Raw genomic sequence first — 144,179 nt, 5'->3', positions numbered from 1 at the left:
AGACGTTGAGACTACATGAGAGGAAGAGAAAGTAGCATAATGTGCCCAGGGAAGAAAGACAAATTAATTAGAGGAGCACCAACCCAGCTCAATAGCTTGGCTTGCCAGCATGTTTTAATCACTAACAGTATAATTAGGTAGTGGCAAAGTAAGGCATGTGAGGGTTCTCCAGTACTGAGGAATGAGAGCAACTCCAAATTTCTATTACGGAAAACAATCTGAAGATACGTCCTTGGATAAGGTCTTTGATGCTTAATTGAGGCATATACTAAACTCAAGAAGGACCTGATGAACAGGGTTCCCTTTATAATATCCGTTTATTGCATCAATAAAAGCTATCTATTAGTGCTGATTCATATCAGAGTAAGACATGGTTATGTAAAGTCTAATTAAGTCCAGCGATTAAGTTGAATTTCAATCTACGATTACTAATGTTTTTAACTCATAGTTTAGGCCAGGGGTGCCCAACCTTTTTTGAACCGAGAGCTACTTTTAAAGTTGCCAGTCTGCCGAGATCTACCAGTCCAAATAGAGAGGCTTAGCCATTACTGACAGCCTACTACCAGGTAAATACACACTTCTACTTGTATACAACTGACCTTTGTACGATGAATACTCCATAAAATACTGCAGATCCTTTATCTTACCTCTTTCTAATCTACACACATACAAGTATTTAACTGAAGTTATTACATGGCTTAGTTGAATACTCGATTCTGATTGGTCAATTCAGAACACGTGACACGTTGTTAATACCGAACAGACAGACCGCTGTCAAGGACTTATTGACCGTTGTTAAGGACGCTCACATCTTCAGAAAGAAGTCCGGTCGATTTAACTGTATACAGTTGGGCCGAAAAGCAAACTGCATGCAGTTTGCTTTTCGAACTGGGACAAGAAAAACAGCGGAGAAGTAACGGGGCAGAAACCCTCCTTTTTACGCAGCGGTCCAGACATAGACATCAAACGGCGACACATATTCACTTGCCAGTTACTTTGTCATTAGGGCAGGGATATCTAGATACTTTCCAAGGTTTGACATCATGAATTGTGCTACTTTTAAAGCAAGGAGCGATGTTTTAAAATCTGTAATCAAAAAGCTCCTCAAAAACGCAAGCAGTTCCTACCGTTGGCTTTTCAAACTGACAAGAGACGCTCTCACTGTTTTTCAAATGTAACAGTTTGAAAAGCAAGCAAACTGTCTGATTGTCTTTAGTTTTCCGCTGGCGTGTGATAGCAACATGGAGGATTTTAACATTCATTTTAATATATTTGGAGAGCACAGTAATTTGGAGTAATGGTTAGTGGCTGATGAGTCCCCAGTGAAGAAAAGAAAAAGACAAGAGGGACAAGAAAACAGCGGAGAAGTAACGGGCAGAAACCCTCCTTTTTACGCAGCGGTCCAGACATAGACATCAAATGGCAAAACATACAGTGTGCAGTTACTTTGGCATTAGGGCAGGGATATCGAGATACTTTCCAAGGTTTGACATAATGAATTGTGCTACTTTTAAAGCAAGCAGCGATGTTTTCAAATCTGTAATCAGAAAGCTCCTCAAAAACGCTATCGAAGCAGTTCCTGCCGTTGCTACGTTAGTTCAAACAGTAACATCGGACTATTTTTCTTCGCGGATGCATGTCAATTTAAATCAATACATAAAACTATTTTTTAAATCAATAAAATAATTTTCTAAATCCATAAAAGCATTTCAATTAATATTGGGAGTCATAACGTTACTTTGTTGAGAATGTGGCCATGTAATAAGCGGGATAATGTGCAGCGACTTGGTCATTATGGGGAAAAGAACACCTTCATGCCGATCTAGATCCCTCCGCTTCGCGTCGGGCTCCTGATCAGCCTGTCGGTGTTCTTTTCCCCATAATGACCGCGTCGCAGCACATTATCCCTTACTTACACAACAGTGTTGTTGATACAGAGTTGGAGTTTATTCACACGTCACATATACAGTGGGTAATGTTTTCAAGAAACATTAAACAGTGCTGCCACATATGACACAGGGAAAAAAGAAAAGACACTGAACCCTTTCTTTGCCATTATATACAAATAGTGTTGCTACAAAAGTATAAATTAGGCTTACTAATAAGACAACTCAGATCTGAAGCTACACAGGAATCTGCTGCCAAAGTGCAATAAAAAAGACAAAATTAATAGAATCAAACCCTTTTTTTGTTGCATTTTAGTTGATTATAAAAAGAAATGCCTTTTAAAATAGGATGCAAGCAACACTAGTTTCTTAACCTGAATTGATAATAGACTATAATCAATTTAAGTTTGCATTCTTATACCATTTTGTACAATACATATAATGAATAAGTTAAAACAAACTAAAACGTACTGCTGATTAATAACGGTATCTAACTTGAGTTTTTATTATATCAAAAACCTGTTGAAATGCTACTGTTATTTTTACTGTCCCCCAAAAAGCGCGTCAGCAGCCTCCAGGAATGCTTCTTTCACAACCTTCGCCGTCTTTGAAAGACTTCATGTGTTTCGCAAGAACGTGACTGACACGATAAGATGCTATGGTAGCAGCCTTGCTCTTGTTGTTGGGCCTGGTGGAAATGGACTGCTGTGCATTTAGCTGTCCTTTCAGGTCCCTCCCCTTTTGGGAGCGTAGGGCAGAATTAGGAGGGAATTCCGTCTCGTAGCATTTGTGCACTGTTTTGAAATGCCGCTCCTAAATTACCCTTCTTCGATAAAGCCACGCTCGCATTGCAGATGAGACAGATGGACTTTGAATTGGAATAGATACAAAAATAATCATCCTCCCACTCGGAGTGAAAATTATATATTTTGGGCTTTTTTGCTTCTGCGGTCTTGTGTGTGTGCGTACTGTCACTCCTGTTGCCACGAACAACGTCAGCGAAATAGTGCCCACTGCCCACCAGCCACGCCGGCCAATCACAAAGCTTTAATGCGTTTAAGTGCATTATTTTGGCACAGGAAGATTATGTCATAGGACATTAACGATAAAACAGAATATTGTTGTTCTATTTTTAAACACATCTCGCAATCGACCTACTGGTTGGGCACCCATGGTTTAGGCCAGGGATGGGCAACTTTGATGGTGGTGGGGGCCACATCATTGATGTACTGGCCACCAGGGGGCCGCAGATTCACTTGGAACACACAATTCCATGTGTTGTATGTAATTATTAACAAATATACTAAGTCTGACATCTTCATTGACATTTTACAATCAAAGGGAACACCCCCAACAAATGGAAACATCCTCTAATAAGCTCACTAAACAAATATCAGTTCACAGAAATGTTATTTCATTTTTACAAGTGGCATGTTTGTATTGAACAGGTTATTAAACAGTGGAATAAAGCTATTTTAAACTATTGGAAAGCACGGAAAATGTGTGTATTGAGATTAACCATTAAGATGACATAAACATGAAGTCATGAACACTAACCCAGACATTAGTTGTCTAACTTGAACCTAAAACACTTGGAGCCAGTCTCTGCATTCCCCTTATTCCACAATAAGGGGAATGTCAACACACCCACACTCTGCTGTTCCTCAGCACCACTCCGCCTCCCTCCCGCTGAAATTATGAATGAAAAGCGTAGTAACACGGCAGGGTCCGTGACAGTTTGTTTTCATCTGATTTCAAATAAACAAAGTTTTGGTTTTAAGAATATTAAACTTCTTTCGCCAAATTCAGATGATAAATACAACCTTTAAGCTTGTAAAGGCATAATTACAAGAGGCAATTTAACGTCACAGCAGGCATAACAACAGCCGGTGTTTCTTGTCAGGGTTTCCCCGGGAAACAAACACAATACACACAAATGCGTCACAGATTATTTTTGCGGTATTTGAAATCATGTACGCAGCTCGCGACGTAACTAGGAGTCTAGTGGACGGTATCAGTACTACAAGTAAAAAAATTAACAAAAATATATTTTTTTTTTAATTAAAAAATTGTTTTATTAATTACGTTGTTTATAAATTAATCTGAGGGCCGTAAAAAGAGGAGGCGGGGGCCGCCATTTGCCCATCCCTGGTTTAGGCCATGCAGATCTAGTTATACTCCACTGAGATGGGGCCAAAACACCAGGGGCCTCATTTATAAAGCTTTGCGTAGGATTCCCGTGGGAAGGTGGCGTACGTAGGACAAAGCAAATAAATACGCACAAAAATATTCCGATTTATAAAACACTGCACACGCACGTCCTACGCTGGTTTCCCTTTATAAATCACATCAACTCAAAATGCGGCGAAGCTTTTGCGGGCTTCACGTAACGCCCATATTTGCCTATAAATAGTCAAAGAAACTCCCCGTATTAATATTCATTTTGACTGACTGCATGAAGAAGATCGCAGGAAATGACGACAGAACAGCTAAAAAAGACATCTCACACCGTGTCAGATTTTGGTTCTGTTGGGGAGGTCGAGATAAATCATATTGTTTGGTGGATGCAGTTTGAACCAGAGTAGCAGCATGGAGGTCAGATCGTCACCAAAATAAATAAGTGGTCCGAAAAAGGTTAATGACAAAAAAAATACACATAACCTAACCTTCCTCAGGCAGAGTGTTTGTACCGGGGACAGGAGACACCCCCTTGATGAGAAACTGTAAGAAATTATCGGAGAATCCCTCCGGCGTGGAGTCATGACGACTGGATGGAATTATTTGTTTGTATTTGGTGGTTTGTGTTCCAGCTGTCGATCAGCTGTGCGCAGTGTCTCCACTGCAGCCTGTGCGTCTCAACCCCCCCGCAGCAACTCTATATCCACCAGTTTAAGGAAATAAAACGAATGTGTTGTTATATTAGCTGTACATATGGTGTTCTTACCATACCTCCTGTGTTTTACGAGTGATTTATCAAGTCTTGGCGAACGGCATAAAACAACATGATAGTATAAAAAACCATGCTTGTATCTACACAACCTAGAGAAATGCAAAACGGCGTCAGTTTAAAGTAATTCTGTCCTTCTGTTTACCGCATCATTTATGAGAATACATTTCTCAAGACATCATAATCGAGGGGTAATCAATAACATTACCGTATTTATTTATTTCTCCAAGTTATGTTTTTGTGGAGGAGTCTCAAACAGGCGTTTGTTTAATCATTGTAAGATTGCCTTTAATCAATTTGTGAAAATTAATTCTTCATATATGATAAATGAGATGTAACATTCTATTTATGGTATTATTTCCACATATTTCTCTCCATTCTTCCTTCTGCCAACGGTGTCGCAGTTTCTCGTCTCTCCCGTTTTTTGTGCTTAGTGCGTACGGATGGGTCACAGTGTGCGTGGAGGACCGCACATTTCCCATCAAGTTTGTTTTTTATAAATCTCAAAGATTGCTTAGAAACTGGCATACGCCATCTTTTGAGTGTACGCAACGTTTATAAATGAGGCCCCTGGAGTTAGTCAAATTTAACAAGAAGATAAATAAAGTTTAACAGTAAAATTATGACCCGAAGTGTTTGTTGTAAACATTCATCACAGTTAACAAAGAAAAATACAACCTCACTCACTCTCATTCAGATACTGTTTTCACTGTTTAATACTCTTTTTGTTTTGGACACAGATGCTTGAGGTTATTTAGAAACTATGGTTTACATTATTTGTTTACCAGTGAGCACTGACAGGCTGATTTTTACATTTAGAGATCTATAAATAATTATTTGTAATGTTTTTCGGAGGCATTGTGTGATATTTTTTAAAGTATACACTTTATTGCTTTTAGGGCAGCGTTATATTAGTTGATTAAAACCACTCTTATGTCTGTGCACTAAGTATGGGAACCTCTAATTATTATTATTGTATTTACTAAGCTAATCACATTGTACAGATACAGGTGATAATGGTCTTACCTTCTAATTGTTGTTATGAAAGCAAAAAGAGGTTTGCCTAACAAAACCACATATACAAAATGATATTGAAAACAAAAAGGGAAAGTTAATCGAACCTAAGAGGAGGACTAAAAGCAGCCGGGCTGCAGCATGACACAGCACAGCCAGCTGCAAGATATTTGGCATGATAAATCCTGTTTTGGCATTGTGCTACATTTACAAAGCAGTCTGGCAGAATGCAGGATTAATAACAATCTGGAGAAGTGGGTGGCGGATCACAAAGGATTTTAGTGCTCAGCATTTACTATAAATATTCTCCTTTTGTCTTAGAGGGACTCTTCTCTTTATAGCACCGTTTCTTCTTTCTGCTGCCAGCCTTCATTGTAGGGACTCAGATAACAGCACAGACTTGAACCAACATGTTTTGCTCACTGGTTAATGCCATTACAATATCTCCATTAATTTTAAGCAAATTAAAATGTGTGTGACAAGCTTTCATGTTATTGCCTACCAACACATCTTTTTCTGTATACCAGTGACCCAATTGTCCCTCCTTCTCTCTAAACAACTACAACAATGTATTTGTAATAATTCAAATGAAAAACAAAGCCATAAAATAGAAGTTCAATTATACTTGTACCTTACAGAATGGAAGTTTAGACGTGCTTGAATCAATAATTAATTAATTAATTTCCCCAGAGAATAATGTGGTCAAAGTGCAGAGCTTCTATTGAGGTAAAGACAGTTTAATCCAGCAAAATTGTGTATTTCACACATTTGTGGTTGGGAGTTACATAATCATTTTTTTTTTTTAACAGAAGCTATTCCCAATATAGCAGCATTGTAATTACTTGTTAGGTTTACCTTTAATATTTTACTGAAGTAGATGTATTCTGCAACTGCGCTTGTAAACGGATTTCTCCAAAGGAAAATTCAAAGGTAATGGATGTGTTACGTCCCCACTAGGGATGAGGACATGCAACACACCCGTTGGAATTGGTATAATTATAAATGGTTTATTTTAAATAGCAGCGGTAAACAAAATGGCAGGCATGCAGCCTGGAACAACAAAAAGACCAAAAGAGCACAGGAACCAAACAAAAGGAGGACTCTAACAAAAGGAGTCTATTTGCATACAAGGAAATAACACTATCACACTAAATAAGAACCTAAACAAAACCTCACTTTAAAAGTGGTACAACTATCACAAAGAATCTATACAAAAACACAGCTAAACTAAAGGCAACAGTCACAAAATCCTAAGCTACTCTAAACACTAACTAAACTACTCTAGACTCTACTCGCACACAATATCACACGGAGATGGGCACACAAGTTTAACCACAGTTCTAAGGACCAAGTAGCGAGAGGCGTCTGTCCCACATCACAGAGACTCTAGAGTGATGATTGTCCCCAGGCTTTGAAGTCATCTCCAGCAGGTGTGCGCCGGCTGTGCGCTGTGATTGGAGTGCATCGGGCCCAGCGTGCTCCAATCACAATCCTCCGAGGGCGGACCAGGAGATGGCAGCCAATGACATCAGGGCAATCGCACTGCTCATTTACATACAACATAGATGAACACAATAAAGACGACCCGGAAGGCAGCAGCCATAACAGGATGTGTCTGTGCACCTGGGCTGTAGATATAACAAAAAACGTAACTCTAACCATTAATTAATTGTGTAGGCTGATGCATTTGATCTGTCTATGAGACCCACTATGTGTTATTTTCTGCTCGGTGTGACAGAGTAATTGCACAAAGACAGTGCTTTGGGATTCTTCCATAGTTTCCCAAGCATCAGCAGTTCTCTGGTTGTCTTTGGTTTGATGCGTACGAATAATCTGGTAGCTGATTTATGTGTTGCAATCTCACGGGCCACGCCGTGTCAGGGTGGAACTGAACGCATTCATAGTGACAGAGATGTTTTGATTAATCAGATGAAGGGAGTATCTGTAAGGGTTAACCTCTATGCAGTAGTATGAAATTGGCTATGACACATGCTTTGGGAAAGAAATAACAGTTGTACTACTGTTGTCCTACCTTTCACAAGTGAATGGGTACATTATGACATGAATAGAAGAGAAAAATAGGGCTCTCTGTATTCCATTCATCAACCAACCAACTAATCAACCAACCAAATAACCAATCAACTAACCAACCAATCAACCAACCAACTAATCAACCAACCAACCAGCTAATCAACCAAATAACCAATCAACCAACCAAATAACTAATCAACCAACCAATCAACTATCCAGCCAACCAAATAACCAACCATCCAGCCCACCAACCGACCGACCATCTAATTGTGTCTTTTCTTCTTTTTACTATATCAATACCCAATATGGCCATTATATTACATTACATTTGTATCATCTTTCCCTGATATTATCTATAAGTCATAGGTAGAAATACACTTGTTAGCTGGAGTCAAATTAAAGAATGTATCAAGTCAAATTCAATTAGACATTAAAAGAATACCTCTCTGACAGAAACAGTACAAGCTTCAGAAAATAAAACTATAGAAGACATTTCACCACCACCTATTTTTACTTTGTTTGACAAATGGGTCACATACAGATAATATCCTATAATGTCATTTTAAGTTTGTAACTGTATCTCTACTGACTGAGTAGTCTCTTTTTATAGCCCACTCCACAGAATAACTGCAAATTGGATTTCTCTTTCAGAGGAAGTCACAAATTTACTTTGATGTTCCATTATTGCGTTACCCTGCATGAGTGCAATCTAGCAATCCGGCAAGGAAGGGGGAAAAAGCTCTTTCCAAAGGTGTGACAAAACATCAAAAGCCTAATTTCAGCCATCTATACAAAATACATTTGGTCACTATGAAATGGATGCAGATTAGGTTTTTAAGGTTAAACAAACATTTTTACAGGGATATGGAGACTTTGAAAGCAGAAATAATCGTAATTGCTTGGTGACAGCAAAAAGATAGTCTTGTTGCAAAGCTCTGCTTCTTTTTTGTATAAAGTTACCATGTCCAAGGATAAAACAGATTTGACCATGAGTTTGATTAAGATAATTTATTTTCTTTTAAGGCGAGACACCCCAGGTGAATAGGGTAATTTTTTTAACTTAAAGATATGAGCTAGAAATATCTCCAGTTAATTACTTACAATAAGGCAATTGTTTTTTGTATTACAAGTTTTCTGAAATAGCATGTTTAAATCAGCCATTATCTCATTAAATATGCGCATATTTTAACACATTTCAGGAATCAAAATCTGAACTTTGGATAAAGCCAGGTTCAAAATTCTTGTTTCATGTTGAGTCATATTAGTATCTAAGGCTTTTACAGAAGGGATTTTGGATATCTCTTTTTATCACTCCATAAATCAGAAAATACTGTCAACAGCCCTACAATATCAATTTTCGCCATGTTTTTAGGTATACAATGTTGTATAATTCAGGCTATGAATGATATATTAACAAACCCTTCTGTAAAACCCTTTGTACTTTCACGATTGGTTGCTGATACAAAGAAAATGACCATATTTGGATCCGATGAGATTGTGCAGTAGAGACGGAGCTTTCCAACGATACCTCTGATGACATGGTGCAAACAGTGGTCGCGGTACTTTATGTTACGAATGCTAACTTTTGGTGAATTTAGGAGAAATCTACTGACGCAAATAGACAAACTATAGTAAAATAAACACTTAAATGTATATTTTGTACGTTTTCCTTCCAAAAGCCTGAAAGAAAACATGTTATAGAATCAAAATAGCACAAAAACAAGTGCTTGAAAAACGATGTTTGTGCCTGCCGTGTCTCGCCTTAAAGGAATAGAGTGGCGAAGTCCCTCCCCTTCCGGTGGACCTCCATGGGACCTTATTTCGGAAAAAGTATGTATTGAAGTCAATGGAGAGAGAAAGATTATCTTGTGCCACGACTTACGCATATGATGTTTGTCAATTTAAAAGATAATTTTGCAAGTAAAAAAAAATAATTGTCGTAAAACTGTGAAGTAACACATTTGTTTGTGTGAAACGCTCAATGAACTACGTCTCTGGCTCTGGTCTCGCAGAACAACACACGTCACCAAGATGGCCGTCACTACTGTCTTGTCAACAAAACGATTGACTACCCTCACTATCACCACAATGAAACACGTCCAGAAGAATGTCATGCAAAGCTGCCTGCCTGCCTTCCTTTGATTCTCTCTGAACTGCCTGGTCTTTTTAATGTTTAATGTCAACCATTTCTGCAGATAGCATGAAGTAGAAAAGATCGGCGATCGCCGATGCTAGCGTTAGCGTTAGCATTTCTCCCCCGGGCTTAAATTGTGTATTATAGAATGATCACACCGGTGTGACAGTACTCTTCAAAGGGTTCACGAAATATGACTACTACTCTTACTGTTTAACATGTTGGGTTACTTGATGTTACTTCATATTAAGGCTAATAAAAATGACAAGGATGTAATGCTAACTAACGTGCTAGCTACTAGCTAGGTAGCTAACTTGATCCAGCCACTCTTGGTCCTTTCTTCAGACAGGAAGCGAAAGAACGAGCAAGACCCATTGCTGGTATGATAACAACCTGGTACTAAGCACACAGGCATCTTGTTAAAGTTATCTTATCTTAGCCATCGCCATATAGATAGATTATATCTACATGGCGCTGATCTTAGCTATCTCTTAGTGGAGGAAAACAATTGTGACATCACTTACGCAACTCTGAGATTTGTAGTCTTTCTAGTTGCGTATTTTTCATATTCTTATATTTCAACAGTTTTACAAAAAATGTGAGTTTTTTGACATGGAAATTATTTTTTAAGATTGACAAACATCATATGTGTAATTCATGGCACAATTCAAACGGGATCGAAAGATACGTTTTCTCTCTCCATTGACTTCAATACATTATTTTTCCGAAATAAGGTCCCATGGACCGGAAGTAGATGGGCGTGACTTCGCCACTCTATTGGCTTGTTTTTTTTGTTATCAGTTTCCGTATACTTTCTCTGTTTATTATTTAATGGTCTTAAAACCTACCCCTCAATAATTCAAATTTATATTTCAAATGAAATAATATGTACAATGTATTCTAAATGTAAATCTGCAACTTTCCACTCAGTTTTCCACTCAGAAATGTAACAGCAGCCAAGCAACACAGTTGCTGATTCTCTGCACCCTTTAAAGCCCCTGTCACACTGTCCCGAAATTGACACCCGATGGACACACGATAAAGGAAATGTTCAAGTTCGGCTGTGATCGTAGCAACATCGGGCCATTCGTGAGGGCATCTAAGCCATCGTATGACCGCCGGTGGTGTTTCTCAGGCTCCGGCAGCAACTTTGTGAGCGGCAACTTCGTAAGGCACTCGTGAGGGCATCTTGTCGAATCGTGTCATCTTCGTGTTATCATCGGTGCCATCGTGCATTCACCCTCACTCTGATCGGGGCGAATGCCCGATGGCACCGATGATAACAACGTGCCCTCACCATGGCCTTACGAAGGGCAAAATTGACACACGAATTCAACATGAAAATGAACCTTCGCAAGGTCCTTCGGCAATTTTTTGGCATGCCAAAGATTTTCCCACCGCTCACAAAGTTGCTGCCGGAGCCTGAGAAACTCCACCGGCGGTCATACAATGGCTTAAGATGCCCTCACGAATAGCCCGATGTTGCTACGATCAGAGCCGAATTTGAACATTTCCTTTATCGTGTGTCCATCTGGTTTTATTGCACAACAAAATCATGTAAACATATTATGTAAATAACCCAATTTGTGTTCTGTGAAACTGAAAAGGATATAATATATTATTTTGAAGGAGAGTTGACAGGAAGTTGTTGTTGCTATGGAAACAACATTACGGAGAAAACGTAATATTTTCTACATATAAAGACGGATAAAGTAAAGAACAAAGTCTGAAGATATCAGTACAGTATCATAGTACTGTAACATAATTGGTTTTGTTACTTTCGTTGCAGTTGTATGTCTTAAATGTAATGTAAATGTTGCCTTCGTGTGTGGTTCAGGGCCATCTTCGTGCGAAATTCACAATTCCATATTCGTGTGTCCATCGGGTGTCAACTTCGGAACAGTGTGACAGGGGCTTTAAGGACTGCTCCAATTAAACATGATTTATTGATATTGTAAACTTATTTCTCCACATATATGTAGTGTACTTTAGATTATTTTCCATAAATGGTTTAACTTTAACTTCCACATACATGCTCCAATTATTAGAAAAAGTGTAGAGATTTTTCTCAGGCTATTAAGGGGGAAACCATTCAGATTATTGTGCCCTTCAGTTTGCACACTGTGTTTTTATTTGCCTCTGCTCTCTATGGGTCCGACCCTCAAATATTAAGCACACAGCTCATAAAACACTCCCTTCGTCGGGGACTCGAATGATAAAACAGTTTGGAGGAAGTATTTTCATCAAGGCAACTGTCAGTAAAGTAACTCAAGAGTCGTGCACATATGAGTATTGCGACCGCCAGTCTTTGTGCTGTAACTCGTCTGCAGGGACGAGAGGGGTGCTCTGCAGCATGATTAAGTATTCCCTGCTGGCCGCTGGCTGCTGCATTAGTATGGATGCTGAGTAGGTGAAAGTCGTCTTTTGACGCTGTGAACCTCGACTGCTGTCAGGTATGCAAGACGCCTTTATCCAGACTGGGAATAACTGCGAACACTTTTGGAAGATAACAGACAAGAAGCTCAAATGTAATGAGACCACAGAGAGTCCTAGAGAGCTTCCTCATTGTCTGGACACCTTGACGCCCCTTTAATACGCACGCAATCTCTCACACACAATCTCTTTCAACCACACTATCACTCTATTTGCGGGTTCATTTCCATTCTGAGCGCTCAGTGCTGGTGGGTTCAAAGCCCTGATTGTGTGGAGAGCTGATGAAGGCAGAGACTCACTTCCCTGCCTTTACTATGGAGGAGGAGGAGGAGGAGGAGGCTGTGGCTTCCCTCGGGCTGCCTCCTCTTACATCACAGTCTTCTGGCGGCAGCTGGCAGGACATAAACATATTCATAGCAGCCACAGCAGCCCATGGATTGTTTAAAATGAGCCTGCTAGGGCATGAAGCAGGTGGTGGGAGATTATGGGGGGGGGGGGGGGGGGGGATTAGATGGGATTCAGCTATCTGGGCACCTTTGTTTCACCCAGGCACTACTATTTCACCAGGGGGGGTATTTGAGAAGTGATTATGCATTTATCTGTGTTTGTGTGAGGCTTATGAAGACATTTTATTCTATGTTTTTGTTGAATATGTTATGGTAATCATGGGCATCTAAACACCTCATTTTAGCTTGAACAAATCCCCCTCACAAGGAAGTGAAAAATGCATTTGAATCAAAAGACAGACATCATTACTCTCTCTTCCCTTACAGTATGCATACAGTTGTGTGGTCAATTAATGGAATATGATATAGAAATTGTCAATTTATGGCCTGGTTTCAGACTTGTGGGTTACGTTAATAATGGTGGATCAGAAAAGGCCTAGAATGCTGCCTTCAAGTGATAGGTGATTTGCTCTTTTCAAATTACAATGATGGGTGCAGAGCCTTGCCGTGAAAACAGCAAGTGAATTGTCATTTCTATGGTTATGTCCCTTGCTAAGCTTAACACACCTCCCATATGATTGGTTGTGCGTCAAAAGGTTAGTGGCAATTGAAGTCCAACTTAAATAATGCGCAACGTCCGCACAGAGACATTTTACCACTGGTTAAGTGAAGGTGGCTTAAGAATTGCTTTTGTTTTAAAAGATCAATGTGTATAAGGTCGCATTCACACCAGCCGTGTTTAGTCCGGTTGAATCGAACCCTGGTGCGGTTCATTTGGGTTGGTGTGAACGCAGTCCGAGACCTCAGTGAACTAAACAACCGGACTCTGGTCCGCCTAAAAGAAGTGGTCTCAGACGGTCGTGTAAAGTAAAAATGCTCCGTCAACTATACATAAAAGTAAGAGCCACCTGTCGTCGGTGAAACGCCCCTCCTTACTGCAGAATGCCTCTCATTATATGTGTTATAATGTTTTTTATCGCACGATGTCTGATTGTATAATCATACGCCCCGTCCGCTAGAGTCTATTTATATGCTCTCTCTCTCTCTCTCTCTCTCTCTCTCTCTCTCTCTCTCTCTCTCTCTCTCTGCAACCTTATATCGTGGGGCCAGAAGCTTAACCAGTGCCTCCACAAAAACTTGTTGAGAAAGCATATCAAAATCATATGATGTGACATGGCTCAACATGAGCACTAGACATCCCCTTAGAGGCTCTTGTTGTCTGAACCTGCTGCTCTCATCCTGAAGCTGCTGCTGCTGCAGAGATAAGCGCTCGTTTGGAGATGTAGACACCTGGGATGCTGGATCATTGGGGCTCAGGGATGCAAACAGTCTGATCTGCATCTGGTCCATGTGCAGCTGGCAAAGGAGACCTGACTCAGAAAGCTGGGGTTTGTGCTGTATGGCATCACTCTGCATGGAAATGTTTCAGTAAGCAGGTCAGGGAAGGAGAATTGTTTTACTTTAGTTTATGGGTTCATGGGAATGTAAGTGCTGTGGGAGGAATACAAATCCATCCCCTCCTGCACTCACATGTTTTTCTCACTCTGGCCCTACACTGTTGACAAATGGAGATGATCAGAGAGTCTAAGGAGAATGATGCAATGCGTCAAACACTCCGGCGTGGATGTGACACTGCAATAATATGAAAAGCTGTCAGAGTAATGAGCTGTCACTGAGACTTGACCCATCTTCATCCGTCTCTAGTTTCTCGCAGCCACCAGCCAGAGCCTTTCTATTCATGTACTGTGAACGTCCACACTAGTTTATTTCCACACAACTGCAACGGTCTGACCAGAACTCAATTAAGTACTTATATACTTAGCAATAAACCAATGTAAAAATAATAATAATAAAACATGTGGCGAAACATTTACAAATGGGAATGACCTACTGTGTTGGGTGTTAATTGCTATTGAGTATATGATCGCAAGAGAGGCAGATGCATCTCTCACAGAATAATAGATCTGTCAACAAACTAAATAGGACACCAATGGACTTGGAGCTCAGAGCCACAAAAAATGTAAACAAATTGACAAACACATTTTTCTGGGGGGACTTTTCACTGGATTTGTTTGCAATGGGAAACATTAGAATAACAGCAGCGTCAATTTTAAATTATATTGATGTTTCCTCCTTAAAGGTGGGGTAGGTAATTTGGGAGAAACCAGCTAGAGTGCTCTAGAATTTGAAAGTACGCGGCTGAAAAAAATCGGCCACTTCCTTCGGACTTCCTTACAGAGCCCCTCCTCCAACACACACGAACTTGCACATGACCAATGAGGGCACGAGATACGTTTGTGCACAGATGGAAGGCTGACAGGCAGGTAGGCCATCCAGTTATTTTAGCCGGGCCGGCTCAGATGATTGGTCATGTTTTTTACAGCTCTACGGCTTCCACAGATGACATTTTCTTATTGTCAAAGCATTTAATATATTCATTGCTATCGGGATGTTAAGAGCATTCCATGAAATATAACAAAAAGTGTTTCTGAAATAAATGACATGCCCCACCTTTAAGTTGATCAGAAAACTCTAGGTGCCATTACATTTCCTGCACCATATTTACTTCTGCAAGTGATTTGTATGTGCATGTATGACAGGGTTGCATTGCTGCCAGAAGTGGGAAGTAACTAAGTACATTTACTCAAGTACTGTACTTAAGTAAAATTGTGAGGTACTTGACTTGAGTATGTTAATTGTATGCTACTTTGTACTTCTACTCTACTACAATTCATTAAATGGTGTGCTTTTACTCCACTAGATCTAGCCTCTAATTCCTTTACAGATTTTGATTAATGATGTGAAATATAAACAACATTTAAATAAGGCTTTAGTTCCACCTGGAGTAAATTCACAAGCTACCCTGCAGTATACAAGTCATTAAAACTAGCTGAATCTTATCAGCTTTGATAACACTTTAATGCATCACTAATTATAAAACAGATCATATATATTATTCTGAAATGGACCAACCCAGCTAGCGGGGAATGTTCTCACAACTTTGGCTAACGTTACCTACAGGTTCTAATAAGGTTTTAAAGAAATGTTTTAATCTGATGTTCAAAGAACCTTTTTAGGATGTTTATTTTTTCAAATAATGTTCCTATAAGGTTTAAGGTTAACTAAGACATAACATTTTAACTGCAACATTCAGAGGATGTTTTGACGATGTTATTGAGGCCTGAGATGACAGAAAGTTGTTTTATAAAACGTTCCTTTAATGTGATATGTTAACAAAGGTGGGACATTTTGCCTGCAACATTCTAAGGATGTGTTTTGGACGTTGTTGGGTAACACATTAAAGATGTTCTTTATAAAATGTTCCCTCGATGTTACATGATAACAAATTAAGAACATTCTCCAAGAAACATTCTGAAAATGTTTTCAGGATGTTATTCTATTTTTATAAAACGTTCCTGTTATGGCAAATATTAACACGGTCATGGTCAACGTCAGACTTATTTCTAGAGCGCTTTAAAAACCAAACTTGTTGCATTTGTTTGAAAAGGATGTTTTAAAAAAAATCTGATGTCACCATATTTTCCTTTTGAAAAAAACAAACAAGCACGTGGTTCATGATAAGCTATAAGCAGATATTGCATGTTTGCGGTGGCATGTGTGAGTTCCCAGCTAGAAATATTTGTTACCATTCGTTGTTCTAGGAATGTTTTCAGCGGGACGTTTTTGTCAAGATCTGTCTGTGTTGTATTTTGTCTTGTCTTTTTCTGTCTTTTGTTTCATGTTTTATTTTGAAAGGTCTTCACCTCCTGTCTTGCCTGTTTCTTTCTGTCTGTGTTGTGTTTTGTCTTGTCTAGATCTGTTTTTGGTTTTCTGTCTGCGTTGTGTCTTGTCTAGATCTGTCTTTGGTTCTATTTCGTATAAGGCTTCGCCCTCTAAGGCTATCGCTATTGGGTAAACCCCACTGCACGTGTGTAGCACTGACAGACTTATTCCACGCCCACCTACGACGTGGCCCCACCTCCAATCCGCTCCTACTTTTCTTCAGCACTCCGTTGCAAAAACGGTTCTTTTGAGAGCTACCTCTGAAAAACAAAGATTCCTCCTAAAAAGCTTGGTTTTTCTAACATGGAGACTGGACAGGAAAGTCAAGGCTGTGTCAGGGATTGCCTCGTGTGCGGGTCGGGCTACATCATGAGCTTTGACAGGCACTCACAGTGTGAGTCCTGCCTGGGATTAGAGCATGCGAACGCTGCTCTCATTCCCGGGGTAGCATGCTCGCATTGTGCCCGTCTCCCGCTGGCCCTCAGACAGCAGAGAGCGGACGCTCTCGCTGCTGCAGCTGCCGAGGACGATTGGCACATCCGGTGAGGAGTACTCCGGGGACAAAGCCATTGACTTTCTGGATCAGAGTGGAGGGCACGAGTCGGACGACTACGTCCCCTCCATACAGGGATCAACGGGTGATTCCCCCATTATCTCTCCCCTCCGGACGGAGGAGACAGATAGGGAAACCGGTGTAGGTCCGGTGTATGATCCCGTGATCCCTATCTCCGCCAACATGGCATTGCCGTCGATTGGCGGGATTCTCCTGTAACTGCCAGAGATTATATCCAAGGCGGCCGCCTGGAGAAATCTCCCCGTTCCCCTAGCTCAGGAGAGCTCGCCGGATGATATGTCCGGGGTGTTCTCCCGGGTACACAGGGTCAGGAGGGACCCGGTCTGGCCACGCTTCCCGGCCATAAGGAAGTACCAGGAGGGGGCGGCAGCGGACCCTGGAGCCATGAGGTCTCCGATAGGGACATACGTGCCTCTCACGAGAGTGGAGGGACTCACGGACGTGGGTTTCCCGACCGTGCCTCCGCTAGAGCCGAACCTCACGGCATTCTTTGGGGCTAGGCAGGCCAGCTCGGTTTCCGGACGGTAACCCATGCTGGCTGCCAGCAAAGACAGGTTTTTCGCCAAACAGACGGACCGGATGCTCCAGTGTGCTTTCCAGGCGTCAGCGGCGGCAAATAACATAGCGTTGCTGACAAACTCCATGGTGGAAATGTCGGAGCAGTCTAAAACTATGTCCTCAGGGGAGGCTGAGGAGATAGGCAAGGCGGCCAGTACTGCACTCACCCTGTGCGCAGCAGTCGCAGTCTCGCAGGCGCGGATTGCGGCATGGGCGACACAGGTCCACCGGTATCTCTGGCTACAGCAGGGGAATATACCAGAGGGTGCAGGAAAAGATCTTCTGGAGGCTCCAATTAGTCCGGACGGACTATTTGGACCACAGTTCCATACCATGGTGGAAAGTATGAAGTCTGCTTCAGAGCAAGCAGACGACATAAGGCGTCATGCTAGCTGGCTACAGGACAAACGTCCGCAGCGACAGTAGCGTCAGCAACGATAGCATCCGCAGCCCCCGCTACAGACTCAACGGGGGCAGAGCGGACAGCGGCGAGAGCAGCAGCGGCGAGAGCAGCAACGGCGTCAGCACCGCCCTTCGACAGCGGCAGGGGCTCCGTCCCAGGTCTCCGCTCCTCCGCCGCAGAGACAGGATCTGCAGGCGGCGAGTTGGAGGGGAAGGAAGAACCCCCGCTCCTGGTCTGCTCCTCCGAGAGAACCTCCGAGGAAGCAGAACAGAAGATGACTCTTTAGGGGGGTTATGTGGGAAGAGAGATTGGTCAATAAAAATGATTCAAATCTCAACAGTGTGTCTGTAGCATCTGTGTCTCACGTATCCCCCACACTAGTCAGGCCGGTTGCTATTAATCTATTGATTAAAAAGCAGCGGGACTTGCTGCATAATCCATCTGCTGTTACCCGGTCGGTTAATAGACAGAGGGACTCGCTGGTGGAGCCAGCTGTTTCTAATCGAACGGTTAGCAAACAGCTAGGCTCGCTGTATAAGCCTGCGGTATTTAACCAGTCGGTTATAAGACAGCAGGGCTTGACATTTAAATCGGCCGCTTCTATCCTTACGGGTAACAAGCAGCGCGATTTTTCCTCTGTCTCAGTTGTGCCTACACACAGTCGTATTAAGCCTAGCACGGCTGTTACGCAGGAGGTGAAAAGCACTGCACACACCTCCACAAGTTGGAGCATAAACCCGCCTCAGGGTTCTGTTTATGAGCCTTCTCATAAACAGAGACAGGATGAGAGTCGGGGTGTGATGCAGCGTGTGGAGACCCCTTCACAGCCCTTTAGGGTGGGGCCCCCCTTGGGTTGCGTCACGAGCAACGGCGGCAAGGGCTCTGGCATGGCTAGTCACCATGACTACCACAGCACAACAAAAACAGGTACGCCCGCTCTCAGAGCGATACTCAGAGTGGAGGCGGCTATGTTTAATGGACGGATGGATGAGCAGGCTGATCAGCAGAGGGTACTCTCTGCAATTTGCCTCCCCCCCCCCCCGCAGTTCAATGGGATTCAGGAAACACTTCTGTCATCCCAAGAACAGTGCCTGGCGCTCCAGACGGAGCTGCAGGAACTCCTGGTAAAAAGTGCGATTTCCAGGGTTCCTCAGAGGGAAGAAAATCGGGGGTTTTACTCCCGTTATTTTCTTATCCCGAAAAAGGCCAGGGGGATGAGACCCATCCTAGATCTGTCAGCATTCAACAGAGTGATACGGAAAAGACCGTTTCACATGCTGACAATCAAACAGGTAATGGAGTGTGTTCACCAGGGAGATTGGTGCACCTCTACAGACCTGAAGGATGCTTACTTCCATATAACCATCATCCCAAAACACAGGAAATTCCTGTGTTTTTAATTCCAGGGAATATCGTACCAGTTCAATCGACTGCCGTTCGGATATTCCCTGGCTCCACGCACTTTTTCAAAGTGTGTGGAGACGGCGCTGGAGCCGCTACGCAGAGGAGGGATGAGTGTTATTTTATCTGGACGACCTGCTGTTGCTGGCTCGCTCCAGAGAGGAAGCTGCTTTACAGACGGTACAACTCGTATCTCACCTGTCAAGCCTGGGTTTCATAATCAATTGGGAGAAGAGCTGTCCTCTTCCCTCCCAGATCATCATGTATCTGGGAATGGAATTCAACTCAGCCCGCATGAGAGCACGACTCTCACCGCGGAGGGTGGAGAATCAGAACTCTCCTCAGGCGCGTCACACCCGGCAGGGTGGTGACAGCCCTTTCCGTGATGCAGCTGTTGGGCATGATGTCAGCTGGTCACGTGGTGATCCCCCTGGGTCTCCTTTACATGAGGAGACTTCAGAGGTGGTTCATTCGCCTGCGCATCGACCCCGTGCGTCAGAGGAGACGCATGGTGGGCGTTCCTCCATCCGTAGGGTTAGATCTGACCTACTGGAAAAATCCCCACATCCTGTCGGTGGGGGTTCCCCTCGGCAGAGTGACGTCACACACCTCGGTGTTTACAGACGCATCGCTCTCAGGGTGGGGAGGAACATGCATGTCGCAGGCAGTGGGGGGACAGTGGCCGCCGCACATGTCCCTTCATATAAACGCGCTGGAATTACTCGCCGTATGGAGAGTAATTCAGCACTTTGTCCCGTTGCTGTGGAATCATCATGTGATGATTCGGACAGACAACAGGACGGCGGCAGCCTACATAATCAGCGCAGCTGCTGGACACAGCCAGGCGGCTCTTGTGCTGGGCGCGCACACACATGCTCTCGATCAGAGCAGTGTATATTCCCGGCGAGCTGAACAGAGGGGCAGATCTCATGTCCAGAGGAGGTCCTCGACAAGGGGACTGGAGCCTCCACCCCGAGCTGGTCTCCCAAGTGTGGAGCCGGTTCGGGAGAGCAGAGGTGGATCTGTTCGCTGCTCACGGGAACGCGCAGTGTGCTCTCTGGTTCTCCCTGAGAAGGCAGGATCACCCCCCTCTGGGGGTGGACGCGTTCGCACACAGACCTTGGCCCAGGGTGTTACTGTACGCTTTCCCACCAGTCCCTCTGATCCCTCGGTTCCTGGACCGAGTGCAGGAGGAGCGACTGGTAGCGGTCTTAATATCCCCGGAGCGCACGGGAGCGTCCTGGTTTCCCTGCATGCAGCGGATGCTGTCAGGGAGACCGTGGGAAATTCCGTGGCGGAGGGATGCTCTCTCCCAGGTGGAGGGAGCAATCAGCGGTCACCCAGTGTTAGGCCAACGTTTGTGGGCATGGCCCCTGAACGGGAACACTTAGAGGGGCTCGGCCTCTCTCAAGATGTTGTGAGGACTATTCAGGGATCCAGAGCCGCGTCCACCAGGGCGTTGTACACAACCAAATGGACGGCGTTCCAACGATGGTGTGTAGGAAAACGCGTGGACCCCGTGGCGTGTCCCCTGCCTCTCGTGCTGTCATTCCTCCAGCTGTTGCTGGACAGGAAATTGGCCCATAGCACGATAAAAACTTATGCGGCTGCCATCTCGTCATGCCATGTAGGGTTTGGGGTCAGCACGGTGTTTAGTCACCCGCTGACAAAACGTTTCCTACGAGGAGTACAGAGACTCAGACCGGTATCACGCGCTTTAGCGCCTCAATGGGATTTGGCTGTAGTGCTGTGCGCACTAAGTAAAGCCCCTTTTGAACCGCTGGATCAAGTTCCCCTGAAGTTTCTGTCAGCCAAGGTAGCGCTGCTCCTGGCTCTGACGTCAGCTAAAAGGGTGAGTGATTTGTCTGCTCTGTCTGTGGCTCCTTCATGTCTCCAGATCCAAGGAGATGGCAGCTCAGCTGTGTTACGCCCGAACCCGGCGTTTATGCCGAAGGTCATCACAAGCTCGTTCAGATCGAGAGTGATAACGTTGAAAGGCTTCTTTCCTCCGCCTCACACATCAGAGGAGGAAGCCACATCTCATCTCCTCTGTCCCGTGCGCGTGCTGGCATGCTATGTTACACGCACGGCTGCGTTACGCAAATCCCAGCGTCTGTTTGTGCATTTTAGAGAGCGCTCATTAGGGCAGCCTCTATCTGCACAGCGCCTGTCACACTGGCTGGGTGAGGCGGTGTCACAGGCGTATGTTTCCTCTGGGTTGGATCCCCCGGAAAACATTAAAGCGCACAGCACCAGGAGAATATCTACTTCTACGGCATTGTTCGGAGGAATGACAGTGGAAGACATTTGCACTGCTGCATCTTGGTCTTCACCCTGTTCGTTTATTCGTTTTTATTTGAGGGATGTCTCCCATTCCTCTCTGACACACTCAGTACTGAATAGTCTGCCAGATTGAGGAATATCGGGGTTTTCAAATTGCAGGCCTCTCTCCTGCCTGTCGGCATGTAGAAAGCAGCCGTTGCTCCCCTCTCTTGATCGTTTTTAACAAGTAAGACTTAAAAACTCTACTTTTTAAACGACAGGTAGCCCGAGTAAGCCTACCTTCGTTCCTTGATGGGGAAATATTCATTTTGGAAATGCTATATTCCCTGGGAACGTGATGCTCCATTTACGCACGGCGAAATGGGCATGGGTTATTAACTGAGTAGGTGTGTTTTGTGCTTCTGGTAACGGACGGAACCAGTGGGGCGTGGACTACATCCTGCTTCGCCCTTAACCCAATAGCGATAGCCTTAGAGGGCGAAGCCTTATACGAAATAGTACTAGGGTTACGTATTGTAATCCAGCTTCTATGAGTATAGGCGCAGCCCTCTAAGGTTCGGGCCCCACTGGTGCCGCGAATAGCTGAAGAAAAGCTGTGGGAGCGGATTGTAGGGCCTACTTCCTATTTATACGGAAGTGAGCCCGGAGGTGGGGCCCACGTCGTAGGTGGGCGTGGAATAAGTCTGTCAGTGCTGCACACGTGCAGTGGGGTTTACCCAAGCGGCAAACTCTGGGGAACAGCCGGGAAGCCAATACGGAGGTGCCACACACTGCAGTTCATATATTGGCCGATAGGCGATGGCTGCAGAAAGGAGCAATTTCCATAGACCCCCATGTTAAAATGCCCAACTTTACAGCAGAAAAAAACATGTTTCTCTCCCTGGCTCCATACATTTTTATTATCGATATAGTTAGATTCCACCTTCATGATTATGGATCTGTGAGTGAATTGTTTTCTAACACGGCCCTTTTATTTATATTAGGTCTTAAAGTGTTTGCATTAATTAGGGCGTGGTCACGTTGATGGACACGTACATGCCTCACTGTCAGCTAACAGCAACTTGTCCACTCTGCTAGGCTACAACCATAGAGGCTACAACGTTAGTTAGTCGTAGTTACTGTACTTGACCCTTTAGCTTTAGCCGTATTCGTGGTGATTGTGGGAATATTGTTACAAATACCAGACAATTAAGATGTCGTGCTGTGCGCTTGAATGTACTAACAGAACTTCCAAGAAGTCTATTCTCAGCTTTTTCCGGTGAGTAAAATGATAATATTATACATGTTAACCCCGTTAGCAGGTGTTTGTGTGCTTGTTAGCTTAGCTTGTTATGTAGCTTATTAGCCAGCTAAGGACATAACCCTTTATACATGTGTATATGTATATATACAGTTTAGTTTATGATTCAGCCTTGGGTAAGACTTTTATAGTCTATGGCTATGACGCCCATAATGCTAAATGGGAGCAAATGTTAAAAGGGGACCCAATTATCCCAGTGGTGGCCGCCGGAGTCCGCCGCCGAAGCTAACCGGAGCCGTAGCTAGCCCTTTGCGGCTCCGTTAGCTTCGGCCAGCGGCGGAGCCCGGCGTTATAACTGGAGATCAAGGAATTCAGCGAAACGCGGACTTGGTTCGCCTGCAGCCCGCTATAGTATTAGCTAAAGAAATGATGTTGAACAAGGCTTATTAAGCTGAACATCGCCACAATTGTTCTGCTATGTATCGGTACTTATTTTATTTTCTTAACGTGTGAATGACAAGCATTAAGAATAACAACAAATAGCTATTTATCTTGCATATTGTCTCGTTTGATTATGAATGTAACGTTTATATAGTGGAACTACACTGTTTTATCAAAACCAAAGTGCCTCGCAGTAACTTGGTAGGCCCATGCATGTATTTCAGCAGGAAATGTGCAACCTAGATTACATTTACCAACACAGACTATATGGAAATATTTGTAAAAGTTGTTCATGCGTTATTAAGTGAATATGGCATTAACCCTCCTGTTGTCTTTGGGTCGGTTTTCATGTATTTTTGAATAAAGGTTTCCTTTAGGTGATCCAGACAGGCTGGACCAGTGGGTGCTGAACATCCGGAGGAATAAATGGACCCCCAACGTTTCTTCTCGCCTGTGCAGTGAACACTTTGAGAGTCATCACTTCAGCACGGACTCATGGGTACAGATCCTTTAAAAAAATAATAATAACTTGGTTCCATTTGTGAGTGTAAATTGTTGTTACTAATTAAATACATGTTATACATCATACAATGCTAAATAATTGTTATGGCACAGCTTGCACATCAGTGATGACGAGTAATGTTCTTTTGATTAAAGGCCAAATTAAGATTTTGCCAGTTAAGTAAAGAAACATAGAAATCGATTTTTTTGCAAACCATCACATTTCTCTTCAATTTATGCAAAGACTCTTTATCATAGATAGAGAATTGCCATTTCCCCCACATAAAAACATAAAAACAGATGAATTATATTACCTTTTTTTACATTATTTTAATAGCAACATTCATTCATCTGTTGTCATCTTATAACTTATTTATCTTAACAGCTATCACTGTAAAAAAAAAGATTTAATTTAATTTTACTATACAATATTTATCTTTACATTCTGTTCTTGCATATGTCTTATTATATTTACGTGTATATAGATTTCTGCCTGCACTAATTTATTATTCTTAATTTAATTTTGAATTTCTTTTATTGTTTTATGTCTTATATAACTATGTTGCATTGTTGGAGGAGCTCGGGACAGATGATTTGCATTGCCATTCCTACACTGTAGCCTATGTGCTATGACATAAATCCTTTGAATCTGAATCTTGGAAACACGTAATTGTTGAATGGATTAACTGCATAGTTAACATGTTGGCCCTCTATTGTCTTTTATAATGCACTCTTACATTTAAAACAACATTATTCAAAAGAAAGTTGAATATCTACAGACCTCAAAAAGTTATTTTATGTGTTTTTGTTTATTATTTTTATTAGGGAAGGAGATGCCTGAAAAACACTGCAGTGCCCACCATTTTCTATTTCACCAAAGAACAACAGCCTAGAAGGAAAAGCAGGGTGAGTAGCAATGACGAGGTAAGTGACACTCCTAGTTCGACTGTTAACAGCAATGAGGAGGTTGCAGATGTCGACCATGGTAGTGGTGAAAACAGTCTTGCTGCTGATCAGAGCAATATCATTATGATACAAGGCACACCTGAAGAAGCCTTTGTTGTTCCACATGTGGAGCGTAATGACATTCCAACAGTCAATGCTTGTGAGGATGTTGGTTTGGGTAGCAGCAACCAACAAACAGACTCCGCCTCTGTTCACTCTTACACTTGGGCTTTAAACTAAGACGGGTCATACTGAATAGTTTGTGCACACATTTGTAACATGTGATCTTTCTTTCATGTAGGACGCTTGAGGGAAGTTGCAACGCCTCGGCCAATGGGATGTCTTCTCCACGTGAAAGAGATTGAAGGCATCATTTATAACTTGAGACAATTTTCCAAAAGTTATGACTTTTATTGGCTTAGGCAGTAATGGATTACATCGAACACGAATCAAGATCGTATAGAAAAAAAGGAAAGTGTGATCCTTAGATACATGGGAAAAGATGTAATCGGATTAGTTTTCCATCCATCCATCCATCCATCCATCTTCTCCCGCTTATCCGTGGTCGGGTCGCGGGGGTAGCAGTTCCAGCAGAGAGCCCCAAACTTTCTTTTCCCTGGCGACATCAACCAGCTCTGACTGGGGGATCCCAAGGCGCTCCCAGGCCAGTGAAGAGATATAATCCCTCCACCTGGTCCTAGGTCTACCCCTTGGTCTCTTCCCAGCTGGACGTGCCTGGAACACCTCCCTAGGGAGGCGCCCAGGTGGCATCCTAACTAGGTGCCCGAACCACCTCAACTGGCTTCTTTCGACGCGAAGGAGGAGCGGCTCAACTCCGAGTCCCTCCCTGATGACCGAACTTCTCACCTTATCTCTAAGGGAGACACCAGCCACCCTGCGGAGAAAACCCATCTCGGCCGCTTGTATCCGCGATCTCGTTCTTTCGGTCATGACCCATCCTTCATGACCATAGGTGAGGGTAGGAACGAAAATGGCCCGGTAGACAGAGAGCTTTGCCTTCTGGCTCAGCTCCCTTTTCGTCACAACGGTGCGGTAAAGCGACCGCAGTACCGCTCCCGCTGCTCCGATTCTCCGGCCCATCTCACGCTCCATTGTTCCCTCACTCGAGAACAAGACCCCGAGATACTTGAACTCCTTCACTTGGGGTAAGGACTCATTCCCTACTTAGAGTGAACATCGGTTTCCTGCTGAGAACCATGGCCTCAGATTTGGAGGTGCTGATCCTCATCCCAGCCGCTTCACACTCGGTTGCGAACCGATCCAGTGAGTGCTGAAGGTCGCAGACCGATGAAGCCATCAGAACCACATCATCTGCAAAAAGCAGTGGTGCAATCCTTAGTCCACCGAACTGCAGACCCCCCCCCCCCCCCCACGACTACGCCTCGAAATCCGAGCCATGTATATTACAAACAGGATTGGTGACGAAGCGCAGCCCTGGCGGAGGCCAACCCTCACCGGAAATGGGTCCGACTTACTGCCGAGGACCCGGACACAGCTCTCGCTTTGGGAGTACAGAGATTGGATGGCCCTGAGTAGAGACCCCCTCACCCCATACTCCCGCAGCACCTCCCACAGTAACTCCCTGGGAACTCGGTCATACGCCTTCTCCAAGTCTACAAAACACATGTAGACCGGATAAGCGTACTCCCAGGCCCCCTCCAGGATCCTTGCGAGTGTAAAAAGCTGATCCGTCGTTCCAGGACGGAATCCGCATTGTTCCTCCTCAATATGAGGTTCGACAATCGGCCTGACCCTCCTTTCAAGTATCATGCTCAACTATTCCTCCTTTTTCTTTTTTTCTAGATTTCATCATATTTCAAATAGAGCCGACACTACAAGGACCCAAATGTATTTATTATCTGTAATGGTTTTTTACGACGGATTAGTTTTACTTTTTTTAATAATAGGGAAACTCAGGATTACAATCTTATTCAAAACCTAAAAAGAGCATATAGTGTTTGTTGTAAAATGATCAAATGGTATCTCTTCTCTGGAAGCGGTACTGTTCTGTAGGCTAATACTTTCATTGTGAATCTACACCTACTGCCTGAATCTGCTTTATGGTATTATATTATACATTTCAGTAAAAAAATCATATTAATATTTCTTCTCTCCTGTGTTTATTTGCATTGCATTTGATATTGAGGTAATCCAAAAGAAAAATAAAGTTATCAGGTTACATTACTTTTATATCTTGATACTCACATGAAGTTACTGGGTGTGTTTTTGGCAAGTAGCCCTCCCAACCCTGTACTATATCATTTTAATTACTGATACAGTTGTTGCACATCTTTAATTTATTTTCTAGTGTACTTAAGTCATAAAATGATTCGAAACCTTTACTTTTCATAACATGCAAGATGTAGCTTTCAATGTGGCTTTATCACATTTTCAATGTGAAATAGATCTGATTAAATAAAGAGTAAAAGCACAATCTTAAATGTTGACATTTATCATTTGCCTATGCTTATTGTTAATGTAGTGGTGTTATAAACAAAATGTTGTCGTAAAGGAAATTAAGATGTTTTTTATTTGTTGACAAAAGATGTAAAGTTGATGCTCAACATGTGGGAACATTTATGGAGAAAGATGTTTCTATTGTAAAACAAATATTTATCTGCATACTGAACAATTTAGAAACTCTCTAAAAGGTATTATCTTCTGTGACGTTACGACCCTGTAGGGATTGTGGGTGTTGCACTTCATAATTACATTCTATGGTATGCTTATGACATTGATGCCAACATACATGGGACTAGGGGAGACCTTCCTGTTGTTTGCATTGTCACTGATAAATGACAGCGTAGTATTCATTGTCAAGATTTTGTGTTTTTAAACTTGGGACTCTTTTCAGACTGCTCCGGCTTGGGAAAAGATTTGAGCCTTAATGTGTAATGTTTTCTGTATTGTATGGTAAGCTTATCCTTTCATTTGATAGTCCCATTTGGGTGTGATAGCTAACATTTTCAGTAAGCAGTAGACAAAAGAAGTGAAAATATGAATGTAATTTATTTTCAATATTTACATAAATACATAATTATTTGAACAAATAAAATAACAAAAAACATCATAACAAATACAAAATAAAAGGTTTGACAGACAGCCATGCCCAGCATGGGCCTGGAGAGCTGCAGAGTCCATTGGGGGAAGAGGAAGAGCAGCCATGTTAACAGTGTTATGGCTACAGATGTAATATCTAACTCAACATTAGCCATGACAGTCTGGGCTTAGCAAGGGCCTTAGAATACATACTCTAAAGGCGAAATCCAAAGACAGTGATACTGACATTTTAGCAGTTCACAGTCTTTGGAGGTGGTCTTTCAGGCAATTGGCTAGTGACTTTAAAACATATCATTTCCCCTAGGGGTGAAATGAACTCCATCTCGCAAAAACAGCCCAGGACTGTCATGTCTAATGTTGGAGTGGTCAACAATGGCACCATTTAGGCTATGAACAAAAGTAGCCATAACACTGTTAACAAACTTCCGGGCCTTGTCAATTTGGACAGGATTTGCACCAGCCCTCCACCGGCGCCTCTGGGAGAGCATGATCTTCAAGCCAGGGTGCCGATGGTGAAGCTGGTGCAGGTCCCCCTTCATCTGGTTCAGCAACTGAACACTGGGCACATCCCCCAAGTCATTGCCGCCACAGTGGATGAGGAGGACATCCGGGACTGCTCTTCCTCGCAGGGAGTAGGAAAAGAAAGGGAGGACACCTCTCCAGCGCAGTCCACCCCAACCGAACCAGCACACCCTCAGGTCGAGGCCAAGGTTGCTGCCGATGGTCTCTGTAGCTCTCTGGGCTCCACGCCGGACATAGCTCCCGATTATCCATACAGTCACTATGGGAGGAAAATAAATGAGAGTAACAAATGCTTCAGATCATGAGGAATATCAAATAAAGGGTTTCTCATTTTGTTCCTTTGACAATAACATACAAAATAACTATGAAATCACACCTGTATGGTTAAAAGTAACAAGAGAGCAAAACCTCAAAAAACAGATTAACAGCACACAGTTTATATATATATATTTATATACTGTGTGCTGTTTAACTACAATTGTGCACACATGTATATGTATAGTATGTTTGTGTGTAATGTCAACCATCTGAAGTCATGTAAAGTAAGCCAGGACCATCAACTTACAGGTTGTGCAGTTTGGCGTGGAGGTTGCCATCTTCTTTTTTCTTAATACTGAAATAAATAAAAATGGTTTAATCAATATAAAAGCACCTTTCTTTTTCTACAGTCATATTTCATTAATCACATTTAATTCACGCAACACTGGCCATATCTCTGCTAGTTTACAAAGTTTAGTTACAAATGACATTTATATTTGAAAAACGGTGAAGCACTTAAAAAACAATTGTATAGTGTAGGTTCAAGAACATTTAAATCAAAAGGACAAGTTTTGTAAAGTTACAGGGTATCTTACCTTCAGAATATGCCGGGAACGAGGAGCAGTGACCGCAAGCTGGGTTGTTAGCATAGGTTGTTAGCTTAATACTGAGAGCATGTTAGCTTAGCTTCTTAGCCTGAGCTAGGTCTGGAACGTCACGCTCGGTGGCAGCAGGTCCCGCCTCGGCTCCGCCTCAGCACCGCCTCTTTGCCCTTATTTGGAGCAGGCGGGAGAAGGCGGGAGTTAGACTCTGACGTCACTGTCGAGCCGTTAGTGGCCGACTCCGCCTACTAAGGGCTTCACAGCAACTCTGCAGAATCCTATGGGTGACGTCACGGACCCTACGTCCATTTATATATACAGTCTATGGGTTTACCCAATAGCGATAGCCTTAGAGGGCTGCGCCTATACTCATAGAAGCTGGGTTACCATACGTAACCCTAGTTTTCAATCAATCAATCAATGTTTATTTATCCATCCATCCATCCATCCATCCATTAATTATACAGCCCAATATCACAAATGTTACATTTGTCTCAGTGGTCTCAGTGGTCTTCACAGTGTGTACAGAATATCAGTATGACAATACGGTTTTCTGTCTGCGTTGTGTTTTGTCTTTAGATCTGTCTGTGGTTCCCTGTCGTTAGTTTCCCTGGTGTGTCTTATTACCCGATTGTGTGCACCTGGTGTCCCTGTGTTTTCTCCTCCTTCCTCACCTGTGTCTTGTTTGTATAATTAGTCTTGTGTGTATTTAAGTTCTGGTTTTTCTGTCTGTCTTTGTCGGTTTGTCTTGTGTTTTGACTTGGTCTTCGGTGAGTGTTCTGTTCTGTCTTTGTTTCTAGTATAGCCTTGAAATAAAGGAGATATTTTTGACACTTTAATCTGCATTTGGGTCCTGCTTCCTGCACACACTGTAACATTACGAACCGACCTTGATATGGGCCCAGCAGATCCGTTTGAGCAGGAACTATTGTATTATACCTTTTCTTTGTCTGACTGCGCTCATCGATGGTTAGGAGCGGTCAGGGTTCAACAGTGAGATGCTGCTCTGGCAGAAGCATTCAACCTTACAATGAAGAATCAAGATTTGGTTAGATTCTTACCTGCCTGGCTTTTGGATTACCTCACGGTTTGTTTTCCCGATCCTGATAGACCCAGGTCTCCCAATTCCCTTTTTGATACCACACGCATCGGTGTGGTCCGTCTGGCGTCAGCCCCTGCTTCTCACCCAGTGTCAACCCTGTCTCCTAAAAATTACGTTCCCACAGAACTAAACTGCATTCTCAATTACGTTTAGCTAGAAACATATTTTCTCCCACGTTACGTTTGTTATGAACGTATCTCAAATACGTTTATTTTCTACATATCTTCTAGAAGCATATTTTCTTCCACGTTACGTTTATTATGAACGTATTTTAAATACGTTTATTTTCTACATATCTTTGCCATTTATTGTCTTGCTTATAATAATGATAATAGTTATTTATAAATATCATTTTAGAGCACACATTTGAAATCGAGAATCGGGCTCGATATATGGTTAAATTAAAATCAGTAGGCGAGGCTGTAATTTCGCAAATACAGATCATACATACATGTAATGGTCATCTACTGTGGACAATACCCACAGGAGCAAATTCGGGTGAAGTGTCTTGCCCAAGGACACAACGGCCTGATGCAGTGGGGCGGGAGCGGGTTTCGAACTGGAGTTCCCCAACGCCCCTTGATCTGATGATCAAACGCACAGACCACTGCGCCACCCGTCCCTTACTTCTGCCACCTCTGATTGCAGCACAAAACCATATGAACTCATCCAGATTATATCATTGCAGAGATGAACGTATGTGAGTGTTCTGTAGTCATTTCCTTTTTGCACCTCTCTAGATTATCTCCGATAAAGCCAAAAGCAGTTTGTGCTACCTGACTATCAGTCAACAGACAGCACAGATGATAGCAGCTTCCTACTGTATATTTATAGCTCGACAAGGCAAGGTGACATTGGAAGATTATTATTGCAGCAGCAATGAGTCTGTTTCAATGGAGTGGATAATAATTCACTTTTCCCCTACAGGGACAGCATTTAGAAGAAATCGCTATTCCCCTAATGTAATATCCTAAAATAAAGCATGTCAACGCACAGTGACTCTATATCATGTGTCTTATTCCTGGGCTATGCGTCAAAGGTAGCCAACCAGCCAAAGATCCATTTAAGGTGACGTATTTTTGTCCTGTGTTATTGAGATGTCTCTTGATGTGAAGGATTGAAAGCCTCGTATGCTTACCTACAGCAACAGGGGTATACGAAATCACAGCAGAGAAACATGTATTTTTAAGAAACAAATCAGTGAGCTGTCAATTGGTTCAATGCATTCCTCCTCAGTGGTGGTGAGACAGCTGAATATGTCATGTGTTCACATACAGAGAATATATGGTGTAAGATGGTAAAACAGCACCCGAGAAGAAGATACAAAAAAACCTCTGGTTTATAAATATGTAATTTTAGCTTTCTATCATTTTATATAATTCAGTGACAGCAGGAACTGTGGCACAATGCGTCTCACTTTGTATTCCAAAGGGGTAGATATGGGAGTGTATAGAGATAGAAGGTGCCGTATATAGGAGACTTTATGAGTTTCCTGTCCAAAGCAAGGTGCCATTACTCAAGCCATGTCGGGGCTGATCTCAGTTCAAATACCGCTGTCCCCACTGAACAGGGGGCCACATAAAGGAAGTCTATAAAGTCTACCCAAGACCTGGGGAAGGGGCCCAGCACTCCATCTGTCTAGAATTCTTAGTTTATCCAGAGATTAGGGAGTAGAGGTGGTATGAAAAAGAGTGTGGATGTCAGTTACCAAGTATCTTATTGCAGTCTGTAAATCTGAGGCTGTAACAATGTCCTTTACACAGATTCTTCTCCTCGTGCATCCGACCAGACACTGCATAATTGTGTTAACTCACACTACATGTTTAATCTGCACTACTAGATCCTGCTTTTATTGTATTGTACAATAAATCCTTGTCGCTGATGTATTGCTCTTCTGATAACCTGTGACAAATAGAAGTAATACTTGTACTAACTGGACACATATGCCTATTATATATAAATAAATATATATAGTAGCAGGGTGTCCGCGGGGTCTTAAAAAGTATTAAAAGTTGATAAATCAATTTAGCGAAAATTAAGGCTATTAAAAAGTATTAAACAGTATTTTCCAAGGTATTACATTTTGTAGCTTGTTTTCAATAAGTATATCAATGGTCCAGAGAGGTTGTATTCTACAGTCTGCCTGAATGTAATCATGGCGTAGGTGTGTAGTGTGATTCTGTGGAGTTTATTGATGGCATCCCGTTGGCTTTGACGTCATCTGAACAGGACATCGCACGCTCACTGCTTGATAGCGCGCAAAGGTCCGTTTACGCCGGTTGTTAAACAACATCGTTATGGGGAAATGCAAGTTTGCGTCCAAATGGTTGGAAGATAAGGAGGAAGGACAATCAATACTGTATATAGTCAATGTGAGGTAAAGTCTGTCGCCAATGTAACCGGTTAGAACTCAAAGTGGCGATGAGATCTTAAAATGTATGGAAAGGGTCTTAAAAAAGGTCTTAAAAGGTTTTACATTTGACTTCAGGATTCCTGCATATACCCCGAGTAGGCATACATGTACAGTATGTGTCCAGTTTGTACAAGTAGTACTTCTATTTGTCGCAGGTTGTCAGAAGAGCAATACGTTATTTATTTATATCGAAAAAATTAAGAAAGATATTTGACTGGTGAAGAAACACCTACCATAATTAGTCCAAATTCCTACGCCAGCAAGAGTCACATCGAGCACTTTCTTCAATGTTTCATGCTTTTTGGCTAAAAATGTCATCATGGATTCTTTCAGGATAGCAAAATGAGCTTCAGATTCTGTATGAGTTGTCTCTGAAGCCTCATGGTGAGCTCCCAGCTAGCGGGGAACGTTCTCACAACTTTGGCTAACGTTACCTACAGGTTCTAATAAGGTTTTAAAGAAATGTTTTAATCTGATGTTCATAACCTTTTTAGGATGTTTATTTTTTCAAATAATGTTCCTATAAGGTTTAAGGTTAACTAAGACAAAACGTTTTAACTGCAACATTCAGAGGATGTTCTGAGGATGTTATTGAGGCCTGAGATGACAGAAAGTTGTTTTATAAAACGTTCCTTTAATGTGATATGTTAACAAAGGTGGAACGTTTTGCCTGCAACATTCTAAGGACGTGTTTTGGACGTTGTTGGGTAACACATTAAAGATGTTCTTTATAAAACGTTCCCTCGATGTTACATGATAACAAATTAAGAACATTCTCCAAGAAACATTCTGAAAATGTTTTCAGGAGGTTATTCTATTTTTATAAAACGTTCCTGTTATGGCAAATATTAACACGGTCATGGTCAACGTCAGACTTATTTCTAGAGCGCTTTAAAAAACAAACTTGTTGCATTTGTTTGAAAAGGATGTTTTAAAAAAATCTGATGTCACCATATTTTCCTTTTGAAAAAAGCAAACAACCACGTGGTTCATGATAAGCTGTAAGCAGATATTGCATGTTTGCGGTGGCATGTGTGAGTTCCCAGCTAGAAATGTTTGTTACCATTCGTTGTTCTAGGAATGTTTTCAGCGGGACGTTTTATTTTGGTTCCCAGAATGTTCTTCTGAAAGGTAGGATAACGTTCTCTAAAAACATTCCTAACATTTTTGGTGATAACTTTCTTAAGATGTATGAGCGCATTGAGACAATGAATAGGACGTATAAAAACGAATTTACGCATGCCAATATTCACTCACATGCACTTATCACACTAAGGTATGTAGGCCCACAGTATTCATAATATCATAATGTGTAAAATATCCAAAAATAATCACACTTTTTTCTGACTATAAAGGTTGTGTCTCGTATGTAGGTTCTAACTGTTGGATAAGCTATCTGGCCGTGTGTGGTTTGTGAGGGCTGCGTATAAACAGTGTCCGCTGTTTATGCATATTGGATACAAATCTTTATTGCACCCTTTAGATTTGAGACCGACAGACATATAGAGGAACGGACCGACTGTCACTGCCCGTCCCTGAAACCCCTGTTAGTGTTTGTTAATGGTTATTTCTACTGTGTCTCTCTCTGCCTGCTGGTCTGCTCGACACGGCTGGGAGCAATCTCCAATCAACCACGCCTGCAACCTGCTCATCAGCCACACTATGAAAGCCTGCAGCCTGCACTCATTCCCTGCCGGATTGTTGCGTGCTGCTCTAGCTTTTTACCAGCATATTCTCTGACAACTTTGCCTGCTTTTACCGCACACACTAATTTGTGTGTCTCTCCCAGGAGGAATCCAAGGCCTTCCACACTCCCAAGACCAGCCAGGCCTCTCCACCCTGGAACAACTGTTTCCCACTGCTGCCATAACCAACCTCCCCTCCCAGCTCCCCTTTTCTAACAAACAAATGTTACTTTCACCAGCTGATTCCGATTCATCCTTTTACATGTGTTAATAGTCAAATTCCAATAGTTAAAGGTGACATGTCATGCTTTTCCGGTTATTGCCCGTCCCCTTGTGTGTTATGAAGGTTTTTATGCATGTAAACGGTGTGCAGAGTCAAAACCGTCAAAGTACACCCTGTAGCGAGTAAAACTCTAACACAGAAAATACCTCCCCAAAACGCCTCGTTGGAGATACATCACTGTCCATTTGATTCTTCCGGGTACATCATGATGTCATGTCGTCCCCGGAACGAAATGGACCAATCTGTGGAGCCGTTACGTTACGTCCGCGGAGCCGTTACGTTAAGCCCCCGCTGATTGGTCCAAATTGACCAATCCACGGACTTCCTCACACACTCAGAGACCCATTCTCACAGCGTTTATCAACCTTTTTCTTACTCAATATCAAGCCACACTTATTGTTTTTACTTCGGCTGTGACTTTGTGTGTGCTCAGGGTGAGTTTGGCTGTGTTTCGCTGTGTATCGCTAAACAAGGAAATCACACCTCCACGGAGCTCAGCGCGATTCACAACGTCCCGACTGGTCCCGACTAATCGGAGCACACTGGGCTCACAGGGAGGGGCAAGAGCTGCAACGAGCCGTTTAGTGGAGAGAGTGAATACACGTACTTTACAGAGATGCTGTATGCAAAACCAATGTGAGTTTGGAAAATTGCACAGTATAAATCTATTCTAGTATACCACAACAATGGAATTATGATCAGTGGAAATGGCCATGACATGTGACCTTTAAGTAAACTATCAAAATCATCCTAATGACCACAGTGGTCAGTCCACTTACCCAGGAATTTTGAGTTGAACAATTACAGGAATATTATGTTCTAATAATGTAAACATATTTTATTAAATTGTTACCACAGAACATTTGCATAATGTTTTAAACATAAAGCATGTTATCCTTCTCTAAAATAATAACATTCTGGCAACATAATAAATCGAACTTGGAGCTGAAAACATTTTAAGAATATTTTTAGAGAACGTTATCCTACCTTTCAGAAGAACGTTCTGGGAACCAAAAGAAAACTTCCCGCTGAAAACATTGAAAAAACATGAATGTAACATTCTCAGAATGTTTTTAGAACCAAACATTTCTAGCTGGGGCTGTGGGTCTCCAGTCCCAGCCTGTGATAGGTTTAAGAATGATTACCCATGCTGGTCTGTATTCTCCAAAGGGACAAAATGAGCTGGAATCACACGATGAATTCACACGACGACAGTGATGAGCTGTGCCGTCTCGTGCAGCGCTGCTACACTCTCTGAACTCATTCTTAATTTAGCTGCATAATTTGTATCATATGAAATGCTAATGCTAAGTGAGTTTGCATGTGGTGCTTTTGAATTCGTTGAAAGGTAAGCAGAGCTACAACAGGCAGTGTGATGCCCAAACACAAACATGAGTTGCACAATAATTCCCCTCCCCAGAGGTCTCATTAGGACTAAATGATGTATTCGCAGAATAGTTTGAACTCAGCACTCAAATCTCAAATAGTATTTCTGCTTTCATACAGTACTTTTCAGTCACTCATTTATTCATACACACACATAGATCTAGAACAGGAGGTCCAGGCAGAATTAGCCTCTGTTGTCTTGAGGGGGGGGGGGGGGGGGGGCTGCTTGGTAACCCTGTGGGTCCCTGCTTTTCCCTCCAGTGTGCAACAGAGCATGCTCAGTGGGAGAGAACCCAGAGCCTGTTTACATCAGCAGAACCCCTCCCCTCTCTTTGCTTCCCATTCTATTGGGACTTTTCATTTTGCCTGTGTGTGTGTGTGTGTGTGTGTGTGTGTGTGTGTGTGTGTGTGTGTGTGTGTGTGTGTGTGTGTGTGTGTGTGTGTGTGTGTGTGTGTGTGTGTGTGTGTGTGTGTGTGTGTGTGTGTGTGTGTGTGTGTGTGTGTGTGTGTGTGTGTGTGAGCGAGGTATACGTTTGCTTGTAATTACCCCCCGAGGGAGCTCTCTCGCCCCCCAGAGATATGTGCCTCAGTAGCGAAGTGGATACAACCCTGACTTGCATCTGAATTACACTCAATGCCTGTATTCCTAACCGTATCAATGTACTACCATCGGTGTCTGGTATGAGAGTTTTTTTAATTGAAACCAGTGTGTGGAAAAAATGAAGACTTCTCCTGCATGTTTGATCCACAACTGTCCCAGCTAGAAATGTTTGGTTCTAAAAACTAGGAATGTTTTCTTTCGGTTCCCAGAACGTTCTTCTGAAAGGTAGGATAACGTTCTCTAAAAACATTCTTAAAATGTTTGGTGATAACCTTCCTAAAATGTGTTTGATAACATTGTTAGAACATTATGCCCTACTATTCTTAAAACGTTTTCAGCAGAAGCCTAAATTAACTCAACAAGTGCTTCGTTTTCTTTTTTTTTGGTTGGACTACGCAACTGCCATTGTAAAAAGATGGAATAAGAGCCAGCATCAGAATATAAATGTCTTCCATCTACAGCATTCTAGTGAACATTAAAGTAAGGATCTTGAGTTTGAACTTGCATCATGTCATGTCAATCACTTCCGAGGTGGGGGTCTGTCCTTGTGGGAGGGTCAGGGCTATCTGCTGCTGTCACTGACAGTTTTAAGGTTGGGTGCTCTGCTGCTGCTCAGGCGTTTCCTGCTGACTTCTGCCTCGGCGACACTCATCCGTCACAAACTGCCACTCCGAGTTAAAGCTCTATGACTGATGCAACGGCGCCGCTCCCCTCGCAACTCTCTGGGGCATCGCATCCTGTAAGCCCACCTCACAAGCCCACCCCTCTTTGGTAGGCCTGCCTCGCAGAATGAATTCAGAGCACCTGCATGCTGAGCGCTGTGACTAGAGAGACGTCACTCGAGTGCACATTTTCATCAGCTCGTGTGTCCCTGTTGACATAAGTGGATCAGAGAGAGTCTGTGGAGAGCACACTTAAAAGCAGGACTCAGTCACTGCAGCAATGAATGGATGTGAGGTGATGTAACTATCTCTGTTAAAGGATGTGAAGCCTGCACGTCTCCGAATAGTCATTAAAAAAAAGATTAAAAAAATAACTTGCTCCAATATGCAATTAGTAATTAAAGGAAGTCTTTGATACAGACTTTGTACAGTTTTCTGTTCCAGCATCTTTTATTATACTTCTATAAAGTTTTATGTCCTTACTTTTTATGTCTTAAGTTTATTGTATATTGCACAGAGGTGCCTGGGACCTAACATTTGCATTAACAACTATGCTAGCTATTTTGCATATGGCAACAAAACACAACAGTGAAGATGTGGCTCTTAACCCCAAAACAACAAACAAAGAATAAAAAGTGCTAAAAAGCTTAAGAAATTCAAAGGGCTGTATTATTACACAGCTGGTCATGAAGCGATGAATGCATTAATAACAGGGGGAAATTGGTTCTTGTGATTGTTCCATTGTAGAATGAATAAAACACAAGATAAATAAAATAAAATAAAATGTATTATATAAAGGAGTAAGATGTCCAATGAAAGATGAAAAGTCAAGTTCCGATGGCCACAGACAGGTTGACGTAAAAGGTATTGCTCGTAAGCTGGAAATTCAGTCATGAATTCAACCCTTCCTCAAACATCATGAACCCCCTGAACATGTATGTGATGTACTCTACTAGCCAAAGATTTAAACAACTCTAACTTTTCTTTGCATCATGTAATACATTTATAGCTTTTAATGAAGTCTCTCCTGGGCGAAATACATATATTGATGACTTCAAATAAAAAAAACAAAATGCATTTCACAAGAACTATTGATTTTTCGCCTCCCCTCCGTGCCCTTAATATAAATCTATCGATAGTATACAGCTTGGTAACAATCACAATTCAATCTCAGATTAGACTCGTATGTAATAGTAGAGATGTATTTTCTTATTTTTGAGAAACATGTACCGTGATATACTGTCACCTGATTTGGAGATAGCCTATGTCCTAATGCTGCTGTCACTACCTTTAAAGGGGCCTTGTTAGGCTTTTGGGGGTTTTCCTTATCCTGTAGTGTTATATAGGTTTTAGTGCATGTAAACGGTCTGCAAAGGCTAAAATCCCAAAGTTCCCTCCAGAGGGAGTGTCTCTACCACACACTCCCCCCCTGCTTGTTTACTTCTGTAACATAGTGACATCACCATGTAACACTAGCGCTTCTATTGGCTAGGGCTCCAACACATTGTACGTGATTCTGAGATGTCAGAGGTCAACACTCACCAGACTACAGCAGCAGTCACTGAGTTAATGTGAACGCTTCTCATATCATCAACACTGAATCAGATTTCATCTTGTATAATACACTGTCTGTTACAATTGGTGCCCCCATTGGTGAGTGATAAATGAAACCCCTCTGAAGCAGTTAAATGATGTATGACAAAATAATGAAATAGTGTATTAGCTCTGTGTGATCCCAACAATGGGATGTGTGGTGGGCTAATGAGTATGTAGCCCTGTGAAGTCCCGCAGTAAATCAGCAGGAAAACCCCTCGCTTATAATGCTGACTCAGAGCCAGGCACGACTCTGCTTCTTCCTCTATGCTATCGACATAATACTATGTAGTATGTCACACGCAGTATACCAAAAACACCAGGATGTCATACTGCATCTGGTTAAAAAATTCAGTATACTGTACAAGTTAGTATGCTTTTTTCTGTCCCACAATCCTTAGCACAGCTGATATATGAGATGGTCACATTCAAATGTTATGAAGAAGTAATATGTCTAATTTGTATGTGTACTTCATGCAACAATACGTACTTTGTAAGGGCAACTGCATCACTAAATGAAAGTAAAAAATTGAATTACGGTAATGGTAAATTATGGTTAATTTCAGCTGTAACTCCAAGTGTCCACTGTTTTTCATTGACAGTCGTGCGACTTATAGCTTGTTTCTGTATTTGTTTGTGTTTTCTGTATTTGCAATGCCTTTCTGTATTTGGTTTTATTTACTTGCCTTGAGCTTTTTAAATGCTTCTAATACTTCTAAATACTGCTCGTGTTGTCAATTTGATGAAGATATTTTCCTAATTAGCATGAGTTGTTTCTAATTGTATACAGGTTACTTTTTACTTAATCTGTATAGTTCTTTGAGTTTTCTGGGCCACCAAATGATTGGCTCTAGTATGTGCAGTTCAGCAAAACTCATTTCTAATCTTGTATTGTATACTTGTTTTATATCGCAATTTGCACATTAAGGTTCCATTTAAATCAAACACAAATCAGGTCCCTTATATTAAATGTGTCCATAAGTCAGTCATGGGAGAGTGGAAAAGCGATTGGCTGTCACCTGTCATTTCCTTGTGTGCCTTCATTTTTCCATACACATACAAATATTAAATGTGTAAATTGGTATTGATTTACCACAAGAAGAATTATAGTTACTGCCTATTTCTCCTCAGGGTGAAGAGGATTAGATTCTCATTCAAAGCGGCACTTTGATGTTTCCTTCAAAGCTACAATAGAATGATATTACAATGTGTTTCAGGCTTATCCCTTGGACAGAGTGCGGCTGAGCAGAGAGCATGGCCAGTGCTGCATGTGGATTTCCAGGTTAGTGAGGCTGCAGTGACGCCCCCCCCCCCCCGCTGTGGACAGCTTGAAGGTAGCCTGCCACCACTTATCATCACTGGAAGGAAAGCAGAAACACTCTCAATATGTCAATCAATCACGGAAGTTCTATATATTTTGCCCTATATCACAACATGTATTTCAGTGGGCTTTATATTCAGCATTCAACACCCACTGTTCTTAGCTTTGGTAGCAGACTTGAAAAGACTCCCCAAAGGAAACACAAAAATGAAAGGGAGAAAAATGAAAGAAACCTCCAATGATCAAGCAGTTGATGTTGTGCGTGCAGTATAAAACAATGTAATAACATTACATTGACAGAACAAAACGATAATGTGAAGATATATGAAAAAGAAAGACCCAGGGGGATTTCAAGTAGCTTCCAGGGGTCAGCAATAATATGAGCTGGGCAACAGGAGCAGCCATGATTCATGATCCAGACGCAGCCATGTTGCAATGTGCTAGACGGAGATAGTGCATGGATTCAGATTTAGTAACATGCATTTAACAGACATGAATGCATACAGAAAGAGAGGACATGAGTGCATACACTTTGCGTGATTATCTATATGTTAAAATCAGCTGCTGAAAAGAGACTAAGATGTAATGTCAAGTAGAGGCAAAATTGGAGCAATGTAGCATAAGGATGCAATGCTAAAATTGTCATATAACAAACTGTGGTTCAAATGTCAATGATTAAAGTAAGGATTCTGAAATATGTCAAAGAACTAGTAAAAAACAAACAGATTCAAAACCAGTAGGATGCATCCTCTGAGGACCGTGAATCCATATATTAATAATGAAATAAATTAATTTCAATCAAGCCAATAGAAAAATAATCAAAGTAAAGCCCTGAAAATAATTTATGGTTATGTGACACCGAGGAGTTTTTTTCTTAATTTTGACCAATGGTCTCTAAGAAAGGTTTTAAATAAACACACATACTGTAATGAATGCCCTCGTCAGTCTGCAGTGTATATAATTAATGAGTTAGCGTGTGGACTGTCAGGCAATAGCAGAGTGTGTGCGTGTTCGTGAATGTGCGCACGTGTGTGTGCAAAACCAAACACAGCTTGCTGTTATTAAGTATTGTTGGAGGGTGTCACACTATCAGCAGTGAATAATGGCTTGCAGTGAAGGACACAGGGGCAAACAAAGAAGCAGCCTCACTCTTGTCCTACTGTATGCAATTGACAAGGATACATACAGAAGTACTACTTTTAGGGCAGGAAACGGCAGATATAGTGGTTCTGAGAACTCAACGCACGGCAAACAAAGAAAATATCTCCACCAATTCAACAACAAAAGCGTCATTTGGAAAAAGCGTTGCCAAAAGAAAAATAGACTGCAAGAAGCTCACAACACAATGGAGACTGTATCCAAGGGAACGCTACTAAATGCGGATGTAGTCCACAGGAAAAACGAACACAACAGTAGCAGTGTTGTAGTCAAGACCACCTTAACCGAGACCAAGTCATGACCAAGTCTTTAAGAGGTGGAGACCAAGTCAAGACCAATATCTTGCTGCTGTTTTTGTACCCCCACACCCTAAAGAATGGAGCTTCTTTAACATTTAAGATTCAATATTCAAAGGTTTTATTGATATGTGCGCAATAGCCAGTTGTTGGCAATTCACTTCTTAAGTGTTGGGCGCCTCCAACAGTGCAACATACAATATACTTAAGACATAATACACGATGTTGACGTAAAATAGAATAACAAAACTAAATTCTGTACAGTGGAATAAAATACTGCGTAAATATGTGGGCTTTAAACAGATGAATGTGCTCAAATGTACTCATTTGTTTTATGTCTTATATATATTTATGTTGCATTGTTGGAGGAGCCTGGGACTTTAGATTTTAATTGCCATCACTACACTGTAGCTGTGCATATGACAATACAGTCTTTTATGACTTGTCTCAATTTTTTTTTTAATGGTAAATAGTTTTTTTATATATATAATCGTTATATTTTCGACCTTCTCTTTTAACTTATTTTCTTACATTGATTATGTTTGCACCATTATACACCAAAGCAAATTCCTTGTAAACAATAAAGGTAGATTCTGATTCTGAACCTTTAAAGTTGAACTGCTATGAGTTCTCTCTTTAACTGAGTTTAGGGGGTGTAAGGGGCCAGATGGAATTGTGAGGATCACGGTGATAATCACTTCACAGAAACACCCCCTGTCTTTTAGCCCCAGGGCAAACTGGGGAGTAATCCAGCCCTGCTTTAGCCTCCTGAGTCCCTAAACCAGGGGTGTCAAACATGCGGGTCGTGAGCCAAAACCGGCCCGCCAGTAAAATATTACAGAGAAGCCATTAACTGAAAACAACAAAACAAGGCATTGCACTAGTAGAAATTAAAGAGTAGAAATAAACAATACTGGAATTTAAATATCTCAAAATAGAATTAAAACTAGGGCTGAACGATATATCGTGTCATGGCGATAACCGCGATATGCGCATGCGCGATATTCACATCGCAGGGACGTGCGATTTTATTATTTTTTTATAATACATTTTTTTTTTTAGTACGTGCAATATTAAGTAAGTACATTAACTCAAACACGTCATGTTACAATTATTTTGCTGCTTGCTACAAAAGGAAAAGTTGCGCAGCTCTCATGTCAGGGGTACTTGAGTACAGGCCCCGCTAGTTTGCAGACGATCAAAACACCGGTAAAAAATGAGCAAGGCACAGGAAGACAATACCAGCGAGAATGAAGATTTACTTCCAAAAAGAAAAGCAACATCTGCCATCTGGAACTATTTTGGATACAAAAAGGTTCTTCTCTTCTTCATTCACAGATGAAAGATGATTTGAGGGTAAGCAACATGCATTATCATGACATGTTATCATGACTTAAGGTATGATGAGTCCAGCAGTTAAGATCAAGATGTCCGTGACTCAAATCCTTCATCCTGTTAAATATAGTTAAAAAAAACGCAATATATATCGCAGGGGGAAAAAAATATCGCAGTGTCATTTTGTTTTCAATATCGTGCAGCCCTAATTAAAACAGCATTAAAAAGTATATACATTAGACCATGAAGATAACAAACTAAAATCTATAAACTTTGACAATACAACACTATTGAAACACACAATATAAAGCGGGATATTATTTACATTAATAATGGGATATTATTTACATTAATAATGTGAGGTAATGGTTTTTGGAGCCAAGGCAGAACGTATAAAAGTGAGCGCTGAGCTTCAGTCTGCAATGTTCAAAACAACAGATAAAGCCAGAAATCTAGGTGTAGTCATGGACTCTGACCTGAGTTTCAACAGTCACATTAAAACAGTTACTAAATCAGCCTACTATCACCTAAAGAATATATCTAGGATTAAAAGACTAATGTCACAGCAGGATTTGGAAAAAGTTGTCCATGCTTTTACCTTCAGTAGACTGGACTACTTTAATGGTGTCTTTACAGGTCTCACTAAAAAATCTATTAGGAAGCTGCAGCTGATTCAAAACGCTGCTGCTTGAGTCCTCACTAACACTAAGAAAGTGGATCACATCACTCCTGTTCTGAACTCTTTACACTGGCTTCCTGTGTGTGACAGAATATATTTCAAAAATACTGCTGCTGGTTTATAAATCACTGAATGGTTTAGGCCCAAAATACATTTCTGACCTCCTGCTAAATTATGAACCATCCAGATCTCTCAGGTCTTCAGGGACTGGTCAGCTTTCTGTCCCCAGAGTCAGGACTAAACATGGAGAAGCAGCGTTCAGTTATTATGCTCCAAATATCTGGAACAAACCCCCAGAAACCTGCAGGTCAGCTGCAACTCTTACTACTTTTAAATCCAGGCTGAAGACTTATCTTTTTGCCGCTGCTTTTAATTGAAACTGAGCGGTTGCGTTTCGTTTTTGGTTAATGAACATTTGGGGATTGTAACCCCAGGGAATCAGTGTCTGGGGACTCTGTCCTGGCTGGTTTTATCTGTGTATGCTGCTCGGGACGTATGTGCCATACAAGCGTACACAGCTCATGTTCGGAGAAACCTTAAAGAAAGGCTTCAGTAAAATGGAACTTCTGTGTGAACTATTCATATCTTAAACTGCACTGTAACTTTTTATTCATGTACTTTTTATTCATGTATTTTTTTTTGGAATTAAATAAAATATAAATTTCAAATGTAAATGTGTGTCCAGCTATCGTAAGAGAAGCTATGGAGCAGCGAGTTTTCTAGTAGTAGACACTGTGATCTGTACATTGTAATGCACAAAACTGTTGAAATTGCACTTATTTTTCTTCAGAAATGTCAGGTTGTTCCTAATGTTTTGTAGATAGTTCATTAAACGTGAACATTTTCAGAATGTACCTTGTTTGCGCTAAAACAAAGGTAGTTATCATAGGTCATTATGCTATGATTTTACTGATACATACGGCCCATTTGTGATCGAATTTGGCTGTGGCCCCTGAACTAAAATGCGTGTGACCCTCCTGAGCGCCTAACCACGGCCGGTCCGGTCCAGACTCCAGTCCGTCCTGATCCACTCCTTCTTCCCCGGCGTCCCCTCTCTGGATGCCGAGCTGTGATTGGACGCTGGAAGCTTGTCAGGAAGAAAGAGCTGCTGTGTTGAGGCCGAAAACTCAGACACACAAGCAGAACCTGGGTGATACCGGACTTACCCCCGTGGAAGGGATATATCTCTGCTCCACCGGACAGTAGGAAGTGGTTTTAACTGACCGGCGGAGCTCCGACCGAGTCCCCGGGCTTCAGCTACGGAGGCCGCCGCGGGTCCGCTGCTCCCCGCCGCCTGTGTGTCGCTGCCTGCTGCTCACAGTCACCCAGACCCTGGTAATGATATTGAAAGGAGACACAACAGACACCACAAAACCTGTGTGAGATTTGAGTGTGAGGAAGGCGAAGGGCTCAGCTGTTGCTGCTGGTAGCCATGGCTAACAGCTGAGGCTGCTGCCCGGTAAACATCCCGCTACAGACCCAACTACAAGAACAACTTAGCGGCGGAACATTGTCTTATTTTGCGCAAGAACTGTCACCTGCACTCTCGTTTTGAAGAAGCGATGTATTCCTGGGGATTTATTTGATTAAGGACATCTAAAAGTATCTGCATCAGGTGAGTGGATTCCGCAGTTGTTCTGACCTTACCTCACTACCAGCTTCATTCTAGCTGCGATATTTTTCCACGACTTGTGTGTCACTTGTGATCATAACCTTAAAAAAATTCTTGTGATGAAATGTCCATTAAGGCCTCTATGTATATGTATAGTCCATGTTTTGTTCATACAGCCAGCCACGTAGCTGATTTAGGATCTGTACCATGCAAAACCTGCAGAAAACTGCTCCTTTTTTATTACACTAAATACAGGAGGGGGTAGGATTAGCAGCACCTTGCTTCAGTCAGCCTTCCTCTTCCATATGTCTCATACTCTTTGGGAAATCTGGAAGTAAAGGGAAACATTGTTGTGTTTTATAAGTATGCTAATTTGTGCCTCTTTCCAGTCCTTGTGCTTTCTGTTCGGGTGCATCAGCAGACATTGGTCACAGTGGAGAGTGGAACAGCAACAGTTGCACAGAGACACAGTGTAAAAGCAGAGAGAAGAGATGGTAGCCTAATGCAAACCCTGCTGAGCTTTGTGGACTTAACACATTTCTCATTTACTTTTCCACTACTCACTTCAAAACAAGTGGTTGAAAAGAAAGGACCAGAGTACTTTATTTATCCTGGGGTGGGTGTAGTTGTGTGCCAGTTGCTCCATTTCAGATGGAAAATAATCTACAATTAAAAGATCAAATACAAAATATGTTAACAAACATAAGAAGTTAAAGTCCATAAGAAACAAAACGATTCCCTTTAAAATAATATTAATTAATATAGGATACTTATGTTTATAACATAAGGAGTTAGAGTACAAATGTGCACATTGTAAAACAATATGTAAGATGTGTATTTAAATATATACATTAGTGTTTCCGTTTAATAATATATTAATGAAGAATTGCACAAAGTGTTTAAAATGGTTTTGGTGATATGTAATATAACGTAGTGTCAAAATGTATCCAGTTCTTATTCACCTATGAAGGAAATACAAATGTTTACTACATTAAAGTTATCTTTTTAGGACATTGAAAAAAAAGTTGTTCTTTTAACCAAATAAATTACAATTTTTTTTGCTGGATTCAATTTACATTTCTACAGATTTGTATTGTTGTTCTATTTAATTGACAATTTCGCTTTTTTATCGTTCTCCAATAAAAGCCTTCAGCTACAAAAGTACTAAGACTTGTTTTCAGTTTGGTTGGCATAGCATTTTTCATAGAGTCCAATGAGTTTCAACACTCTATTAAACACAGTGAGGACCATTTTTTTTCAAACCATACATTTGAGACTTATGGTTTTCACTGGGCAATGATTGGGTTCAACCAAGTTACAATGGCTGCGTACAACTGATGTTCCTGACTGAGGAAGAAAGTTAGTCCAGCATTCATCAGGGCAGCATCTCATGATGATTTCAGTAGTGATCATTTATCAATCAAGCCTTTCGCCTCTAGATGTCATAATAATGACATCGACTAACTGCAAGGCCCCAGAGCTACAACTGATTGCCATTATTGGTGATATTTTGTCAATTAACTGATTGATCATTTGGTCTAAAATGTCTGAAAATACAATCACAATTTTCAAGAGTAAGGCTGTGTCTGGAGATTTAATTGTCTGACATTTAAAAATCCCAAAATATGCAGTCCATATAAAACTGACCAGATGGGACCAGTAAATGTTTTTGCTTGAAAAATACTGTACTTTTTAAATGTAATTTTCCTAACTTGGTAATCATCATCACTTGTTGGAGCGCTAGCCAATAGAAGCTTGAGTGTTACACAGTGATGTCACTATGTTATGGAAGTAAACAAAGCAGTCCAATTGAGAAAATGGAAGAGAAACTGCTCTGGTGTGAATTTGGGGATTTTTAGCCTTTGCAGACCATTGACATGCACTAAAACCTATATAACACTACAGGAAAGGGAGAACCCAAAAAGCCTAATAGGGCCTGTTATAATTGTTTTAAATATATTTTATTCCTTATGGTCACCTTTTATAGTAAGCAACCCAGAGAATTAAGCAATACGATATACAGTATAGACACCATAAGTCAATAACCTTAAGACATTCAGAGACGGTGGGTATCTCCATCCGTCCTGTTCATAGTGTATCATGTATCATGTCTGTTTGTCTTCATTAATGAGTGTGGATGCCGACTCTCCGGGGATTGTATGGTGGAACAGCAAACAAGCCTGTTCTGTCCACTGCTTCATTGATTTCCCCATTCCGGCCCGGCGGCATTAAACAGCCACATTTCAGGTGATGCACTCATCACGATGTAATCACTGGAGATGTTCGGCAAGTTAATGCCCCTCCGCTGGAGATGAGCTCAGACTCCGAAACTACTACCATACGAGTAGTGAAGTTGAATGAACATTTGAGAGAGTGTAGGCACTGTTGAGCTATTCATACTTTTTCTCCATTTGAGATATTCTTAGAAGGTCTGGCTATTTGCGATATTATCTCCAGCATAATTACATCTGTATTTAACAACATTATCTAAAATATATTTATTTTGCTATGATTTTCATTGGATTGTGATTGGCCCACAGCCTCTCACCAGCATACTACTGTATCTGCTGATTTATAGCGAAGCAACATTTAGTCTAGGTGTGTTTGTATGATGTTGTAGAGAGTGGATGTTAGGCAGGAGGAAGTCAGTTACTGTGACGATTGTTGTGCGTTGTTTCCCAGATGTAGCGAGGCGGTGGGGTGACTGTTCACTGCCCTGAAGAGATTCTGCTGAAATAACCTCTGACATTCACTCTCTCCATCCTCAGTGGGCGGTCATGTGGGAGTAATTCAGTGGCTGGTTACATGGCATAGATTTAGATTTAAGAGCAATTTCTTTCCTGAGCCTTTGCAGTGTACTGTGTAGGCCAGCTGTCACTACCCACTGTTGCTGAAAAAGTACAGTATCTTCTCGAAATGTGACAAATACATGAATGAGACATTCTGAAAAGTGACAAAATGTAACATCAGCCTTAAAAAGAAACCAAACTTAACCCTTTATTATCGCTTGTGTTTTTTTTCTTCAAATGGGGCATTGTTCCCTCACTCGTACTTATTTACATATTGTTAAATCATTTCCTTCAAACTGCTGCATTTATTTGATCCGTAGGGGATAAATAGGTGTCTAGCAATCACAGGATCATTGGTTCGATCCCCAGTCCCTGAAGCTGACATGTCCAAGTGTCCTTGGGCAAGATACTTAACCCCAAATTGCCAGTCCTTTTTATATTGTAAGGAAGTTTAACAGGTCATAATTCCCTCCCAGCAGGTTGACTGAGTAGTAATCATAATCAAAATGGTGGCTCAGACACTGTGGCAAGCTCTGCACTCAATGTGCGGTCCCTTTTAGAAAAGCGACTTAAGACCCACTTATTAAAATTGGCCTGGTCTACTCTGGACTCATGCTGTTGAGTGTTTTTTAATTTAGTGTGGTGTTTTAGTGTCTGTTATTGGTTAGTTTCAGTTTTTACGGTTGTCATTTCTTCATTTTATTTGCGCAAAGCATTTTGTGTGTAGTTGTTCCTCTGATCTTGACAAACAAACCCCTTAAACTGAGCCATATCCCCTCTGGTGGAGGTAACAATGTAATGTGTACGTCACTCTTTAAAGGCATATCTTGCATTAGCATTCAGGATTAGCATTGGTTATGAATCTTCCATTATACATGTAATGCAAACATGCTGCCAAACCTTCACAAAGCATTATGTACATTGCTAATGTGAAAATCACATTTGAGTAAAATACTCTTTTTAAGATAAATGTGTCCTTCAAGATGATCAAAAAAATGGAAACCGGAGGATTTGAATAAAATTAACATTAAATCTTACACATAGTGAAATGTAGAATCTTAATTTAACCAATCCTAGTATTGCTAGTTCCAGCTTGAATGCACTCTTTTCTATAGACTTGGCAAACTGAAAAATATTTCCTCTTGATCGTAATACATGCATATGTAACCGGTTACGCTCTCACGGGTGACAGACTACAGGATGAAGCGTTAGAATTAATAATTGGATTTTTTCACATCAATTTCATGTGGCACTCTAAGATATACAGACTATTTAATTATATCTTAGACCAACATAAAATCCAGGAAACATGACCACTTTCTGAAGGTTCATTATCTCCTAGGCTGCTTCTCAGGTCGACTATTTTCATTTCCTCGCTCCTCGCTCCTCGGTCTCACCGGAAGTTGATTTGCCTGCGCCATCTTGAGTACCGTCCCATGGCTCTTATTTCTGCCGGAGGATCGAGGAGTGAGGAGCGATCATGGAGGAGCGATAACCGAGGAACCACCAGACCATCCTCCGATGAAATCCTCAGATACTCACCCCGCCCCCTTACTGTGTATCGCTCACTGATTGGACGAGGCAGTGCATGCACTGATCTGATGCTTCTTGACATGAGAGCAATACCCCAGCGGAGTGAAGAAAATACATGAACCTCACGGGATGGGAATTGTATTCCTATTGTGCACTCTAATCAATATTAATCAAACTATTGTTCGTTTAAATACATTTTAAGAATGGCGTTTATGTTTTTTGAGAATGACTTCTTATTTTATTTCATGTATTTGGATCTACAACAGATGATACTAATGTTTATGTCAGTAAATGTGCACTAACAGAGGCGGGGGTGTTGTGGAAATAACGGGTACAGAGCTGGCTGCTGCCAGACGAACAGCTGTGCAGCGTCATCACAAACGGACGTCGCTTCACGTGACGCTCCGGAGGAAAGGACGTCCCATTGCTCTTAAAACTCATTTCCCTGCTTCTCGTGGTTTCCTTGCGTCCCTCCATGCTTCCCTGGTGGGAGGGACTAAACGCAGGGAAACGACGCAAGTGAGGGAAGCAAGGATTTCATTTAATCTACCTGAGAAGCAGCCGTATACTCTCACACCGTATCTCACAACACTTGGATTCTGCTACTCTCTGCAATGAGTGCTGGAACATTGTAATTTTTATTTTCTTCTCCAAAACAAATTGTTCCCGATAGCTTCAGAGTACTAATGCAGAGATTAGCTTGAAGTCTGCCACTGAAATTTCCCTAAACCTTAATATTTCTTCATCAAAACCGTTGATTTATTCAGTAAACAAAGAATAATGCAGCAGCTCACTGACTCATTATAGATGTAATTTGTTATTCATTATTTCCCATTGATTACATTTGATTCATTCTTAATGTCTAAACATTTCATTCTCAGTGTCCCGTGTGCTGCGTTTTAATTTCTCTGTGTGCTGCATCTAGTTCAACATACAATGATTAACAATGACAAGGACAAATACAGCATCCACATATGTTACCCTAGGTCAGTGACCACCAACTGGCGGCCCACGGGCCACATCCAGCCCGCCAAACATTCTCATCCGGCCCGCACGACGGGGGTGACTGTGGCGTTGGCGGAATGGTTACTGCGTTCGCCCCCCACCCATTTCTTTGATTACAACGTCTCGTGAGTAAGGTGCAGTACCGGAGTCCAACAGAGAGGCAGCAGCTGCGGGACAGTAGACTGCGTACTGCGAAACCTTCCCTCCCCTGAAGAAGAAGTGATCCTTCGTTGTGAAGAGTCTGGTTAATGCGCTCTGCACCACAGCAGTAGCCCCGCTGCGACAGAGTCCAACAGAGAGGCTGGAGCTGCGGGACAGTAGCCTAGAAGCAGGGTTGGGTTGTAACGGAATACATAATGGCGTTACGTAATCAGAATACAAAAATCAAGTAGGTTAACTGTATTCAGCTGGCGTTACATTTGAAAAACGAGTAATCTGATTTCAGTTACTTTCGTAAACCTGAAGTGAATACATTTTGGAATACTTATTGGAGGAAAAGTTTCCTCACAAAATGTAATATTCATTACCGGCAGAACTATGTGCACACTGCACAGCGCTGCAGCATGTCTGTGAGCGAGAGAGAGATGCAGCGTGTCTGTGAGGCCCCGCCCCCGCACGCAGATGAGAGAGAGAGATCTCTTTTTAAAATATATTGAAAGTTAGAAACGGAGATGGTTGGATAAAATTTGCAAGATAACGTTTATGTAGCATTTCTTTATTGTCGAAATGATGACATTTCATAATGGGATGAAATCAAAGTGAATGGCCTGCTGCTGCTGAATGCATGGGGCAAGTGACTGGACAAAGTTTTAAAATTACATCGTTTCAGATAATAAATAATAATGATAATTCATTCTATTTAGCGGCGCCTTTCAAAGCACCCAAGGACACCTTACAATTCATAACATATTCCAAGGAAAGGTTTTAAGACAGTACAAAGAATGCAGTCCGGGTGATGTTTTTTATGTGGGGTGCAGATGAAAGAGCTGTCCAGAATGACACCAAGATGTCGTGTTTGAGTTCTTGATAAGCCATTAAAACAGTAAAAGAAGTGTCTCCTGTTCACCAAAACATACCCATCTGTTATGGAAAAAGAAAGTATTCCAAAAGTAATCTGAATACTATTTATAAAATTCTGGGCTATAAAAAAATCGCTGGCCCGCGATAGTGTCTATTGGTTACATTTCGGCCCTTGGACAAATGTAGGTGGTGATCCCTGCCCTAGGTGGTGGTAAAGGGGCCCTTTTGGAGCTATATTTAAGTTTGTGTGCATGTAAATGGTCTGCAAAGGATAAATCCCAAAGTTCCCTCCAGTGGAAGTTTCTTTCCCACGGCACAAAATACAAATATGAACCCCAAAATGAGCACAATATGGCCACTTTACGGGCTTTAATGGCCAGGTTGACAAATGACTGTTGAAACAGTGCTGCCTCTTGAGGGCAGTGGCTTAAACTCAGGCTGGAAAACATGAGTTGGATCTGAGATCATTTTTATTTAGGTGATTTGTCAAAAGTAAGCTGAAGTTTGGGTTGCTGATTGACTCCTATGATCTTCATAGCTGTCTATATAAGTTTGGTGATCCTTTGAACCTACCGTCAGGTCACCATGTTTATCGTGAGATGGCCAGACCATAATTCGGGAGGTATGCATGAATAAGTAAGGAGCCCCTGGAGTAGACATCTTCCTCATTGGCTTTCAACACCAGTTTGTTTTCCATTTGGATGCTCAGGTAGAAGTTTGATCCACCTCCTCGATTGTATGTTCATAATTAAACCCCCGGATAGAGATCACCAAGAGACTTTGGGTCAAACACCATGTCCTCTGTTTTTTACATTGTTTTGTGTTGTCTTGGTGTGAATGCTGAAACGTTATTTCCACTCCCAAAGGTAACCGTACATTGAATTAGAAACACCCTTAAACCCTGGTTTGAACGTTTTCCCAGCAAACAAATCATAATGACATTTACTAACATCTAAGCACACCATTTTGGTACAAACCAAACGGCCACAATGCATTTTAGTGACTTGTCTGAATGCATTACAGCGTGGAACTTTGTCAGTCATTAAAATGATGGAACCGTTGCTGCTGCCTTGGACAAAATATAAAACTGTAGACGATACAAATAGACTTTCATGAAAAACAAACTCACACACATGTATTCATTTCAAACAAACTGTACGGCTGAACAACCTGTATGTGGCTTCGCATGAATAAGATGTTACCGAAAGGGTAAATCTAGAGAAACTGCATGTTTCAAGTCTGCAGCTCTGGTAGTCTGCTGTCTGTTTCAGGATTGTTTATTTATATCCAGTATAAGAAGAAGAAAGCTTTGTATGAACAATATAAATAACAATCAATTGTTCAAACGTCCTGTCAAGCTGTGAACACCACATACATTCACCTCTGTTGTATTGGGCCGATGGCAGGAGCTAGAGATATTAAAACTAAATGCATGGCTAGGTATCATGAACAGCACCGCTGCGATAAATCTTGCAAAGCTCATGATATTCTATTTATTGTTGAGACTCTCAGATGTGATGATTCAGCGCTGGTATTTTTCATGCTGTAGTACATTATGTTGTTGGACAGTAATTGGATTGCATTATATTATACTGTCCATCCATCCATGTGCAAATAATGAACAACATGAGAAGAAGGAAATGACACCAAGAGGGTCATTATCATTAATGTTGGATTAACCGAAGGGGGGTTGAACTATTTGTTAGGATTTTTTTGCAAGCTACTTGTTCCCAATAATACATGATCTCAGTCACATTCTGTAATTATTTAGTAGAATAAAGTTATGAAACTATGTGGTACACTAACGAGAGGATGGATCAGGTTGAAGCCAATACTGAACCCTCCAAAAAAATGGTTTGTCTCTGATACTTATGCGACATGTAGGTGTCTGATTTGAACTGAGACAATAAACCTGTCATAAAGTTCACTAGTTACACAGGCTGTGTTTTTTTCTTTTGCGAGCATGTTGTTCGGAAAATAATTCGGACAACCCATTTTCAATCTCTGGACCTTTATGCTGAATCCTGTGTTGAGTGTCAGCTTTTATGGGGAAAACACTGATGACACCCTTTCTGTTTTTAGTCCAGTGCCCTACATTTCTCCCCATGGTATGCGCTTGGTGGGTTTATGAGAGAGTAGGAAAACACTTTCACATACACAAACCATGAGTCAGCGTTGATTTTATTATTGTTATTGAATGTACAACCTAGGAATACGTACTAATGCAAAGAGCATCTGTCCTACATGATATTTAATGTGTCCACAAAGCGTCATATTCTGGCAATAATATGCTGCCAATAATATGCTGCCGTTTAATCAAAAACATACCGACGACACCAACCGGAAGATTCTTGCTCTCAAACTTCATATGGATGAGCTTGTACCAAATCTGACATCCGCAGGTCAATGATGACGTTCTTTGACGGCGATAGAAGAACAACACTCACCGGCAGCAACATTTAGCTTCTGCCTGGTTGATCTGCTCAAACAAATATCCTTTTCTGTCTTTGACAAAATAGTTTCGGTCTGAAAGACATTTCCTCCATTTTCTTCAGTGACATCACGAGCTCTTTTCAAAAAACATTTTAGACATTTCCAAAGAGAAGCGCATGTGCTCTTTTGTAAACAACTTAAAGGTCCCCTATTATACTGTTTTTGTATCAATCAATGTTTATTTATAGCCCAATATCACAAATGTTACATTTGTCTCAGTGGTCTTCACAGTGTGTACAGAATATCAGTATGACAATACGACACCCTCTGTCCTTAGACCCTCACATCGTACAAGGAAAAACTTCCGAAGAAAACCCACAGTTTAAAGGGAAAAATGGGAGAAACCTCAGGGAGAGCAACAGAGGAGGGATCCCTCTCCCAGGACGGACAGACGTGCAATAGATGCCGTGTGGAAATTGAAAAGATAATACATTTGCAACATAGGTAGTCCAAATGTTTGGAAATGCATGTGTGTATAATAGGAAGATTAATCCACGAGGATATCCATCCAGGACCGATGATCCAGGACCACAGCCACAACTCAAGATCCAGGGCTCGCGATCCAGGACACAGGACCGCAGGATCATCCATGACTCCGGATCCCGGCGTATATAGACACCAAAGAGAAAGAAATTTGGGGAAGCTGGGTTAATCGGAACATGAGTACACAGGTATAGACAGAGAGAAGGAAGAAGTAAGATGTCCCCCGACAAACTAAGCCTATATCAGCAAAACTAGGGGCTGAATCTAATCAGCCCTAACTATAAGCTTTATCAAAAAGGAAGGTCTTAAGCGCACTCTTAAAAACGGATAGGGTGTCTGCCGCCCGAACACAAACTGGAAGCTGATTCCACAAATGTGGAGCTTGATAAGAAAAGGCTCTGGCTCCCATTGTACTTTTAGAGATTCTAGGAACAACCAACAACCCTGCATTCTTGGAACGCAATGCCCTAGTAGGACAGTAGGGTATAATGAGTTATTTAAGGTAAGATGGCGCCTGCTCATTAAGGGCTTTGTAGGCGAGAAGAAGAATTTTAAATTCTATCCTGTGTTCTATAGGGAGCCAGTGTAAGGCAGCCAGAGCAGGAGTAATGTGGTCCCTTTTCCTAACTCTGGTTAGTACACGAGCTGCAGCATTTTGAATCAGCTGAAGCGACTTGACTGACTTCTTGGTACTCCCTGATAATAAAGAGTTACAATAATCCAGCCTAGAAGTAACAAATGCATGGACTAGTTTCTCTGCATCGTTTTGAGGCAAGATATGCCTGATTTTTGCAATGTTACGTAGATGGAAGTAGGCGGTCCTTGAAATTGATTTTATGTGGGCGTTGAAGGATAAATCCTGATCAAATATAACACCAAGATTCCTTACAGTCTCACTGGAGGCCAAATTAATGCCATCCATAGTTGGTATATCTTTAGATAATTTGTTTCGTAGATTCTTCGGGCCAAGTACAATAACTTCAGTTTTGGTCGTGTTTAACATCAAAAAGTTTAAGGTCATCCACGTCCTTAAGGCAGTCTTGAATTTTATTTAGATGATTAATTTCATCAGGCTTGATTGATAAATATAGTTGAGTATCATCCGCATAACAATGAAAGTTTACAGAATGATTCCTTATAATATTGCCTAACGGAAGCATATATATAATGTGAACAAAATAGGTCCGAGCACTGAGCCCTGTGGCACTCCATAGCTAACTTTGGTTTGCGTGGAAGATTCATCGTTAACACGTACAAACTGAGAGCGTTCAGATAGATAGGACCTAAACCAGCCTAAAGCAGTTCCCTGTATGCCAACTAAGTGCTCTCGTCTTTGCAATAGGATATCATGGTCGATAGTATCAAATGCAGCACTGAGATCGAGCAAAACAAGAATAGAGACAAGTCCCTTGTCTGAGGCTATTAGAATGTCATTAGAATGTATAGGTCTCAGATATATGCAAAACATGTCTCTGAAGTGTTTGGCTCGAAACACCAAACAGGTCATTGCAGCATACCATAATCCCCTCTGTTTCAGCCCTGTTTCAAAAGTGCTGATTCTCTGTCTGTTACTTTAGATGAAAATAAGGAGCCCCTCCCCACGCCCCTCTGAGAGAGATTAGGTTAAAAAGAACACAAAGGTGCTCTAGGTGGAGATTCAGGTGATAAGGTGGGGGGGGGGGTGGTTACACAAGCCAACATCATAAAGTGGCCAAAATCTGATCAGGTTTTTTATATAAATGGATCAGGACAAAAAGTGAGCGAATCTTTTTTTCCTGAAACTTTCAGAGTCTCTTTACACAAAGGGGACACATGTTGATGTATAGAAGGACAGGAAAAAGTGGATTTTGCATAATAGGTGACCTTTAAAAAGAAACACTATTGCTCTCAAAAAGGTGCGATGGGGATGCTATGTGGAAAGATTAAACTATTGCATATTAAACATGTAGTGATTCTGCCTCAGGTTATTTTTTTAAATCAGAATTTTGCAAGAAGTAGGCATTCGAATAAACAATCTGCTATAAACTGTTAGAGTTGTTACTTTCCCTGTACCAACACGGCACTATGTGTCCTTTGACAACAACAAATAACTTGCAGCCTGAGTGAGGAAAATATCACCTTGAAGATTTCAGTATAGGACGTGTGCTTTGGGTCTGTCTAGCTCCCAGCTCCGAGGTACCCATGAATAATTGCTTCAGACGGGCATCGAAAGGTCTATGTCCCTATCAGCCCAACATCTGGTTATCTTGGAGTTGCTGTATGAATGTATAGTGCTGCTTTATATGAGTTGGACCTAAAATGCCAAATGTAGCCTGAAGATCGCTCAGTGATAACCAAACTATGGGCTCAGAACAGTCTCATAATACACACATGCATACAGAAGGATTCACACTTGTATTTCCGGATCCACACTTGTGTTTGTCAATGCACACACAAATGTGTTCCGTTTGTAAATAAAATACAGAAAAAAGTAACATATGTATTTTTGATCCTCACATATTAGTTTTCCGTTTAAATCCCCTGCACCTGCAAACACAAACCGCTTTCTGTGCACGGATCGCTGTGCATTCGTGAGTGGGGTTTTGAGACTCCCCTGACGCTCAGCCGATTCGTACTTGTAATTTTTTCTATCTATAGCCAATCAGATGTCTCCTCCATTCTAAGCCAATCCCATGAGCGCGCCCCCACGAGGGTAGATGTCTTGCGTTCGTGACACTTCATGCATTTTGCGCTGTCCGATCAGCTCGCTAAACAGAGGGCGGAGCTTCAGGTGATCATGCAGAGCTGCATGTCTCTGTCAGACTCAGCAGCTGATCTGATCTCTCTCTCGCGTCCGGTTATACTTCACTCGTGTTTATGTCCATATCGATCAGATCCAGCTCTCCTGATCGGCCTTTATAGAGAGCACCGATCAAACTATTAAGAGAGAATATCGGCCGATAATGACCGGCGGTCATTATCCCCCTACAACTTCATACAGACATAAATAAAGCAGCTGTATTCGCCACACAGGAAACACACATTTAAAACGGTTTTGCCTGCCGTTTCTGTGTAACAATCAATGGTTCGGAAAGTGGCGCTGTACCTTAATAATATAAAGGCTTGTATTTGCGTGCATTTCCTGTTCGGAAAGTGGCAATGTACTGAGAGTAGAGGTGTCCTGAGATTAGCGCCTGCAGGCAGGCTCCATGGAGCTGTCAGCTCCGGACTGCGCAAAATACGTACATGAAGTGCTACGTCACGAATGCAAGAAATCTACCCTCGAGTTTCAGGGTATTTTCAGGTTCAGGGGATTTAAACGGAAAACAAATATGTGAGGATCAAAAATACATATGTAAAACTTTTTTTTGTATTTGGATTTTATTTACATGCATATGAAACTGAACACATTTGTGTGTGCATTGAAAAACACAAGTGTGAATCCTTTTGCGGATCATGAAATACAAGTGTGAATCCTTCTAGGTGCATGTGTGTATTATGAGACTGTTCTGAGCCCACACCAAACTGCTTGCCACAGCTATAAGTGAGGTTTATACCTAAACTGCAGTTTAATAGGAAACATTTTCTGTAATACGGGACACTATATGCTTCTCAGCGCCAATTACATCAAAACTGTAGAGCCTTATTCGCATGGCAGTGCTCACGTCCCTCCAAACTATAACAGAATACTAATACAGCTGAGGTAACATAATGAATTGGAAGGCAACTCCCCCAGCATAATCAATATATTTGTCTTCTCTCTGTGGGGAAAGCAGCAGCCATTTAGTCTTCAGTACGCTCCGTACACCTGTCAGGATAATGTGGATTGTTTTGACCTATGGCCACTCTTGATTATCATGTCGAGAGAGATTCTCTGCTCTTTTCTTGGCTCTACAGAATAGAGGGCCACCATTCATTTGTATGCCTCTGCATTGCAAACTGGATGGTTTTAATATGCACACCCCATTGCGCGCTTTGTGTATTTATCACTGATTGAAAAATTGGCCCCTTTTATCTGGTCTACCGCCTCTTATGGTCTTCCTTAGTTAATTTAATTTGCTAGAGTGTCAGCTTGTGACCTTAATATTGAGTCACATTATAGCTGATTGTTATAGGTCACTTGATTTTGACCATATGCAACTGTGAGGTGTGGCTGAAATTAGGGCTGCTCAATTAATCGTATTTTAATCGCAAATACGATTTTGGCTTGCAACGATTATGAAAACAACATAATCGAAATAAAACGATTTTTTATTTTTTTTATTTTGTATTGGTTTTTTAGTTGAGTTATACTTAAAGTTCAGGGTAATAAACAGTTAAAAACATACTATTCACTTTTTTTCCTCCAAAAATATGATGTTTTCAAAGGTAATGGATAATCGTTTTTAAAAATTGTGATATCAATTATTGACCCAAATAATCGAGATTATGGTTTTTGCCATAATCGAGCAGCCCAAGAATATGCCCACGATCATAAAGAAACTAAAGGAGGATGCTATCGGTTTAGGCAAAATTGGTTTAAAATATCAAGAAAGTGCCCCAATTGTGAAATATGTAGTATTATACAATTCTAAAAAATAAATCACACAGTTCAGTTATAAATAGATAAGAGAGTCAATAGAATAAAAACATGAATAAAGACATTAATTCATGACATTTATATGAATATAAAATAATGGAATAATCCAATAAATGTTCAAAGCTTAGCTCATTACTCTGAGATACTAATTCATCCTGTCATTTACACTGTACTGGATTTTATAGCAGCACATTTCATTTTATACAGCCAGTATTTTATTCGAAACGTCCAAGTGTTTTTGTTCCACATTTTTCCTGATTTATTTGACAATCAAGGCAAACGGGGCCAGTTACGTGATTGGCTGTCTGCTCATTCAGATCGTAGCCGTCAAGTTTGTTTATGGACGAACTGATTGCAGAGGGGTTTACAGTGCCGAAGGCCCGAAGATCAACTTTGAATGTAAATGGTGCAAGTCCGTCGAAGGACCTCTGTTGCAGGCCTTTCACTATACTGCAAGTTATGTTGGATGTAAAAAATCTGATCAGTCATTCTAGTCAAACAACCAAGACCCTGAACAAACAATCATTGGAGACATTGGTCTCTGTTGTACACCATTGTACTTCTAGAGAAAGAACCGGAATGTCTGCTATTTGTTAGGCCAATAACAATCATCATCAGGAGGAGGAGGAGGAGGAGGAGGAGGAGGAGGAGGAGGAGGAGGAGGAGGAGGAGGAGGAGGAGGAGGAGGAGGAGGAGGAGGAGGAGGAGGAGGAGGAGGAGGAGGAGGAGGAGGAGGAGGAGGAGGAGGAGGAGGAGGAGGAGGAGGAGGAGGAGGAGGAGGAGGGCTGACAGATGGTTCATTCAAACCCTCAGGTGTTTGTCCATGGATATTATGGAGGTCACGTTGGCGGTTTGTGCAAAAGTAGGTCTGATAGAAAGAGTATGCATGCTATGATATTTAAAGATCAGCATCCAGGGACTGATTGATTTGAGGATTATGGGTAGAACGGTATTCATCTGGTATGGACATATCAGAGTTGTGTATGGAGGGACTGGCAGAGATCAGAAATGACAAAGAAGACAAAGAACAGACTTTGCCTATCACAAAAAGGCAGAACGTCGTGGTTAATATCTTTACTAAAGTACGTATAAGATTCTTGAAAATGGTTGAAAAACTGAAACTACTAATGGAAAACAAGTGGTTTGGTTTAAGATATCCACTTATATAGTGTTAGTTGGCAATTGTGGTCATGAATAACATTAATCAACTTGACTGCTGATGAGAAAAGAAGAGTGATCCCCAATGACATAGTCTAATGCTTTGTTCACGTTATACCCAAGTCCCGTCCTTGCAAAGTTATGAGTCTACCTTCATTTGACGGACTGTGAACAGTTGTCTTACATCAAGTCTTGTAAACCCCAGAATGGACATTGTATTGTTCTATATTGTTTTCGGTAAAGGGACAGAACCATAAAAGGACAAGTAAAGCAAAACCTTGACACATAAAACCAAAACTCAATGTGCAGATAAATTGATGAAAAAATAGTATTTCTTCCTGTGGTTATACTGAACATTTAGCATGCTTGGTATTTATATGTTTCCATAAAGAAAGGTAGCAGATAAAGGACTGTGGATTTTTGAAGTGTCGAAAACACTGTTTTTGATTCGTCTTGATGTTAGGTACCTTTGTCCAAATCTCTTTTTGAAGTGTTTTATGAAAAAAGAGTCTGCAGATGAAATAAAATCGCCTGTCAGAGCCAGTTATATTTCTAACCTCTGTAAATGTAGCATCTGAGCATTTCCTAGCTCCAGTGAAGCGGCTTCCTTAACACAGAGAAATCCAATCAGACTCTCTCAGCATGTTTCCCTATGGCCTTTTTCTACCAATAACCCGCTGCTCCAATAATCATCGCTCATCACTTTTAGTGTCAACACACAGCAATTTGCTATTGAGCTGTGGATATAAAATTCAATTTTATATTAACTTATTGTTTGTCCACAAGGGAAGTCTCACCATTGACATCTCTAGCAATGACAATAAATCTGAAGCCATGCTACGATTATCACATTCGTTTTAGTACTGGGCAAGATTAGAAAAAATTGGATGTCATGTGAAGCTAAATTCAGTCACAGATTGTAAATGTTTGTAACTTTAAGGAAGGATTGGGGCTTTTATATAAAGCAAGTAAAGTAAATGGTCTTTCATTCATTAAACAGTTTGTGGCATGTCTACAACACTAAGCGTACATAAGCCGATTTACTAAACAGCAACATGTAATTACATTGGGCAATAACGTCCTAAATCTAATTCAAATTGCCCATCTGGAGTTGTAATCCCACACACTACAATAATTATCTACTATCTTCTATCAGAAATAAACCAGAATTTATAGTTTTAAACTCATACCTAATACAAAAAAATGGGCCTCTCAATCTGTCAAACCTGGTAATAAGATTAGAAGCTGCCATCAGACTTAAGAGGCCTCTGGGCTGACTGACTGTGAAGACCACCCTTACCTTTTCATTTATAATATCCCCCAGGGCTGCAAAAAGTCAATCAAATCGAGTCCTTTGTCTTTTCCTAACCACTTTCCTTCAACCTCATTGAAAGATTTCATGGGGTTAGGGGAAGATGTGAAAGAGACTCATCAGGACTGAGAAAAAGTCAACTGGGTGCTAAGCGAATCCAACTGCACTTACTTTTGTTTCCGTGAAGTGCTTTGTCACTTTGAATGTTGCAGCCCACAAGTTGTCTGTGGAAGCATAGTCTCCTTCCCTTTCATAAAGGATGGTCCAGTGTTTTCCTATGCTTATAAAGATGACAAAGGAAGCATTTCATCTAATTTCCAAAAAAATAGATAATTAAATCAGCTCTTATCATTGCTTCAACTTATTTTGGAACTTACCTTAGCAAAAATGACCAAAACCAAGGTCTCAGGTATAGCAGCTTTCAGATTTGTCCTGATGTACTTAATTTTTTTTTTTTTAGCATATTGTTTATTATAACTTAGTACTTTTTTAACGCATGTAAGATATGCAACACTACGCTGTCTGTGGCTCTTTCCTGCTGTAACGCTGCAAATGTCCCCTCTGTGGGACTAATAAAGGTATTCTGATTCATGCAAGTAGTCCTACTGTACAGTTGTCACGTTGTCTGTCTTTGTGCAGCGTTTTTAAAGCTGTCCCAACTGTTGAAGCTGTGCCACATTTTTAGCAAAGACACTAATAGCTGATGACAAACGTTTCCTTCAGTCGGCTGCTGCTCCTCAGTCTGAGCTCCTTTTTGCTACATAATGCTTTTTCTCTCTCTTAATCCCTGTATGACTGGATCTACTTAGTGTACACAATGGCATGACACCTCACTTTAATATGCTAATAAATGGCTTTAGTGTAGCATTTGCAATGTAAATCACAGCATCCAGTGGAGAGCTCATATCAAACGGAGGTCAAAGGCTAAGGAGCTCTGAAATGATTCATAGTCCGGCTATCAAACCAGTGGTTGTCGTACTTGAGAGACTTGTTTAATCTTCTTTAGCCTCACTTAACCCTGTCTCACTCTGAGCTCTTCTCATTGCCCAGGCCACAATATCCCTGGAGATTCAGTAAGAGAGATTCAGGAAGAATGCTGGGAAGAGTGCTGGAAATACATTATACTGCATTCTACTTGGTGGTAATTGGCATCCTGTCTTGTGTTTATGCCACCGTCCAAAGTGTCGCACAGAGGTATTCAGTTTCATCCCTTGGCAGTCTCTGGTGAAGATTAGAAATCGACTGAGGTCAACAGGGTAATTGGACAAATGTGGTTGTAACGGAAAGAGGATTTCGACTAATATCATATAATGAGACGTCTATACTCTCTGCCCTGTATCACACTAGGATTGACACATTAGTCTAGGTCATCAAAGTCAGATTAGTATGTAACTTTTCAAGCAACGTGAATCTATTGAAAAAAAATCAAGTTTTATTTATATAGCACATTTATAAACGATTTTTGGTCGAGCCAAAGTGCTGTACATATAATAGAAATAGCCTACAGTAGACACTTTACAACAAATACAACAGCACAGATTGTTCAGAATATCAGTATGAGAAAAACGACACCCTCTATCCTTAGACCCTCACATCGTACAAGGAAACACTTCCAGAGAAAACCCCCAGTTTAAAGGGAACATGGGAGAAACCTCAGGGAGAGCAACAGAGGAGGGATCCCTCTCCCAGGACGGACAGACGTGCAATAGAAGCCGTGTGTAAATCGAAGAGATAATACATTTTACAGCATAGGTAGTCCAAATGTTAGGAAATGCATGTGTCTGTAATGAGAAGATGAATCTACGAAGATGTCAACTACAATCCCGTGGAAGCCTTCAGGGAGGCAGCAAGACGAAACAAGGGTTGAACTTCTTCGGGCTTGCGGTTGTATATGTTTCAGTGTCTAGTTTAAATTATATATGAATGGATCCACCATTTGGCGATGTCTATCCCTCATTTGTCTTGTCTAATTAGATGTACCATGTGGTTATCTAATTTCAGCCCAAACCTTTAAAGGTGCAGATCCACAATTGGTGAAGTTCATACAGAAAGAAACACAATGACCCGTGTAAACCAAAATGGAATGCTTTTATGAAGACATTGTTAGTCCCTTGCGAGTAAAATTACATTATGTTAATGAATTCCTCGCTCCAATGATGTGATACCTGCATAACTCATTTTTCAAACTAGTCCCTGGGTATTTTCATTATAAGTAGCAAACTGGTGTCAAGACATTCTTTGGAACTTGAGATAAGATACTGGTGTGTATGCCAACTACATAGCTTGGTCTGTGTTTGTACATTGTCATTATGATGCAACCCAACCAAATATGGTGCCCCAATCGTTATGTGTTCCAGACCTACCATTTCAAAATTGGTGAAATACAAACAATTAGATGGTTGAAAACACCTTTTCCGTATTCTGTAAATTGTATAATTTTCCCATTAAATACACATTATTTATTTTTTATTTGTTCCACTTCAGACCGAGAATGAATAATAGTTAATGATACAAAATAATCATAGATAAAACATTTTAAATGTGATTGTTTGCACAAGAGGTTCTGATGTATTTTCTTTTGGATACAGCGGAAGCCATGTGCTCAGCTGTAGTTCTGTCTGTACAGAATGTCAAATGAATGTTTTTTCCTTCTCTCTTCTTTCTCCAGTGCCATGAATCAGCCTGGACAACAGCTGCTCCCCACATAGAGGTCACTTCACCTCTCTTTCCATTTGCTTTGGTCCAGAGGATGCTGGGAATGTGTCGTGGGCGCAGGAAGTTCCTGGCGGCTTCTCTTGCCTTGTTCTTCATCCCAGCACTCACCTGGCTTTACCTGTCAGTCGGGAGCTTTCAAGGTAAGCACACATCTCCACGAAGAAACTCACAGTGAAGTAAGGGAAACTCTGCAGTGAGACGGTCATTATAGCAAGAAGAACCCCCGACAGGTTGAGGTGGAACCCAACGCCAAGCTGAATTATCTGTCGGCTAGCTCTCCGTGTCCGTCATTCTCTTTCCTTCTCTTGTATTTTATTCTTGTTTTTGTTCCCTTTTTCTTTTCTTTACTGTGGACACTTAAACCATCAGAAATCTATACTTTTCTTCTTTCCACAAATATATAAATTATAATGCCATCATGGTGTTTTCTGAAGAAAGAAAATAAATGTTTTTTTTTTTTTTTTTGCTGTAAAATGATTGGACTTCTTTCTGCATATTAAATTGTCGTCCACCATGACTTTATTCAATTAAAAAGAATAACACCTTGGTAAATCTCCAGAATTTAAACCAATTCCACAAAGAAAGAATAGACTATTGGAATTATAAATAAATATGTGGAATGAATTAACATCATAATTGTGTTTGCACCTTTTCACCGTGCCTGATTATCAAACAAAAGGATTTGTCCTAGAATGTCTAAAGAAACAAATTTCCTGTGGACAAAGTCACCCTTCCCTCCTTTTCATTTTCTGGAGGTGCTATATTAATGAATTACTGAGGCCTATCCAAACTTGATTACTTCCTGCAGACGATAAAGTCCAGGAGTTCTTGGAGCCATTTTAATGACTTTGACTTGCAGGATTGAAACGCTGCAGCAGTGCCATTATTAATTATGATTAAATTGACAATTTTGACTTGGGGTCACAGTCACTGGAGACTCTGAGTGTGAATAGGCTCCCATAGTACAATAGCCACCAAAGTCTGCAAAGTAATTATTCGATTTGGCAGTAAATTCCTGGCGTTGGGGAGTCACTTCTAGGAGTGTGATAAGTTGTGAAAGGCCCACGCTGCAGGGAGCGTCAGCTGGAGGTGAGCGCTGAATGTGTTGGACAGGAACAATGTGCTCTCCCTGCCTTGGACTCCCTTTGACACTTCACACTCTCCATCTCTAACCTCTTTTTCGTCGCTCTGTCTCCATTTTCTCTTTGTTTTTCTTTCTCCTCTCTGTTGTGTTTGTATGTCTGACAGAGTGAGAGAGATAGCGAGTCTCAAGGGTCCTCTGTGCTGTGTCTGAATGAGCTAATACAAAAAAGAAAACCTGCAGACAGAATAAGCTGTTATCGACACAGAAATACAACTTAAGGCTTTAAAGTATGTGGGCACTGTTGTCCACATACAGGGCCATTGTCTAAGGGCTGAGTATGACTGCTATACGTCTGTCTTTTATACATGCAGTGTTGAAATATTTACTGCGTATATTTCACGCCTGTCATTCAGAAGGCAACAATACATGCAGTTGGACCACACTGATGAAACTCTGAGCTGCTGCATTATCATCTTCACGTGAGGCTTGGCCATCTGTGTGCTTACTGTGGCACTGGGAATTGTTCGCTCCTTGTAACGTCACATGATTGGACTAAATCCAAAGTTGCAAAAAACTAGAGAACGACCCGCAAATCCATCTTCCTGGCTCTGATGAATGGAACCATTGTGTTTATCCGTAAGAAAGCTGTATACAAACTCGAGTACACACTTAATTAAATGTATTATGTCTTCACATAACTGTATTGTGTTGAAAGCAATAATAATAAGTTGAACCTAATATTTGTATTCAAACTTAATATTATTACTTTTAACTAACCTAATACAGAAACATAATACATTTAATTAAAGTCAAGGTTTCAGTGTTTTCAGTGCACACAGTAATGACCTCAAACCTCTACTCAACTATGTTTTTTAATTCAGCCTTTAGTTTAGTTTTTTTTTTCGAGCGTGTAAAACCAAAGAAAATACAAATGAAACAAAAGATGATACAGACATGATACAGTACTATACAAATGAATGCAATAACTAAACGAAATATTTAAATAATAATTGAATAATCTGTAGTATCATTGTCTGATAACAATAAACAACAAAACTTTAGCTAATTACACGTCCGAAAAGGGGTCGGAAGAAGTTTACACTTATTTAAACCGACCCCTTCTCCCTTTTTTTTTTACTTTTACTTTTTACATTACTTTTTTTTTTTTACATCTTAATATACGTTAACATACAATATAAATGAATACCTTAACCTTGAATAATTCATATAATCATTCATATAATATATACAGGCAAGTTAAGAGAATTGTCTCTATATATTTATAAATATATATATATATACACATATGTATACACAAATTCATAAACATAAATTCATGAATTGAATACAAAACAAGAACATAACAGTTATGGTTTAGCAGTTTCCTCCCTGTACCTTGTGAGAATTGTGTCTTTATACCTTTTTTTGAATAGTTTGATGTTTGGACATCCCTTTCGCTCCTCACTCAAATTGTTCCGGATCTTCACCCCACAAACAGAAACACAAAAACTTCTCTTTGTTGTGCGCACCCTAACATTAGTGAATATAAATGAACCACGTAAATAATAATTCCCTTGTCTTTCATTGAACAATATCTGAATATTCCCAGGTAATTGAACGTTTTTTGCCTTAAACATGATTTGTGCAATTTGGAATTCAACAAGATCTGACAGTTTTAATAATTTTAGCTCTAAGAATAATGGTTTTGTATGATCCCTATAGCCGACATTTTTAATAAGTCTTATTGCTTTTTTTTGTAAAATAAACAGGGATTGTGTTGTAGTTTTATTATTACTGCCCCAAACCTCTGCACAGTAACTTAAATAAGGTAACACAAATGAACAGTAAAGAATGTAGAGGGCATTTTTATCAAGAATCTGCCTTGTTTAAAATTGCAATACTTCTTGAGACTTTGGAATGAATATGTTTTATGTGTGGTTTCCAGCTCAGTTTCTCATCAATTGTGATTTCAAGGAATTTATGTTCTTTAACTCTCTCAATGAAAATCCCATCTATCTTAATGGATGCTAGTGTATTGCTATTTCCAAATATGAAATACACTAGCATCCATTAAGATAGATGGGATTTCACATGCCGACCCACATGCCAACAAAATTACTTTTCATCCTCCCCCTCGAATATCATAAATGTAAGCAATGTTGTGAAAAACAAATGTATTCAGCTGAGGGCTTAAACCGTGTCAGTTTCTCAAATGAAAAAAGCGTTATCCATGCTTTCATCTCATCATGTCTGGATTATTGTTAGGCTTGTTGAGGTTTTTTCTCTGCTGTGAGCTCCCAATCGAAATACTTGTTAACTTTAAAAAAATGGCTTCCCTTAGGGTACAATGAACAAATGCTACGACCCTGAGGATTTTAGCAATCCCCTCAAATTTTCTTTAAAACATTGCCTCTTAATGACCACTTTTGGGCAGACAGCCAAACAAGCACAAGTCCAATAACAAATATGAATTTATTTTGTATATGTTGGAAAACAAATGACACGCCAACAAAACTCATTAATGGACCGCATATTTTTGATAATGGGGTCCGGGAAATGCGGCATGTATTATAATACTTTTATTGAAATTAACCGCTTTTTCCCAAAGCCCAGTTTGCATATATTCTCTCCTTGCCATGAACCACATTGTCTGCTTATTATTTAATTACTTTGACCTTCCTGCCAAATGAATTTAAGTTCTCCTCAAGGCGTAGTGAAACTTGTGGGTTCTGCTTTCATAAATGGACAATAGTCTTCTATATTCATAAGAAAAGAGATGTGGGAGTTTGGTTTATGGAGAACATTTATTTTGGTAGCTCAGAAGTGGAAATGTATGTCCTTGTGTCCTCAGCATGACTTATATAGACGACACATCAATATCTTGAAAACAGAGACGTATTCCTCCAACAAATCAAACAAATAATATGTGACTGGTTTATGAAGTTGGATCCATTTGGCTAATTTTTCCACCAACTAAAAAAACAGAGATGACTAGGGGTGCGAATAATCGCAATTCTATCTCTGCCGATTCAGAATCGATTCAGAAATTCCAAGAATCGATTCATATTTTTCAGTCTTGCCGCAACGCTGTTTTCCATTTTTTTTTCTACGGCGTGAGCTCCGTAATGTCCAGCTAACATGGCACTTCGACTGGCAGCATCCAGGGAAACACACCAGGAAATCCTCTTCACTCTGTCTGCTCTTCATGTCTCACAGCGCGGACTCTTGAGCTCCGTAATGTAGGGCTGCTCAATTAATCGTATTTTAATCGCAATTACAATTATGGCTTCCAACGATTGCGAAAACAACGTAATCGAAATAAAACAAAAACATTTTTTATTATTATTATCTTATTTATTTTTTTATGATTGGTTTTTCTGTTGAATTATCAGGGTAATCAACTGTTAAAAACATGCTGTTCAACATTTTTTTCTCCAATAAATTGATGTTTTCAAAGTAAATGGATAATCGTTTTTAATAATCGTGATATCAATTATTGACCCAAATAATCGAGATTATGATTTTTGCCATAATCGAGCAGCCCTACCGTAATGTCCCGCTATCATGGCACTTCCACTTTATGCAGCAACCAGGAAATGACACCAGGAAATCCTCTTCACTCTCTCCGGACTCCTGAGCTATTTTGAATCTGGAATCGAATCGTGACCCCAAGAAATCGAATCGAATCGTGAGATTTCCTGAATCGTGCACCCCTAGAGATGACCATAACAATCAATTTTAACAAGTCTGGAGTCCACACACACTCTTAAAAAGTACAACTGTTTTTTTTTGTGTATGCAATATGGCAGCCATGGGTGGCATGAATGAGGTATTCTGGTTCCAAGATGATCAAATTAGTTTCTCGGTTATGATTGGTCATCACCAAGTAAGAGATAGCTAAACAAGTTGAGAAGAAAAAAGTAAATAGATGATGTCCTATACATTTATATTGCAACAAGAAGAATATTTGTTCCAGCTCTCTTCAATTGTCTTGTTTCTATTTCAGTCACTTTCTAATTTCATCAGCTCTCCGACTTGTCCCAGTTCTCCCCATAATTTAATCACCATCTTTGAAGGTGTAGCACACTCCACAACTGTAATTTGAGTCGTGCAGAACATGACAATTCCAGGTCTCTGCAACTTGCTTTAACTCTTATCAGCAGGCTCAGAGAATACCTACAGCCTTACGTTTTTTAATTCCAACCTCAGTGGTGGTGTGAGCGAAAGGATGCCAATCATTACGTAATAATATCAATTGGTATGTACCGCCTCTGCCTTGTTAAATGGGGGAGAGAGGTAGAGCTTTTCAGAGGTCTAATAAGGGTCTCTTTTCGTATTCAGGTAAGTGTTCCATGACTCTGTTGTTTTGTTCAGGTCCAAGGAGCACCGGCAGGGGTCTAGCAAACATCAAGCATTGCGAATGATAACGGGAGGCGTGTGGTGCAGTCCGTTGTGTGTTTGTGTTCGGATCAGGGGGTCACGGGTTCAAACCCCACTGCAGTCAGCATGTCGTTGTGTCCCTGGGCAAGACACTTCACCCCAAGTTGCTCCTGTGGCGATTACCCACAGTATTGAGTATGTAAGTCGCTTTGGATAAAAGCGTCTAACAAGTGACATGTAATGTAATAACACAGGTACCCAAGCTTTTTTGCCTATTGCCAAAAATCACATCAGAAACTTGTTTCACTTCCTATTCTTGCTTTTCAGAGGTCTAATAAGGGTCTCTTTTCGTATTCAGGTAAGTGTTCCATGACTCTGTTTTGGTTCAGGTCCAAGGACCACCTGCAGGGGTCTAGCAAACATCAAGCATTGCGAATAATAACACAGGTACCCAAGCTTTTTTGCCTGATGCCAAAAATCACATCAGAAACTTGGTTCACTTCCATTTGTCCATTGGGAGTTACGGTTACCTGGTTAAGGGTGTTGGAAGTCTATATAGTCAAGATGGCCTTAAGAACTGATTGTCCCTTTTACTTGTACCACATTTGAAAACACAATATTTCTTAGGAGTTCATTAAATACTACTATTAATCGTCTGTTTTACCTGTAGTCCATTTAAACAAGAGATTTTCAACAATGTCCAAATGCAATGGAGATATTTCTACCCGTAAAATCCTAAACAATCAAGCTAAAATCAATGTATACAACCCTAGCATCCACATCTATGGCGTGGCAGTACAGTAAACTAAAAATTGAATGATTGTGTACTTAATACATTGTGTCATGGTGTTATATAGCGTAAATAAATAATGCGGGTGTGGGTGCCAAACCTGTTAGCAGCTGTCATGCAGACCACCATCCATCTCACCATCTAACCGTCCAATAGCATTCAAGGACACTGACCCAGACACTCCATCAGTTTTTATTTCTGTGCCGTGGTGAGTCGCTGCATGATACCAGCCAGATCATACCATCACAGTCAATGCCAGGACTAGATAGCTGACACAATCAATCTACCTTGACACACATGCACACGCTGGGCAGCAGTAGCTCAGCCTGTAGGGACTTACCAATACAAAAAGTGTATGTTCTGGTAGCTGGAGACCGGCCAGTTCCCCTACTGGGCAATGCAGAGATGTCTTTGAGCAAGGAATATAATATGTACATGGGGACTAATGTCCATTGGTCTTGTTTGCTTGTGTTTATTTTTACTCTATAACTTCTAACTGAGTAAGATAACTTTATGTCTTGTTCTTCACACACTTCCTGTTGGGTACACACACACCGAATCAAAATCAGAATACCTTTATTCGTCCCACAGAGTGGAAATTTACATTTGTTACAGCAGAGGTTGCTGTTGTTAGGCAGATCAAACTACTTATTAGGTTGGTTGGTTGGTTGGTTGGTTGGTTGGTTGGTTGGTTGGTTGGTTGGTTAATATATAATGGTACTTGACTCGTGTAGATAACACATGCTTTGACAATAAGCTTTATGAAATGTTAATTTCGTTGTTTTTTTTGTCTGACCAGTCAAGAGACACAGATTAAAACCAATCCCCAATTTTAAAGAAGGTTGTCTTAACTGTTTGAAAAACAATGTCCTGCTTCAATTTAGCCCTGTAGTAACAACCCTATAAATTACTCTATTATCCACATAAGGTTCCCTACAGAAACCTTTTGAGGAAACTTTATATACCTGTTCTCCAGCAGCAGCAGCAGCAGCAGCAGCAGCAGCAGCAGCAGCAGCAGCAGCAGCAGCAGCAGCAGCAGCAGCAGCAGATTGTATCTTCAAATATATTTTTTGTGAGCCAATGTTTAAATGTTTAAATCCAATATGTTTGCAGAGTGTGTCGCACTGTCCTGACTTAACATTGGTTTGAGCCTCAACAACATGTTATCATTCTGGGCAGACAGTTAACATTTATATGGTCATAAACATACCTCAGAAGATACAACCTGCGGCAGGATAACATTATAATGTAATGCTCAGTTTACATTTATTGCAATGGGTCGTTATGGTTTTTATTTTACATTCGAATTAAGACTAAAAGTAGGCAAATAAACAAAGTCCTTAAAGGTTTACAGAAATTATAATTTTCCTACATCAAAATATATTTTATTTATGCTTGAGTTTATGAGTTTTCCTTTTAAAAAAAGTTGTAAGCTTAGCAAGCATTATTAACCTGGTCTGTTTTAATACAAATAAACTGCATAAATGTTTTTTATGGAGGCTTTTGTTGGTGTCGGTGATGAGTTTAACAACAAATACCTAAAAGCCAGATTAATTTGGCTGCATTAAAGACCCGGTGCATCTGCTGCCATATGCAAATGGCCAGTTCAGTGGGATTAAGTCCACCAAATCCTCTTTGCAAATTAACGACAGTTTGGACAAAATGGAGCCCAGAAGGTGCTTTGGTTCTGTGGGAGAGGGCTTAGTAACCCTCCATGGTTGAAAGGACCCATTCTGACTGCCTTAATATAAAATTACCACAAGGGACAAAAATGTGAAGGAAATCAATCATTCAATTCATTAAAACACATTGTTACAGAACACCGAGCTGAGACCAAAGAGAACATTACTTTAATTAATTCCAGCCATCTTTTCATTTAATGAAAAAGTTGTAAATGTGTTGGAATTTATTGGTATATTCTCTGTAGGCCTTCTCAGTACAGGGATGTTTATCTGCCTGTGTTGAACTGGGACCAGGACATCTCCCAGTTGGGGGAACGCAACTGGTTGTTGACACAGATGACAGATGGTATCATCCTGGAAAGCCATCTATTACCCAACACCGATCAATACGTGTAATGCGAGCTCTAATGCCTCTGGTCTCCTGCCATACTGTAATATGTGGAGTTTTCCAAGGCTGTCTGTGTTCCCCAGTGAGATTGTGGAGGAGAACCCATTGTATTATTTAATGATCTTCAACCAATGCCTCCCCCGCCCCTCTGGGAGCTGAAGTTTCCAATAGAGCTTCATCTTCTCTCGAAAGATTCATCCCTCTGCCTCTCTTCGAAGACGCAGGGCTGCTTGTTCACATTTGAAGCAGTCAGAGAAGAGCGGAGGAATATTGCTACTGTCTTGGATTAGATAGGCAGATTGCAAAATGATGGAGAGATATGTGTGTCCTCCCCAACGTGAGATATATCATCACTTTGATCCTAAAATGTAAAGCCCCATACGCCCTATGGGGGATATTATAATGATAGAGAAACCCAAAGAAAATCAGAGTTTAACAATTAAAAACAGCTGCTTCTTAAGGAAGAGTTCTGTTTGAAGATACAGTAGCATTGTACGCTAATTATTGCTGTACCTTGTGCAATGAAAAAAAAAAAGAGAATTCTATGTCTTCTAGTTCTTTTGACAGTATGCTAGTCCAATGAAGATGTATAACATATCATTTTAACTTTGAAATAAATCTTAAGCTATTTACATTTTGTTGTGTTATCCGTCAGTCCCTGGGATAGAGTTGTATTTTCCCCAGCTTGTATTTTCAAGGCACTCATCGTACCCCAAATAACTGAAAAAGTGAGTCTTCCATTATATGTCCCCTTTAAGTAAAAGACAGGGGTCTACAACATGAATGTGTTGCTTTAAAGTACAATAATAATCTAGATAAGCATTCGAGGTTTATAGTTGCCTATCCACAAGAGTTCAATGGGTTTTACAATAATTATTTTCATGAAGCGGGATAATCTGAGCTGACACCCCTGATGTTGGTATCTACATTTAATGATAATGTAAGAGGAGATAAAAAGAGCATTTAAAGTCACGGGATAAGGATCCTGATTTAAAAACCTGAAAGTGCTTTGAAGAATTTATAAATACTAAAAGAAAACATGCTGTTGGTTGCAGACAACAAACCAGCTTTACGCCCCAATTCCGATCCTACCATGCTAGTTACTATGCTAGAAAAGAGATATAGCATGTCTTGATACAAAGTGTGTGAAATGAAGTATGGGAAAAATACCAGGATGTCCTTCTGAATCCTGTCACGCACTGCAGTATGGGAGCCGACATACTGTTATGGCTATATTGACCTGCAATCCCTACATAGGTACGATATAATGACTAAGTAGTCCAGATTGTATAGCCACTGCATGAAACGGTTCATTCTCTGCAGGGAAGCTGCAGTACATACTAAAAGCAAGGAGTGTGTATGTTATTTGGAACGCAGCCCAGGTGTAATAAAAAATAAATGTAGGTATAAACCGTAAAGAGTTAAGGTGATAAATCACCTGAAACGACAGGCAGTCAACACATGTGCCGAGTCAGCACTTAATGTAGTATCTGATGTGCTTTATGGTTGATTGCTTTACTTTGTCGCTTGTTTACAGGAAATCTAATTCAACCGTTAAATGAAAAATGAATACAGCGAAACGATAAATAATTGTTTGATTTTAAAGACGTTGTTCTAAGTGTCAGGTTGTGTTGGGGTTATTTCCATCGCCAGAGGCAGGAAGTAGTGGAGTAAAAATGCTTTGTTACTGTACTTAAGTACATTTTTCCGGCATCAGTACTTTTCTCCACTAACTTTTTCTGACGACTTTTTACTTTTACTTCTTACATTTTTAACACAAATGCCTGTACTTTATACTTCTTATATTTCTAAAACAGGTTTGTTACTTTAGTTTTAATCTGTGTTTGGTGGCGTGATCATAATTATTTAGAGTCATTGGTTTTAACACGATCCGTGTATCCATCATTTCCTGGTCTTCTCTAAAGAAGAGGGACCAATGAAAACGTTGTCATTTTGCCGTTGTTCAGCATCGAAACATTCATTAGCTAACAATGACATTATTGTTCTATTAATATAAAGGGAGGTCAGTTAAAGTTACTCTTTAAAACAGCTGGTAGTTATGGGTACTTTTTACTTAAGTATATTTCGAAGCCCAAACTTCTTTACTTTTACTTGAGCAAAGAAGTTTAGTCAGTACATCTACTTTTACCAGAGTATTTTTAACCACGAGTATCTGTACTTCTACTTGAGTAAAGCATGTGTGTACTTTTGCCATCTCTGTCCATCGCTGGATGTGTTATATTATATCACTTCTAAAAATATCAGATTCACCACATTTTCGTTTGTAATGTGTATTTCATTTGTTGAATTTCCAGTAAAAAAAACGACACCAAGACCTTTCACATCTTGCATTATGTTTCCCTATCTCTTACACATTGTTTTTTGCCCCACAGTGAAGCCCCTCCCCTTGTCTCCATTGGAAGCCCAATCATCGACGACGGTGGGCGGAGCCGTTGATCGGCATGCCTTAGAGCTGCGTGTCCGTGCCGTGGAGGAGGAGAATCGGGCGCTGCGCCGGGAGCTGAGCCGCCCCCCCAGGAGCCCGTCTGCACGCCTCCAGAACGCTGGTCACCATGGCAACCAGAGCCGAACCCATTCAGAGGAGGGCACCGGCGAAAATGAGGGGCAGAAAGCTGGTACAGCGGGAAATAACTCCGACTGTGTGCAGCAGCCAGTGGTGGATAAGTGCGAGGTGAGATATCTACTTTTTCATGTCTTTTCAACATAAACATGTGTCCCCTCTGTGTAAAGAGACTCTGAACGTTTCAGGAAAAAATATTCTCACTTTTTGTCCTGATCCATTTATATAAAAACATGTCTGAAAATCTATTATGGCCACTTTACGATGTCATAACGATGTTTTGGCTTGTGTAACCATTAGCCAACAACCAACCAAGGCACCCCCCCCCCCTTATCACCTGAATCTCCTCCTAGAGCACCATTGTGTTAACCAAATATCTCTCAGAGGGGCGTGGGGAGGGGCTCCTTATTTTCATCTAAAGTACACACAGCACTTTTGAAACGGGGCTGAAACAGAGGGGATTATGGGTAATGCTACAATGATCTGTTTGGTATTTCGAGCCAAACACTTCAGAGACATGTTTTGTACATATCTGAGACCTATAATATCTTGATGAAAAACAGTATAATAGGGGACCTTTTAATGTACATTTGTTATAGAAGATTTTAGAACATTAAATCCCATTGCTAACACACCGCTCATAACCTTTTTGTTCAGCAATGCAATATGACCTTGAAGATGTTTTCCAGGAACCAGAGTACCATTAGCACATTGGCATAATATATAAATAGGCTTTAGCCTCCTATCAGCCTAATCCTCAACAGTGATGGCTCTCTGTTGGGATATGGCTCGCTGTCAGGAGGCTGGATGATGTGAGCGCTTTAACACAGCCATGCTCTGATCCCTGCAGTGATAGTGCCTCCCACCAACTCAGCACATCGCCTCTCAGCTCAGTAGGGGTTTGTCTGGAAGAGTAGAAAAGCCTACACTTGCAGGTAGGAAGGTGTTATGGTACATCTTCAGGATATTGGCTGAGGACTATGAAGCTCATGGGTTTACACAGTTCAGAATTACCTTTTTAAAAGAAAGTGTAATCAGTTCATCCCTAAATACTGTTAAAAAGGTACTATTATGCTTTTATTAGTGTGTTATATCATTTTTGGTGCATGCAAATGGTCTGCAAAGGCTAAAATCTAGAGTTGCTTTACTTCTGCAACATGATGACATCACTATGTATCAGTTGCACTTCTATCACATTCCAATCATCAATTCCACATCACAAAATACAAATATGAACCTGGAAATGAGCATTATATGTCCTCTTTAACATTCTATCAATTCCTATTCAAGCACTATTAATACAATTAAAATGCCCTGTTTTAAGTTGCTTATTTTTCCATATTGTTCCTTACACACAAGCAAAGAAAACGTTCTATTGTATGAGATACGGGGTTGTATTCGGCCTGCTTGTAACATCTGAATGACTTGTTGAATGCCATGTTTTTTTACCTGGTTTCACAGTTGGTAGACCATGAATCAAAATGTATGTACACAAGCACTGCAAAAGTGAGATGCGTCCCCTATGTAGTTACAAGTTTAAAGGTGCAGTATGTATGAATTCCAAAAATTAAATGAATAACTTAAACTAAATCCATGATTCCAGGAAACTGAACTAAATACATTTGGTAAAGGAATGACAGTTCAAACCAAACATTTACTAAATATATTAAGTTGCACTCTGCACATTGGTGGAATGAGACTTTATCACATTTATATAATCCAGTAGTTCTGAATAATGAGAATGCAGTGAAAATACCAGGAGGTTTGGAGCTGACAGTCTCTCTGCTGCAGTTCTGCTGTGTAGCGGTCGGAGAGATGATATTCCCTCAGTTGTTTTTCTTATCACCACCTTCTACTTTCCTCCCACACCAGCTCTCAGTCCTCTGCTGCAGCCAGGCACTGTTCAAGGCCGTTACTGCAGGGAGAGCAGAGTGCCGTCAGGGTGAAAAGGACAGAAAAAGAGAGGGCAGTCTGACTGTAGTACCCCTCCAGCAGTGCTCGAACATGACCATCGTTTGGAGGGTTAGAGCGGGTTAGCCCAGCTGCCCTCGCCCCCGCAGGGTGATAACTGCAGAAGGTCTGAGAGTGGAGAGGAAGTGCACATGGAGTTCAGAAATCTTGTTTAAGGGAGAGCTAAAACTGAAGCTATAACCCAGGGCCGTGAGGGAGAGGTAATAACAAGATTATCTAACAAATACACTTTTGCTTTTTGTTGTGTTTTTCTTCTCTGTGCAGAATGAATTTCACTTTAAATTGTTCACTTAAAGGTCCCCTATTATACTGTTTTTCATCATATCTCTGATATATACAAAACATGTAAATTAATTTTTTTTCTCGAAATACCAAACAGATCATTGCAGCATTACCCATAATCCCCTCTGTTTCAGCCCTGTTTCAAAAGTGCTGATTCTCTGTCTGTTACTTTAGATGAAAATAAGGAGCCACTCCCCACGCCCCTCTGAGAGAGATTTGGTTAAAAAGAACACAATGATGCTCTAGGAGGAGATGCAGGTGATAAGGGGGGGGGGGAGGTTACCTTGGTTGCTGATTGGCTAATGGTTACACAAGCCAAAAAATCGTTATGACATCACAAAGTGGCCAAAATCTGATCAGCTCATTTTCAGACAGGTTTTTATATAAATGGATCAGGACAAAAACTGAAACTTTCAGAATCTCTTTACACAGAGGGGACACATGTTTCTGTAGAAAAGACATGAAAAAGTGGATTTTGCATAATAGGTGACCTTTAATAGCCTTCTTACTACAACCAGGGGCCTCATTTATAAAGCCTTCACGTGGGAATGTTGCTTACGTAGGACAAAGCAAATAAATACGCACAGACATTTTCCGATTTATAAAACACTGCGTACCAGCGTAGGACGTGCAACTCGAAATGCGGCGCAGCTTTTGCGGGATTCACGTAACGCCCATATTTGCCTATAAATAGTAAAAGAAACGCCCCGTATTAATATTCATTTTGACTGACTGCTTGAAGAAGATCGCAGGAAATGACGACAGAACAGCTAAAAAAGACATCTGACACCGGGGCCGTTTCTCAATTTCGAGGATACTGGTTTCCAAGCCAATATTTCAAGGATGCTACGTCATGGAGTGCCGCCGAAGGACTGTTCCAATCTCCAGCATACTTGGAATTCCACAGAGGCCGCGTCCTTGGTTTGGGGGAAATTTCGAGGCTGCATTACATTTCATTACATTATATTTAGCTGACGCTTTTATCCAAAGCGACTTACAATAAGTACATTCGACCAGGAAGACACAACCTTGAAGAAAACAGAATCATATAAGAACAGATCAGGTTTCAAAGAGCCAATCGTTTCAAGTGCTGCTCAACTGGCTTTAGATAAGCCAGTCCTTTATTAGTATATAAGTGCTTTGTTAATAGCTCTATCGCTCGAGGTGGAGTCGAAAGAGATGAGTTTTCAGTCTGCGCCGGAAGGTGTGTAAGCTTTCTGCGGTCCTGATTTCAATGGGGAGCTCATTCCACCATTTTGGAGCCAGGATAGCAAACCCACGTGTTTTTGCTGATGGGAACTTGGATCCCCCTCGCAGCGAGGGTGCAGCGAGCCGTTTGGCTGATGCAGAGCGTAGAGCACGTGCTGGGGTGTACGGTTTAACCATGTCCTGGATGTAGGAAGGGCCAGACCCATTCGCAGCATGGTACGCAAGTACCATTGTCTTGAAGTGGATTCTAGCAGTTACCGGAAGCCAGTGGAGGGAGCGGAGGAGCGGCGTGGTGTGGGAGAATTTAGGAAGGTTGAAGACCAGGCGAGCCGCTGCATTCTGGATGAGCTGCAGAGGTCGGCTGCACATGGGTAGACTTTGCCTCCTTAAAATCCCCACAATGCTTTGCGCACGGACCAATTTCAAAAACCCTTGCGGAGAATGGTTGAACCGACGCAGCACACATTTAAATGTAAGTATAGTGGCGTAGAACATGTGTTGGCAAATGTGTTTGTGTTTGTTATCACCAAAAATGTGTTCCGTGAAAGTAAAGCAAGTTTATAATTAGATAGACATCGTGAGGTATTTATTTTCGGTACAGTTTATGTTGAAACCGTTAGAGAGATAGTGGCACACTTGTTAGCCTGTTCCATTCCTCTTCCTTTTCCGAAGCCGTGGCTTGGAAGCATACTTGCTTCGTTTCTGAAGGAAGGGACTTGGAAGTACGCGACTACCAAGCCAGCATCCTCGCGATTGAGAAACACCCCGTGTCAGATTTTGGTTCTTTTAGGGAGGTCGAGATAAATCATATTGTTTGGTGGATGCAGTTTGAACCAGAGTAGCAGCATGGAGGTCAGATCGTCACCAAAATAAATAAATAAGTGGTCCAAAAAAGGTTAATGACAAAAAAAATACACATAGCCTAACCTTCCTCAGGCAGTGTGTTTGTACCGGGGACAGGAGACACCCCCTTGATGAGAAACTGTAAGAAATTTTGGGGAATCCCTCCGGAGTGGAGTCATGACGACTGGATCTGAATTATTTGTTTGAATTTGGTGGTTTGTGTCCCAGCTGTTGATCAGCTGTCGATCTCCACTGCAGCCTGTGTCTCTCAACCCCCCCGCAGCAACTCTATATCCACCAGTTTAAGGAAATAAAACTAATGTGTTGTGTTAGCTGTACAATTGACCACATATGGTGTTCTTAGTTTCCATACCTCCTGTGTTTTACGAGCGATTTATCAAGTATTGGGGAACGGCATAAAACATGATTAAACATGATAGTATAAAATACCATGCTTGTATCTACACAACCTAGAAATGCAAAACGGCGTCAGTTTAACGTAATTCTGTCCTCCTGTTTACCGCATCATTTATGAGAATACATTTCTCAAGAGATCATAATCGAGGGGTAATCAATAACATTACCGCATTTATTTATTTCTCCAAGTTATGTTTTTGTGGAGGAGTCTCAAACAGGCGTTTGTTTAATCATTGTAAGATTGGCTTTAATCAATTTGTGAAAATTAATTCTTCATATATGATAAATGAGAGGTAACATTCTATTTATGGTATTATTTCCACATATTTCTCTCCATTCTTCCTTCTGCCAACGGTGTCGCAGTTTCTCGTCTCTCCCGTTTTTGTGCTTAGTGCGTACGCATGGGTCACAGTGTGCGTGGAGGACCGAAAATGTTCCCGTCAAGTTTGTTTTTTATAAATCGCAAATATTGCTTAGAAACTGGCGTACGCCATCTTTTGAGCGTTCGCACCGTTTATAAATGAGGCCCCTGAGCTCTTAGAAATGATATGTATGCTATTTATAGAACAGTAATTAGCAGAAACAATCACATTTGGTAATAAATACATGTACATATCTGCCATTATTTTCAGCATTTTAACATACAATATAGTCCTCAAATTGTAAAACAGCCAAAAGAATAAATATGACCCCAACCTCATGCAGCAGGGTAGAGCTAAAGATCCCCCCCCCCCCCCAAATAATACAAATTTAAAAAAAATCCTTTTGTTGTGTTTTCTCTTCTCTGTGCATGTGTGAGTGAATTTCTCTCTTTTCTAACCATTTTTTTCCCTCTTTCTATCTGTTCTTTATAACCCATCAGACGATACATGTGGCCATCGTGTGTGCAGGTTACAACGCCAGTCGAGATGTGGTGACGTTGGTTAAATCCGTCCTCTTCCACAGGTACAGAAATGCTCTTTTTTTCACTTAATATCCTTCTAACTCCAACCAGGTCTCATAGAAATTATATGTATGCCATTTATAGAACAGTAATTTGGAGAAATAATCACTTTTGGTAATAAATCTATGTACATATCTGGCAATATTTGCAGCACTTCAATGTTAAAATATCTGACATGAATGTAAAGTAGTGTGAAACTTTACTGTTTGCCGTCTTGTGTAAACATGAATAATGAATGGTTTAATATGAGTTGTAGATGGAGGATTGATTATGAATCAGTCCCTGTGCATTGGGCCTTAAGGCCCTGACACACCAACCCGATTTTGGGAGTCAGAGGCCGTCAGAGGCTGTCGGGCATTCGCTGCGCCGTAGTCAGGTTGGTGTGTCCCGCACCGTCGACCGTGACACGCCTTATTTGGACTGCCAGACCCGATGCATGGCCGATTCAACATGTTGAATCGGCCATGCATCGGGTCTGGCAGTCGGACCAAATAATCACTCTGATTGGCTGTTCAGCTAGCAAATCAGTGCATGAGAAGCGAAGCGGAAGTGAGGGACGTAAACAAACGATTTAAGAAGGCACACACAGACTGCTATTCATTTTCATCTCATCATGGCGATCTGGAATGATGCAAACGAAGACCTGCTCATCACCTTGATCCAGGAGAGGCCAGCTCTGTATGATATTACGGAGAAAAGATACTCTTCTTCTTCTCTGTCTTCCGGTTGTTGCCTCTTTTGAATGACGAATACACACTACCGCCGCCTGCTGGTAAGGAGAGTTATTGCCACTCATGCACTGAAGTCGGTGCGGTGTGTTCCCGTGCGACACATGGCCAAAACGCAGGAGAACACGGCCAGGCAACAGCCGACTTCAGCGTCGGCTAGTCCTCTGTTGACTGCTTGGTGTGTCAGGGCCTGTACAGCTTCTATGGCTCCATCTTAATTAGCTCCTGATTTGCAGGTAAATTAATCACGAGTGCAATGATATTTTATTCAGCTGGAAACTTCAACTATTGCTGATACATCTTCCGACTGTTTCATAAATGGTCTCTATAATTGGTTTACATTTTCTAAGGTCAAGAATGAGGTTTATTATGCTTTAATGTGACAGGGGATTGCTCATAAGTCAACATATTGTATAACTCTTTTAAACCAACTGAAATCATCTGTACTACATCTCTCACCTAATAATTCAAAACAGAACACATTAATGATGTCATTGTCCCAGATGTCCATATATCTGCTTAAAAATCATCTAAGAAGATGCTCTGTTAAACTTCAGATCTGCCCTCTTAAGTATCAAATTTAGATTTTGTCTTTAGTTAAAGTAATCCATTCCATACATGATCATTGGTTGGAAGCATCAAGTGCCGCATTACTTTTTACTGTCTTTATTGTCCAAAGGCTAAACAAGTATATAACAGTGATGCAAATTAGTCGCTTTTCAGCGCCTCCCGCTTTTTTAACGCTGATTTGGGTGACTTGTGTAATTCGTGGAGAACCGAAGAGTTTTTGTTTTGGGGGTGGGGGGGGTGTTCATCCGTCCGTCAGTCCGACTGACGGACAACTTCTCACTTCAAAAAAGAAGAAGAAATCTAGACCGCAAAATAATTAAACAAGCGACTGCCTGTTTTTCCTGGCCAAGGACAGGTTCCTTGAACACAACACGAGTGTAACGTTTCTTCACGTGGTATATGTCTCGTCTGAAAGGAGTGTAGACTAGACGTGCTGACAGAGCACCGGAACGCCGCTCCAGCTCTTCAAATATTGCACCCATGGGTGTCGCAGCCATTATATGAGGGTGGGACAAGTCCCCCCCACTTTTTCAAATGATTAGTTTAGACCCCCCCACTTTTACCATGTGGAAAGTCCGTGAATCGGTCTATCCAAGAGAGCTCTCTCCTGAGAGGCTCAAATAACCTCAGCTCAGTGAGGTTAAGGCACACCTTGATATGATCATTATAGTTATTAATGAGAAATTAGAGACTAAATGAAAAACAGGTATAAAATACTATATGACAGTCACAAAAAAGTTGTTAAAAATAACAAGAATAAAGTTTAAAGGGGGAGTGATTTGTAAAATATCCAAAAAGCAGAATCTGTTTCATATGGGTGTTGAGATGTATCCATAGATCTCCTAATGTTGCTCTCAAAGTGCACCAGATTCCCGGGGAAGCATGCCCCTGGACCCCCCCTAGAGGAGGTTAGGTCCCCCCCCCACTTAAAGAGCCTGTGACACCATCCCAACAACTGTTGTGCAATGAAATATTGGGCTACTAGTAATCTCGAACCGTCAGTTTAAAAAAGAAAAAGCGATACCGTTTCGTTAAATATCAATAATTTCGAACATCGCGGGGAAATTCCTTCACTCATTTTGAAGTTTTGGGGGAAGCCGGAAGTGACGTCAATGCGGGAACGCTTCGAGAGCCAAACACGGACAAAGTGTGTTGTGTCATGCGTAGAAATGGTGAATTACTGAGTTTAGGCACGTTAATAACGTTTTAATGAAGTTGACTACAGTATATTCATATTTGTCAGTGCTTTCATGTCAATTCGGCGACATAAACATAAATGATCGTGGTAAAGATGATGATTACATTAGGATTAAAAATCGGGAGTGAGAGCTGCTGAATTTCCTCCCGTCGGATGTGATATAAAAACAAATCGATTATTTTTGTGGTTATAAACTCAAGTGGATGAAACTACATTTATTAGTGCTTTCATGTCAATTCGGCGAACATATGATACATTAAATGATGAGTGAGGATGATGATTAAAAATCGTTTATTTGAGCCGGTCTGCATTTACTGATGAGAAAACAAACCGATGCTTTTTGTAGTTGTAGTACACCAACGTGGATTAAACGTGTGGTTTTTTACCACAATGTTGGGGGAATTAATGGATAAAATGCACGGATTATTATTATTATTCCCACTCCGATCGGGACACTAGGTCCACCGTTTCCCCGCAGCGAGGCTCCACCCGTTGACAGTTTACGTGGGCTGGGTGCAGTGGCGGACTGGCCATCGGGACGAATCCCGATGGGCCGGTACCGAAGTGGGCCGGTCGGATAAGTAACTAGCACATCCCCCATAGGCGGCGCGTGAGACTCAGGTTTGAGAAGGCTAAATAACTTCTTTTACCTGACGCTGCCCGCCTCCGGCGTCTATAGAAAAGAGATCCACTCAGTGTGCGGAGTTTAAATCTCTCAAGTCATATTACAGGATAAAGGAAATACAGTTTAAACTGCCGTATGCAGAGAAGACGCCGACGTGTCGCACTTATCATTCATATTACATCATCAATCAGATCATCGATCATATAATATCATAATATATCATATATTTCCTTATCTGAGTCAGCTTCTCCAGCCTCACCTGGCCGTGCAACACTCACAGTGTCACAGACTGTATGCAGAAGTATTATTTAACACATTATGTTGACGAAACACTCGAGACAAATGTAATTAAAGTCAGATCCACTCGTGTCTTAGACGTGAACGCGCTCTCAGCTGGAGAGAGAAACCCTGGCTTGATTTACCGAGTTGATAACCAGCGTCGTAGGACCGCTTAGCGAGATCTCGTTTGTTAGTTTGTTGTTAGTTTGTTTGTTACTCAAACATATCCAGGGTCTGTTGAACTGGCTTCGTAGTACAGGGCACAGGTGGCGAGCAGCGCTAATGTCAAAGACACAGACATTATACATTATATTTGTATTTTACATCCCCCGCTCCCCCCGTTGACAATTTACTAGCGGTACCGAAGTGGGCCGGTCGAGAGTCCCGGGATGATTTTTAGTCCCATTCCACCACTGGCTACATGACCATATGATCGCCCATATTGACGCACCTCATTCCTAAACTTCTAACAGATACAACATAAACCGATCCTTCAGCCTCATATGAGCTCTCAGACACGTTCAACATTAACCTGTCATCGCTGTCTGAGCTTGCTGCTGTGTGCGCCGTCGTGCGTTTACATCTGACTGTATATATATAAAGGTTTACATGCAGATGCTGGGATCCTGGACGGTGCAGCTGGAGCGCTGTGCCCGCAATGACGTCACCCATCATTTGGCGGGACTTGAAGAATCCGCGAGAAGATCCAGAAAATGGTCAACATTGAAGGCAGATTAATGGTTATCAAAGTACAAATATCCAAAATCAGTTCAGTAACGGTTTTCAAGGGGACAATATGTACTCAAATTGATGGGTTTGGATGATGGGGGAAAACCGTGTCACAGGCTCTTTAAATCATGTTCACATGGATAGGATACTAAATACATTTGCACACATCTTGTATACATATCTTTCTGTTTTGGTGGTCATGCCACAACAGTGCACATGCATGCATGCGCGAGTCATGGTGAGATATCTGGATTAAGAGGTTGCTTTTTTTTTGCACAACATGAAAGAAAGGCCAAATGAATGGGCTGTGATTTTAGTTTTTTTTAAGCAGAGGTTGAGTTCAATCATTTGTACAGCCCTCTGAGGATATTGGAAAAATTGAAAGGAAAAAAGTTCCCCACCCGTGCTGTAAATAATAATAAAAACCCTTGATGTATAACTTAACATCTCTGTCTCCTATTGATCTGACTATATTATAAAGAATAGCCAGTTAATTGAAGCATTATAGCACAGGCCTTTTTTTCTGCTTCGAATAGTTCTCTCTTTTTTCACCATACCTGTGTTTGCATCACTGATATAAACATGAAAAAAAGGAAGTCATGGATCATGAAGTCAAGGAAGTCAAGTGCCATTAGTCTGCTTTTCAAAAAGTCATTCAATTATTTGCTTTGACCAAATTTGTAGAGTAGTCAGAAGAAATTATACATTTAAGACCTCAGCATAACTGGTCTCCCGAGATTAATGGAGTGCTTTATAGAATGACCTCCACCTAAAGGAGGACTCGTGCAGGCTGAAGTTACAGACCCCACCCCATCATTTATCAGATGACTGTTGAAGTTTTCTTGCGGAGGACCGATCACCAGCAGCATAGCTAATGTGCTAACGCCTGCAGGCCCTGTTTAATCAGAGGGGAAGTTTAAATGTTGGCTCTCTGTGTTTCCGCTGAGTGACAAATATGTGAATGGACAGATGCCCGAGAGGTCAGCCTTTTGGAATGTCATCCCGCGTGCCGCTTTCTGCTGAATGATCGAAAGGATGAGGATGGGACATTGATTGTCAAACACCACCTGACCCTGAGATAAGCTGACATGCAGCTTCTATCAAATACTCTCCACCTGAATTTCGTCTCTATATTGTCGATTTGTGATGGAATATTGGATATGCTATATATTCACCGTGAAACAAGATTCAAGCAATATATTCCAGTGACTGTACTACACTGTGAGGTAATTCCCAGCCAGCCATATGTTGTTTAACCTGCGCTGTAAATCTAATATCGGCCACCAGTTCATCTCATGGCTCAGTGATGGAGAGCTCTGTAGAAGCTCATTGTCCCACATGAGAGATGGCAGCTTTCTGCTGTATTCAGTCAGATGGCAGGGCCTCTCATCGTTCACATCTGTCCGACAGCTGCTGTCCTGTTGGGATAATCCGAGACTGCCCTCACCAGAAAAAACAGCATCAGGACTCTGCTTTAACCTATTTATTTATTACTGACAAGTGACTTTTTGTGGATATACACATGAAAACTGTTCTATCAGATGCAAGAGTGGAAGGAGTAGTTACTGCAACTCATGTTATGGTCATGAATCATGATATCTGGACATAGGCGAGATAAACCACAATGGATGTCAATGCTTTGTGAAGGTTGACAATCATACATTATCCAAGTTCTCTGGTTTCCACTTTCACACTTCCAAACTAGATCGAAAACAACTCATTGTATCCAAATGATGTCATCGTATCATGCTTGCTTACAACAACCACTGAGAAAAATATGTTTTAATTTATATCGGCTAAAGCCACTGCTCTACACTATAGGGATCCACTGCAACTATAACCCTAATGGAATTGATTCTGGCCTGAAGATTGGGTATTCACAAAATAAATGTATGTAGTAAATAAATATTTAGGAAAGGAAAGGATAGACATTCGATGTCCTTGATGATTAAAAAAAGAAGGAAGTTAGTTTTTGTTTGTAAGTAAAAGAGATGGAGCTCAACTGAAATGCGTTGGTGTATTAACGCTGTTAGAACCTTTCTAACTTTGATGTGGCTGTTAAAACATTTTCCAAAGGCGATCCCACTAATATAAAGAGACGCAATGCGACTACAAAGAGATGCACATGGACTACAAAGAGACAAAGCTTCTAAAGAAAGATTAGTGCTATTTATGAATCTAATATGAAAACTCAATCTCAACAGCCAGTATGTTGACATTGGAACCTGTAATTGGAAGTGACTACACAGAGATACATGCTCAGGTTCAGATCAGCCCTTCAATGAGCACAGGAGAGAGAATCTGTTAGAGTGTCCGCTCTGAAAGTCTTTAAAACAAGATAACCATATTGCATTATGAAGATTAGATCATCACGGGCCCAGTTCTGATGATCAGGATGCTCTTGCTATACTTGGTTCTGTATTGGCAGGATTCCAAGCATCCAGTGAATGGCTTGTTGCTGTTTGTCCGGGGGATGTAAAGACCCTTTCTTTATTCTCACTGCTGTTGCTGACAGCTTGTATGGAGTCATAGTTCCGATACATTTAGACAGCTCACAGCCCCCCGGTACTTATTGAGAAAGTGCAGCTGACACATTCATTCCCAAAGTCTTTCAGCACAAGACACCCGAGGGTGCTCACATCCTCAGCTCAGTGTCACTATTTCTTGACCTGATTCGGAAGTCTTGAATACCTATTTTGCATACTCCCACTCTTCCATGTGTGCGAACTGTAAGATACAGTTCAGAGCATGCTTATTTTTCTGATGAATCGACTCCTTCACTTCACCAGCATCAGGGCTGACTGCATGCACTCATTTCCAAACTATATCGTTGACTAAACATTCTCTCAAGCAGCAATTACTCGCTTGTTCAGGGAGTTTTCATTCATCACGTGGTCTACACATGAGCAGGAGGCAGCTCAATAACATCTCTGAGTCTCAGAACCATTACAAACACAGTAACCTTTGTAATAACCATACTTAAGGAATGTATATATTCTTCTATAAGACCCCTTATCCTCAACCAGAATTAGCTAGTTATTTTTGCCCAAATAAGAGTCCAAATGTGTCCAAATTCGGATTAAAATCAGGGGCTTTCTGTTCGTGTGTAAACAGAATGATATTTCTGATCATGTTACGTTTTGAAACTCTGTGCTATGGATAGATTTAGGTCTGTACATAACAAATATACTGATGTTTCAAAGCCAGCCCTTGTTAAATTCAATTGCCTTGTTATGGACAGTACTAGGCAAGGCAAGGCAATTTTATTTATATAGCACTTTTCAGCACGTGGCGATTCAAAGTGCTTTACAGATTACAGACATTTAAGAACAAATACAGCATAAATACATTATTAAAAAGGCATTTAAAAACAGGCATAATAAGCAAAGGTAATGAAATAAATGAAATAATAAACACAGCAGCAGGTACAGAATACATGACTAAAAAGGCATACTGTCGTGTGAGTATGGGCAGCTCAATTAAAAGCAGCGGCCTAATAAACCAGTTGTATTATGACATCTGAGTTGTCTTTTGTAGTACAAGGCCTGTGCTACATATTGGTTATATGCTACTATTATAAGAAAGATGCTATAAAGTAATATAGAAATAAAAGATTATTGCATGTGTGTATAATGTTATTGGTGATTGACCAATAAGCTAAACGTAAAGTCAACATATCTCGGTTGTTATTCAAAGGTATTGATCTTTTGACTATTTACATTTTTTTGTATCATCATGGCACTATTTTATATTCTGTATGAAAACCCCAAACCACTTTTATTTTGAGTGGAAATTCAGCATGTGGCAGTGGTGAAAAGTTCCTACTGTGTATGTGTGTCAGTGTAGCAAAGAACTCTCTGTCTGAACCTTTGAATCAGGATGTTTTTGCTGTAAAATATCCTAGAGCTTTTTCATGTTTGGGTATTTGTTTTTGTCCACAGGCGGAACCCACTCCATTTCCATTTCATCACAGACTCCATAGCTCAGCAGATCCTGTCCTCTCTGTTCCACACCTGGATGGTCCCTGCCGTTAGCGTCGACTTCTACGATGCAGATGAGCTGAAGGTGAAGAACATATCTCCTCTTCACCTATGGTTTTCCTAACTTCTCTCATGGACACTGAATTGAACTTAATTTGATGTGTCGTAGTGCTTAATGATCTGTTTGCCATCTTCTTTTATCCTCTGGAGAAGTTCTGTTAACCTAACTAGTGAGAAAGATGTTTATACAAACAACATGTTTTTTAAATCAATTCAACAGCAAATAATTCCAACCTTGCTTTGTTTGCTGTGTCAGTCTGAGGTGTCGTGGATCCCCAACAAGCATTACTCTGGGATCTACGGCCTGATGAAGCTGGTGCTCACTAAGACGCTGCCGTCCGACCTGCAGAGGGTCATCGTCCTGGATACGGACATCACATTCGCAACCGACATCGCCGAGCTCTGGGCCGTCTTTCACAAGTTCAAAGGTAATTCCCTTTTATTTAACTATAATCACAATTTCGCTGAATGTGCAGGTACTATTTTCCCTATTGGTATTGTTTTGTCTTGAAACTGATGATACACTATCCTTTCTTTGTGTTTTAAATGTTATGGGTAAAGGACATCAGCCAGTTGCTCTATTTATTGGAATTGTAACAATAATCAATATTATTGTAGCCCTGTGGGTTTCAAATGAACTTCCCCATCAATGCCTAGTGTCAGACTAAATCTCTCTCAGCAGCTGTCGGTCTTAAGTTATCTTCTCCCTCCCCACGTGTTCTCAAGAACGGTTGATTTATCCCTCCTGTGGAGAAAATCACTCAACATGTAGGATTGTTCCTTTTAAATCAATATGCTGTGGAGTCGTAGATTGAAGCTTTGTGTTACACAGGTGGTGTTAGAAGGCTGAACAAGTAGCTTGCTATGTTTTAATGAAGAAGTTGTTAAAATTGAAAAGAGAAAGCTTAAGAGTGAAGATGTTCAATGCATTAAGGAGGCATGATTGTCGGGTTCAAGGATGCTTATTTAGAACTGCTTTTGTGGATGTTAGAGCAGCTTTGGAAACCCTTTCCGAAAATGTTCTCACATCAAATTAGAAAAGCTCATTTTTTCTCAAATTCAAATGAGACAATCCATCACTCACCACCACTTCACGGTGATTGGCCAGCTCTATGAAGGTGAGAAAGGAGGCGGGGTTTAACCTTATATCTCAAGCTCGTCTTTTCATTTGTTACACATCAACTTCTGTCAGTTTTCATGTAAACAACATAGGGCTCATCTTTCAACGACGAAGGCCTTACATATTTAAACAATCTGGAGTCTCCTCAACCCTTTCTATGACACCAGGATCTTTACTCAGATTTCCGTTGTGTCTGATTGAAACAGCTACAGTATGAAAACTTCCCAAACCATCACACGTGTGACTAACTAGTTGCCTAATTGCCTCACACTTTCTTGAACGCAGCCCTACCCGATTCTGCCATTGGAAGTGAGGCTTCAGAGACTGTTAGACGATAGAAAAGCACTTTTTCTTAGCAAAGTCAGACCTTAAAGTTAAGAAAGAAGACATACAAGAAGTGTGGAGGCGATAGGACACAAAGTCCTGCGAGTGTGTCCCTGGCAGGTAGGGAAAGGAGGAGAGTGTAAATATTGAGGTAGGCACGTAGACAGGAGGAGGGAAGGAGGCGGTGGTGTGTCAACTCAAAGATTTATATGGGGTGCTGTCCAATAGTGCAGCACAGCCAGAAGGAGTTTGGATCAATCTTAATTAGCAGTTGACTCCAATGCAGCACCTCTGCAACCAATTCCCTTTACTGTCCAGTCTGGCCAAACTGTCCTTCCCCATTATCTTTAAAGCATCACAGTCCAGCAAGACACGTTCAATAAATGTTACTCTCAGGCTTCAGCTTTCTTTATGTTACTTATAGAGACAGTGAGGAGGGGCCGATGCAGTGCCATGATTCAGCCAGCACAGCTCTTATTTTATCTGGTCATTAAATGTATCAGGCTCTTATAGGCCACCATCATGCAAGGGGTTTACTCCAATAAAGTAATGAGGCAAGGAGTTAACATGTAGTAACCACACACTATCCTAAAAAACAGCAATTTAATTACTAGAACTAGAATAAACCTAATGGCCCAGTTGGTCAATTCAGCAGATTTTCACTACTTCCATTATTCACCCCTCAGCTTCTTTCCCTATCTTTTCCTAACAGAAATATTATGTTCATTAATTCCAATCACCTCTACATTTTTGTTTTGTCAGTGTAAGCCACAATCGAGAAAACACAGCACTTCCTGCTAATGTTTTTTCATTTCCCAAATGAAGGATTATGCTGCTGGGAAGCCTTTAAATGTGAAATATCAGTTTAATAAGAGTTTTATTGTTTATTTCTGATAACACTGAACAAAAAAGGCAGAGTAGAACCAATTACAGCTTGATTAAAGTGGTATTTAGCGAGTGTAAAAGTATTTGTGTTTGAAAAGATAAACTCAGGGCAGCTCAGGGTGAGTATGGCATGTTTTACTGACAACAGCAAGACAATAGGTAACATGGAGGAAGTGTTGAGGAACAGAACAGGAGTAGATCAGGAAACAGAGAGGCTTCTTATACTAAAATATGACTGGGCTGCGAGGGAGTGCGGGCATCTTTCAAAAAGTAGGTTGTGGGTTCGAATCCCAGCCCATGCATTCAACATGTCGATGTATCCTTGGGCAAGATACTTAACCTTGAGATGCTCCCGGTGTGAAAGGTTGAATGATGACCTGTAGTATGTAAAGCGCTTTGAGGGGTCGTAAAGACTAGATAAAGTCTTACACAGTCCATTTACCATGACCAAACATACTTTCATCATCTCTTTTTTATTTACGGGCATTTTTCCTGTAGCAGAAGTTTTGTTTAAAAGGGACTGTCCAATATTTAACCCTCTGAAGTTTATCACATAACAAAATTATCAAGACTACCACAAGGATATCTTCTGAGCGCAGAAAGCAAGTTTCACTTTGAACTCCCTGTTATAGCTTAGCTGATAGCACTCCTGACACATGATGCAGCGCGGTCGTAGCATATTCGAGCTATTTGTAATTGATCCTGGACATTTGTTATTGTTTAGAGACTTTATAAGGCTTATGAACAGACAATGGATGATTATTTATCCATGTAGATTTAGATGTTTCTGGATGCAGGAAATTAAATCCAACTAGGTATTTTTGTTGGTGGATTGGAGTTGGACCCCATATTTCTTTACAGCTGTTTTCATTACATATTGGCTAATTACTATCTCTATTCTAAGGATATTTTTCCTTCCTCGCTTGCAGTCCTTTTTATTTCTTTTCTTTCTGTGTTCTCCAAATGATTCAGGTAGCATTCATGGATGTGAAATGTCGATTCTATCAATCAATCAATCAACCAATGTTTATTTATATAGCCCAATATCACAAATGTTACATTTGTCTCAGTGGTCTTCACAGTGTGTACAGAATATCAGTATGACAATACGACACCCTCTGTCCTTAGACCCTCACATCGTACAAGGAAAAACTTCCGAAGAAAACCCAGTTTAAAGGGAAAAATGGGAGAAACCTCAGGGAGAGCAACAGAGGAGGGATCCCTCTCCCAGGACGGACAGACGTGCAATAGATGCCGTGTGTAAATTGAAAAGATAATACATTTGCAACATAGGTAGTCCAAATGTTTGGAAATGCATGTGTGTATAATAGGAAGATGAATCCACGAGGATATCCATCCAGGACCGATGATCCAGGACCACAGCCACAACTCAAGATCCAGCACTCGCGATCCAGGACACAGGACCGCAGGATCATCCATGACTCCGGATCCCGGCGTATATAGACACCAAAAAGAAATAAATGTGGGGAAGCTGGGTTAATCGGAACATGAGAGTACACGGGTATAGACAGAGAGAAGGAAGAAGTAAGATGTCCCCCGACAAACTAAGCCTATATCAGCAAAACTAGGGGCTGAATCTAATCAGCCCTAACTATAAGCTTTATCAAAAAGGAAGGTCTTAAAGAGCCTGTGACACGGTTTTCCCCCATCATCCAAACCCATCAATTTGAGTACATATTGTCCCCTTGAAAACCGTTACTGAACTGATTTTGGATATTTGTACTTTGATAACCATTAATCTGCCTTCAATGTTGACCATTTTCTGGATCTTCTCGCGGATTCTTCAAGTCCCGCCAAATGATGGGTGACGTCATTGCGGGCACAGCGCTCCAGCTGCACCGTCCAGGATCCCAGCATCTGCATGTAAACCTTTATATATATACAGTCAGATGTAAACGCACGACGGCGCACACAGCAGCAAGCTCAGACAGAGATGACAGGTTAATGTTGAACGTGTCTGAGAGCTCATATGAGGCTGAAGGATCGGTTTATGTTGTATCTGTTAGAAGTTTAGGAATGAGGTGCGTCAATATGGGCGATCATATGGTCATGTAGCCAGTGGTGGAATGGGACTAAAAATCATCCCGGGACTCTCGACCGGCCCACTTCGGTACCGCTAGTAAATTGTCAACGGGGGGAGCGGGGGATGTAAAATACAAATATAATGTATAATGTCTGTGTCTTTGACATTAGCGCTGCTCGCCACCTGTGCCCTGTACTACGAAGCCAGTTCAACAGACCCTGGATATGTTTGAGTAACAAACAAACTAACAACAAACTAACAAACGAGATCTCGCTAAGCAGTCCTACGACGCTGGTTATCAACTCGGTAAATCAAGCCAGGGTTTCTCTCTCCAGCTGAGAGCGCGTTCACGTCTAAGACACGAGTGGATCTGACTTTAATTACATTTGTCTCGAGTGTTTCGTCAACATAATGTGTTAAATAATACTTCTGCATCCAGTCTGTGACACTGTGAGTGTTGCACGGCCAGGTGAGGCTGGAGAAGCTGACTCAGATAAGGAAATATATGATATATTATGATATTATATGATCGATGATCTGATTGATGATGTAATATGAATGATAAGTGCGACACGTCGGCGTCTTCTCTGCATACGGCAGTTTAAACTGTATTTTCTTTATCCTGTAATATGACTTGAGAGATTTAAACTCCGCACACTGAGTGATCTCTTTTCTCTAGACGCCGGAGGTGGGCAGCGTCAGGTAAAAGAAGTTATTTAGCCTTCTCAAACCTGAGCCTCACGCGCCGCCTATGGGGGATGTGCTAGTTACTTATCCGACCGGCCCACTTCGGTACCGGCCCATCGGGATTCGTCCCGATGGCCAGTCCGCCACTGCACCCAGCCCACGTAAACTGTCAACGGGGGGAGCCTCGCTGCGGGGAAACGGTGGACCTAGTGTCCCGATCGGAGTGGGAATAATAATAATAATCCGTGCATTTTATCCATTAATTCCCCCAACATTGTGGTAAAAAACCACACGTTTAATCCACGTTGGTGTACTACTACAACTACAAAAAGCATCGGTTTGTTTTCTCATCAGTAAATGCAGACCGGCTCAAACAAACGATTTTTAATCATCATCCTCACTCATCATTTAATGTATCATATGTTCGCCGAATTGACATGAAAGCACTAATAAATGTAGTTTCATCCACTTGAGTTTATAACCACAAAAATAATCGATTTGTTTTTATATCACATCCGACGGGAGGAAATTCAGCAGCTCTCACTCCCGATTTGTAATCCTAATGTAATCATCATCTTCACCACGATCATTTATGTTTATGTCGCCGAATTGACATGAAAGCACTGACAAATATGAATATACTGTAGTCAACTTCATTAAAACGTTATTAACGTGCCTAAACTCAGTAATTCACCATTTCTACGCATGACACAACACACTTTGTCCGTGTTTGGCTCTCGAAGCGTTCCCGCATTGACGTCACTTCCGGCTTCCCCCAAAACTTCAAAATGAGTGAAGGAATTTCCCCGCGATGTTCGAAATTATTGATATTTAACGAAACAGTATCGCTTTTTCTTTTTTAAACTGACGGTTCGAGATTACTAGTAGCCCAATATTTCATTGCACAACAGTTGTTGGGATGGTGTCACAGGCTCTTTAAGCGCACTCTTAAAAACGGATAGGGTGTCTGCCGCCCGAACACAAACTGGAAGCTGATTCCACAAATGTGGAGCTTGATAAGAAAAGGCTCTGGCTCCCATTGTACTTTTAGAGATTCTAGGAACAACCAACAACCCTGCATTCTTGGAACGCAATGCCCTAGTAGGACAATAGGGTATAATGAGTTATTTAAGGTAAGATGGCGCCTGCCCATTAAGGGCTTTGTAGGCGAGAAGAAGAATTTTAAATTCTATCCTGTGTTCTATAGGGAGCCAGTGTAAGGCAGCCAGAACAGGAGTAATGTGGTCCCTTTTCCTAACTCTGGTTAGTACACGAGCCGCAGCATTTTGAATCAGCTGATGCGACTTGACTGACTTCTTGGTACTCCCTGATAATAAAGAGTTACAATAATCCAGCCTAGAAGTAACAAATGCATGGACTAGTTTCACTGCATCGTTTTGAGGCAAGATATGCCTGATTTTTGCAATGTTACATAGGTGGGAGTAGGCGGTCCTTGAAATTGATTTTATGTGGGCGTTAAAGGATAAATCCTGATCAAATATAACACCAAGATTCCTTACAGTCTCACTGGAGGCCAAATTAATGCCATCCATAGTTAGTATATCTTTAGATAATTTGTTTCGTAGATTCTTCGGGCCAAGTACAATAACTTCAGTTTTGGTCGTGTTTAACATCAAAAAGTTTAAGGTCATCCACGTTTTTAAGTCCTTAAGGCAGTCTTGAATTTTATTTAGATGATTAATTTCATCAGGCTTGATTGATAAATATAGTTGAGTATCATCCGCATAACAATGAAAGTTTACAGAATGATTCCTTATAATATTGCCTAATGGAAGCATATATAATGTGAACAAAATAGGTCCGAGCACTGAGCCCTGTGGCACTCCATGGCTAACTTTGGTTTGCGTGGAAGATTCATCATTGACACGTACAAACTGAGAGCGTTCAGATAGATAGGACCTAAACCAGCCTAAAGCAGTTCCCTGTATGCCAACTAAGTGCTCTAGTCTTTGCAATAGGATATCATGGTCGATAGTATCAAATGCAGCACTGAGATCGAGCAAAACAAGAATAGAGACAAGTCCCTTGTCAGAGGCTATTAGAATGTCATTTGTGACTTTAACCAGAGCTGTCTCTGTGCTATGATGTGTTCTAAAGCCAGACTGAAAATCTTCAAATAAATCATTGTTTTTTAAGTAATCACACAACTGTTTTGCGACCGCTTTCTCAAGAATCTTTGAGAGGAACGGAAGATTAGAAATAGGTCTATAGTTGGCTAAAACCTCTGGATCGAGGTTGTGCTTTTTAAGAAGCGGTTTTATCACTGCTACTTTGAATGATTGTGGAACATAGCCTGATAATAAAGATATATTCATAATATTTAATAAAGAAGTGCTAATTAATGGAAAAACTTCCTTCAACAGCTTAGTTGGAATTGGGTCTAACATGCACGTTGATGGTTTAGAAGAGAGAATCATTTAATGTAATTGTTCAAGGTTTATGGCTGAAAAGCATTCTAGTTTACTATCTAGTGTAATATTAGAACTTACGTTTCCGGGAGCTGTTGATAACACTATACTGGTCAAAGGCAAGAGGTCATTAATTTTGTTTCTAAGAGTAACAATTTTATCGTTAAAAAAGCATATAAAATCATTACTACTGAGTGCTATGGGAATAGAAGGCTCAATGGAGCTGTGGCTCTCTGTCAGCCTGGCTGCAGTGCTGAAAAGAAATCTTGCATTATTCTTATTCTCATCTATTAATGAAGAGTAGTAGGCTGCTCTCGCTTTACGCAGTGCTTTCTTATATTCATTGAGAGTAATATGCCAAATTAAACGAGATTCTTCAAGTTTAGTGGAACGCCATATCCTTTCAAGTTGTCTAGACTTTTGCTTTATTTTGCGGGTTTCGGCATTATGCCATGGAGCTAATCTATGTTGTTTTATTTTCTTCTTTTTCAAAGGAGCAACAGAGTCTAATTTTATTCGCAGCGCATCTATAGCACTATCAACAACATGATCAATTTGGGGTGGTGTACATTTTGTATAAGTTTCCTCCCCTACATGCAGACATGCTATCGAGTTAAGTATTGGTGGCTATAGCACTAACAGATAGGTTTCTGCTGCAAGAGCTTTTGACTAATGCTTTGTAGTCTCGTAATAATACTTCAAAAGTTACTAAGAAATGGTCGGATAAAGCAGGATTATGCGGTTCGACTAATAGTTGCTCAATTTCAATACCATAAATCAGAACAAGGTCGAGAGTGTGATTATAGCAGTGGGTTGGTTTATTTACACTCTGACAGAAACCAACAGAATCTAATATAGAGTTAAATGCAACAGTAAGGCTATTTTTATCATCATCAACATGAATATTAAAGTCACCTACGATAATTACTTTGTCTGTTTTAAGAACCAAAGTTGATAAAAACTCAGAGAATTCTGATAAGAATTCTGAATAAGGACCTGGTGCACGATACACTGTAACAAATAAGATTGGCTGCAAAGTTTTCCAGGTCGGATGCGTAAGACTAAAAACGAGGCTTTCAAAGGAGGTATAATTTAATTTTGGTTTAGTATTGATAAGTAAACTTGAGTCAAAGATTGCTGCAACTCCACCTCCTCGGCCCGTGCCTCGAGCAATATGAGTGTTGACATGGCTGGGTGGAGTGGCCTCATTTATGCTGACATATTCTTCATGTCTCAACCAAGTTTCAGTGAGACAGCATATATCAATATTATAATCTGATATTAAATCATTTACCAATATTGCTTTAGATGCTAGAGATCTTATGTTTAAGAGACCACATTTAATCTTCCTGTTTTGTTGCACTGTAGTAGTTGTTACATTTACTTTTATTAGGTTATTATGTATGACACCTCTATTAGGTTTTACCTTAAATTGTCCTTGGGCAGACACACACACCGCTAATATTGGGTATTTTATTGGGTTCGGGATTCCTATGGATAACTGCCTAGGAGAGAGCGCAGAGAAGCGTGTAAGACTGCGACTCTGCCTCCTGGTCTCAACTCCAGTTTGTCATGGATTAAGTCCACAAAGCCCTGAAATGTTTGCCGAAATGAGATCTGCACCTTTCAAAGTAGGATGAATGCCGTCTCTCTTAATCAGATCAGGTTTTCCCCAGAAGGCTGTCCAATTATTTACGAAGCCCACATTGTTTGCTGGGCACCACCAAGACAACCAGCGCTGAAATTATGACATGCGGCTATACATGTCATCATTGATCAGATTGGGGAGGGGACCAGAGAAGATTACGGTGTCCGACATTGTTTTAGCATAACTACACACCGACTCCACATTAAGTTTGGTGCATTCTGATTGGCGTAAACGAACATCATTACCACCGACGTGAATAACAATCCTACCGTATTTATGTTTATTTTTAGCCAGCAGTTTAAGATGCGCCTCAACGTCGCCCGCTCTGGCCCCCGGAATGCATGTGACTGTGGAGGCTTCGGTCTCTAAATTCACGTGTCTCATAATAGAGCTACCAATAACCAGAGTTGGCTTCTCAGCGGGTGTCTCGCTGAGTGGGGAATATCTATTAGATACGTGAACGGGTTGGTGGGGACCTGCGGGTTTCGCGTTATGCCCCTTCTGAACAGTCACCCAGTCTCCCTGCTGCTCGGGAGTTGCCGGGGGACAGCTAAGAGGAGCTACCTTTTGCCGGTCCGCACATGCTAACATGGGCTTTACTTTAGCTGAGTTACTTTCTAAGATGCGGAGCCGGGCTTCTATGGCTATGAATCCCGCCTCCAACCTAACAACTATACTACATTTAACACATGTATCCTTACCAGTAAAGGAGGCCGGGAGGTAACCAAACATGAGACAGGAAGAGCAGGAAATAGCACCAGAGGGTGGGGAAAGAGCCATGGCTAGCTATCAAGCTAAAGTAGCTACCGTTAGCAAACCCGAAAAGAGTGTAGGCAACTGTGGAGTTACAGTCGCTAAGAGAAGGAGAGTTGTGAGTGCTTAAGCTGTAGTAACGTGTGATTACAACGTCAGGCAGTTGCCGTGATCAAGAGTTTTAAAACGATCGATTAAGTTAAGTTAATAAGCTATCAGCAACAGAACAGGCACACGGGATACCCGGAGATGACAACAACAACCGGAAGTTACAACATGCTCACCGCAATAGGTTCGTAGTGGGAGGAGATCTTAGATTCTACGTCTCCTCCCTCATAGCTTATTGTACGTTTTTGCTGATGGGCTGCAGGGCCATTCATAGATGTCGACGTCCACCATTTCCGTCCATTGTCAGAAATCACTGGTGCCTGCCTGGAATTTATTAGGGTTAACTCTCCACTTGTAATCAGAAGATATCCTGAGGTAGCGTGCGCAGCCCCAGGGAAATTAAAGCTCAACTCAAGACCCCATGTTTCATTTTCGCCTCATTCCCATATGCCATGTCCTCCAGGGAGTACAATCCGTGACCTTTCCCACTGGGCCTGCGAGGGTGTGTACCAAGTAGAAAAAGGCAGGCATGTGGAGGTCAGGTGTTTTAATGAGAGGTGGAGAGAATATTTAACAGTGTTGCAATGCATTTAGTATGGTACTCTACTTGGAAAGTTCAGAAACATCAAGCGTCCTATTTAACGGATCTACCTTATAGCACATGATGTAAAGTGCATGGTTCAAGTGCATTTAGAGCGTGCCCTTTACCAAGTTTTCGGCACAAAGTAAGCGGCAAGTGGCAAAGTGGTTTTATTTAGTCTCACAATAAATCATAGGTAGGTTTTGTCAGCCCCCAACTTATTTAAAAAATGAGCCTGCCTCTGATCCATCAAGTACTTTTAGTTTGAAGCATACTGAAGTCCTGAGGGCTTTGCACAAGGGCACCTCAGCTGTGGTTATAGATGAGGGGCAAACTGAGGTAAACTGAGACCACTGACTCTATTAATGACAAACGAGCAAACGTCATCCACTGGTAAAGACTGTTGGTTGGGATTGAAAGTTGCTTGAGAAGGGGAATCACTCTCACAATCAGCTGCATATGACTTGGACCTTTGAAATGAACAAATATTGAAGGGCCCTATTATGCTTTTGCGGTTTTCCCTCTCTTTTAGTGTGTTATATAGGTTTGTGTGCATACAAATGGTCTGCAAAGGCTAAAATCCCAAAGCTTGTATTCACTCTTCTATTGGCCAACACATTGTACGGGGCGGGACATTTCCTACACATCTCAGTTGACCAATCACAACAGAGCTAACCGGTCAGAGCAGACTGGGCTCTGGTTTCAGACAGAGGGTGAAAAGGTGCTGCAGCACAGGCAATATGAGAAAAATAAAGACCTTTTTGAACATTAAAGAGACACAAAATACAAAGATCAACCTGAAAATGAGCATGACCGGTCTTTAAATCAATAAAAACCCTTATACAGTATGAGGGCAGATGCATTTGCTTGCCAATATCTGTTAGGCAAAATGCTAAGATTTCCAAGTAGCCTTTATATCTGGAGAAAGCACATTTTTGACCTAAACAAGACTCATGAATAAGATGTTTTAAACATGCTCAGGCTCTGCATCTCTCTTTGTACTCTAACACATCGTTGCCAACATGCACACGTAAAGGCCCTGACACACCAAACTGACACCAAAGAACACGTCCCGACAGACCCGATTGTTGTGTCGCCTCACGTCTCCTGCGTCTTGGCTAAAAAAATCGCACTGGAACACACCGCAAAGACTTCAGCCAAGTTGCACGTACGCACTGCACATGCGTGAATGGCAATAACTCTCCTTACCAGCAGGCGGCGGTAGTGTGTATTCGTCATTCAAAAAAGGCAACAACCGGAAGACGGACTGCGTGATACACCGAGAGAAGAAGAACAGACTGCGTGATATACACAAACAACAAATAGCGTGCGTTCCATGTTCACTCTCGTCCACCACAGACTGTTTCACATAACGACTTATCGAAAACATGTTTAGTGCGGTACTGGAAAAAAATTAGAAATAATAGCCGTCTGTGTGTGCCTTCTTCACTTCCGTTTCGCTTCTCATCCACTGATTCGCTAAGCTGAACAGCCAATCAGATTGATTTATTTTGCAGACAGCCTTTTGCCGACAGCCTCCCGATTCAAAATGTTGAAAGTCACGACCGAAAAGTCACGGCCGAAAAGACACAACGGTGCAGTACACACCAATCTGAGTAGGGCGACAGGACGCTCACAGACATCTATCGACGGCCGAATTCGGCCCGGTGTGTCCGGGCCTTAAAGTGAGCTCTTACGATGCTTGCATGCACACATGTTAAATGGGGTTCATTTTCTTCCATGGGAACACTGTGTTGATTTACCTCAATAAAGAGGTTGCCAGTGTTCTACACACACCTATACATTAAACACGACTTATTTCCCCTTCCTTTAATCCTCCGCCTTCTGTTCATCAATGTTGTATAACTCATGGCAGCAGTGTTACACCTGCTGTCTTCACTTATTTGCTGAGGGTGACCTATTTTCCGCCTCCACTCAATGCCACAGCATCACCCAGAGCAACATATAAACATGAAGCACTTAACAGATGATGTGCTCAGTGGATTTTTAGGCCAATGGAAGTGGAGCATTAAGGAACATATTATGCTGTGGCCACTCTGTGACAGACTCAGAAAATGCAGCGGTGGGCGATTCTGATAAGGGGACTAGAGAAAGCAGAACAACAGAATATTCAAACGACTCGAAATATGGTCTCATGCTCATAAAATAAGAGAGAAAAAAGTAAACGTTTATGTTCAGTGAGGAAAGAAATAGGACTCCATTAATAGTAGCATACTTTTTTAAGGTAAAAAGGCATAAATGTTTGCCTTCCAGGTACAAAAGTGATGCCCCCATAAGGAATGTGAATGCCTAATTAAGTTCCTTTAAGCTTGCTAAAGTTTTGTCTTGAAGAATTGAGAAGAACATTACCTTTTTTTAAATTTCTTTCATTTCTCTGTACTGAGTAGAAAAGAAAAAAGCACTGTGATTTCTGTTTTCAAGTCATTTAAAATGAATGTAATCACCTGTTTCCTCCCCTGCGTTAGAGGACATTTGCATAAGCCTTTTTAAACTTCCCCAGGTCATCTTGCTGGAAGGTTTTTGAGTCTTGAGTTGCATTTGATATGAGCCAGGATGTTATTTCAAGGACTTAATTACCGTCTCACAACTCCAGTGCTGCTGAGTAGGTGAATTAGGGCTAAATGAAACGGAGCCAGATGAGCCCATGTAAAGCAGAAGGGGCCAAATAGGCCTTCATTCCACCTCTGGTTGCTTTCATATTGCGTCACAGGAAGCTGACGTCCTAGTGCTTCGAGAGATCAGTGACAAACAAATCAAAGTTTAAACGGCTATGTAAAAAGATATACAGGAAAAGGAAAATCATATCTTGACAAGTAGCTGCATCAGCATGTTGTGCTGCTCGCAACCACATGTCTCAGAAATGAAAGCTGTCATCTGTTTCTGTTCCTCAGATCTTCTAATGTGATCAAACTGTATAAATATCACCCTTTTAAAGCACTTTGAAAGAAAGAAACCCATTTAACCCGCTGTCATACTTTGTTTTCTACCATTTACCCCCAATATCTGTGAAGTGAGAGACAACAGTAATGGAGGCCAACAGTGTGGAGTTATAGGCAGGGAAACAGAATCCGAGCAGTGAACATGGACTTGGCTTGATATCATTTTGGATTGACGTGAGCAATAATTGCCCCTCGCCGGGATGATGAAGCCTTTCCAGAAAGCTGGTGAGCTGGAGCGAGAGCCACACTTTGACACTGGGACTGTAGCCCATCTAGAAGTGTGCAGCCTGGGGCCAGACTCTCCTGCAGACAGGGGCTCCATCGCTCATCTCCCCGGGGGCAACACTCATTTGAGAGGGATCCCTTGGTACTGTACTTCAACATCTACTAAATACGCTGTCAGTGCCTCTTTCCAGTATTAACGGACTACACAAAGCATTCTTGTTCCAGGAAGAGTCATATATACTACCCTTGCACATTTATCTAAAAAGTGTTTTCTTCAGAATTCCAGCAACATAGAAACTTGAAACTTGAAATGGAAACCATCCAGTTTTTGGAGATTGTGAAGAGAAAAGCCAATTGATGTGACCAATTCAATGTTGGAATCAACCTTAAAGGTGGGGTAGGTAATTTTGGAGAAACCAGCTCGAGTGCGCTAGAATTTGAAAATACACAACCGGAGAAAATCTGCCACTTCCTTACAGAGCCCCTTCTCCAACACACACGAACGCGCACATGACCAATGAGGGCACGAGATAAGTTTGTGCACAGATGGAAGGCTGACAGGCAGGTAGGCCATCCAGTTACTTTAGCCGTCAAGCACTTAAGATATTCATTGCTATCGGGGTGTTAAGAGCATTCCATGGAATATAAGTGTATCTCGAGCCGGTTTCTCAAACTTACCTACCCCACCTTTTAAGATACATCTTTTTTTTAGCTTTATTTGGGGTTTTTTCCGAAAAAAATATTGCTTCTAATGTAAAATAAAAATAATAAAGTACTGATTTACGCTCTAGAGCTTGTCCAAGAGACAAAATACCTGCCAGTAATGTTGTGAGGGTCCATTGTAACGGAGAGTTGTAAGCACCCTTCAAAGCTGCAAATGGGTTACAATCCCTATTACAATCCCAATGGCTCGCTTTTCTTTAGTCGGACAGACAAGGTACATTAACCATGAAGCAACCACTGTGCAGTTAAGGGGAAATGGTAGTCAGAGCCACTAAAGACTAGCGACATGAGAAAGACTAAGGCACTGTTAAGCAACCGCTGTGAAGATCTGCAGCACTGACATGTCTTAACCTGGCTTTTCCAAAGACCTACCTCAATACAAACAGAAATAACATATTATGTTAACGTATACCCATTTTGGCAGTTACTTGGTGGCCTTTTCTTAGGCTCCTGGTCACTGTGGTGAATGTTGAAAACACATGAGCAGTAAAGATAGGAAAAGGGAACTAAATGAAGATGTGTGTCATGGGGAAGTGTTGAATTATGACAACTGCTTCCCCATGAAACCTTGGATTTATTTTGGATATGAAATGTTAGTCATACAGCCTCTGGTTTAAGTGGATCCCTAAATCATCCAAATCAGTCCAGAGAAGGAATGGCATACTGTTGATGTTTCTGGATGTTCTCATAACATTCAAAAAACATAAACCAATTTAAGCCTATCCTGCAGTTAATATGCAAATTGCCACCCATAGGTGGTCCCCATCACATTGCCCCCCACTACACTCTATCCGGAGCAGGGCAGGTTAACATTACGCCTTGCCTTTATTGCCCCACCTTCTGCAATCAACAGAACTAATGGCAGATGATGCTTTGGCAGTATAACCTACCATCTACCTGACCTTGAATTAGGAGCACTTAAGTGTATTGCCGCTTAAAGTGCACGAGACATAATTTCTCTATTTTTCCGCAGTTCAAGCCTCATGTGACAAGAAAGGCTTTTTAGCTGATGACTTGGCGTTCAAGGACACCGGGACAGAGACTTGTTTCATCATGCAATCGCTCAGTGAGCCGCCTCCTGTTGAGGTTTTCCTGAGCGTTCTTGTTTTGTGTGGTTGCATTGGGATATGTCCCTGTACTGTATGAAAGAGTTAAATTATGGCTGTTTGTCATTTAGAGGCTTCAGTTCATGGGGGATGTTCATGCCGGATCATTGTGACACTGGGAGGGTTTGCTAGGAAAAGGGTTTGCTTTTCCTACGATGACGAGGCCAAATTATTTCTGGGAAAAGGATATAAGGTAAACAAAAATAACATGAGTTGAACTCTGATTCTGCCGAGACTTAGGTTTAGATTTTTCTGTTACATCATAAATATCTGTTTGTTACTGTACTCTGTTTTGATGGATATGTGTACCCTAGAGGGAGACATGTATGTTTGATATGGTTAGGGTTAGGGGTTAGCAACAGTCCTACAGCAACAGGAGGCACACTACCCAGAAAGCCAATTTCTATTTATTTTCTACAAAGCCACAGGTCTGAGTGGTTTGAACAAGCTACCAAATAAACATCCACTGGATAATAGTGCTCTACTAATGTCTGCAGAAAAGTGACTGGGTCATCCGGGTATCATAAGAGTAATGGCGCAGAGCAGCATTCCTGGTTTATCCCATCTTCAACAAAGCACAGATTTCTATCAAACAAATGATCCCCTCCAGATATACTGTTTCTTTCGCTCTCGCTGTTTTTGTTACATCTATGGCCAGTGCACAAGCAATGACTCCCTTATTGCTTATTTTTTGGAATAGTGTTTGTTTTCCATTTTCAGAGCCAGGGCTGTGTAAAAAGCAGATTAATTTTGAGGAGATATGGTCATTTTAACGTTAGTCGTTTCCAAAAGTCTTATCTTTTGTGTCCATATAATATATCACATTGTCTGAAAATAACATAACATAGGCATAATGATGTTTATTGCAATGATATTTCTTTACAATATAGCTCATATTTAAATTACTATGCTCTTAGTTTTTAATTACAGTACTTCTGAAATTATTAATTTGAAAGAAAAAATATATATCTTTACAATTCCATCTATCTCCCGGCCACATTACAGACCATGTCAGTAACCACATGAACTAAATCTAAGAGATCATTTCACTCCATGTGTGGTGCAGTAGGAGAATACAATGAGGAGGAGAGAGTTGGGCCTACGACCATGGCATTGGTCTGAACTGCTGACTCAGCGGGAAGAACTCCCACTGATCTCCTTGTACCTCCCAACGCTCACTGCCTCCTCGCCCACCTGCATGCTGGGAAATAGATTTTGGAAGGCCTGAGGTTTGCTTGTGTGAGGACTTTGCTTGGTGGGACATGCATATACTAGTATGTCGAACTCTGTAATACATTCTGAACAGACTAATAGCAGGTATTGGCCATGTTACAAAATCAATAGCAAATGAACAGTGTAATGTGAATACATCTGTTGTGTTGGTTCTAAATGCTGATGCAGTGTGGATGACAGCTTGGTTTGAATATAGAGAAAGGTGGGAAGAATCTCCTTGTCTTGATGATCAACTTTCTTTTTGTTGAAACAGAGTTGGGCGAGAGAAAAGAAGCTAAATCAATATTGCTCTGTCATGGCTCTCTGACTCAGAAACCGAGAATTAAACTGTTTTGAGAAAAGTGATGGTTGAAGGTTCATGGTCAGTCGCTCCTCAGTTTCTCTCATTGTGGATGTTTGGTCCAAGGAACAAAAGTATGCCTGGAAAGCCTAATGGGTTAACCCTTTTGAGGTCAAAAAGGACATCACAGCATTTCTTACAACTGCATGAACACGTTTCCCTATTAGTTGTTGCCACACTGTAACATAATAAACATAAGAGTGACATTTATAATGAAAGGAAAGGAAAACAATGTAATGGTTACCTCAAGTTTAAAAGGGCCCAATTAGGCTCTTTGGGGTTCCCCCTTTCCTGTAGTGTGTTATAAAGGTTCTTTGTGCAGGTAAATGGTCTGCAAAGGCTAACAGTTTCTTCCCCCCCCCACCCCCCCTCGATTGAACTCCTTTGTTTACTTCCGTAACATAGCGACATCACTATGTACCCACGCTTCTATTGGCTCGTGCTCCAACACATTGTTCGTGATAGGCTAAGGGGCAGGTCAATCACGACCAGCTAACCAATCGGAGCAGACTGTGCTCTGGTTTCAGATTCGACAATTGATTGAATTGTTATTACCTATAATTAATCTAACTTTAACCTTTAAACAAGTATGGAGTAGATTATTAACAGAACAAATGTGCTTTTGAACTTTTCTTCCGACCTCAGCTGAATCAAGCCAACAGACTTTCTCTCATGAACCCAAACCAAAGTAGAATCCCCCGTGAAGTGCGTCCCAGTAAAGGCAGCAGTGTTTTGTCTTTGAGCTCTAATTGTCCCGCTCAGTCATCACCTTGATGGCAGATCGTTGTTTTGCAGCTTATCTAAAGGGACTGCCTGTTCTCTGCTGCCTGCCCCAATATGCTCTCATTAATCTTCCTTACAGCCTTCATTAAAGCCGCCACTGCTACACCCATGCTCGCTCTGCAGGCTTCTATCTCCTGCTTAATGCCTATCTCCTTGACCTTTATCTCTGCCCAGCTTGCCTTCCTTAATCTCTCGCCCTAAAGCCCACGTCTTATCTCTTTCCCTCTTCTCTTTATTTTATTTTGCCTCCCTTTCTTGTCCTCTTTATACACTTTGTCTAGCAGCTCCAAAACTGTACATGTGTTGTACTTATTGCAAAAACTCCTTGCAGCAGTCTGCCATTTCTCAAGTGGCAGTGCGTTCTTGGTTTGTAGTCGACTCAGACTAAAACACTTTTTTTAGAGGATTATGTGTTTTTTCGCTGGCTCTGTGTTGATGTTGAAGTTTCTGCCACTGATCCTCTCAACCTCTATTTCTGTCTGCACACACTCCAAACTTTAGAGAGGCTAAACTCAGCTGGTTAGCTGGAGATCATGACTCAATTGTCCCTTTATCTCAGGATAGAATCAATGGCAACAAGAACGGTTTTTTTCGTGAGCTTGTTATTCTTAAATATATTCTTTTACTTTCTGCAACTGGCTTTTTTAGACTTATTATGGCCTAAGTTGCATTTATGTTCTCTTCTATTTTCCCTCTAAGGCATTGCAAAAAGAAACTCTGAATAGCAATAGACTATGAAGTTGGTCACATTTAGTTTTAAGCCAAAAGTGGAGGAAAACAAATGGTATGCTAGGGCTGCTCAATTAATCGTATTTTAATCGCAATTACGATTTTAGCTTGCAACGATTATGAAAAAAACATAATCGAAATAAAACGATTATTTTATTTTGTATTGGTTTTTCAGTTGAATTATACTTAGAGTTCAGGGTAATCAACTGTTTTTTTTCAATAAATGGATGTTTTCAAAGTAAATGAATAATCGTTTTTAATAATCGTGATATCAATTATTGACCCAAATAATCGAGATTATGATTTTTGCCATAATCGAGCAGCCCTAATATATGCTGTGTTCGAAAGGATGTAAACTTTTTAAGAAAAAGTTAATTCAAATCCCCAAAGCAGACCGGCCAAGATGACAATAATGTGTTTGCCAAAAGAAGTAAATAAAAATGTTTTCTAATAAAAATGACTCCAGGTATGTTTGCCACATATTAAAGATATGCAAAATTGAACTCAACTCAAATCAGACAAACCCCCCCAGGACACGATGCATAACTTCCAATCATAAACACAAGAGAGTAGATAATGAAAAAACTCTCTATTAAATGTAAGTTACTTAAATAAAAGAGGTACTAAAGTTTATGTAGAGAATGTGAAAAATAAGTCAAGTTGTGTCTGCTGTTTTCAGGTCAGCAGGTTCTGGGTCTGGTGGAGAACCAGAGTGACTGGTACCTGGGGAACCTCTGGAAGAACCACCGGCCGTGGCCAGCTCTGGGCCGGGGCTTCAACACTGGTGAGTCCAGAGGACGTTGTGTTCTCATGGTAGCATGGTCGGGCTGTATGAAACGGTTTCCCTGTCCTTACTTATAAGCGCAATTAATGCTAAGCTCTTGATTTTTGAGTATGCTTGAAGTATGAAAAAATATCCAGAAAATTAAGTATTGCCAGGAAGATCTCAAACCATTGGCAATCACTTTTCTAAAGACATTATTTTTGCACACATTTTGATGCTAAGCTTTGTGTCTTCCTGACTTCCTATTGGCAGTGTGGATCAACCATTATCAACTAAAAGTGTTTACTTTTCAATGTTCCAAACAAACCTTTCATACAACATGTTTTTATAGAGTGGACCTTCTACAACCTACAGCTTTTGTGGCAGGATATTACAAACGTTTTAAATGGTAGTGTACATCAATGGACATTGTATGTACATTTCCTGCTCCTATTGTGACAGTATATTTAGTAAATGTATTGCATTTAAACACATTAACATTTACTGTAAGGATTTCATTCCTCTTTATGTATCCAATATATCCATCTGTAATAATCAGAAAACTTTATGTTGGGTTTTGTTGTTCAATTTTAAAATGAAATCAAATCAAAGATACATTTAAATTAAGAATGTACTATTGAAAGATTAAATGAAATACACATATTTAAAGAATATGAGTTGGATACACATTTCCAATAAAACATCAAACAAATAAATAAAAAATATTTATACAAACATAAAAGGTTAGGGTAAAAATGTGCATTTAAAATGTTTTTTTTGTTTTTGTTTCTGTGTTCCTTTTTTTCCATTCATTTCAGAGCCTCACAGTAAAGTAGAGCAGCAGTGAGCAGTTTTGTTTCTTCAAAAGTTGTGTGGAAAAACATTTTCTAAAAAGCCGACAGTAGAATTGATTGAATTCCTTTACACCATGTTATTATTTTCACCCTGCTTATATATATTTCCCCCCTCAAACCCAGCAGGAATTCTCTTTCAGAAGACTTATAACTCTCTGTTGTTTGGAGCTGGAGGATTATAGTTCTATTGGCCACAACAAACCGCACGACCTGCTGCAGACACTCTGTAGATTTCCTCCTGAACACCTTCATTTTGTTCACTGCTATGCCCTTACTGTTAAATTCCTGTTATTGTGACTTAACAGCAGTTCTCAGAAAAAGAAAGACATTTTTTACATCAACACAGAAGAGCAATTTGACCAAAAAAAACTCCAATTCAGCTGTGGTCAGGCAACAGATGGAGCTCAGCGAGGTGCGAAAGATTTTCTGCTCCACAAAAAACCTCCACCACATTTCCTCCGTCTAAAATTGGCTGCTTGATTTTATTTGTACCAGCCCAGAAGATTTATTGTATCAGCCAGGGAACTGAGAAGAAGATGCTTTTGATTTTTAGTCAAGAAAAAGTTAGAATTCTTTGTGTGTGTCCAGGAGGATATGAACCTGTTTTCCCATTCCATGACGGTCAGTCTTTAAGTTTTAAATCTGCGGCTTTATCTCAGAAAACACAGGGATGAGATTTAGAGCCTTGTGATTGGACGTCATCACCTTTAGCAGGCTGCTAGATACGGATCTCTCTGTTCTTTAAGATATTGCTTTCTGCATGCTTTTTAGGGGTGATTTTGCTTCTGCTGGATCGTCTGAGGAAGCTGAGATGGGAGCAGATGTGGAGGCTGACTGCAGAGAGGGAACTAATGAGCATGCTGTCCACCTCCCTGGCAGACCAGGTAACACACACAGACACATACCTTAGACATAACTCAAAATGAACCGTTTCACATGGACAAATCACAAAAACATCTGTACTGGTTGTGGGAGTTTGACCAAACATTCAAAGGGGATATATATTATATAGTTATATATATATATACAACATTGGGATTTTAGCCTTTGCACACCATTTACATGCACTAAAACCTTTTATAATACACTTCAGGAAAGGATAAACTCCATAAAGCATTATACAGCCTCTTTAAGACCGTGCCCCTGCTACCTGAACATGAAGTTAAACTGAGCTGCAGTAAAGTGCTCAAATGCTTCAAATGAAGTACTTCTTACAGCTTGTTATCCAGCTGCGTCTAAAGGTCAAACCACTTCTGCCTGTTGTGTATGCCAGCACTGGAAAACATGGTGTAAAACTTGCTTTCAGCCTCCTCCGGGCTGCACCACACATCAAACAGAAGGGGATAAAAGGGTACACCTTTAAACACACTCTTATATTTCCAGCATGTTACACTCACTTGTCCACTAGAAAACTGACGAAGGGAATTAGTTTAAAGAATGAACATTTTTTTAAAGTCAAAGCCCTTAATACTTTCCAACCTCCCCACACTTGACTAATCTTTCTTGTAAAAGTGGGAGTGATAGTTTGGTCACAAGAACGGTCAAAATGCAGCCCCCAATTTCCTTTCTGGCTCAAAGGTGGGCGGGGCATGAGGTTTCAGAAGATATCCAATGATCTGACAAGCATTTCGAAGCAGACTGACTCCTTATAGAGGCCCTGTTATGCTTTTAGGGGTTTTACATTTCCTGTAGTGTGTTGATATATTTTTGTGTGCATGTAAATGTTCTGCAAAGGCTAAAATCCCAAAGTTCCCCCTGTCTCATTTGAGACAGAGGGTGAAAAGAGGTGCTTTAGCATGGGCGGTATGAGAAAAATAAAGGACCTTTTTGAACATTAAAGGATGGAAACATGTCACAGGAGAGACACTAAATACAGATATAAACTGAACATGAGCGTAATGGCCCCTTTAAAGTACACTTTATCCATCCCAGTTCAGAGTACCTGAAGGTCATAAATATATTTATCTTAAACTATGCAGAATTCTATGTGTAACAAGTATTAAGGCAAGACACTGAGACCTTGGCGAAGGGTCTCTTCATTATCTGGGAGCTATTCAGAGCTCATCTAGATGAGAGGTGCGTTTAAGAGATTTTAATTAAAACTTCATTAGTATATGGTATGCAGTTTGGAAAATGAACAGGGTTTTTGCAATAGCTTGAGCATTCCATCTGCATTTTGCTGTATGAGCTCCTCCAATTGGCAGCCATCTTTATCACAGCATTCAGAGAGTTTTATGTCTGTAATTACCAAGCTGGAATCTGTCACTCAGACTTTAGTCTTGTCAATCTGAATGTCCCGAAGTCAAAAAAGTCTTAACTAAATGTAACAAAGGACTAAAGGTAAGCACAAAGTAATTTGAAGCATTCAGCTTTACGATGACACAGGCTTTAAGGAATTAAAGCCTGAACATCTGGAACATCTGGGGACGTACAAAACCCTTACTAAAGAGAAGAGTCAGGAAGAAACCGTCTCTATCCATAACTAAATAATGATTGATGATCTGTTATCTTTGGAAACTGTGTGCGCATATATTTGAATGTTCATAAATAGGTGGAAAAAATCAAGAGCATAATAAAATATTAGTAAATAAATGCGCCAAAATAAAGTATGAAAGACATGTTCAGATATTTTCTTTATGTATGCATACATATATATATATATATCAGTGGCGAACCGTCAGGGCCTTCAAGGTATTCAGAGAATACCCTGGAACACTCAGATAAAACAAACAAAAAATCGATTTAATTATATAAATAAAATGTATATAAAATGAATAAATGATAATCGTATCTGTGTTGTTGATCTGTAATATTACAGTGTTACGTTGATTTGTTTGTCCTTCTCGGACCATGCACTACGCATTTCAGTGGTTTTGTGTTAGAAAAGAAAGCAACCAATCAGATCTTGTTCTGGGTCTCTGGGTAGAATATCCTTCAACCAAGGTATTCTACATCCTTGATAGAATGCCCTGGCCGTTGCACTGAATGAGAGCGTGCGTTTGGACTGACAGTTTGATCAACCAAACATATATTGATTTGTAGCCAATGGGCGTATTCTTTCAGAGTTTCCCTCAGTTCCAGGGTATTCTAGAACAGTGGTTCTCAACTGGTCAGGCCTCGGGACCCACTTTTTACTTGGTCAATACATCGCGACCCAACATTTTGAAGCACTCAAATCTATTCAACAAAATATCGTGCTGTAATATATACACTTTTCAGCATACAATATTAATAAAAGTGAAGTACAGTGCATATATCCCTTATATCCCTTCACAGAACTAAAGTATGCTTTTTAAATAAGATGATGGAATCAAAGATGAACTATATAAAAAGGCACGCATGCTGAAAACCCCCAGGAGATTTTTAGAAATACTAACATAAACTATGCATTCTGGTACACTGAGAAGAAAATAAATAATTCTATTACTACCCGACATATTAATAATATTTTATGCCATTGTTTGTTTTTTACTTTGTTCTGACATCTTGCTGCGAGAAGAGTAAAGAGGAGATAGTCTGTGTGACTTACTTTAATTTGTGGGTAAGGGTAGATAGCTCCCATTGTTCTGTGACCTGTCAGTCATCAGACCGGGGGTCATATTTCATTATGTGTTCATTTCTATCTGAAGTTGTAACCATGGATGTATAAAAAAGAGTTCTACCGCAAAGTTATTCTCCGTGGGGACTTCCGGCAACAATCTTGATTCTGATTGGCCAGAAGACTCGAACAAACATCAGCAAAGATATTTTATTGAGAAGATGATCACTATGTGACAGAAGTTTTCAAAACCGTTTATGGTCTCCGGTACTTCCAGTCCAACGCCGACTGCATGCACAGCGTTAGAAAATCGGGCCTTCAAAATAAAAGTTTGACTTTTCCCCCAAAAAAAAATTCAAATTTTTTTTTTCTTTTTTTTTTTCTCTTCACTCCATCCGCGACCCACTCGAAACGGGTCCGCGACCCACTTTTGGGTCGCGACCCAGCAGTTGAGAACCACTGCTCTAGAAGGCCCGCTAGTTAACTGGCTCGAGACAGAGGATCATGAATGCGACAAAGCAATTCATGCCATTTTATTGTTTTTAACGTTGAAATGACAAGTGCAACAACAGGTGAAGATGAAGTTGTTGCGCAATTGTTGTGAGTACCCTTTTCAAGACGACAATTCAGTTAAAAGACGGACATTATAATGTCGCGGAGGGGAGGGGGGCGGCAGCGGCGGGGGGTGGGTGTGTCTACAGAAGGTCCAGTTGTGAAAGACACGGTTCGCCACTGATATATATACCAGAATACTTAATGATAATTTGTCATGGAGGAAATTGGGTTTTGTGACATTAGCTCCATTTTAATAATAATTTAATAAAAGATAAATAAATAAAAAAATATTTATGTTTATATTCGTGCAAATAATAAAATGTGTACATAAACAAAGGAAGTAAAAGTGTGTGTGTGTGTGTGTGTGTGTGTGTGTGTGTGTGTGTGTGTGTGTGTGTGTGTGTGTGTGTGTGTGTGTGTGTGTGTGTGTGTGTGTGTGTGTGTGTGTGTGTGTGTGTGTGTGTGTGTGTGTGTGTGTGTGTGTGTGTGTGTGTGTGTGTGTGTGTGTGTGTGTGTGTGTGTGTGTGTGTGTGTGTGTGTGTGTGTGTGTGTGTGTGTGTGTGTGTGTGTGTGTGTGTGTGTGTGTGTGTGTGTGTGTGTGTGTGTAGGACATCTTCAACGCTGTGATCAAACAGAACCCGTTCCTGGTGCACCAGCTGCCCTGCTTCTGGAACGTCCAGCTGTCCGACCACACCCGCTCCGAGAAGTGCTACAAAGACGTGTCAGACCTCAAGGTGAGCCCCTGCTGTCCCCAATATGCTCACACTCTGTCACACACACACACACACACACACACAATACCTGACCTACATTATTCAGGAGTCCCAGCCAGCCACACACTGCGGACCGCACACTGAGAGGCAGAGTAAAAGCATTATGGATTATGTTAACCTTGTAAAACGTCATGTCTTTTCACGTTCTAGGAGATGGGTAAAAAGCCTGTTATTCCCTGTTGATGCAGCATGTTTGATGCATGTGTGACAGACTGTTTCAAAGATATATTTGATTATGCTTAATGGCTCAATCTCAGCAGTTTTCCCCAAAAGAAATGCCCAAGTGGAAGCAGGGATTAGTCTCCCTGACATCTGCCCACATTTTGATTGGCCTCCATTACACAGCAAAGATACAACAGCAAAGATGTGGGTCACAATGCCTGCCGATGTTTTACTGGCTTTGTCTGTGTCACAGCTCGTTTAATATCAAGCATAAATTAGACTTCATTCAAATGAGTCGATAGCCAAATATTAACAGTATGGATTAATGAGTCTTGATGTTGTCAAATTCACCGAGCAGAATTGACACACAGTTGGAGCGAGGGAACAGCCAAATTAACAAATGACAATGTTATGTTACGTCAAATACCGATAACAAAAACTATAAAGGAATACATACTCTTACTTCACTCTGTGGAAACTGATAGAAAAGCAGGTATGCGGTTCTTTTTGTTAAATGTTCTGCTTTTTCCCGGCTGAACCTATTAACTAATGCCTTGGAGCGCCCACATGTCATCAATCAATCAAAGTTTATTTATACAGCCCAATATCACACATTTTACATTTGTCTCAGGGGACTTTAGAGTTTGTACAGGACTCTTTTATCTTTTAATATTCTTTGGCATGCTTCTTGAGTGATATTAAGCTGTCTTCTTTAACTCTTTACCTGCTGCAAATTGCCCCTCTGTAAGATGAATAAAGGTATTCTGAATATGTATGCGACCCCCTCTGTCATTAGATAGATGTGATGCTATGCTCTCATATTTATTGTATTAATATGTTATTGTTACTTTGTATGAAAACAGTTAGGATCAGACCCATGGTTTTGCTGTTGTAGAAATCAAAACATCTAAATATCTGCGGTTTAAGGTGCTCTTTGGATTCAGGATTTCGTGTAACAACGAACAGCAACCTCATCACTTCCATGTTCTTTTTCGATGGTTGTATTTGGAGACAATCTTTAAAGTGTCATAAGTCAAAGAAAAAGTGAGAAGTTTGATGCCAGACTCGAGCAAGTTAGTCTATCCAATGTTTGAATGGTTAACATTTTTCCTTTCCAAATGTTCCCTTGACAGTTCCCTAAATCCTTGAACCAGGATGTTTATGATTTGATGGGATGCAACTGGTTTACTGGTTGGTGCTTTACAAAGAAAAAAGGAGCCAGAAAACCTTTTTCACTGCTTTTCTGTCTGTGTTTCTTCTGCCCAGGTGATCCATTGGAATTCCCCCAAAAAGCTGCGAGTAAAGAACAAGCACGTGGAGTTTTTCCGGAATCTCTACCTCACCTTTCTGGAGTACGATGGCAACCTGCTGCGGCGGGAGCTGTTTGGCTGTCCCAGTGAAACAGACCACAACAGCGAGAACGTAGGTGCAACTGCTTCTGTGTTTCAGGGTAAAGCCTGATATAAAGGTATGAAGTCGGGGGGGGGGAAACTAGCCGACAGTGATGTAAGGGTTAGTGTCACACTTGAGTAGAAGAAGAACTATAATGGACCTTTCATTATGGAGAACTTTCTAACTTGGTAATGTTTGGGTTGTTAAATGTCAGATCTTCTTCTTCCTGACTTGATTTCATACTTTCTAATTAGATATTTCTTTGATAATGTAAGAATCTCCTTTAGTCTCTTTTTTAATACGGATTTCAAAGACCTGATGAGATGTATACATCTTACTGAGTTAGATGAGGGTCCTGCTCACTTAAGAGACACACCCGGGATCTTGCTCTCTCCTCTGGTGGCTACACTTGAAAGTCTTAATCTCTCTGAAGCTAGCTTCTGTCTTTCTGTCTACAAAGCTTATATTTCCAAGGCCCTCCTTCTCTCAGAGTGTATGATTCTTGAGTATCAAGTGATTGGTCTACCTGCCGATTGATCTACCAAACGGTCCATTGAATTACCTGTCCTCTTGGTGAAATCAGTTTGTCTGGCTGTTGTTCTTTCGGCTCCTCAGTGGTGGTGCTGTAAGAACAGCTGGCTCTGTGGAGTGCTATAGTGTCAGTCAGAGCGGGTGTGGACCGAACAGATGGTGCTACTGTAACACATGCACAACACCGACATATTCCATCTGGTGTTGGGCTACTTTAAACATATCTACATGAGGGATGATGTTGACATACAATCCTTTATATAACGGCTCCTCTGGTCCCTTCACTAACAACCAGGCTGCCCAAATCTGCCTTCACACACTGGTGTTTGCCTACCGATCTTCTTACAGTCAAGACAAACCATACACTCAAGCATTTGGGATTCGCTCTGCATCGGCCAATCAGCTCGTACTTCCTCACTGTGAGTGGGACTCAGGTTCCCCTCAACAAGAACACAGCTGTTTTCTACGGAACGGTGGAACGAGCTTAAATCTGCTATAAGTCTACACGTGTTCCCCTCACTTAGACCTAACACAAAAAACATTCAACTCATAACATTTGAAAAGCTCATTTGAAACAAAAGCAGCAGCCCTTACAAAGGTGTTGGCCTTTTTGAAGCAGATGTATTAGAGTGTGTATCTTCACAGTTTATGGATAATATATATGGAGTCCGTTAAATGAAATGTAGTGTAATACCTGATAGTAACAAAATGGATATCTTTAAATAGAGAATTAAGAAAAGTGTCTTAATTTATAAACCAAATTTAGTCAAATCAGATCCGAATCAGATGAGATTATATGACCTTTATTCGCCCCACATAGGGGAAATGTACATTGTTACAAGATGGAGACAAACAAATAAAACAGTATTAGAAAGGGCAAGCACATCATATTTACACAGACACGTTGTCCAGCAGGGAGGACAGCTTGGTTCCAAGTCAAGAATACAATGATACACAAAAACATGGAACAGAACCATTCAGAACAGGTTCCAACACTTAGACTGTAGACTTGATTGGACCACATGTTGTAAACCTGGTTCCTGTGGAGCTCTGAGAGAGCACTGAGATCATACTACCCAGCATACTGTCAGGACTCTGTCTTATCGTACAGACTGTTATTCCACAGCGTGTTAGCTTCTATCCTGCTGAAGGTCACTCTGGTCAGTGTTTCCAGGACCAGCCTCTATGGGACCAGCCCTAGAATAATTCAAGTGGCAGCTCTGCGGTCACTTAATCAAATTATAATTTCCCATCAGGGTATGCAAGAAAAAAAAAATCCCCAACCCACACTTCTAATGTGTCCTTAACTCAGGAAATGCTTTGTTCGCTCAATTTTTCAGAGTTTGATCAGTGATTTAAAGCCCATTAAAGTGCTGATTAGTCTAATGAAGTCACTGAGGGGTTGGCTCCAGCAGCACACTGCAGCCCGGGCTCCTTCAGGGCCACAGCGGCACTCCAGTCCAATAATAACACCCTTCAAAGCAGGGCCACACAGGAAGCGGCAGCCCATTAGCAACCACTCTGCTTTTGTTTGTTTGGACTTAAATTATTGAGAAAGTTCCCAACACCTGAATGCTGACATCCATTCATACGTTGGTTGACGTGTTGCCTCATCAACAATTTTACAGTATTCACACAGAAGCAGAAGCCTCCTGCCAATCCTCTATGTCCATTTGACCAAAGAAAACAAACAAGAGCTAATCAGGGATACGTTATTGGAACTGCATTTAATTGTAATGAATTGTAACAGCTTGTTGCTAAATGGATTTATATGGGATTAGAGGCCTGAGTCTGGACAGACTGGGACACAGAACAGCCCTCAAAATGTAATCCTAAAGCTCCAGCCTAACCCCCCCCCCCCCCCAAAGGTTCAGTACACATGCAGACATGGACACTGAAGTTCTACTAGTGGCAAATAGCTGTTTATTCAAATGCCTAAGTACGATGCCGGGTTATATTTACCTGACAAAGCCCTCTGGTGGCATTATGACTCGGGGGCAAAGGCTGGACTAATATGATGTTGTTATGAACACCGTGGAGGGCGGGGGGGGGGGGGGGGGGGGCGTGATGGATGGGTTTAGCAAGCATGTGACACAGGAGCCCACGCTCTGTTTGTTGTTACCCACCAACAGTCATTTTGCTTTTAGTTTTTAACCATGACAACAAAGGTTCTCAAACCTTCAAAGGTGAGACCAAAACTTGACCTTGGAAACAGAATTTGATGAGTGAAACTCACTTTAATGTCCTTGAGGTAGCTTTTTCTGGAGCTCTTGATTATATCGCATGATATCCATTGGAATGTTTGAGATGGAACTCTTGTTGTCGTGTTAATAATATCCTACTTTTACATTTTGTTAGCCGTAATTTGGCCCTTCATAGTGTTTATTTGACAGATTGTTTTCATGGTCCACTTGTTTATATTTGAAAATGTTTAGTTCTGTTTTATTTTCTATTTTGTGTATTATATATTTTTATGTTTGTTTATTTTTCTACCCTTATTATTTTTCAAATGACGTGCAAGGCCTTGTTTTAACATGCTGCTGTGATGGGAAAAAAATCCCTTTTGGGATCAATACAAAATATCTTATCTTCATTGTTCTGAACCCTAACCCTGGCAACGTTTGGTAAGACTGTTAAGTGATTTACAATCTGTCTGACCTCAGCCTATATAATCACTGTGGTACGATGATACCGTTACTTTAGTAGTAAACCTTCTTTCCCTAAAGTGACCCTCTCCTCCCTCCCTGCAGCTTCAGAAGACTCTGTCAGAGCTGGACGAAGATGACCCTTGCTACGAGTTTCGTCGAGAGCGATTCACCGTCCACCGAACGCACCTCTACTTCCTCCACTACGAGCACGAGCCCAGCCCCGACAACACCGACGTCACTCTGGTCGCTCAGCTCTCGATGGACAGGTACTTTTGGTAACACTGCACTGAATTACTTTGTTTTTTTAATCGAGAGAAAACATTCAAATGGAAATAAACTACAAAAAAGTATTTAGGATACCTCTACTTAGTGGTGTAGTGATATTGATACCCGCTCTGTGACCCGCCCCTTGCAGGTTGCAGATGCTGGAGGCCATCTGTAAGCACTGGGAGGGGCCCATCAGCCTGGCCCTCTACCTGTCGGACGCTGAGGCCCAGCAGTTCCTGCGCTACGCTCAGGGCTCCGAGGTGCTGATGAGCCGCGGGAACGTGGGGTACCACATCGTCTACAAGGAGGGACAGTTCTATCCGGTCAACCTGCTGCGTAACGTGGCCATGCGGCATGTCAACACGCCTTACATGTTCCTGTCAGACATCGACTTCCTGCCCATGTACGGCCTGTACGAGTACCTCAGGTAAGAGGAGCAAAACTGAAACCGCTAGTGACCCTTACACTTAGCTTGATGTTTCTTCAGAGCAAGAAACGCAATTGTTATCCCATTTTGTTAGATGTTGCAAATGTATGTAATCCTATTTTCTCTCTTTGTATTTAAAGGAAGTCAGTAGTGCAGCTTGACATGGCCAACGCCAAGAAAGCTCTGGTGGTTCCCGCCTTTGAGACGCTGCGATATCGTCTGTCTTACCCAAAGTCCAAGGCTGAGCTGCTCTCTCAGCTGGACATGGGCACTCTCTTCACCTTCAGGTAAACAGCTCGTACTCATTTATTTTTTGGTGATATAAAACATTTAAAAAAGTTCAATGAACATGCACTGCGTGTTCGTCAATAGTCACTGAGGGTTTTTGAGTTCGGAACGCTGCTGGAATATAGCGCTCGCAAAATACATTTTCTTTAACTCCTAGCGTTAGCTTTAGCCTAGTAGGCTACTGGTGACTAACAGGCTATTACGTCACATCATAATTATCTTTGAAATCGTCCTACTCAATGATCAGCAAGAAGCACTACAATTTGTATCCTACATAGGCCTATAGATAGTATAGTTTTTATTTGTTCATTCATATAGGCAGTGTTGGGAAAGTTCACTTTCTACATGAACTAGTTCAGTTCACAGTTCACAAATTTTAAAATGAACTAGTTCAGTTCATAGTTCATAATTCAAAATGTTGAACTAAAGTTCATGGTTTCAAAAATGAACTAATTTATAGTTCATAGTTATTTTTTCAATACGTTGCTGCGAGCTATTATTTGTCTCCTGGATGTTAATGGGCCATTTCAATTTTTACAATATCCTCAGAGGGACGTACAAGTTATTGACCTCTGCTTAAAAAAACTAAAATCACAGCCCATTCATTTCATTCTGTGCAAAGAAAAAGCAACCTCTTAATCCAGATATCTCACCATGACTCGCGTATGCATGCACGTGCAGGGTGTGGCGTGACCACCAAAACAGAAAGATAATTTATGGACACAAGATGTGTGGACATGTATTTAGTTTCCTATCCATGTGATGTGAACATGATTTAAGTGGGGGGGACCTAACCTCCTCTAGAGGGGTCCGGGGGGCATGCTCCCCTGGCAAGACTTGTTGCACTTTGAGAGCAACATTCGGAGATCTATGGACACATCTCTCAACACCCAAACACAACTGTAAGCAGATTTTCTTTTAATGTATGGATATTTGACAAATCACTCCCCTTTGAAACTGTATTCTTCTTTATTAATAACTGTCATATAGTATGTTATACCTGTTTACTTTATTCTCTTATTTTTTTATAACTATAATGATCATATAAAGATGTGCCTTTACCTCACTGGTTGTAGACAAAGCTTCTTATATTCGTTAGCATAGCTAGCTAACCAGATGCTAATGATAACAACACAGTTATTGACTGTATGACAGATGAGCAGATCGCCACTGGGCTTTCAACTAAAGACACAGACACGCAGAAACTGCGGCATGTGTATGGACTTATCGGTACTGCAATTTCTGAAGTGCTGGAGCGGCGTTCTGGTGCTCTCCGTCAGAACTGCACCCCTGTCAGTCGAGACATATACCACGTGATGACACGTTAGGCTCGTGTTGTGTTCAAGGACCCTGACCTTGGCCAGGAAAAACAGGTACTCGCTTGTTTAATTTTTTTGCGGTCTAGATTTCTTTCATTTTTTTATTTTTTGCGTGTTTATAAATTACCTCGAGGGCCGTACCAAATTGTCTCGCGGGCCGTATACGGCCGGAGGCCGGACTCGGAGGTTCCCCACCCCTGCCGTAGACTCTCACTCTGAGCGAGTGCTGCTGCAGCTGCTCTCGGCTTCGTCCATACTAATTCATTCATTCATTCAATGCTCGCCGGTTCCGCGGTTCCACATTGTTTGTTGTGAGGAGTCTGATATATTTAGTATATTTATATTTTAGTGCGACAGCCAGGGGTGACAGGCGCGTACGCGTCACAGGCAGCTTGCTGTTGCCAGATTGGGTGGTTTTCCGCATTATTCTGAAGCCTGTTTACGGTGTGTTTTAACTGGGTTTTCGGCTGAAAGGCATATGAAATCTGGCACACTTTTGAACGCCGTTATAATACAGTGCTGAGAATGAACGCACTTTTGAACGCCGTTATACAGCGCTGAGAATGAACGCGTTCTCAATTACGTTCAACGAGCGGAAATACAGTACGTTCAGTTCACGTTCGCCCAAAATATGAACGCGTTCATGAACGATCGTTCATTGAACGCGTTCAGGTACATCACTGCATATAGGAGTAGAACACTGTTTCTCTGAACAACCAGCTAGCTTACATTTTCTTAAACTCCTAGCGTTAGCTTCAGCATACCTAATCATCTCCTACGATATCATCCCTAATGATAAGCAAAAGGCTCTACTTTTTAATATTATACATATAAAGAAGATTGGATTCAATGCAGAAATAAACCGCCCTCTTTCTTCGAACAACGCTCATCGTACATTTCGTGAAGATTGGATGAACAAATGCACCCGTAGATAATTTGCTGTGTCATTTGAGACTGAATCAGGATCTGGATATATAACTGAGGGGGTCTGGCGAGAGAAGGGGGTCCGGCTGTCTCCAGGTTGGATTCAGAGAGGACAGGAGAACAGTGGTCAGCAGAGACATCAGTATCAATACACTCATTACCAGGGACAAAGGGCCATTTGTAACATTAAAGCCACTGGAAACTCTCCCGGCTGGTGTTTAAATGTGAGAGGGGAGGGGCTCCATTTTCTGCTTCGTCAGCGCTTTGCTCCAACTATACATCTCAATTAAAAACAACCGTCATCATTACAGTAACAGGCACAATATGTTGGTAAGGGAAGGAAGAGGGTAATTATGTGTTCCTCCTGTGTGCAGTCCATTCAGTCACACTTACTCTGCTCCTAGAATAGTCTGTAAATATATGTTATTATTTTATCTAGTTGGTGAAGAAAAAAGTGTCTTGATGCCACAAAGACTTTGCAAAAAACATCCAGACTTTTCAAACCTTCTATGATTGAGTTTCAATATCAAAATGCCACCTAATTTATTAATAACTATCTATCTATTTGATAGTTTGTTGTTTTTATTGATTGAAATACACAAACCTAACAGATAACAGATGATATACAGAGCAAGAAGAGGCAGAAACCCCACTTGCCTCCACCTAAATAATGGTAAAATTCACAACTTTATTGAAAACACAAGATCAATAAATTCAATAGTGACATCAAAGTATTAAAACTAGGGCTGTCAAGTTAATAACGCGTTAACGCAAAACAAAATTAACGCCACTAATTATTTTAACGCGATTAACGCATGTGTATTTTTTGTCCTCGGCCGCCCCGTAGTTTCAGAGCGCATCGAGTTTAAAATACCATCTACAAGCTGATGCTGATCCTGCCGTCTGCTTGCGGCAGACCACACTTCCACGCTCACCGGCAGGCACCGACTGGCCATCGGGAGGACCGGGAGGGTGTGTGTATGTGTGGCGCGAGCGAGAACGCGCACACCTTACGTGTTGTTGTTGTTGTTGTTGTCGTTGTTGTTGTTGTTGTTGTTGTTGTTGTTGTTAGCATCTGGTGCTAGCTAGCTGCGCTAACGGATATAAGGAGCTGTTTAAATGAAAACAGAGGAGCAACATTTCGCCACAACTGCGAAAAGTCAGCACACTCAGCAGCACGGATAGTGCACAACATGATTGCAGCGTCCAGGCAGCTCCCGTTCGAGCATATGCCTTGAGTTGCACATAGCTCCAACGATCCATCACACACACACACACGCACACACACACCAATTGTATTGTATTGTATTATTGTATGAGAGAGGTTCCAGGTTGAATTGAGGCGAATATTTGTAATGTTCAGAGGTTGTTGTGTTTAATATTCATGAGATTATTTGTCATTGTTCAAATGATAATAAACATTAGCATAAAGCATATTTGTCCACTCATATGTTGATAAGAGTATTAAAAACTTGAAAAATATGCTTCTAAGGTACATTTAGAACAGATAAAAAATGTACGATTAATTTGCGATTAATCGCGATTAACTATGGACAATCATGCGATTAATCGCGATTAAATATTTTAATCGACTGACAGCCCTAATTAAAACATATAATAAAAAGAGACAAAAACAACTATACATCTTACTTCTTCTCAGAAAGCATATTTGGCACTCCCTCCAACTTAGTTTTTCTTTCCTCCTCCTCCAGGTACCATGTGTGGACTAAAGGTCACGCACCAACAAACTTTGCCAAATGGCGGACAGCCACCACGCCCTACAGAGTGCAGTGGGAGTCGGACTTTGAGCCGTACGTCATGGTGAGGAGGGACAGCCCGGAGTACGACCGCCGCTTCGTCGGCTTCGGCTGGAACAAGGTGGCTCACATCATGGAGCTGGACGCACAGGTACGAGACCCAACGCTCACTTTCTGTCTGATTAACGTCTCAGATTGTCTCAATGCTTTATAAATGAATTAAAGTATTAGTTAAAATATCTTAAAATAAGAAATCAGTTCTGTGGTTCATACATGGATATCGTCGTACCATTCCTCACGCCCGCATCATTTACCGTGAAACCGACCGTGAGCGACAGATGTGAATCATGGAAGTTATTACTTTCAACACTATGTTAAACCAAAAGGTGAACCACTAAGAAAGTCAACATTTCACGGTGTTGGGTGGTGTTTAGTTTTCATTTTCCTAATTGGAATTTAAACCTTGGTAATCAAGAAAAAAGTCATTTAATTTATCCACATTTTTATGGCAACATGATTAGAACACACAGGGCAAAATATTTTTGATCTGCTCCTGTAGTCCATCTACGGAAAAATGTAGTTTTTCCACGGCGGACGCACATCATGGCGCATATAATGACAAGTCCTTTTGCTAAATAAAGATGAATTCTCCTTCACGTCTTTCCTTAACCCCATGGCGTTCTCACTGAAGTTAAGGACAAATGGTTAGAAAGATACATGATTTTTTTGACAACATTTCACATTTGTAGCGATCAGCCGCCCACACTGAAACTCCTCTTCTCTCTCTTCACAGGAGTATGAGTTTGTGGTTTTGCCCAACGCCTACATGATCCACATGCCTCACGCGCCCAGCTTCGACATCACCAAGTTCCGCTCCAACAAGCAGTACCGGGTCTGCCTGAAGACCCTGAAGGAGGAGTTCCAGCAGAACATGTCGCGGCGCTACGGCTTCGCTGCCCTCAAATACATGACGGCTGAGAACAACAGCTAGCCACCACTGCAGACCCTCACCCCCCCGGGCCTGAACTATTGACACATGGGCTGGGGAGTGGGGGGGGGGGATACTTTGAGACTTCCCTCAGACTTTGTTCGAATGTTTGACCCTCAGTGTGGGACTGCATGGGTCTTTATGTTCTCTCTTTGTCCTGTGGATGGAAGGAGGGGATTCACTTCTGCCAGGATGGAGATGACGGGGGTCCGACTGTGTGAGCCATGGCCCTTAAATCGGACCGACAGGAACATTCGATGCCTTGTCATATTTGTAAGGCTAGTGACAGAGTTGTTGGCTGTGTGTAACATTATGTAAGCGTGTGTGCAAATGTGAGTGTGTGTGTGTGTACCATGCAGGTAGATGTTTCTGTAGAACAGTGCTTAGCGAAAAGCTTAAGGAGAGATGATGAAGTGAAGCATTGTGGGCTTACAATCTGTGCGCACGCCTTCCAAGTGCCAACGAAAAGCAGCAGCAGCTGTCTGACTGACAGCAAACCCCCGACTCAAATGCAAATCGTCACCAGGCGGCGAGATAAGACAAAGCGTTTCCGTGTCCACATAGATTTTGAAAATCTCATTGTGACGAGTGACACACACTCCGATATCGAGGCGAGCAGCCAGTCGCTGCTTAATTTGTTTCCTAGCTGATGCATATCAGAATAAATCCTTCTCCTCGTATGACAAGGGAAGTTAAGTGCAGAGCTGGAGGTTGATATTCAGGGTGTCTCCACATCAGCGAACTGCTACAGAATGTTTCCCCGTGTTCATTTACGATACACAATCTGACAGCAGCCGGTCGGCGTGGGTTTCTTTTTTATTTGTGGATTTTAAATGGATGTCGGTGCGGTCTGCACAAACACCTGTTGGAAGGCCTGTCCGTTTGTGACTCCCCAACACACACAGTATTCATTTTTTACTTTTCTTTCCAACCATCAGTGTTATTTATCAGTGTGTTTACAGTCCTGACGGGTGGAGCAGGAGACGTTATTGTCTCCCGATCTGAAAGAAAGTTTGAAAACTGAAAAAAAGCTATTTTTCTCTCACTCTTTCTTTCTCAATCTGGCCTCTAGTTTGACGACATTATCGTGGCGCCCAGTAACGCTGCAGTGGTGTGTGTTGTCACACACCATCAGGCTAGGTGTGGTGATCCTGATTTCTTGTGGATATTCTGTTCAGCTGTTACAACCAAGAAAATCTTATCTCTCCCAGATAATGAAGACCGACATTCACTGTAGCATTATACTCATTATATTTGATAAACATATCATAACACTGGTCTTGGGTACATGCATTAAGACGCATGTTACTATATGATACGGTCAATTGAAACTAAAGTTTGAATAGACTACAGATAATCGAGAAATATGACCTCAAAGAATGTAAACTAGGTTAATATCAGTGATATTAAATATAATGATATGGAGGTTAAAAAGGGATTGAAAATCACGAAACGGTTGCAATATTTCCCGGTTTTCCAAGATACATTCAAATCAGAACTGTGTTCACTCCAATCCACAGGGTGGTGCTAATCAGACCTGGCGCCAGAACAAATGTACAGAGAGGGCATATGATTTTCATGGGAGGGCACACAAAACCGTCATGTGCCGCAGCCAGTGTCGACGCCAGAGATCTTCTTTTTGGGGTGCTGTGGGGTAGCTTGACGTTTCATAGAGGGTGCTCAAACATGTAGGGTTTCCCATTAATGTAGCTATGGGCTACAGTGGAATGTTCTACTGCAACACTCCCCACACACACACACAGAGCACACCTGCGACTGTTACAATGAAGGCTCGATAATCAGCTCACGGCATATAGGTGTAAGCTGGAGTAAAGTGCTACTTTCTTTTAAGTGGGGGGCGGACCTAACCTTCTCTAGGGGGGGTCCGGGGGCATGCTCCCCCGGGAAGATTTGTTTTTAATATTGAAGTTAAAAGCATCAATCTGGTGCACTTTGAAAGCAAAATGGATACATCTCTCAACAACACCCATATGAAACAGAACTGTAAACAGATTTACTTTTTCTTTATGGATATTTTATTTAGTTAAACTGATCAGGGATCAGATAACCACTGCAACAGGTCACTCAGTCTATAACCATGTGTGTAGACATCGCTGGAGCTGGTTCCTTCCTTTCACTTTCATGTGCTTGGAGGAAAACTGATCATTTAAATGTGACCTCAGCTGCCATTCTCACTGAGAGGATTACAAATAAGTAATGAACGTAGACGGACAGTAGAGTATTTACACCTTTTCAAAAAAGGACTATATGCGTCTCAAAAAGTATTCACTTCAGTCACGTATCTCCTGCCACCATCTCAGGCTCGATACATACATTCAATACAAGAAGAAAATCACACAGATGATGTAATACAAAGGAACTATGAGGATTACCCTGTGGATTTTAACGATTGTTTTGTCAAAGTGCTATTTCCAAGGTCGAGAATAAGCTCTTATTCTCAGCAGGAGCTTGCATGTCGACAAAATAATGTGTGTTGTGATGGAAAAAGTGGACTTTGAGTTGGAATTTTATTTTCTATTTTATTACAGGTTAAGGCAATTGGTTGTTTATTCCAGCTGCTGGGAAATTGTGGTACGTTTAATACAATACTTGAGAAACACACATATTTGTCGGAGACATTTCCTTATTTTTAAGATTGTACCATCGTTAAACTAGAGGTGTGTGTGTGTGTGTGTGTGTGTGTGTGTGTGTGTGTGTGTGTGTGTGTGTGTGTGTGTGTGTGTGTGTGTGTGTGTGTGTGTGTGTGTGTGTGTGTGTGTGTGTGTGTGTGTGTGTGTGTGTGTGTGTGTGTGTGTGTGTGTGTGTGTGTGTGTGTGTGTGTGTGTGTGTGTGTGTGTGTGTGTGTGTGTGTGTGTGTGTGTGTGTGTGTGTGTGTGTGTGTGTGTGTGTCTTTGCAGGGCTGGGAGGAACTGCATTGTTTAAAGTAGGACAGTGCTGACTGATGCTACCTGAATAAAAAGCAAAGAGTCAAACGTTGCTGTTACCGTGTTTCATAATTTCCCTCTTCAAACGTGTTGTTTTAGCTTTGTGAACTCAAAGGAACACTCACTGTTACACACAGAGTAGACAGTGTGTGTCTATACTTTCAGGGACACACAACAGTTTACCACCTTTCTGATATAAAGGGCCACTCTATTTTCATGTGTCAGCGTCAGTTTACTCAACAAAGAGCCAATAAAAACCGTTTTTGTGTCTCTGGAGAAGCTTTGTCAAGTTAGCCAATGAGCTGTAAGAACGTTTAGGGTCATGTTAGCATATACAGTAGCACGCAACTACCAAAAATGAGTAGCATAGATGAGCAAAGCTACAAAAAAATACAAGACATAAGGTTCCCAGTTCTATACACTTCCTATTTTCACTAATGAAATTATCTAGATATTTCCTGGTAGAGCTGACAGTGAGAACTATCATTGAAAACAGAGCAAAATACCCCCCAAAGTTTAATGCAAGAAAATGCGTATATTTACAGGGGATAGAAACGCCACCAATACATATTGAGAAAAAATGTCCCATAAAAGGCCTTGGGATGAATATATCCCAATCTGATTTGTACTATCTTGGCCAATTGTTGTCTTACCAAATCATACATTTGGACAGATCCTTTTTAATGTGTATAATTTAATTAGAACCTCTAGCAATAAATATGTAAATGAAGCCATATAGAACCCTTTGAGAGGTTAATGTATCCTTATGATCATACATTTGTATTTTATGTAACCCTAACCGAAATATCCCACCACAACAAAGTTGGGGCATCATCTTTAGATGTATGGACAAAAGTATCTGCCAAATAAATAAAAGTAATTATATAAAAGTGATTTATGTTGTAGGGAAAGAGACTTTACCAGTAAACTATACACCTAGAAGTGAACATTTCTACTACTTTTTGAATTTGAAAAGAGTATTTAGTTGTATCTTTAACCTGTGGTCCTGCTGTTGGGTTGTTTGACGCTGAGGGGACGGTGGGCTGACCTCCCTGCAGATGAAATGAGAGCAGGAGAGTGGAGCACCCAGTTTATCGGCTCCCTAGAGTCTGCCGTCCCTTAACTTCTATTTAATGACGGTCTCACAACATCATTTATCTTATCGCTCAGGCTATTAAAAATGTTAGTGGAGCTGCTCATTAATTTAATTTAAAATTGAATGCATGAATTTCAGCTGACTTTTTAGACAGTAAATTCAGAGGATTGGATGAAGTTAGCCTTGCAGTGCAGGGCAGGGCAGGCTGTACCGTGGCCCTGAAGTGCAGAACACAACGGAATAACAGAAAAGACAACAAAAGAGGAACAACTTCTTTCAAGGTTTAGCAAATTGCTATTGGGTTTTTATAAATTGCTGTTCTGTCCTCTGTTTTGCTGCTTTTATGCCACAGAGGGGGGCTTTTGAGGGTGTAGCTTCACCTGCAGCGGTGTTTGTTAAGCAGAACAACATCAAAGTTAGCTTGACCTTTCAAAAATAAAACCTACATATAAGGTCATATTTCTGGTACAAGCCACGACAGTCCCAGCACCTGATGTGTGTTAACCAGGAATTAGGAAATAGTTCCATGATGTTTTTTTATACTAAATAGTAACATAAGCACGCTATCACAGTGGCAATGTTTTGAAGAAATTAAAGTTTTGTCCTGATGATTGGTGCTAGATGAAATGTCAGAGAATCACTCATTTTATTACATTTTTATCCTGAGGGATCCATCAATGTCCAAACCAAATGTTATGGCAATCAATATAAGTGTTGTTTAGTCTTCATTTAGGTGGAGGACTCACCAATCAGCCAAAAGCAAAGCTGCTGGCATGGCCAAAAAGTTATTGTAAATTACACTCCTCATCCTTTCAAGGACTATAATTCAAATGTAGTTTTTTGTTTGCCAAAAGAGGAAGACATACAGGCCATTACAGGGCCACTCGATATCTGTGAGTGCATTTAGAAAGGTGACATGAAAAGAAGTGAGAGAATTATATTTCCACGCAGTTTTTACGACATTTACTCTTTTTTTTAAAGGAGGCTTTTAACACTATAAAACCCATCATTCCAAAATGGTAAACTGATCATTAATACACTTGTTAATAGTAAATCAATACTGCATTTGTGCAACTAAAATATATGTTGATGGTTTGCAAACCTTTTAGATAATATCACATATATAAACATTACATAGGGCCAGAGACCAACTATCAACCATTAACAAATTAACTATGTGTTTATGAGCTTATAATAGCCAACCAAATAATGTTTGTAGAATGTTTACAAACTAACCACTATTAACAATGTGTCCATCCATCTTATCATCTGGTTCTCTTAAATTTGGTTTTATGGTGAATCATGGTTCTATGCTGACACCTAGTGGTCATCTTTTTTGGCCTCTATCCTTTCAGAAGGTTTTAAGTTGATCTCACAGTACAACAATATTTAAGAATAAACCACCTTAATAAATGTTTATTCCATATGTCTATTAGTTTGAACTGTGTCGTATAAACTTTTGAGACAGTGGTAAAAAGCACATCATGGTGTCAATGCTGCAGCAGATTCTCACTTAATGCCAAAACGACAGCCTAAATCAAAAGTTACCACAAGTGTCCTCTCTTGTAAATTGTTGATTAGCAGATTATGTGGGTCATCCTCCCTAATCCTATCCTTATAACCTGAATTTAAAACGCTTCCTGAAGACCATTTTAGATATTTTGGTTTGATATTGTATAAAAGAATATTTACTCAAGGTCAAGAAAGACACTTGAACCATCGCCATCAGAGCTAGTATTACCTTAATCGCGTTAAAATAATTAGTGGTGTTAATTTTCTTTTGCGTTAACGCGTTATTAACGCGTTAACTTGACAGCCCTAGAATCTATACATGAACCTTGTAATGTTAAGATTGTAGGATCAGCTTCATAATAGCGAGAACGATTATAGGGCATTCAATTAAAGCTGCAGTCATATCAAACTATCTTGCCTCACCTCTTTACCTTAATTCAAAGAGGGCAGCGCTGTGTAGATAATGTGTTGTCTTTGTCTAGACTTTAAAAGCTTTAGGATCAGTAATTATTAATGGAGGAAATACTCTATGAGATCAAACGGGGTGAGATAGTTGCTAAAAGAAAATCATAAACTGAATGGCACATCTATCGATTATAGGTTGTCATATGCAGGGCCGCCGTAAGGGGGTGAAAAGTTAGGACGATTCTAAGGGCCCGTGACTGACAGGGGCCCCAAAATGTTTAGAACATTAAGAATAAAAATGTAAGTAACCTTTCATCAATCCTCAATAATTAACATTAATAGAACGTTATATTGATAAATTACTCACTAAACTTACGATTCATTTAACTTATTTTCTTCCAAAAGTTAATTACCCAAAGCCTCTGTACACCCCCTTCTATTTACATGTAATGGTTTGGTCCTGCCTCCAAACGCGTTGTGGCACCGGTGTAGGTACCAGATGCATTCGGGGTACCAGATCTGTTCGGGGTACCAGATGTGTTCGGGTGTATTTCCGTCACAGCCGTCATCCGTCATATCCCATATACTCACCTCCCTCTGCTCCCAGTGCTCTGCTGCCACACACCGGCCGTCTGCGGAACTGCAGCTGGAGGAACTCGGGACAGCTTGTTATGTGTGGGTTGCTATGGTGGGGTCCCATGTACATAAATAATGTTTCTAATTATTTACAATTAAAAAATATATATTGTCAGAGAATATTTTAATGACATGTCTTTGTGTTTTATGATTCTCCAACACACTCTCACTCCCTAAGCGTCCAATAGCGACGTTTGGTCAGTGTCCGTGGCGTCCAATTGTGACGCTCCTAGGCTCCTTCAGCGTCATAAAGGGACGCAAATAGCTTTCAACTGATTGCAATGTATTCCCATCTGCGTCGGGATTTGACGCTCATGGAAGCACGGCATTCGTTTATGTCGGCTGCCCTTAAAGGGGAAAGGAAACACCAATTACAGTTATAATATTCCGGTAGTTTATTCATTTTACAATGGATATTGATCGTAATATTTATTGTATATGATATTACTCGCCAAAAGAAAATTAATTATCCGCCGGCCGGGTGGGGAATTCCGGGACCAGGCCACCGCCATTAGGGGAGTCCCAAATGGTGACGTCACTGGCTGTGTTTTCGCTCCACCGAAAGTCAACACAACGTAGCAGATATGGCAGCGATGGAGGAATTTTGCAATGAGATCGACGTTTTGAACGATGAATTTGACTATTCGTCGGGAGATGACATTGATGTGGAAGCATCTACAGTTACCAGGCATTTCATGGCCTATGCTTATGAACCGATTCGGTCGAATAGAGTGGCATACGATCCGGAATAAAAAAAATTAAAAAACACAATGCTAACAGTGAGCCTCTGAATTAGCCCCGAGCGAAAATGCTAACCTATTACTGCACCGATAGCTCCCTTATTACTTATCCTAGCCGCACATCCAACACATCGTTTATGATCGCAAGGAGACACAGAATCTAACGGTGCCCACCTCAACACTGGAAGATACAAACTCGCGAGGTTATCCACGAAAACGTACATCAAAACAAGTGGCGCTAGGTACTAACATACGCCAGGCTAACGGCTTACCTTCCTCATTGTCTGGTCTTCAATGGCATTACAACGATAAAAACGATGATGTAGTTAATCCATAGGTTAATATCCAATGGGGCTGTGTCCCCTTTGAAATGTTCTGATAATCTATAAGCAATACAACTGCAATTCCGTTATCTGCTGTCCGCTCTGTGCTCCGTGCGCTCTGGGTCCTGCAATACCATCCATCAATAGCAATACTAGCCTTTTTAGGGCTGTTTTCGACAGATGAGCTTGTGTATGCCAGTTTAATTAGTTGAGCTATAGAACACCCCCAATTCTCTATTGTGCGTCATAATAATAGCTACCATTTAGTTTGGACGCGATTGCGTTAATTAATAAGGTCACACTGTGTCAGTAAATACGTGTGAGCTAGTAATCTGGTAGTGCTGCAATATTTACCTCTCTCTCGGCAGCTGAAGCAACTCGTTTGGTGGCTCGAACTTCACGTTTGTTGACACTGTCATTGTCTTGCGCGGCCGACGTGCTGGGACGGTCGGTGTTCCCGACTGCATACGTTGAGAAATCGAATATTGTGGGAACAGATCCTGGCTTCAAATCCAATGTTTTGTATTGAACCAGGCATCCAGACTGGACTTTGAGCAGCTTCTCATCCTTTAGTGGCATCCTATGGAAATGTACTTCTTCCTTCTTTGTATAAAATCCATTTGTGCAGCCTGGGGCAATACAATAAACTCCTGACGACGACCGTTTTCTTGTAATGTAAACTACTGGTGCATTGCACGCCATGTTGTTTGTTATTGAGCTTTGGCCCAGGAAGCCGTACCCAATCAGTGACGTCACTGGAAAAGTCCCGGAGCAATGGAAGCGCCCATGGTCATTAGGCACGTATTTCAAAAAGTAAATTTGCGTATCTCGATCGTTTACATTGGAAATAGACTAGATAAATACATTTCCTAATGGTAATATTGTCGCATGGAAAGCAGTTTGAAAAGTGTTTCCATTTCCCTTTAAAGGTAATGTGAGCGTCCATTCCCAGGAGTAAAGGATGGCAGAAGACACTACACTACCCAGAATCCCCAGCTATCGTTTGGACTACACCATGTGCTCTGTTTGACAAACCGTGATAGTCCTCAAGCTCTGTGATTGGAGAGTGTGCTCCGAGGGTTAAGCCGATTCTCGAACAGCACTTGAAATGGGATGGAACCACGGCAGACTGTCCAAAACTGGATTTGAACGGGTCCACCGCGTCCCCCCTCCCCCACCCCGTCCCCAGAACTACACATGCTGGCTATTCTGTTTCGCAACATGTTCTCTATGGCACGTCTCGACTGGGAGTTGTAGTTTTAAAAGACGTTTTCGTATTTCCCATAATAAGAAGTTGCCAGTATTAAACTGTGTACATCCCTGGAGGTTTAGGGAACAGGAAACACTCACATTTAAAACATATAATTAATAAATGGGTGAAAATTGCTTGTGCCCATTATGGGCAGTATTAATATATATACCCACATGCCAGCTAAGGTCAGAAGAGCTTTATTTAACAGCTGGTCTTATGTGTGTGACCCCTGTGATAACATTACATTACATTAATTGATAAGCCTGAAACATGCACTTGTCAAGGTTCAGAGGCACATTTTGCAAATATGGCAGTAGCCATCAATCAGCTTAAGATAAGATATACTTTATTGATCCCAAGTTGGAACATTTGCGTTACATCAGCATGTGTAACAGTTAAATATGCAGTTGTGTTTATTTGAAAATCATTTAGTATAATCACACAAATTGTGTTTTATATTCAACAATTCTGTGTTCTTTATTTATTGATTGTTCAATACCTGACAAGGCCGGAGATGAAATATCTACATACATCTTATAAGAGTATAATACATTATGTATAATATCAGTTAAAATAAGTGCTTCAACATAGTTAACATTGCTGGAGGTATGCACAAATATTGATAGATGTCTTGTAATGCACTATTGAGGAACCTGCGACCCAAGTTTTTCATTCAGTGCAGAACTACACCATAGTTGTGTAGGCCTATATGATATGTCAATAAACCTTAGAAAATCTTTAAATCTTGAAAGGGATGTGCAAAATAGTCATTACATACAGTCTTTAATTAACTATTAGTAGAGAATAACGAGTAATGAATATACTTTATAGGGATCGTATTAATATCTAATAATAAAAATAATTAAATTCAATAACATGCTTTAACCACCAGGTGTCCCTTTATATCAGCTGTGCACCTTTATGGTGTAAATACAGCCTATCTACCAATTGGATCAAATATAAAAGTGAGCCGAATTAGTGTTGATACTGCAAGGAGACGTATTGTGTGAAAAGAAATGTAAGATGTTGTTTAATAGCTGATATATTTATGATCCACGTCACGTTTTCAGTTCCTCATGTTTGTCTTCTCATCAGGGCTCTATAAATACAGAACTACGGCAGATATGTAATATGTAATGCAGCCGAACCGTGTATTACAATGCCGTTATGTGATGACTTTCAAAGAGAAAAGCAAGCACACTCGGAATAAGGTATTATTATTATTTTTTAAAAACGGTTTCGGTCTGTTTCCGGTATTTGTTAATGACGATGTGCTGTGAGATGTGAGACTGGAATTGCACAGGGGGAAAATAACGTAGGCTATCTTTAGATGCGGATTTTGTTAAACTAATATGTTTAGGCTGTGGACCAACACTATACATGACGGGGAAGGGGGTAGCAATAAAGATAACACCATTAAACAGTTACACAACATAACAGAAATAATATCGATAGCAGCGTCCCTAGCAACCACCTTGGTAACAATGAAAACGTCGCGATTTCCTGAAGTAATCTTCGTAATAACTAGCAAACTAAAGATCATGTACATCCACTGCACACATAATCTGAAATAACAACTCATATTTCTCACATCAAATGACATCAAAACGCATTTTAATGGCCACACTAACATTAAAATAGGCATTTTCTACCGAGAATAAAACGAATTTCGGCCATGTTTTCTTTTTCTGCAGGGAGAAATGTGAAGATCATGTGACATAGACGCCAGCCATCGGAATGAATGGTGAAAAAAACGGGGTTTGTCAAACAGAGCACATGGTGTAGTCCAAACGATAGCTGGGGATTCTGGGTAGTGTAGTGTCTTCTGCCATCCTTTACTCAGAAAAAATATTTGTTTCTCCGAATCGAAGGGGATAAATACAAAAGCATTGCACACAATTCAAACCAATCAATGTTGTGTAATTAACAAGGATAATCTGGTGTTTTTTAGTCGATGAGTAGTGCAGATATCACTGTAAAATCAATCGACAGTAAGAGGAATACTTACTTCCGGGTGTACAATTCTCCGTTATCCAATGGGAATGGACGCTCACATTGCCTTTAAGGGCAGCCGGCATAAACGAATGCCGTGCTTCCATGAGCGTCAAATCCCGACGCAGATGGGAATACATTGCAATCAGTTGAAAGCTATTTGCGTCCCTTTATGACGCTGAAGGAGCCTAGGAGCATCACAATTGGATGCCACGGACACTGACCAAACGTCGCTATTGGACGCTTAGGGAGTGAGAGTGTGTTGGATTCTCAGTCTTTCTTACATGTCTCCTGCAAGTAATTTCTCAGGAAGACACAGGTCAAAAGGTCTTCTGCCTTTCCTATGGGAGGAAGGGTTTACTGCCCGATGCAGTTACGAGACAAACAATCTTTGTTTGTTCATCTGTTATCGATTTAGAGTAAAAGCCCGCGCTTCTAAGCTCTGCCCCTTCTCAGAGACCAGGTCCGAGCGGTTCTTTCTTTGTGTGGGCAGAATTGATTTGGCAGCCTGCATTAACAGTGCGAGTTGCTTTGTTAATCCTCCGGCCGTATTAAACTCTTAATAAATATCAGTGTTTGACATTCAGAACTCCTGCTCCTCCCGTGTCTCTCTGAGTCCTTTCCATTGCAACAGAAGTTTCCCTTACATATATATTCTGCGTTACTTTAGCCAACACTTTTATAAGGCGACTAGATTAGATAATTACGAAATGTGTAGATGCAGTGGCGGCTGGTGGAAAATATTTTTGGTGGGGCTGTTGATATAGTGAGTAATAAAAAAAAATTTGGGAGAAATGACCCCTTAAATTAGGACTTCTGGTGATGTAATGGCGCGTTTCCAGTGCAGCGCGGAGCTCGCTTTAATGCTGCGTTCAGACCGGACGCGATGCGAATATTCGCTTCGCTCTAAACGCTCCTATCGCATCGCTCTATTCGCTCGAGTTTCACCGCGGCTGGCAGCTGTGTTTACTCGCATCATTCAAACAAGACGCGCTGGCTCGGGAGCTACAACTACAACAAGATGAACACATTTGACCGTGATTAAATTGTAATACACGTTTCTAAATGATGCCGAAGTAACAACATACTGATACCAGTTAGTAAAAACCATGAATTAATGCTTTGACAAGTCTGCAGACAGACGGCAGAGAAACACCTTTTAGAATGCTTGTTTTCTGAGGTTTCTGAGGTTTCTCCCATTTTTCCCTTTAAACTGGGGGTTTTCTACGGAAGTTTTTCCTTGTACGATGTGAGGGTCTAAGGACAGAGGGTGTCGTATTGTCATACTGATATTCTGTACACACTGTGAAGACCACTGAGACAAATGTAACATTTGTGATATTGGGCTATATAAATAAACATTGATTGATTGATTGATTTTCTGAATGGAGCTTGGCTAAGCTAAGGTTATATCCGACCGTGCACACTCACAACAACGGCCTATACAGACATAAATAAACCAGCGACTGTATTCTCCATGACACAGACAGTCTGTGGTTTGTACTTGTTTAACTTTTGTCTAGTTTCTGAACAGATCGTATCTGTCCCCGGCTGTTTGAAGAGCAAGCATGTGAAACAAAAGATAGCATTTACCTGTTTGCATCCAGCTAGCCATGTGAGAAGCCTTGTTGATATGTTGTCTTTTTCAAGAGCTTGCTGTGATATATACAAATCGGGTTGGTCCGTTCCAAGGTCTTTAAGTATCAATTTATCTCCCAAACTTCTCCTTTCGAAAGGATTGGAGAGTAGCTCTTGCACGGAATTGGGTGCGGACCGAGGTCCGCCGACTCCACCTGCACACCATTCTCATCCAACTACTGCGTCACCTTGGTCACTCACGAGTCTAAACAACAACTCACGTAAGCAACGTGGGCTCCAACGTGGGCTCCAACGTGGGCTCCAACGTGGGCTCCAACGTGGGCTCCAACGTGAGCGCCCTCGTGACCAAAATATTTGACAGCGCTGATTGGCTGAAATTATGTTTCGGCGGCACAGTTTACTATTGAGACTTTTGCAACGTGCTGGTTGCTGCTGTTTGGCTCGGGGGCTCCGCCCGGTAATGATAAACTAATGCCAGGGCAAGGCCAGGCAGGAAACATGTGACTTATCAGTAACTTTAGACATCGATTTTTAACGAGATTTTATTGTAGATTATACATTTTAGTGATACCAATTGTATGATATTTACCTTGTTCATTAAAAATAAAAAAATATTTATTTTTTTTAATATTTTTTTTGTATGTGGGAAGAGGTGGGGCGGCGCCCCTAGCGCCCCTATGGGCCGGCCGCCACTGTGTAGATGGAATACATATCTTTCAGGTTTTTATTTTGTCATTATGTTTCATGTTTTATTTACCTTTTAGTATTTGTATATAGTATCTGAACTTTGGAGAGGAGTTGGGAGACACACGACACATCAAATCACATCTACAGATCAAGACAAAGCGAATAGAAGTACTCCCATACTCCTAGCGTGAAAATGTTTGTGAAAACGTGTGGAAAGTCTCAGAAAATCCTAAAAATAAGCTCATATTTGAATTCCCCATAAAAAAACAAATCATTCAGTAAAAACAAGGCCCCACTGATCATCTACTCTCTGAGACGATTCCAGGGATGTCTGGCTTGAGTTTCTACCACCAGGGAAAGTGGACAAATGTGCCCGAGATCAGCCTCTTAATTTACCCAGGGCCTATAGTGCTTTGCTATACTCAGGAAACTCCCCTGAGTATTTTATTAAATATCTGAACTTTGGAGAGGAGTTGGGGGACACACGACACATCAAATCACATCTACAGATCAAGACGAAGCAAATGGAAGTACTCCTAGCGTGTGAAAATGTTTGTGAAAAACGTGTGCAAAGTCTCTGAAAACGGAGCAGTGGCTGTGATGCTAGCTTTGCGGCTAGTGGTTAGTTGTTGTTGTTTGAAGTTGTTGCTATGGAAACAACATGACGGAGAAAAAATGTATATCTTCTACATATAATAACGAACAAAGTAAAGAATGAAGTGTAGGCTATGCCTGTTTGAAGTTGTTGCTATGGAAACAACATGACGGAGAAAAAGTATAATCTTCTACATATAATAACGGACAAAGTAAAGAATGAAGTGTCGGCTATGTTTAAATGTTCGGAATTCGACCATCATGGCCCTCTTGAGTTGCTGTAAAATATGACGGATATGACGGATGACAGTGGCGACGGAAATACACCCGAACACATCTGGTACCCCGAAACACATCTGGTACCTACACCGGCACTTGCAGAGAGTGAAAGCATGTGAGGAGGGATGCTAGTACTTAGCCTACATACGTGTGTTGTACCATGTTTCAACGACCAACAAAGTCAAGCTCTAAGAAAAGAAGAGAAAGGAGAGAAAGCGAGAGAGACTAAAGGGCGACAATATGTCACCCAGTTTTTCACAAGAAAAGGTCGGTGTGGTCCATGAGTGGTGTAAATTAGTCTGCTAGCTAATGTTTTTTTGTTTACTAAGCTGACATTAAGTACTGTTAATATCTTTACAGAAAATTCAGAGGTCTTTCATTTCACTGCTCTTTTAGCTGACATTTGAAGGTATGGTAGGTAATTCACTTCAGAAACACTTTTTGTTATATATTCCATGGAATGCTCTTAACATCCAACCCAGTCTCACGGCATTTCGTGTTCACCAACACGATTTTTAATCTATTGATTCGTGTTCACCATCACGATTTGCCCCTTTTTTTCGTGTTGCACAGCACGATTTTAAAAGCAATGTATTTCTACTGGTAATGTGTTTCGTGCCTGCAGGCTGCAGCCAAGCGGCAAACTCTGGGGAACAGCCGGGAAGCCAATACGGAAGTGCCACACACTGCAGTTCATATATTGGCCGATAGGCGATGGCTGCAGAAAGGAGCAATTTCCATAGACCCCCATGTTAAAATGCCCAACTTTACAGCAGAAAAAAACATGTTTCTCTCCCTGGCTCCATACATTTTTATTATCGATATAGTTAGATTCCACCTTCATGATTATGGATCTGTGAGTGAATTGTTTTCTAACACGACCCGTTTATTTATATTAGGTCTTAAAGTTTTTGCATTAATTAGGGCGTGGTCACGTTGATGGACACGTACATGCCTCACTGTCAGCTAACAGCAACTTGTCCACTCTGCTAGGCTACAACCATAGAGGCTACAACGTTAGTTCGTCGTAGTACTGTACTTGACCCTTTAGCTTTGTGGTGATATACCAGACAATTAAGATGTCGTGCTGTGCACTTGAATGTACTAACAGAACTTCCAAGAAGTCTACTCTCAGCATTTTTCGGTGAGTAAAATGATAATATTATACATGTTAACCCCGTTAGCAGGTGTTTGTGTGCTTGTTAGCTTAGCTCAGCGTTTCTCAAAGTGTGGGGCGCGCCCCACTGGTGGGGCGCAGAGATGTGATAGGTTTTTTTTTTTTTCACATTTATTTATTATTTATACACTGGTGGAATATCAAAACAACGGCGCGCCCGGGGTGCAAAACGTATCAATGAAAAGCGACCCTCTACCACACAAAACAACACCTGTAGATAACCCAATTTGTGTTCTTTGAAATTGAAAAGAATATTGCATTGTGTTTGTTACTTTCGTTGCAGTTGTATGTCTTAAGTGTAATTTGGCATGCTTTTATTTTGAAGGCAAGTTTACGCTGTTGACAGTTGTTGTTTCTATGGAAACAAAAAACGTTTCACAGCGGGCGGAACTTGTCATAAAGTCCGCGATAATAAAGCCCACCCATTTAGAGGGAAGATATGATTGGTCAATTGTACTGTCATTTGACATTACTCTCGTTCAGTTACTATAGCTGGCCCTCAATTCATAGCTGGACGTCCAATCAGCTCCTGTCTTCACAGACTCGCAGAGAGGAGCTTCTTTCATTTAACCCTTCACATTCAAACAGAAACTGAATAGGCAGATTCAAAGGATTTATTTCTTTGGAAATGTTATTTTAAATACAATTTAATCAAGTTATTTTTGGTAAAACTATTGACAAATATTACTAAAAACATATTTTAAAAAAATATATAAAGAAAAATATAATTTGTTTTAATGTTTTTAAATATTATTTTGTAGAATATCTTAGGCCCTCAGAGACAGGCTCGCCACTGGTAAAAATCTCTCATACACACGTGTGAAACGCTCTCACAGACACACACAACAGCGTTGCAGTCGGGAAGAAAAGCAATGGTGGAGCGAGAGAGCGAGAGAGCAAGAGAGAGAGCACACCTTTATCTATTTAATAAAGTTGTACAAAATAAAGTAAGAAATCATTCCAATGTGTACTATAGGACAGTAAAAAGTTTAAAAGGGGAGTGATTAGTCAAATATGCATAAATAAAAAGAAAGAATGCTAACTAGGTAACATAAGATAAGAATAAACAAGTTTAAATGATTTGTTGTGATCATATTCTAAAGATGTTTGGATTATTGAAAAGTATACAGCTCCCTTTCATCTGAGTGTTGAGAGCTGTATCCATAAATTCATGTTGGGCTCAAAGTAGGGCTGCTCGATTATGGCAAAAATCATAATTTCGATTATTTGGGTCAATAATTGATATCACGATTATTAAAAACGATTAACCATTTACTTTGAAAAACATCAATTTATTGAAGAAAATAATTTGAAAAGTATGTTTTTAACAGTTGATTACCCTGAACTTTAAGTATAATTCAACTGAAAAACCTATTTAAAAAATAAATAAAATCGTTTTATTTCGATTATGTTGTTTTCATAATCGTTGCAAGCCAAAATCGTAATTGCAATTAAAATACGATTTAATTGAGCAGCCCTAGCTCAAAGTGCACCAGATTGATGCATTCAACTTCAACATTTAAAAAAAATCTTCCTGGGGGTGCATGCCCCCGGACCCTCGAGGATGTGACGTCCACCACCAAATAAAGCAGGTTAAAATAATTAAATTGCATACATTTTATTTTAGTAAACACTGAAAACGGGTCCCACAGACCCAAATAGCACTCAAAGGTTAAAGGTAGCATATAATAATGTTAAAATGTGCTAAATATATACACTGCAAAAAAACAAAAAAGAGGAGTAAAAGTAGCTCACGACTTGTTTTATTTTTTGAAAGTAACCCTCATCCTAAAAAAAGTTGGAGACCCCTGTTATAGAACGATACATTTGACAATTTTAAGCTTGGCCTACCATTTTATTGGAGCGATGAGGAACAGGTGGGGCTTGAAAAGGCCCACCTGTTCAAAGTGGGGAATGACAGAAAAAGTTTGAGAACCACTGGCTTAGCTTGTTATGTAGCTTATTAGCCAGCTAAGGACGTAACCCTTTATACATGTGTATATAGATATATACAGTTTAGTTTATGATTCAGCCTTGGGTAAGACTTTTATAGGCTATGGCTAAATGCTAAATGGGAGCAAATGTTAAAAGGGGACCAAATGATCCCAGTGGTGGCCGCCGGAGTCCGCCGCCGAAGCTAACCGGAGCCGTAGCTAGCCCTTTGCGGCTCCGTTAGCTTCGGCCAGCGGCGGAGCCCGGCGTTATAACTGGAGATCAAGGAATGCAGCGAAACGCGGACTTGGTTCGCCTGCAGCCCGCTATAGTATTAGCTAAAGAAATGATGTTGAACAAGGCTTATTAAGCTGAACATCGCCACAATTGTTCTGCTATGTATCGGTACTTATTTTATTTTCTTAACGTGTGAATGACAAGCATTAAGAATAACAACAAATAGCTATTTATCTTGCATATTGTCTCGTTTGATTATGAATGTAACGTTTATATAGTGGAACTACACTGTTTTATCAAAACCAAAGTGCCTCGCAGTAACTTGGTAGGCCCATGCATGTATTTCAGCAGGAAATGTGCAACCTAGATTACATTTACCAACACAGACTATATAGAAATATTTGTAAAAGTTGTTCATGCGTTATTAAGTGAATATGGCATTAACCCTCCTGTTGTCTTTGGGTCGGTTTTCATGTATTTTTGAATAAAGGTTTCCTTTAGGTGATCCAGACAGGCTGGACCAGTGGGTGCTGAACATCCGGAGGAATAAATGGACCCCCAACGTTTCTTCTCGCCTGTGCAGTGCACACTTTGAGAGTCATCCCTTCAGCACGGACTCATGGGTACAGATCATTTTTTTTTTAAATAACTTGGTTCCATTTGTGAGTGTAAATTGTTGTTACTAATTAAATACATGTTATACATCATACAATGCTAATAAAGTAAAGAAACATATAAATCGATTTTTTTGCAAACCATCACATTTCTCTTCAATTTATGCAAAGACTCTTTATCATAGATAGAGAATTGCCATTTCCCCCACATAAAAACATAAAAACAGATGAATTATATTACCTTTTTTTACATTATTTTAATAGCAACATTCATTCATCTGTTGTCATCTTATAACTTATTTATCTTGACAGCTATCACTGTAAAAAAAAAAATGATTTAATTTAATTTTACTATACAATATTTATCTTTACATTCTGTTCTTGCATAGGTCTTATTATATTTACGTGTATATAGATTTCTGCCTGCACTAATTTATTATTCTTAATTTAGAATTTATTTTATTGTTTTATGTCTTATATAACTATGTTGCATTGTTGGAGGAGCTCGGGACAGATGATTTTCATTGCCATTCCTACACTGTAGCCTATGTGCTATGACATAAATCCTTTGAATCTGAATCTTGGAAACACGTAATTGTTGAATAGATTAACGGCATAGTTAACATGTTGACCCTCTATTGTCTTTTATAATGCACTCTTACATTTAAAACAACATTATTCAAAAGAAAGTTGAATATCTACAGACCTCCAAAAGTTATTTTATGTGTTTTTGTTTATTATTTTTATTAGGGAAGGAGATGCCTGAAAAACACTGCAGTGCCCACCATTTTCTATTTCACCAAAGAACAGCCTGGAAGGAAAAGCAGGGTGAGTAACAATGACGAGGTAAGTGACAGTCCTAGTTCGACTGTTAACAGCAAT

General features: G+C 40.9%; 1 protein-coding gene across 2 annotated transcripts; it reads left to right on the top strand.

Moving 5' to 3' along the window:
- Nucleotides 1-45,066: 45,066 nt before the first annotated feature.
- large1 (LARGE xylosyl- and glucuronyltransferase 1) lies at nt 45,067-128,012 on the top strand. Of its 2 annotated transcripts, none has more exons than XM_034075307.2 (15): nt 45,067-45,612; nt 64,629-64,815; nt 75,393-75,691; nt 81,165-81,247; nt 89,316-89,439; nt 89,671-89,842; nt 108,771-108,875; nt 110,480-110,592; nt 114,410-114,535; nt 116,003-116,158; nt 119,410-119,573; nt 119,723-120,001; nt 120,142-120,288; nt 124,245-124,440; nt 125,083-128,012. In XM_034075307.2, the coding sequence occupies exons 2-15, from the start codon at nt 64,710-64,712 to the stop codon at nt 125,278-125,280; spliced, it is 2,268 nt and encodes a 755-aa protein (XP_033931198.1). In that variant the 5' UTR covers nt 45,067-45,612; nt 64,629-64,709; the 3' UTR covers nt 125,281-128,012. The 2 variants fall into 2 exon arrangements, with proteins under 2 accessions (XP_033931198.1, XP_033931197.1); XM_034075306.2 differs by having other exon boundaries at nt 119,410-119,582.
- Nucleotides 128,013-144,179: the final 16,167 nt, after the last annotated feature.

The sequence above is a fragment of the Pseudochaenichthys georgianus genome, chromosome 23, assembly GCF_902827115.2.
Source record: "Pseudochaenichthys georgianus chromosome 23, fPseGeo1.2, whole genome shotgun sequence".
In the NCBI taxonomy this organism is placed as follows: domain Eukaryota; kingdom Metazoa; phylum Chordata; class Actinopteri; order Perciformes; family Channichthyidae; genus Pseudochaenichthys; species Pseudochaenichthys georgianus.
The sequence above is the reverse complement of the archived record's forward strand: the minus strand, read 5'-3'. Positions and strand labels throughout refer to the sequence as shown.

Excerpts from the sequence above, each read along its gene's own strand:
- large1 (XM_034075306.2), top strand. The coding sequence starts at position 64,710 with ATGCTGGGAATGTGTCGTGGGCGCAGGAAGTTCCTGGCGGCTTCTCTT. Across the intron at positions 64,816-75,392 it reads GTCAGTCGGGAGCTTTCAAG|TGAAGCCCCTCCCCTTGTCT; the intron begins GTAAGCACACAT and ends TTTGCCCCACAG. Across the intron at positions 114,536-116,002 it reads AAGACGTGTCAGACCTCAAG|GTGATCCATTGGAATTCCCC; the intron begins GTGAGCCCCTGC and ends TCTTCTGCCCAG.